General features: G+C 34.6%; 1 protein-coding gene across 1 annotated transcript; it reads left to right on the forward strand.

The window, feature by feature from the left end:
• The first annotated feature begins 15,681 nt into the window (after positions 1-15,681).
• Positions 15,682-117,618, forward strand: LOC131843171 (protein amalgam-like). Its single transcript, XM_059191784.1, has 10 exons — positions 15,682-15,873; positions 88,660-88,757; positions 99,580-99,784; positions 101,890-102,048; positions 106,437-106,565; positions 108,573-108,710; positions 111,714-111,863; positions 115,116-115,214; positions 116,267-116,371; positions 117,426-117,618. The coding sequence occupies exons 1-10, from the start codon at positions 15,786-15,788 to the stop codon at positions 117,443-117,445; spliced, it is 1,191 nt and encodes a 396-aa protein (XP_059047767.1). The 5' UTR covers positions 15,682-15,785; the 3' UTR covers positions 117,446-117,618.
• Positions 117,619-144,179: the final 26,561 nt, after the last annotated feature.

Consider the following 144,179-nt stretch of genomic DNA (forward strand, 5'->3'; position numbering starts at 1 on the left):
TAGATAAATAAATATGACATTCAAAGTTTGTAACAAAAATAACCTTAAAGGGGTAAAATAAAATAGAGGATGAAAGTTTGCCATCATTGCCTTGTCTTTATCCCATTATTTGTGGTCGGCGCAGTATGTCATTCTCTTCCACTGCTCTCTATCGGTCGTCATATCTGAACATACTCTTCTTTTATTCATATCATCTTTCACACAATCCATCCATCTTTTCTTAGGGCGTCCCCTCCCTTTACATCCTATATATATATTCCATACATAGGGGATGAAAGTTTGTATAGAAATTAATTATTCGTCGTTCATTTCACTCGGAGGAAGTCTCCGAGTGAAATAAACGATTTCCGCTGCTAGTAAAACAATATTTATAAAAAGTTATGACAGAGTGCGATAACAAAAGTATATTATACATACATATGTCTTCTTATATATAAAATTCTCGTGTCACAGTTTTCGTTCCCATACTCCTCCGAAACTTGACCGATTTTCATGAAATTTTGTGAGCGTATTGAGTAGGTCTGAAAATCGGCCAACATCTATTTTTCATCCTCCTAAATGTTAGGGGTAGTCTACCCTACATTTTTATTTTTATTTTTTAGACAAAATTTTTAGTTTCTATTTTTTTATGATACAACATACAAAAATACGTACAATCCTAAATTTTCACCCTTCTATCATCAACCTCTAATTTTTGACAGCGTTAGTAATTTATATGGCAAAACAACGTTTGCCGGGACAGCTAGTAAGTATATATATAAAGAGATGACAATTTTGATGATCATACTTGTCATCTCACAACCTAATATAAATTAAAAGTCGCTGTCGCTATGCGTCTCTATATATGCTTTAATGTCTATACATGAATAAAGATATTTTGAATTTTGAATTTTTTGCTTAAATCTTTAAGATTGCGAGTGATTTTAAGTAATACAGTAATAATTTTTATCCAATTAAGTACCCTAAATACATTTTCCATTTCATATAGAGCAATCCCTTTGTAGGATGTAATTTAAATGAATATTTCCGAATATATTACAGATTGCTGGGATATACGGTGTGGCGGTACCGGTCCGGCCAGCAGCGTTAAACAAAACATGTTTGTACTGTCTAATGACAAAAAAGCTATAAACGTTGTTTATAAGGATATTCTGTAGGTAGGTCTGTCTGTAGGTACATTTAGTATCAGACCCCTTATGACATGGAATAACGTCAGACAATGAAATAAATATATTAGATGTTGCTGCCATACAAACTGTTTTAGCCGATCCTTCGGGGTGTGCGTCTAAGGCAATTTGTTCACTGGTGAGGTAATGGAGTGATTGGTTTTAGGGTACAATGGGACTGACATGTACTTAGATGGTACAAAAGTTCCTAAACTTAAAAAGAAATTTAAAAAAAAGCATTGCGCCCGTGCGGAGCCGAAGTATTATATAGTATTGATTGAAATGTCATAACGAAAAGATATACAGAAAATTGATTCAATTGATTGGTGAATATCTATACTTATAAAAAATATTATCTGTCTGTAATATTAAAAAACCGTTTTTTACTACGTGCATATGAAAATAAATACGGTACATACACCGAAATAACATTTTTTACATTTTTTCCCGTCTGTTTGTTCCGTTATCTCTGAAATGGCTGGACCGATTTTGACGAGACTTTTTTGGTAGGTAGCTGATGTAATAAGGACTAACTTAGGCTACTTTATTTTAGAAAATTTCTTAAATTAACGTTTTTGTTAAATTCTATGCAGACGAAGTCGCGAGTACAGCTAGTCTGTAACCCGTGTAATATACGAGCCGCTCGGCCGGCCCGCTGTCACTTTAGATTGAAATGCTCCGCGTAATGTAGGAAAATTGAGTTACATGCATCTGAACATGAAATGCAAATTGACAAAGTCATACTGACTGTCGCATTTTTTATTATTTTAGTGAATGTACTAATTTTTTTAATAAACTAAAACGAAACTTCTCGTCACTGTTAACTTTTTTGTTCCATTACAAATTACTAGCTGTACCGCGGTTACATCCGCGTTAAAAATATAGCCTATTGTAAGAACACTAATTATGATGACGACTTAGTTATTGATGTCGGCTACCGTAAGAGAAACCCCAAGTAGCGCCCGTGACTTGTGACACAGGTTAAAAGGCCCTTTTAGAATGCATTAACACTCACCTTCACTACTTGCAGCTTCCCTCCAGCCCAAACTAAAGCCGGAATAAACCCATTTCTAGTACAATTCACTTTAGTATCCAAAACACAACCGGCACGCTCTGCGTTCGTCGACTGAATGCCGCGGCTCACCCAACGAAAGAGGATTATTCAACTACCGACCTCCGTATTTATAGACCGAAGTCCGTGTACCCTGTCAGGTCGACTTCCACGCGGTTCCTCCTGAAAACCATCCACACTGGTGGGGCACCAGTGGAGGATGATAAGATGAACATGAGGTCATATCAGTTAGCCCATCGTAACAAATTTTCTAAAAGGTCACGATGGGCTAACTGACCTGACCTCATGTTCATCTTATCATCCTCCACTGGTGCCCCACCAGTGTAAACCGTTAGCGCAAGTGGGTGCATCATTCCATTATCATAAATAGAAAAAAAGTCCGTGTAGTAGTGAGAGAAGCCGGGGTAACAGTTATCGTATGACAAACAACTTAGTTCGGTCTATAAATACTAGATGGTGCTTTTTACAATATTTGTACTAAACACAAACCAGGCATGTTATGGATATGAAATTTCGGATGCGGATAGGTTTCGGATATACCGGATATGGATACGGATGCGGATATGAAATTATTTCGGATTATCCGTTAGTAAAATACAAAAAGCTAATAAAATGGTTACATAACGCATCTCAATTAGGCTCCGCCCCTATCCGATATTATCCGAAACTTTTATTTCGGATTCGGTTACGGTTACGAATATTTTTTTATATCGGATATCCGATAGTTTCGGTTACGATTATAGAGCTCCCCAACATCCTTGACACAAACTACATACCTTATTTAAATTATTAACCGGGTTTTAACACGAATAATTTTATGGCAAATAACCGTATTTACCTCTCTCGACGTTTCGACTAGGTTTCACTAACCGTGGTCACGAGCTGACTGGAGTTCAAAAAAAAAATTCAAAAATCATTTATTCATGTAGGACATTTTAGCCGCTTATGAACGTCAAATTTTTACATTATAATTTTATTTTTTCCCTACCGTCCAGTTCGGTATATAGATCCAATTGAGAAGAACTGGCAAGAAACTCAACTGAATTACTTTTTTTTATAGGCCATTTTATTTACAATGTATTTTTATATAGGTGTCTATGTCTAACATTAAATGAAAATTCAGTGCATGAACAACTATTGCCATGCACACTCGTCATTCAAGTAATCGTTTAGTGAGTAATAGGCTTTGCTCAGTAAATATGATTTAACAGATGTTTTGAATTTATTTAAGGGTAATTCCAATATATCCTTTGGTATCTTATTGTAAATTTTTATACCTATTGCCATAAAAGACCTATTAACTTTTTCTAAACGATACTTGGGGACAGCAAGTTTGTCTTTAAATCTAGTATTAATATTATGAATATTGCTGTTTTTTGGAAATAAGTCAAGATTTTTATGAACAAAATTAAACTTAAGCTTCGTGTTAAGACCCGGTTAATAATTTAAATATTGTATATTAAACACGAAAGTTTAAAATTAACTATTATAAACTACCTTCTTCCAACATCTTTTAAAATATCGGATTTTCCTACAATATTGATGTGAACCCTAATGCTATGCGTTACTCTTACTGATTAGCTTTATTAGTGGTCTGTTCGAGTTACGAACACTGATTAGACGTTTTGCTTTTGCAATAGCATATGCTGGTGGTCACTCTATTCTCCCAAATTTGAATACAAAAATGAATCTGTATTATTGTAAACATATACCTACAACATTTATTTGAAAATAATACGAGCTTAGTTCCTTGTCAATTCTTCTCATCTCAAAATCATTCATTAAGGAATCAAATATCCTCACCGTTGCTTCTCAATATATTTATGAAAATATCATGTATGCCAGGAAGAATATAGACAGTTTCAAAAGAGTTAGTGATTGCACTAATAAAAGCTTACGTAACAATAACAAACTGATTTTACCTAAATGTCGTTTGGCTAAAGTTAGTAATTCGTTTTATGGCAATTGCGTAAGGTTTTACTATAAAATACCTGAGTCTGTTATAAATCTGCCAGAAAAAAGATTTAAATGTCAAATAAAACACTTCCTTTGCAAAAAAGCTTACTATAAAATTGAAGAATTCGTTAACGATAATAATATTTTTGTAGAAAAATTTTAAATACATAGCACTGACAATATTATCTGATTACACTAACAATGAGTGCGTAGCGATTTCTATGTTGATTATCGCATGCCTCTTACTTGTTACACTATAATTATTTATATAAAAAAAACATCAATTAAAAAGAGCAACACGCAAGTTTCTTGCTTATTCTTCTTGTGATGAATCTGCATTCCGAATGAGTGGTAGAATCAAAATATGACTATTCAAAAGTGCTTGTGATGAGTTTATTTGAATAAAGATTATTTCTATTTCTATTTCTATTCCGAACTGACGGTAAATTTGATATATCATAGGAGTATATAATATGAATAAAGAAATTTTGAATTTTGTAAAGTTATACCAAAATCCGTTTAGTAGTTTTTACGTGAAAGCGAAACAGATAGAGTTACTTTCGCATTTATAATATTATTAAAGCTGTACAACAATATAAATGACAGACAGACAAAGGAACTCATAAAACTTTTCTAAATCCACAACAGAAACATATCCATTGTTCTATCTTCAATAACCCGAGCAGCGCCGCGGGTTAAAAGACAGATATTATTAGGTCATGTCGTTAAATAAATGCATGTATTGTTTATTTATCAAGAAACTGGAAACATTCCAGTAGTATCAAATCATGAAATGTCAAAGTGAATCATATTGCATTGGTTGCTGGTACAATCTGACTTGAAATATTATTGGTTATATAGATATCTAAATATATATAACTCAAAGGTGACTCTGACCTGTGATCTATCAACTCACAGCCCAAACCACTGGACGGATCGGGCAGAAATTTGGCATGCAGGTAGATGTTATGACGTAGGCATCTGCTAAGAAAGGATTTTGATTAATTCTACCCCCAAGGGGATAAAATATGGGATGAAAGTTTGTATGAAACTTCGTCAATTTTAAACCGATCGGGCTGAAACTTTGCCAGCATAAAGATACTCTGACGTAGCCATCCCCTAAAAAAGGATTATCAAAATGATAAATTCCACCCTTAAAGGGAAACATTACCGCGAGCGAAGCCGCAAGTAAAAGCTAGTATATATATAAATTGATATATGAGAGACCGGACGGTATGAGTTTGATTCCACGGAAGATGGGCCGGGTGCTGGTATGGGATGCAACCTGTTCAGACGCGCTAGTCCATCCCATCTACATGGAACCAACAACTGAGCTGGTGCGGCGTGTGAAGCATGTAAATACATGTGTATTTACATGATTTGGCTTTTTCAGCCACTAGGCTAAGCTCCGAGTATGATTTTGTCCCATTCGGTGTCGAGACTCTTAGTCTGTGGGGTCCTAGAGCTATATGACTCTTCAAAGAAATAACGAAAAGGTTAGTCGACATCACAGAAGACCGAAGAGCTGGCAGCTACCTTGGACAAAGAATTAGTCTAGCCATTCAAAGAGGGAACGCTGCCAGTATCTACGGAACTTTGCCTAAAGGGACTTCTTTAAATAATATATTTTAGTTATATTATATTTTTTAAGCTTTTTAATTTTAGTTTCTTAGTTGTACAATTAAGTTATAACAATAATAATAATAATCTCAGGACAATTCACACAGCGCCATCTAGTCCCAAGTTAAGCTAGTTAAATTTTGTTTACGGGTACTAGATACCTGATACAAGTACATAAATTTTTTTTCGTATATATATACATATTATACATAGAAAACACACAGACCGATACAAACAATCATACTCATGAATACAAATGTGTGTGCTGTGCGAGGAATCGAACCCGCGACCATCGGACGGAAAGCGGTGTGCTGGACCGCTATACCACCGAGGTCGTCGGTATATATATAGGGTACTTGAATTGATAATGATCGTTTCAATCAAGAGACCGCTACTAGTGTATGTTTGAATATTCCAGTTTGCAATGTCTTCCCGCTAAAACCTACACTCTGAGGTCGTCTTAAATAGCTAGTATCATTCTTCATGCTAAAAAAGGAAGGGTTTTTTGAATCGCATTATCACCGGCGATGAAAAGTAGATTCGTTATGATCACCCAAGTGCAAAAAGTCATGGTACTGCCCAGCCAGCCATCAACATTCTTCGCAAAGCCGAATATTCATGGCATGAAGTTTATGCTCTGTATTTGGTGGGACCAGCAGTGTTATCTACTACTGAGCTGTTCAAACCGAATGAAATAATCACGGGGGAATGCTATCAGACTCAACTCATGCGAATAAGCGTCATACTGAAGCAAAATCGGCTAAAATTCGAAGAAAGATAGATAGATAGATAGAATATACTATATTTGCAACGTACAGTAAAGAAGAAGCACAAACAATATAACAAAAGACACATGTATCGTTACAATTTTGCAGCATGTCATACACTCGGCCACATATTACAAAACCGGTAACCAACCTAAAAACCAACCTAAAAACTCTAAAATGGGAAGTCCTACCCCACCCGCTGTAATCTCCAGACATTGCTCCTTCGGACTATTACTTATTACAGTCGATGACACATGGGTCTGACCCAGCTGAAGTTGACTTCATATGAACAATCCAAAAAATGGGTCGATGATTGGATTGCCTCAAAAGATGAGTAATTTTTTCGAGCTGGCATCCGAAAATTGGCAGATAGATGGACAATACTTCGATTAATATATTTGGAAGCATTATTTGAAAACGAATCCGTAAACTTCGAAAAATAACGCTCATTATTAATTCAAGTACCCTACAATTATAAATTTTATATAACTCATATTACAATTATCTAAAGCAAGAGCAACAAGGTACAAAGCACAAATACAGAAGCTCAGACTAGCTCGTTAATATATAGGTTTCATTCCAATTACCTCATTGACCTTTGGCATACAAACGAACTAAATATATAACTACAATATTATGTTATCTGTGACTAAACTAAATATATATCTGTCTGATCGTTAATTACTAAGTAAACAATTGGATACTATATTTGGATTGGAAGTCGGTCTTGTATTCCGTACAATACAAACATTTGTATTCAGAAATAAGTTTATTTTTTCAGACTACTTTAATGATGTTAACCGCAGCTGGCCTTTACAGCTTCACCGGACGTTAGGGGGCGAGTGCAGATGGCACTCCAAACCAAGGAAGGACTTATGGAGCGGCTGAAGGCCAACTCCCGCCTGACGGATACGACTTTAGTCTGAGGGCACCGCTAAGGGTTCCAACCTCGGCTCAGGCCGTCGTAATTTCGATCCCCATTTGAATTGGATGGGGGATCGATCGGTGGGGATTAAATATTGTATAAATATAAATAAAAATAATATTAATAAAAAAAAGGAAGGAAGGTAATTCAAAATTCAAAAATCATTTATTCATGTAGGACATTTTAGCTGCTTATGAACGTCAAGTTTTTACATTATAATTTTTTTTGCCTACCGTCCGGTTCGGTGTATAGATCCAATTGAGAAGAACTGGCAAGAAACTCGATTGAATAACTTTTTTTTAAAGCCAGTTTATTTACAATGCATAGGTGTTTATGTCTAACATTAAGGGGGTCTTCCTATGTGACGGCCTGTTTTTTAGGGATATTTTAGGATTTTTTTTCTACGACCAGTAAATATTTAGAGCTTCAAGTTTTTTATCATTTATTAACACATATTTGGACAGTATAAATATAAAATTTCAGCTAAAAATATTCAGTCAAACTAGAGTTACAGCGCTCTGAACACCCCCGCCTCGAAAAAAAGAGCTCCCACTTCCTCCACGATTCCGGCTGATCGGCTTATCTGAAAAAAAAAAAACCGCGTTTTAATTTGTAGGCTTAAAAGCACGGAATGACCTATAATCAAATGAATATAAAAAAAATTGGATTTTTGATAGACATTTGAAATAAAAGTTGCAAATTAGGCGTTTTTTTTTTTGTTTTTTGCTATAAAAAAATCGAAGTTTTGAAAATTTTCGATTGATAATAGTTCATTCCATGCGTTTACATATATTGAGTGAGCCCTGTAAATTTCAAGTAATTTGGTCCAGCCGTTTCTGAGATATAATGGAGGAAAGTTTGAAAAACACAGTTTTGAGATAAACGCGTTTAAAGTTTCAAGTCCGTTAAAAACTATTAAAATATCAACTTACTCTCAATCGGCGATGCCTGGTCCATAGAGTATTCCTTCCTCTTCCTCGTGAAACTCTTTTAAAGCAGATTGTTCAGCTCTTGAGTCAATCGTGGCTTGTTTAACGACATCACTTACGCGCCGCTCAGAGCGTAAGATTCGCTTTTCATCCCGTTTCTCAACATACGCTTGGGCTTCACGACCAACAGGGCATCCCATAATCGACATAACTTTTAAAATACCTTGAAAACCTTCATTAAAGATAATAACTGCTAAGTAGCTAGCAATTTCAACAACTTTGGGACCAGAATGAAGATGTTTAGGAGCGAAAGTCCAAATCAAAGAATTCAAAGATTCGTTATTGTTTTGTGTCTCTGCTCCTAAACAACGAATTAATAATTCGTCTTTCGATAAATCTTCGAAAACCGGTTTGATAGCTTCTTGGACTTGCGGAATTAGAGGTGGTTTATCGTGATGAAATTGGTCCAGTTCATTATTAGCTTCAGCCCTACGCCATTTACACCAACTGTCTTCGCCTTCTGGACAAAATTGATGCTGAGGGTTTTCATCAGAAGAACATTTGTGATAGTACGTTGCCCAAACTTCCTTTCTCATATCTTCAAGCGAATCTGGACGGCGTCGAATTGCTAATCCGTAGAATTTTGTAATTTCTTGGATAACTTTATCAGTAAGTTTACCTGCTCCTTTTCCTCCTATTCCTTTATTGGTTTTATCCTTTTTAACAGCCCGAAGTCGTGTTCCCATCCTCTTTTCTACGTGACCCACACATTCTTTTTTTAACGGTACACAATAGGCCCGGTCTCTAACTGCCAACTCACCGCTCCGAACCGCTCTTTCTTTTACCTGCTGTATCTTTAAAACGACTTCGAATTTTCTAAAATCGCTTTACTACCGTATTCTAGACATGTTAAGGGAGCAATTTATGAAAAAAAAAAAACGATTTTTTCAACCCATCACATAGGAAGACCCCCTTAAATGAAAATCCCGAACATGAAAACTATTGCCATGCACGCTCGTCATTCAAGTAATCGTTTAGTGAGTAATAGGCCTTGTAATACTTCCAGTAACGGTGGTCAGGTTTCCACACTCAGTATATGTGGTCTCAAACATGCTAATTGTAGCGGAATTAATCAAAATAATATAAATCTATTGTATTTTGTTTAGTATTGAAAATATAGTAATGAAATGTACTTTCCCAAAATAACACCAAATTCGATTAAATATTTTCTATTTATATTTGAAGTGGCCAACGTTACATGACCGTTGCGCTGTTATATTTGAATCTAATCGAATTGGGGCGAGCTGTTTATGGGACACAGTCACCTAGATACATAAAATAATAATTGCTTTTAATAATGTCTAGTAAGACAAATTCAATATTGTCTACTAGGTACTGCTGTATCTAAACTGTGTCACCCCACCTTACATTTTCCTATTGTTATTTAGTATATAAGATCATTATTTCTATGTACATATTGTCAGTTTATCATCATCTGTAATATACATCGTCTCGACCAGCAACATCGTATTATTAACCCGCAACACTGTTCTTCAGTATAATTGGGTTTCTTATGAATATTTTAATAATCGGAAAGTGATTTATAAATATACATTTATCGAGGAGTAATTTAGAAATATAAATGTTAAGAGGGGAAAGGGGATTTTTAACAACATGTGTTAAGTAGATCTCCGAACGCTGCTCCTTGTCACGATGGGCTAACTGACCTGACCTCATGCTCATCTTATCATCCTCCACTGGTGTCTCGCCAGCGTAAACCGTTAGCGCAGGAAGGTACACCATTCCATTATCATCCTCTAAAAGAAAAAATCCATTCGGAATCGAATCGTTGTCATTCAGAAAGACGTGGAGTAGAGGATACTCCTCAGGATAGAGTGTACTCTATCCTAAGGAGATGAAACCATCAATATTAAGAATATTCGGCAATTCTTGTTACTGATGGGTCCAAGCAGTGAACTTTGTCAGATTTCTAGATACGTTATGTATTTATTATATACATAACTGCTACTCGCCTCGGCTTCGCTCGGGTGTACATGTATTATACATATAAACCTTCCTCTTGAATCACTCTATCTATTAAAAAAACCGCGTCAATACGTCAAAACCACGCTGCTGCGTGAAAACGTGATAAATTCCTGCTGAATTTGTCACGATGGGCTAACTGACCTGACCTCATGCTCATCTTATCATCCTCCACTGGTGCCCCACCAGCGCATACCGTTAGCGCAGACGGATTCACCATTTCATTATCATTAATTAAAATATTTATATACATGAATAGAAACAATGATTTTTGGTAACTGCCGGATTAGAACTCATAATCTATGGAATCTAAGTCTGTACAGTAAACTGCTAGTCCATAACGCTTTCTATTTTCAAGATTAAAACAAAGATTTTCGTAACTGCCGGATTAGAACTCATAATCTATGGAATCTAAGTCTGTACAGTAAACTGCTAGTCCATAACGCTTTCTATTTTCAAGATTAAAACAAAGATTTTCGTAACTGCCGGATTAGAACTCATAATCTATGGAATCTAAGTCTGTACAGTAATCTGCTAGTCCATAACGGTCTCTATTTTCAATATTAGTAAGTCAAATTATAAGTTACCATCGACACCAATCTAATATTATGATTTAATTAATTAATTAATATTTGTCTATAGTCTGAAGATCGTGTATCTTAATTAAAATTTAATTAATTAGATTCTGATTGTGCTATACGCGAGACAAGATTTGTAGATAGTTTGTTAATTCTAATTGCATACTTAACAATAACAATGTGCTCTGACTTCTTACGGGTATCATATACTACTAGCAGACCCAGCCACGCGTTGCTGCAGCTAAGGTTCATGATAATATTGTGACTACAAATTGAGATGTAAGCTATCCTATCTTTCAAGTTGAATCAAATTGCACTCAATGTGCCAATCAAATTTGTAATCAGTTAAGTAGTTTAGAAGTCCATCGCGGACAAACAACGTGACACGTAATCATTATATCATTATCATTATAATTACATAGTATAAAATAAAGTTGCTTTAGTCTGTCTGTCTATGTATGCTTAAATCTTTAAAACTACGCAACGGATTTTGACGTGGTTTTTTTAATAGATAGAGTGATTCAAGAGGAAGGTTTATATGTATAATACATGTACACCCGGGCGAAGCCGAGGCGAGTAGCTAGTTATGTATATAATAAATACATACCGTTATGGACTAGCAGGTTACTGTACAGACTTAGATACCAAAGGTTATGAGTTCGAAGCTGGCAGTTACCAAAAATCATTGTTTCTATTCATGTATATAAATATTTTAATTAATGATAATGAAATGGTGAATCCGTCTGCGCTAACGGTTTACGCTGGCGGGGCACCAGTGGAGGATGATAAGATGAGCATGAGGTCAGGTCAGTAAGTCCATCGTGACAAATTCAGCAGGAATTTATCACGTTTTCACGGAAGAGCGTGGTTTTGACGTATTGACGCGGTTTTTTTAATAGATAGAGTGATTCAAGAGGAAGGTTTATATGTATAATACACGTACACCCGTGCGAAGCCGAGGCGAATAGCTAGTTATGTATATAATAAATACATAACGTATCTAGAAATCTGACAAAGTTCACTGCTTGGACCCATCAGTAACAAGAATTGCAGAATATTGTTAATATTGATGGTTTCATCTCCTCAGGATAGAGTACACTCTATCCTGAGGAGCATCCTCTACTCCACGTCTTTCTGAATGATAACGATTCGATTCCGAAAGGATTTTTTCTTTTAGAGGATGATAATGGAATGGTGCACCTTCCTGCGCTAATGGTTTACGCTGGCGAGACACCAGTGGAGGATGATAGGACGACCATGAGGTCAGATCAGTTAGCCCAACGTGACAAATTCACCGGGAATTTATCTCGGTGGTTTCCTGGGGGAACCGCGTGGAGGTCGACCTGACATGGTACATTGCTAGTAATGGGATCATTAGTCCATATTACTAACAATCTCCTTTCCCCATTCAGGATGGTTAACACTTACCGTCCGATGGTAATGTAAATATCCAGATATCTGATATCCAGTGACGTTCAGTTTTGCAGTCATTTGGAGAACAAGGCTAAAATAGCCTCAAAAAAGCTTGGTGTACTCAGTAAAGAAAGACGGCATTTACTTGCAATTATACAAGGCGCAGATCCGGCCGCATGTGGAATACTGTTCTCATCTCTGGGCGGGAAAACCACATTACCAGCTACTAACAGCTACCGAGAACCGAGCAGCTAGAATCATTGGTAATCAACGTCTATGTGACAGACTCGACCCATTAGCTTTGCGGCGAGATATTGCGTCTCTGTGCATTTTCTACCGCATATATCACTGTGAGTGTTCTGAAGAATTGTTCGGATTAATACCAGCTGCTGAGTTTCACCACCGTACCACCCGCCAGAAACTGAAATACCATCCTGATCATCTGGATCAATGGCGGTCCTCCACAGTGCGATTTTCTAGAAACTTTTTGCCTCGCACAACCACATAACCACATTGTGGAATCACCTTCCACCAAAGGTATTTCCGAACCGATACGATATTGAAATCTTCAAGACAGAGCTTATTCCTTTTTAAAAGGCCGACAACGTACTTGCAATGCCCCTGGTGTTGCGGGTGCTCATGGGCGGTAGTAATCACTTACCATCAGGTGAGCCGCATGCTCGTTTGAGAGCCGCATACCACTAATCTACAGAGATCGACAGATATATTTCTGACGCCTTAGAAAATACCGCATCGCTGAATAAAAAGCAATGTTCAAAATTTCCATATTTATTGAAAATACGGTGGTTTGAAAATTTCCGAAGTCTCATACATACCTAATGTTTGTCCTAGCGTATCCTACAACTACTATATCTATACATATGAATAAAATCGGAGTGTCTGTTTGTAATAGTGAAATAACCGTTTTTTACTACATGCATATGAATATAAATACGATATTGACACCAGAATAACATTTTTTACAATTTTTGTCTGTCTGTCTGTTTGTTAATCTTTATGCTAATCTTTGAAATGGCTGTACCGATTTTGACGGGACTTTTTTTGGCAGGTAGCTGATGTATTAAGGAGTAACTTAGGCTACTTTTGTTTTAGAAAAGTAATATAAAATTCCACGCGGACGAAGTCGCGGGAACAGCTAGTTTATAATAATACTAGATGATCTTTTAGCACACCGCTTAATTTCTGATGATCGCGGGTTCAATTCCTCGCACGGTGCAAACATTTGTACTCACGAGAATGACTGTTTGTATCGGTCTGTGGTGTGTTTATACATAATATACATAGAATTATGTATGTATTTACAAAAAAATGAGTATTTATATCAGTTGTTGACCCATAATACAAGCTCTGCTTACCGTGGGACTAGATGGCGCTGTGTTAATTATCCAGGGTTATTTTATTTATTTATTTATGTAATATTATTTTATTTGTATTAGGACAAATAAAATAATATTACATAAATAAATTTATATAGTTTAAATTACATAAAATTATATAGTACTAGCTGTCCCGGCAAACGTTGTTTTGCCATATAAATTAATAAACGCTGTAAAAAAATAGAGGTTGATGATAGAAGGGTGAAAATTTAGGATAGTATGTATTTTTGTATGTTGTATCATAAAAAAATAGAAACTAAAGTTTGTGACTAAAAAATAAAAAATTTAGGGGTGGACTACACCTAACATTTAGGGGGATGAAAAATAGATGTTGGCCGATTCTCAGACCTACTCAATACGCTCACAAAATTTCATGAGAATCGGTCAAGCCGTTTCGGAGGAGTAACGAAAACTGTGACACGAGAATTTTATATATAAGATAAACAAATCGCTTCCGCTATCTGTTCATTTATATCTTTTATATTACGCAACGGATTTTAATGCAGTTTTCAGCAATAGATAGACTGATTCAAGAGGAAGGTTTATATGTATAATATATGCGTGTTATATTACAGAACAAGTTGAGAAATTCAAATATTTGAAATACATCGGTGCGAAGCAGGGTCGGGTCACTACTATATATTACAAATGTGAAAGAGTGTCAGTTTGTATGTCTATTTGTTCACGACTAAACGACTGAATGAACTGTAATGAAATTTTACATGAAATTGGACTCTATTACATAGGATGGTAAGTACGGAGTGAATTGGATAAGTATGGATTCATGGTAAATGGTATGTGTACTGCAGTTTGTTTGCCTGCGAGTTATGTTACAGGAAGCTGTGCAAAGTATAGGGGGAGAAAGGGGTTTGGTAGTAATGTGGAATGATAACTTTATTGCGAGCAATATACCATCTCAGGTTAACCTCCTCTTATTCTTCAACTACCAAATCGATTTGAATTTTTATACATAGGTCTATTACAGACTCTTATGATATGTCAAATATAATTTCAAAACGAGAAACTCAGTATTTATTATTTTCAAATTAGCTTGTATATATAATATTATATTATCTGTGGCTTGTATGTGTTTACAAAATTACAGATTCATTTTTAAATTCAAATTAGGGAAAACAGAATACACATTTAAAGTCTAGAAATGCACTAAAGCATAATTTACACAAAGCAGTAAACGGAAACTGAAACAAGTCCCTGTACTGTAATGAAATAAGTATAAAGAAACTCACAATAAAAAAATATTATGCTTAAGAGCATAACAGACCAACTCGTATAACTTCTTGTTCAAAACTGTCGGCAAATTACTCAAGTCAAAAGCCAGTGGCACTAAAACTGTCAAAAGAAAACAGAATCATTCAAACGTGGGACGCTTGAGCTTATGAAAGGAAATATGCTTGCCATCGACGAGGAATTCTTGTGGTCACGGACAGTGTGACTTCAGAGGAGCTCACTCCCTCGTACACTTAGATTGTGGAATGAACTACCTTCCGAGGTTTTCTCGAGAGATAGAATGGGATTTTTCAGAGTCTATTAAGGTTTCTGAAGGGTCGACAACGCGCACGTGACACCTCGATGTTTCAGGCGTCTATAGGCTCCGGTAACCGTTTACAATCAGATGGGCCATATGCTTGTTTGCTACCTACGTAGTATAAAAAAATATATAACTTTGCTCAGGGTAGAACAGCGCATGCGTCAAGCGCCGGCTCCTTGACCAGCCTTCGAGCAATGCTAGGAGCAGTTCGCAGCATCGCGAGCGAGGCCGCAGCCGCTCCACGTTCAAATTTCGAACGGCGCGGGTTCGAATTTCGAAACTTTCTTCCATATTCGTTATGATTGATGTAATTTTGAAATGGCCGTTTATTACCGGCCAGTGTAATTAATTCAATTATTTGTGCTCGGATATGAGTTTGAGAGACTTTGTGATGTGGGCGCATATGTATTTGATAGTGTTGGGAATTTCAGTGTTGTTCCGATGTACGGATTCCGTTGGTAAGTTTTCTTTTTATTAAGTATATGTATTTGAAAATATAAATTATACGTTCAACTGTTTACCGACTTTGAATAATGTTACTGCACTGTACTGTAAATTAATAGTATCGATTTGTACACAATATTTTTTTATTTTATGTAAATTGAAATAAATACTAGAATTATGTGACACAGTATATATTTAAATTTGTCATAATTATTTAAACAAATAAAAGATAATAGAAGTAATTTTCTTTGTGATATAGGTCTTTGAAATATTTAAAATAAATGGAGTAATAAAAAAAATTGTATACTTACATAAAAAATATCTTTTTACCCAATAACCTACACCTTAGTAACCTACTATGTTATATGAGTATAACTATATCTTTCTTTAAAAAATATTATTTAAATCTATTGAAATATTAGAAATAAATCACAATTAAAAGAAACCACAAGTATAGTAAAATCATTTATGTATATATCGAAAATTAATTATTTAAAATACATATTTACCTATCTATGTATTAAACAAAGTAGAATCGATAACACCGAATCGGTAATTTCGATTGCATAATACAAATCCGATTGATGTTCAATATTAATTAACATTCATGTGAGTTTAATTGCTATCCCATGCAATTATACAGCTCCACCGTTATCACCACAAAACATATCGACGGGTAATCCAAAAATAATAACAGCTAATCGACCTTCCAATTATTCGGAACGTTATCGAGTTATTCCACCGCCGGGATTTCGATTCGCACCTCCCTGTTACCGATTCGCGAGATGAATATTCAATAGGGTACCGGCCGAGAGGCGAATTGAATCAAAAGAAAATAGCAATTTGAAAAAGGAATCCATTCGCGCTACAGCTCCTAGGAACATCATTGTGGAACGCTATGGGTTATAATTGGGTTGTTTCATTGAGATCCCGGGTTCTCAGGATTGGGATCCCGGTTTGAGTGCTCTCCGTGAAGCAATTAGGTATTAATTTGTTTAGCGGAGCGCTCGGGTGAACAATTGATGTGGTTATATGAACAGAAGCGGGATATTGGCCTGCCTTTGCTGTTTTATTCGATTAGCTCCAGGATTATTTATTGGTATGGCGTGATAAACGATGTTTAGTTATATTAGGGTTAACAAGCTGTACACGCGACTTCGCCCGCATTTTTTTATAAATAAAAGTTTTTTTAAAAATAAAAGTAGCCTAAGTTACTCCTTATTACATCAGCTACCTGCCAAAAAAGTCCAGACAAAATCGGTCCAGCCATTAGCCAAAGATTAGCCGGAACAAACAGACAGACAAAAATTGTAAAAAATGTTATTTTGGTGTATGTACCGTATTTATATTCATATGCATGTAGTGAAAAACGGTTATTTCAATATTACACAATTCCTTTCAGTCAAAGACTCCCACATTTGATGTAAGTCCGTCATTTTACAACTTATTTTTTTAATCCTTAGTTAATTTAAACGTATTTACTGTACAATATAATGTTACAAGCAAACAAACGGACACTCCAATTTTATTTATATGTATACATAAACATCGTTACTATATAAATAGGTTGATATAAATATATGTATATAAATTTTCATTAACATATAAGTATAGACTCAGATGCTATTTCATGAGTTTTGTATTTGTTGATTACACTACCACGAATTGTAATTAGTTAACATTTATTAATAGCAACGAGATTTATATGTGGTTTAATATATTACTATGTCAATATGAATCTATACATATAAATAAAATTGGTGTGTCTGTTTGTAATATTGAAATAACCGTTTTTTACTACATGCATATGAATATAAATACGGTACATATATCAAAATAACATTTTTTACAACTTTTGTCTGTCTGTCTGCTTGTGTCGGCTAATCTTTGAAATAGCTGGACAGATTTTGACGGGACTTATTTTGGCAGGTAGTTGATGTAATAAGGAGTTATTTAGGCTACTTTTATTTTAGTAAATAAAGTTATATTCCACGCGGACGAAGTCGCGGGTACAGCTAATATGATATATATTGAATTGGACTATAATTTACGTTAATTAATATTGTATTAGATTGCAACTATAAATAATATATTATTGAATGAATAATTTATAGCGACAATACGCAAATTTTTTTTTTGTTGTGTTTGTTATAGTCAAGAGAAGGTTTCATCGAAAGAAAAAAAGAAGAATATTGCATTCGGATATTCTTTTTTTATATGAGAGTATCCATGGTCTAGTGGTTTAGCATACCGGTTTACTTCCGATGGTCGTGGGTTCCTGTATATTATTTAAACTGTATAATAGTTGTCTAGTCTAAATATATATAACTCAAAGGTGACTGACATAGTGATCTATCACCGCACAACCCAAACCACTGGCCGGATCGGGCTGAAATTTGGCACGCAGGTAGATGTTATGACGTAGGCATCCGCTAAGAAAGGATTTTGATTAATTCTACCCCCAAGAATATCAAATAAGAGATGAAACTTTGTCAATTTAAAACCGATCGGGCTAAGACTTTGCATGCATAAATCTACTATGACGCATCCCCTAAGAAAGGATTTTGATAAATTTCACACTTAAGGGGATGAATTAATGCGAGCGAAGCCGCGGGCAAAAGCTAGTTACATAAGTAAAAATAAATATGATTCAGTTTCAAACATCTGTCACAAACCGTAGCATTGATAGTGGCGGTTACAAAAATCAACTGGGCCCATAACCTTTTGATAACAACTCGAACTGGAATCAACTGGGCCCATAACATTTTGATAACAACTCGAACTGGAATCAACTGGGCCCATAACCTTTTGATAACAACTCGAACTGGAATCAACTGGGCCCATAACCTTTTGATAACAACTCGAACTGGACCAATTCCATACAATAACCTCGATGTATTTTTTATGAAAATTTCAATCCTTTTTATCAGAGCACAAAGGGCACTAAAGTGGAGTGGCGCATTAATATTTATATGAGCATCACGGACTCGCGCGGTGTTCTTACCCGGTACGATTGCTCGCCTTTTTTTTATCAGCGACGATTTTTGCTTATAAATATGGTAATTTTTATTTAACAGGTAAAAGCTAGCTTTGTAGAATTACACTGGCGATGTAAGTAATCATTTTTTATGTAATGCTTTCTGAGTGTACTTACATTAACATTTTCTTGAGGACTATTTATTTTGACGTTCAGTGTCTTAATACGACGGCCTGGGTGGTGTTTTTTTTTTTTATATAATCAGATGGTGACAATCAAGCATACGGCCCATTTGATGGTAAATGGTTACCGTAGACTATGAACGCCTGAAACACTAGGGGTATCACGTGCGCGTTGCCGACCCTTAAGAAACCTTAATATGCACATAAAAACCCCATGCTGTAGTCTCGTGGGAAAACCTCGGCAGGAAGTTCATTCCATAATCTAAGTGTACGCGGGAGGAAACTCCTCTGAAACCGCACTGTTCGGGACCACTTAGGTTGCAGCGTGTGGGGATGAATTCCCTGTCGATGGCGAGCGGTGCGGTGGTAAAAGGTGGCTGTCAGCATCATGTCGAACAATTCCTCAGAACACAGTCCGTTGTATAATCGGTAGAACACACAAAGCGAGGCGAAGTCTCGCCTCAAGCTGAGTGGCTCGATACTGGCAGAGAGATTGGGATCATCGACAACTCTCATAGCACGTCTCTGAACCGAGTCAAAAGGACCGAGCTGGTATCCAGGTGCTCCCGCCCAAAGATGAGAGCAGTAGTGCGGCCGAACCTGTGACTTATATAAGTAGTGGTTTGGCACATCGGTTTTCTTCCGATAAGACACTCTGATTTGATTACTCGCACGTTTATATTTTTTATTGGCTTGCTTGGGCTATTGTCAGGTGCATGGACCTGTAGCACTGCGACCTACATAGATCTATTGTGCTCGGCCTTATAAAAGTTCGCTTCTAGATCCGTCAGGGATAAGAATTGAAGGATATTCTTAAGCGATAGTTCATAAAATATGGTCCTGTTTGAATTGGACGGGGAATCCCGTCCAATTCAAACAGGGATCGAAATTACGATGACCTGAGCCGAGGTTCGAACCCCTAGTGGTGCCCTCAGACTAAGTCGTATCCGTCAGCCAGGAGTTGGCCTTCAGCCGCTCCATAACTCCTTCCGCGGGTTTGGAGTGCCATCTGCACTCGCCCCCTAACGTCCGGTGAAGCTGTAGGGCCAGCTGCGGCCAACAGCATTAGAGTAGTCCGAATAAAAATGGTTGAGCGCAGTAATGGTTGGCTCACCCGTTGTACCCGTGAACTGGTGCTTCTTTAGAATAGAATAGAAAATCATTTATACAAATAAAATTAATTTAATCACTTTCAAATTGTCATAGTTATTATCTTTTTAATCTACCGCTCATTAGGAAAGCTGTGTCATCACAAGAAGAACGAGCAAGAAACTTGCGTGTTGCTCTTTTAAACAATCATTGTAACTTTACATTACCAATTCTAAACGTGTGAATACAAACCACCAACTAGCACCCTAATAAATTAGTTATTAGGGTCAGATATTAGTTAGACAATACGATTAAAAAGATCATAGTGATTAGAGCTTGTTGGTACTGGTCTGCACTATGACTGATAACTATGAGTTATTTTGTTACTTAAGTAACTATTTATTTATATACATCTACCATGCTATTAGCCAGTTTATATTTACACAAAATTCTTAAAAAAGTTACTCTCAACAACATTCATTTAAAAGAGCAACACGGAATCTTCTTGCTCATTCTTCTTGCGATGAGTTTGCGTTCCGAATGAGTGGTAGATTAAAAAATATGACTATTCAAAAGTATTTATGTCTTATTTATGTTTTATTTTAGCGGAATGACTGTTACTGTTAACTTAACGGCAATAATAAAGTTAGGGCATATTTTTATCTGTTATTTCTAGTCCTCGTGAGAATTTTCGAACTTTTAAGTAAATACGAGCTTCGTGTTTTTAATGAGACTTTATAGAATGTTTCAAAGTACATATACAAATCCCATGGTGCTGCTTGCGTGAATTTAAATACGTAATATTTTATATGTTAGTGAAGGTCATACATATATAATAGTAATATCTCCGGAAAATTCACATTACGCCATCTAGTTCCAAACTAAGCACAACTTATGTTATGGGTATTAGACAACTGATATGTATAAATATATCCTTTTTTTTGTAAATACATATATGTTATAAATAGAAAATACCCAGACCTATACAAACAATCACACACATTGAATAAAAATTTTGTACCATGCGAGGAATTGAACCCGCGACCACCAGTTAATGTGGTCTGCATTCTAATATATAAAAAAATCCATGCCTGCGAAGAAATTAAAATGGCTAAAACTCGTAAATAATATTTATGTATATGTGGAGAATAACTTCTCCATAGGTAAATATATGTAATATAATATATGTTACAAAAATATATTATAAACAGATATACGACTATAATAAGCATACGGCCCGTCTGATACAGAAGACGTGTGTTTAATGGTAACGTGTAGAAGACGCTTTTTTTTAAATACGATAATAAAATTTCAATTTCACCCCTTTTCGTGTACAAATTCAATAAAATAATATTAAGTTCATACTAAAATAAGAGGTTAAATGTTTAGCCGCAACCACAGAGTAATATATATATATAGAATGGAAACTTGAGCACTGGCTCAATCTTTAAATTCGTAAGACGAAAAACATTGTAAACACGATGGGTGTATTTTTAGAAGTATTTGATTCGCGATATACATCACTCAATCAATCAAAATAAAATATATATTCTTGTATACATGTTCTTATGAAAAATCAAATCTATCAGCTTTTTGGAATATATTTTCAGCCGAGGACAACTGACAAGCCACTACTAGCTTTTTTTTAACGATTTTTAATTTATATTAGGTGAGATGATGATGATGATGATGATGTGAGATGACAAGTATGGCCAGAATTGTCACCTCTTTATATATATACTTACTAGCTGTCCCGGCAAACGTTGTTTTGCCATATAAATTAATAACGCTATAAAAAAATAGGGGTTGATGATAGAAGGGTGAAAATTTAGGATTGTATGTATTTTTGTATGTTGTATCATAAAAAAATAGAAATTAAAAATATTGTCTAAAAAATAAAAATAAAAATTTTGGGGTGGACTACCCCTAACATTTTTATTTTATGAAAAATAGATGTTGGACGATTCTCAGACATACTCAATACGCTCACAAAATTTCATGAGAATCGGTCAAGGCATTTCGGAGGAGTATGGGAACGAAAACTGTGACACGAGAATTTTATATATATAAAACTATAATAACTACTATTAAAAACATATATAACGTAGGCTGTAGAAAATAGTATTTTTCGAAACAAGCATGAACAGGAAATAAAAAGTACTGAAAAGTATATACTTATATTAAATATATACTTTTCAGTTCAGTATTTATTATATGTAAATAAGTGCAATATTAAAATATTATATATTTGAGTTTCATAGGCGGCTAAAATGTCCTACATGAATAAATATAATATAATATAATAATATTATCAGGACAATTCACACAGCGCCATCTAGACCGAAGTTAAGCTAGGTTAAGCTTGTGTTATGAGTACTAGATAACTGTTACATATGCATAGATTTTTTTTTTGTAAATACATACATATTATACATAGAAAATATCCAGACCGATACAAACAATTATACTCATGAATACACATGTTTATGCCGTGCGAGAAATCGAACCCGCGATCATAGGTTATAAACCGGTGTGCTAGACTGAGGTCGTCAAAAATAAATGATTTTTGAATTTTAATATGAATTAAGTGGATATTAAAACTACTGTTATTAATTATTGTATTTGCACGTAACGTGAGCACTGGCTGAAAAGTTTTCACTCTGTATAAATAATCATCTGTGGTCGCAACAGTACCTCAGAGTTTTAGAGATAAGTATCAAATAAAAACGTTGAGTGGGCCATAATTTTATTCGTTTCAGCAAAAATCAGTGGAAACGAAGGAATAGATGGAGTGAGATGATATTTTTTATGATAGGCGTCCATCGGATTGCGGATTCCTTAAAAATGTCATTTTGACTTATGAAGCGGCCACTCAGTAATATGGTATTATAACCAAACCAATCACTCTTTAGTCTCTAAACAATATTATAATGTAAGTGATTATTTGAATGAAACGTTTTTAAATGATATAAACTACTAGCTGTCCCGGCAAACGTTGTTTTGCCATATAAATTTATTTATTTTTTTACTAATACACCGCCCACTAATCTCTGTTTGCCCTATGGTCGACTGGAGAAAACGCCTTATGGTGTTAAGTTCGCCATATGCACCTGTATTTGTGCATGAAGTTTTTATAAATAAATAAAAATAAATTAATAAAGCTATAAAAAATACAGGTTGATGATAGAAGGGTGAAAATGATGTATTTTAGTTTTTATGTAACATTTAATTAATGTATATTACAATATATATGATGAATAATATTAAATTATATGTTATAACTAGTTATGATAATAGTAATAATAATGTTTTACCAACCAGTCTGGTACAACATCTCAGACGGTTGGGATTCCGGGGCAGCTCACTCCCGGGAAAGATGCAGAAAGCGGTGCTCTTAGATTCTGCCCGCATTGTTCGCCGGTTTCTCTCCCTGGGGTCCTGAACCCCGGCCGACTGTGCTTCTGCCGGGGGTATGTTGCCATCTCCTCTCCTTAAGAGGGGAGATGAGAATATTTCGAAAAAAAAAAAAATATAATGTTATGTTTGCGTGCCCTAATAGGGTCCACAATGATTGAAAACGAATTATAAACATCTTTCTACAATGAAAGATGTGTATATATGTTGTATTATGGAATGCAATAAATATTGAGTATTGAGTATTGATAATTTATTAACAATACAAATAAAAAATAAACGTTTAGATGTATTGATGATGCATTTATATTATTTTAACTCCGCTGCAATTAGCATGTGTGAGACTTTAAATATTCGGTTCGAAAACTTTCCCACTGTTTGTAATATTAAAATAACCGTTTTTTACTACATGCATATGAATATAAATACGGTACATACGCCAAAATAACATTTTTTACAATTTTGGTCTATCTGTCTGTCTGTTTGTTGCGGCTAATCTCTGAAATGGCTGGACCGATTTTGACGGGACTTTTTTTCGCAGGTAGCCGCTACCATTAGCATGTGTGAGACTATAAATATTCGGTTCGAAAATATTCCCACTGTTTGTAATATTAAAATAACCGTTTTTTACTACTTCTATATGAATATAAATATGGTACATACGCCAAAATAACATTTTTTACAATTTTGATCTACCTGTCTGTTTGTTGCGGCTAATCTCTGAAATGGCTAGACCGATTTTGACGGAACTGTTTTTCGCAGGTATCTGATGTAATAAGGAGTAACTTAGGCCACTTTTTTTAGAAAAAATCTGTTTTGTTTTAGAAATATAAAGTTAAATTCCACGCAGACGAAGTGGCGGGAACAGCTATTACATAATATAAGAAACAATATAATATACGATATATGTTGATAGCTTTCTATTGATATACACTGAATAGGTACAGGTTCAATTCCGTTTGAATGCTTTAATTCCCATATTGCCGATATTGTGTAGATGTAAATTGGAATTTGCGTGAATCAAATAATCAATTAAGTTTATAAATGCGTTGTATAAACAAACCCAATATAAATTATTATGTGTAATGTAATTTTAACTGTATGTCAAGCTATAATTAAGTCAAGTACTCAATATAATTATGTATAAATGCTAGCTACTCGCCCCGTCTTCGCCCGGGTGTACATATATTATATATATATATATATATATATAAACCTTTCTCTTGAAGAGTGATCTATCTGTTAAAAAAACTGCTTCAAAATCCGTTGCGTAGTTTTAAAGATTTAAGCATACATAGGGACGGACAGACAGCGACAGCGACTTTGTTTTATACTATGTAGTGAATAGCTACTTACCCCGTCCTCGCCCGGGTGTATATGTACTTTTTTTTATGGATGATAATATAATGGTTCACCCGCCTGCGCTAACGGTTTACGCTGGCGGCGCACCAGTGGAGGATGATAAGATGAACATGAGGTCAGGTCAGTTAGCCCATCGTGACAAATTCACCAAGAATTTATCACGATCATTTCCAGGGGGAACCGCGTGGAGGTCGACCTGACCATGGACTAACAATCCCCTTTCCCCCCTAAACATGGTGTACATGTATTATACATATAAACGTTCCTCTTGAATCACTCTATCTATTAAAAAAAACCGCTTCAAAATCAGTTGCGTAGTTTTAAAGATTCATTCAATAGGGACGGACAGACAGCGACTGCGACTTTGTTTTATACTATGTAATGATCAGTCAAATGTATTTTCATATAAATAAATGTAATATTTAATTATTAAAAACCTATTCTATATAGTTTAAATAAGAGTCTATAGTTAAGTTCAAATTGAAACTTAACGACAAAGTTAATTTAAGCTACAATTCTTATTCTTTCTAATTTACGTAAAGAATACAAAAAAAAAATCATTAAAATAATGATATGACCATCATTTTAATGTACTTTACAGAACTGTAATAGCAATAAATAATAATAATCTTAGGACAATTCACACAGCTCCATCTAGACCCAAGTTAAGATAGCTAAAGCTTGTGTTATGGGTACTAGACAACTGATATACATATATACATAGATTTGTTTTTGTAAATACATACATATTATACATAGAAAACACCCAGACCTATACAAACAATCACACTCATGAATACAAATGTTTGTGCCGTGCGAGGAATCGAACCGCAACCATCGGTCGTAAAGCGGCGTGCTAGACCGCAAGACCACCGAGGTCGCCAATGCGACAACCCACCGGATGGGGGGGAAGGGTATTGTTAGTAATGTGGATTGATAACCCCATTGCTAATAATGTACCATGTCAAGTCGACCCCCACACGGTTCCACCTGGAAACCATAGTGATAAATTCCTAGTGAATTTGTCACGATGGGCTAACTGACCTGACCTCATGCTCATCTTATCATCCTCCACTGGTGCCCCGCCAGCATAAACCATTAGCGCAGGCGGGTGCAACATTCCATTATCATTAAAAAATATATATTTTGAGGGGATGAAATTATGCCCCCAGTGCTAGCAATACCACATCTGGTTAACTTCCACGCGGTTCCCCCTGGAAACCATCATGATAAATTCTTAGTGAATTTGTCACGATGGGCGACTGACCTGACCTCATGCTCATCTTATCATCCTCCACTAGTGCCTCGCCAGTGTAAACCGTTAGCGCATAAAAAAAACCCACCAGATGGAAAATAGCAACCAACGCCTACATAGAAAACAGATAAAAGAATAAGCTGCTTGGCAAAAAGCAGAATTATTCGGTATATATCCGTAGGTGTAAATGATTTTGTCATAAACAACTTTAGTCTACTTCAGTTGAATGACATAATAACATATATTATATATTTTAGTACAAACAAAATTTCCTTGTTAAATTTCTAGTTCCATTAAAATAACCTTTCTTGATGAAATTGAATGAATATTTTATAATGTATGACGACGGTGGTCTAGCGGTCGCGGGTTCGATTCCTCGCACGGCACAAATATTTGTATTCATGAGTATGATTGTTTGTATCGGTCTGGGTGTATAATATGTATGTATTTACGAAAAAAATATCTAAGTATTTGTATCAGTTGTCTAGTACCCATAAAACAAGCTTTAGCTAGCTTCACTTGATCTAGTGGAGTACTGGTCTAGATGGCGCTTTGTGTGAATTGTCCTGAGATTATTATTATTGGTATGTTTTGTTTCCTCAGCTTTTTTTTTGTTAGGTTTTTACGCTTTGCAGCGTATACCACTTATTATTATTTTTGATATCATCTCGTGTACAATTATAAATAGATTTTTAATTTAAATATCTTTTAAACTTCATTGAATTTTAACTTTAAAGTACTCAGATCTTACCATAATTAAAGTACAAATGTTTAACTTTCAGATTATCTTTCATTTAATGAGGTTTTGGAACTTTAATTTAATTTTAATATATTTATCTGTCCCTGTAGGTTCGTTCACGTTACATGGCTGAAATAATTTATAATTAATTCGAACTTAAAATTGATTAATTATTCATTAAGAACTAGTATTTTAATAATGTGATAATTATATTTAATTAACTTCTGTTCTCTGAAAGACAACATATTTGGGATTTTATTTACAACTATAATTTACTGACTGCTCAAAGTTACACCTACATGAAATTTAAAACCTGTATTATTCTGATGTATAAGCTACTATATTACTGTAAAGTATACAGTGTCTAACTGTAAAGTTTTACCATCATCATCATCATCATCGCAGCCCGGAAGATCCCGCATCCAATGCCCTCCAGCGATCTTGACCAGATCGTCGGTCGATTTTTAATTTCACGCTGCGTCGTCCGGTTCGTGGTCGCCACTTGAGGACTTTGCTGCCCCAACGGCCATCTGTCCTACGAGCTATGTGCCCTGCCCATTGCCACTTCAGAGTCGCAATTCATCGTTTTTCATTTAATGAAGTTTTGGAACTTATTTAATTTTAATATATTTATCTGTCCCTGTAAGTTCGTTCACGTTACATGGCTGAAATAATTTATAATTAATTCGAACTTAAAATTGATTAATTATTCATTAAGAACTAGTATTTTAATAATGTGATAATTATATTTAATTAACTTCTGTTCTCTGAAAGATCACATATTGTGCCCAAAGTGAAATATACGTGAAATTTAAAACCTGTATTATTATGATGTATAAGCTACTATATTACTGTAAAGTATACAGTGTCTAACTGTAAAGTTTTACCATCATCATCATCATCATCGCAGCCCGGAAGATGTCCACTGCTGGACATAGGCTTCCCCAAAGATCTCCACGACGATCGGTCCTGCGCTGCTCGCATCCAATGCCTTCCAGCGATTTTGACCAGATCGTCGGCCCACCTGGCTGGAGGCCTTCCCACGCTGCGTCTTTCGGTCCGTGGTCGCCACTCGAGGACTTTACTGCTCCAAGTTTTACCAGTAGGGAGAAATGGCGAGCTGTTGTACGGACGACATCTGCCTCTAATTCTACTACATAATGATCACGACCGTTCTGACAGGAGCGAATACGAAGAAGATATATTTTTAATGTTATAACTGATAAAAACAGTAAGTAAATAAATGAATTGTGGTTACAAACAAATTATTGTGTGTACAATGGAATCTGTCTTCAAATTCCTATAGTCAGAGTTTCAGCATAGTCAGAGTGTAAGCGGCATACCAGAGCTGACAATGAGCGATGGAGGCGCCGGCAATGTTGCGAGAATATTCTCACCTTCCGACACCCTTTGCTATTCAAAAATACCATTTGCTACCTACTTTCTGTAAAATCTTAAGTCTAGAAAGAAAGAACGAAAGAAAAAATATTTATTCAGTGCTTTTCAATAATGTTACAATATAAAATACAATCAAATGAAAAAAAAAGATTAATTAAAATGTATATTGTATACAATTAAACTTAATTTATCATGTAGATGATTAAAAACAAACATAAAATAATAATCTTTTACATACATATAGTCACTTAGCTTTATTGTATGTCCTATGTGAACATACAGATGGTTTTCAGTGGTACCAAAACGAGGAATATATATAATATATATATATATAAAAGGGGGAGAGAGAGAGGGCAGTATTTAAAATATTAATGATAATTTAAAACACTCTAAACACTCAATGTCTTTGTTTTTTAGTATATTTAGTAATAATGTATTAATATGTATTTATTTTTTTACTTAATCCGCGTGGAATGAAATAAAAGTAGTCTAAGTTACTCTTTATAATATTAGTTATCTGCGAGTGATAAGAGAGTGAGTCCCGTCTATATCAGTCCTGCCGTTTCAGAGATCAGCAATAATCTTCTAAATATATATAACTCAAACGTGACTGACATAGTGATCTATCAACGCACAGACCAAACCACTGGACGGATTTGGAGAAATTTGGCATGCAAGTAGATGTTATGACGTAGGCATTCGCTAAGAAAGGATTTTGTTTAATACTATCCCCAAGGGGATAAAATAGGGGATGAAACTTTGTATGAAACTTTGTAAACTTTTAAACTGATCGGGCTGAGACTTTGCATGCATAATGCTACTATGACGTAGGCATCCCCTAAAAAAGGATTTTGATAAATTCCACCCCTAACGCGAGCGAAGCTTGCGGCTTCGCTCGCGTTAGGGGTGGATTTTATAGCAAAAGCTAGTATGTACTATGACAATAACAAACAGACAGATAGAAAATGTATAGAATACTAGCTGGTTTCAATGTTAGATGATAAATAAAGTGTTTTATGGGCAGACATATTCGTCTTTACGTTTTCGTTTGTTTTTACTACTGAAACCCACTCGATGTAAATATAATAGTACAAATAGTGGCCTTTTTTTCGGACTAATCTAATGCTGTTGGCCGCAGCTGGCCTTTACAGCTTCACCGGACGTTAGGGGGCGAGTGCAGATGGCACTCCAAACCCGCGGAAGGACTTATGGAGCGGCTGAAGGCCAACTCCTGCCTGACGGATACGACTTTAGTCTGAGGGCACCACTAGAGGTTCGAACCTCGCCTCAGGCCGTCGTAATTTCGATCCCCGTTTGAATTGGACAGGGGATCGATCGGAGGGGAAATAATGGCCGCGTCAATTGTAGGACAACATACATATGTTATCATTTGGTTTCCACTACTATGAAAATATACATAAAGCCGTATAATTTTTCCCAAACGTAATTAGTACCACCCTGTATATTATATATATATATATATATATATATATATATTAAAACATGGTATATATATGCTTTGACATTTAATATATTATTTTAGGAGGCAATCGACAAATGGATATTTATGTAATTAGTGGATTACATTTCACCCATTCTTCATTAGCGTGGGTGGGTTTTGTATCTTTATGATCAGTGAAATCAATCATTCTCTCTGTCTTGAAATATTTTTATCGGTTTCCTATTATAATCTTAAACCGTCTATTGTAATTGCGTAAGATTTTTTTTATTTTTTTTTGTTTATTTTTATATTTTTTTTTATCGTATCTCCTCAGTTTCATGACACTCTCCTTGATGTGAAGCCAAATCTCGAGGTCCTTGGCGTTGATATATCCAGTGACGTTCAGTTTTACGGTCATTTGGAGGACAAGGCTAAAATATTTGTGCTAATTCACGGCGGCCCATCGCTTGTTATTATACAAGGCGCAGATCCGGCCGCACATAGAATACTGTTCTCATCTCTGGGCGGGAGCACCACAATACCAGCTTCTTCCATTTGACCGCATTCAGAACCGAGCAGCCAGAATCATTGGTAATCAACGTCTATGTGACAAACTCGACCCATTGGCTTTGCGGCGAGATATCATCTCTGTGCATTTTCTACCGCATATATCACGGGGATTCGGATTAATACCGGCTGCTGAGTTTCAACACCGTACCACCCGCCAGAAACTGAAATACCATCCTGATCATCTGGATGAATGGCGGTCTTCCACAGTGCGGTTTTCTAGAAACTATACAATAAAATAGATAACTATACAGTAAAAGAATTTTTAACAGACGTACTATAGGAGCTAACTGGACACTACAACAGATCTAAATTTTAAATTTTATTATTGGAATTAGTCATCTACGAAAAATCTTTAAACAGAGTCCATGTGTATTGTTAATTTATCATATGTAAATTTATGTATACGCATGTGCAAATATAAATAAATAAAAATAAATAAACTTTTTGCCTCGCACAACCACATTATGGAATCACCTTCCAGCAATGGTATTTCCGAACCGATACGATATTGAAACCTTCAAGAAAAGAGCTTATTCCTTTTTAAAAGGCCGACAACGTCCTTGCAATTCCCCTGGTGTTGCGGGTGCTCATGGGCGGCGGTAATCACTTACCATCAGGTGAGCCGCATGCTTGTTTGTCCCCTGTGTTATGAAAAAAAAAATATAATAAACTGCCAGAATGTGCTATAAACCTGACAGTGAAGCAATTCAAAATTTATATTAAACAAATGTTATGTAAAGAAGCCTATCATAGGATAGATGAATTTATAGATGATAGCAATATCTAGTAAGAATAAGTTTATTTGCGGAAAACGTTATAATTTATTTTTCATACTGCTTGTTGCTGTAATTACCATATGTTGTAGTGATATTAAGTAGCTGTGAAGTGTCGAGTGGAATGAGTAGTCATGCTCACTAAAATGTCCAGACATGTGGCGGCGTGGTGGGCCGGGTCGTTGGGCTCCCTAAAATATGGTCGAGCGCAGTGATGGCTGGCTCATCCGTCATACTCGTAAACGAGTGCTACTTGTAGCGACTGATCTGCTCTTATCACACGACTGATTCAATCTTATTGTGTTTTTATATTTGAGCCTAAATAAATTAGTGCTGGTTGGTAGTTTGTATTCACACGTTTCGACTTGTAAAATGTGAACTTACAAGGATTGTTTAAAAGAGCAACACATAAGTTTCTTGCTTATTCTTCTTGTATTGAGACAGCTTTCCGAATAAGCGGTAAATTTAAAAAAAATTGTTGACTATTCAAAAGTGCTTAAATTAAGATTATTTGAATAAATGATTTTCTATTCTATTCTATAATTATTACCATGCTACATTAGTTACTAACTCGCCCTGACTTCACACGGGTATACATGTATTATATATATAAACCTTCCTCATGAATCACTCTATCGAGTAAAAAATACCGCTTCAAAATCAGAAGCCTAGTTTTAAAGATTTAAGCATACATAGGGACGGACAGACAGCGACATTGTTTTATACTACCTAATGATAATGATAATGTAAAATTGCATAACCCAAAAAAATATTCGTTTCTTTTCTTTTGAAATCAGACATTTTCGTCTGATTCTTATCTCTTAAGTATTCCCAATAATACTAAAAGTTGCACATTAGTTTGACAGTGGATAATTATATTAGGAAAGTTTAGAAAATTTTCTTTACAAAAAACAAGCACAAAATTGAAGCTTTTATATATACAGTAACCTATAACATCAATCCTAATTTACTTTCACGTTCTATATAGAGATTTTAAAAGTCATTTTTCATTGGATGTAACATTCGCTTCAGTTAATATCATTTATTACATTTATTTTTGCGGCAGTTAATTTGTTTGGTACTTAGCCCTTGTCCGCGACTTTGTCTCTACAGAATTTGTATTCTGAATTTATTTATATTCATGGTCAGTTTACTGTAATTTGCAAAGAATGTCGGATCGCCATCTCACATACAAACACACAAACACACACACACACCCACACACATACACGCATGCACACACACACACACAGGCATGCACACACACACACACTTACACGCATGCACACACACACACATACACACATGCACACAGACATGTTCTAATGCCCATAAATTAAAAGTAAAAATATTTTAATTTTTTTTTTATACAAATTGTCTATATTTAAATTGTGTGATACTCCTTTGTTTTTTATTTTAATTGAATACATTGCTCTGGAGATGGGCGCAAATCACTGCAGTATTTGTTTCCGTTCACATGTTAAGAGAATCATTTTGTATTTTGTATGGTTTAAATAAAATCTTTAGTTTTTTAAATTCTAATACAATTTATTATTAGATACATTTAAATTGTTTTTTATTGTAGGTTGTCTTTCTTGACAGGTCTTCTCAACTGAAGACTTACCCGAACTGGACAGAAGTGATAGCGATTAAATATAGAACCTGAACAAGATAGAGAATTTTATAAATAACTAGCTGTCCCGGCAAACGTTGTTTTGCATTATGATAAAAAAAAATTTAGGGGTGGACTACCCCTAACATTTAGGGGGGTGAAAAATAGATGTTATCCGATTCTCAGACATACTCAATACGCTGACAAAATTTCATGAGAATCGGTCAAGCCGTTTCGGAGGGGTATGGGAACGAAAACTGTGACACGAGAATTTTATAAAAGACTAGCTACTTGCCCCGGCTTTACACGGGTGTATATATATTACATATAGAAACCTTCCACTTCAATTACTCTATCTATTTAAAAAATCCATTGGGTAGTTTTAAAGATTTAAACATACATAGGGACAGGCAGCGACAGTGACTTTATTTTGAACCTGTGTAATGATTTTGAGTTTCCTTTTGCATTAACAATATTAAAGTACACACAGTATATTTACTATATTTTCTAAATGAATAGGATATTACGCATATTTAATGTCATATTCATTTTTGTATAAAATATATATTTGAAAATATTTCTTAACATTATTTGTGTATGAATATTGTAATTTGTCTCTAGTTTGTCAAAAGCATTTACTTGTATATTGAATCTCTTTGTGATATTACGTTTTACTTTTGAATGGATCAGCTTTATGAGTTCTTTTTGCAATATTCTGAATTCTGAAGAATTTCTGTAATAAATATTATTACAGTGTCAATGCGAGTGTATCAGGGAGTTTATAAAAACGGCTTCACGAAAGAGGACTCGCTAAACTGATTATGGCAGATTGTATTTAAAAAATATTATATTATAGTAGACATTTCGTTTGAAATTTTATTTTTTATGCCCCAAATTAAAAAAAAAATATTAAAAAGGACTTTTTTTTTTAATCAGATTCCACAAATTTTATTATCCAAAGAAAATTTTTAGATCTATCTACTGTATGTATTATCTATAACTCTATAATTCGGTGGACGACCTCGGAGGTCTAGCGGTCTAGCACACCGCTGGACGCGGGTTCGATTCAAATGTTTGTGCCGTGCGAGGAATCGAACCCGCAACCATCCGACGTAAAGCGGTGTGCTAGACCGCTAGACCACCAAGGTCGTCAGTTAACTTGTAATATTCCTCAAGATTTGAGATATCAAATGCGAAAAGGATTCTTCTTTATCCAACTCGCTATCAATAATATTAGCGCATTCGAACAAACCATCGTATTTTCCAAAAGAAAACTTACATTCTACAGAGGAGTTTGCTTTTCCAAAGACTACTGAGGCCAGACTGACCCGAACCAGACCGTATAGTGATTATTATTAAGTCCATATTCCAACGAGAGGAAAATATAAGATGTCGCCACAAAATCATTTCATCTGTCGGCTTACGCAATAGCACTTGAATTATGCCCATTTTCAATTCCAAATATGAAATCATGCATACTCAAGTTGATCCTGCCGGAGCCGTACCGGACCCATATTGTTAACAAAAAGATCTGAACGTTTTTGCACGGTCCACAGAGAAGTCCATTACAGTTGACCCCGTTATGGGTTTGTGGACATGGACAATAGCTTGATTATTGTTAATAATAGGATTTTCTGCCGCTAGGACATTTTGAGCCTTTATAAATAGATTTCAGTTCAGTTTATTGTTTTCCTCGTCACTGGGTTTCAATGTGAAAGATATTATTGTTGTTGTATTTATGTTACAGTCGGATGTGTTGTTTGGAAGATGACATTGATAAGGAAATGCGTTTATAACAGTATACATTTTTACTCGGTGATCTAGCTATTTCACTGCCTTACTCCCGATGGTGGAGGGTTCGATTCCTCGCGCAATACATTTGTATTCTAATTGCTTGTATTCATTTTGGTGTTTTCTACATTATGGTCCGGAGTAATCGCGATTCGAGCATGACATATCTATATCAATTCAATTTCAATTCCAATTATCGTAACTTTATTACCAATCAGAAATACGATACGATAAATAAATGAAGCTCGTTTATTTGACATCCTACATATGAAAAACTTTTTTTTTTATTTTGATCATGAAGCAAATAAAACTGTTGGCAATTTCCAATAGTTTTAAGCCAACTATATCCAAAACTAAAATTCATATTATTACTACAATAGTATTATTTATTTTCTGAACATACGGATCTCTGAACTAGAATGGATGAACCGTACGAATATGTAACCCTGAAAAGTAATTGGAGTACCGCGAAGCCATAACAATATTATATGACATTAATAATATTCAGACAAAGGACTATTGAAGTAATTGTGAGATGGGATCGGGCGGGTCGTAATTTGGGGCAGGTATCCACAAACTAATTGATGCATTACGCCCCGATGAACCATAAAATCTGGGTTTCATTATAATAGACATATTTTTGTTGACATAGACAGTCAAGCGAAGTATGCAGAAGAAACTGGATCCATTGTCTAAAAAAACAATATTGACATTAACAGTCAAGTGAATATGCAGAAGAAAATGGATCCATAGTCTGGAAAAAAAATATTTGGCATAGACAGTCAAGTGAAGTATGTAGTAGAAACTGGATCCATTGTTTGAAAAAAAAATATATATTGACATTGATAATCAAGTGAATATGAAGAAGAAAATGGATCCATTGTCTGAAAAAAACATATTGGCATAGACAGTCAAGTGAAGTATGTAGTAGAAACTGGATCCATTGTTTGAAAAAAAATATATATTGACATTGACAATCAAGTGAATATGAAGAAGAAAATGGATCCATTGTCTGAAAAAAAAATATTGGCATAGACAGTCAAGTGAAGTATGTAGTAGAAACTGGATCCATTGTTTGAAAAAAAAATATATTGACATTGACAGTCAAGTGAATATGCAGAAGAAAATGGATCCATTGTCTGAAAAAAAAATATTGGCATAGACAGTCAAGTGAAGTATGTAGTAGAAACTGGATCCATTGTTTGAAAAAAAAATATATATTGACATTGACAATCAAGTGAATATGCAGAAGAAAATGGATCCATTGTCTGCAAAAAACATATTGGCATAGACAGTCAAGTGAAGCATGCAGTAGAAACTGGATCTATTATCTGATAAAAAAGATTTTTATAGACATTGACAGTCAAGTGAAGTATGTAGTAGAAACTGGATTCATTATCAGAAAAAAAAATTTTTTTTGACAAGACATTCAAGCGAAGTATGCAGTAGAGTCTGGAGATCCATAAACAAAAAAATATATATATTAAGAGAAGTGTGTCGACGTAACAAAATTACGATGTAGACATTCTTCAGTACTCGTTCTATATCTATTCAGATACCTTTTGTATCCCCTCACCAAGTGCGATAGCAATACTAAAGTATTGCTATCAAAATTTTGGCGTAAATATTTATATTCCGTTCTACTTGGCTTACTCCATTATTACAGTAAAGATAAAGGTATATTTATGTCGTCATTCTAAAAATCCACTACATATCCAGTGCTATGCACATTTTTTCAAATTTCGTACTATGGATACTATGGATTCTTCATAAAGCTATTGTTAGGTCCTATTTTGGTAAAAATCCAGATTATCAGTTCCCGTGGTGCTTTCTAAAACTCATTTGTTTCCATTTCGCTGTACTCGGTTTCTATCACCAATATTTAAGTTACCAATATTCCAATATTTTGCACATTTTTCAGATTATTATGCTGTCTTGGAATGTTCTTATGTATAAATTAATGATAGCTCTCATTTTGGTGAAAATCGAGTTTTTATGTTACGTATTACAAGAAACACATATAAAGAAAATCTGACTAGCGTGAAACGTTGGTGTTATCGTAGAAAATTTTCATAGAGTAAGTTTTGTAAGGAGAGGGTTTGGAGACATCTAGCCTAAATAGAGATACCATACTATAGTATATGGACAGATGGGAAGGGGATTGATAACAGACAGTCAACATTATCATCATTTCAGTTCAAAAGACTTCACTGCTGAACAAAAGCCTCCTTCAAAAATCTCCCCGATGATCGGTCCTACGCTGCTCGCAACCATCGATTTCCAGCGGTCCACCTTGTTAGAGTCCTTCCAATGCTGCGTCTTCTGGTCTACGTTTGAGTCTCGAGGACTTTCTTGCCCCAACAGCCATCTCTCCTATGAGTTATGTACCCTGCCCATTGCCACTTCAGTTTCGCATTGCTTCGGGATAACAGACATTTCTAATGGCCCAATTGGTAGTTCTATTTTTAAATGGTTGTAACAGTTAACACACTTATTTTTTTATAAAGGTCTACATGGAAGCAAAAGCCCTATCCTACAAATCGCACATATGCATTTTTTTTGTTATCTTTGACGCAAAAGTTGACTTGTTATACACACGATTTGAACTAGATAGCTATTCCCAACTGATCGGCTCCTAAATCGTATGTAAACACTCTAATGAATATTCTATGAGCTAGAGCGATTATCAAATAGGTTACAGTGCGTTATCAGTGACCTCTGAATAACGTACCTCATCTATATTTCACAACCGAGGCTAAGTTTAAATTGACACTTGCCTCTGTCACTTGTCAGTTACACGTTTATTAAATGATAGGTAGTTTCTGTATACTACTAGGCTCTTTATTAGTTTATATTATACATGAGGGGTTCTTGACCTAGCGGTTAACTAGTCTAATTCAGAACAGAATTGTTGCAAGATCTAATCTGGCCAGTATTAAAATTTTGTGTTAATTTATCCCATCTTGACGACTTTGGCTCGAGGGAACTACGGTAGGTTTTTGGTAGGATTTGTAATATATCGTCAGATGGACAGACCAGATCAAGGCCGCAACTAAGTGCTCAGTTTACGAATGTACCCGGAAAGCTACAGTCCGCGACGAATGGCGCCGTATTACCAAAAACCTCACTCATCGTGATTCAAAATGTTGACCACGACCACTCTGACAAGAGGGTACTGACTAAGAAGATATGTTTCAATTAAAAGTTGAGATAAAGTGAAGGCAAGAAAAAGAAGAAGGCAGTGAAATTATAGGAAAACAAGAACGACATCTTACTCCTCCGGGTGAGGCTGGCGTCACATGAAACGTTTAGTCATTTAATTTGATACGAGCGCCACGTAACGTAAGTTTTTTACTACACTCGTCTATCTATATCTATGTCTAGTTTTATTATAGATGATGATGGAATACTGCACCCGCTTGCGCTAACGGTTTATGCTGGCGGGGCACCAATTGAGGATGATAGTATGAACATGAGGTCAGGTCATTGTGACAAATTCACCAGGTATTTATCACGATGGTTTCCAGGAGAAACCGAGTCAAAGTCAACCTGACATGGTATATTGCTAGATGAACATGAGGTCAGGTCAGTTAGCCCATCGTGAGAAATTCAACAAAAATTTATTACGATGGTTTCACAATCGTGTCAGATGACCAAGTGAAGGAAAATAATGACATGGATGTTAGCAAAGATGTATGGAGGTTTGTCATGGAATGATTGACCTATAAGCACGCTGTACAGGGCATAAATTCGATAGTGTTTTGTTATTGGGAATGTTTGTGACCCTCAAGTGTATATATATTTTAGTTATATCTCCCTTATATCGACTAGCTTTTGTCCAGTACAGTGTGTTGATTTAACAAATACTGTCAGAATGGAAACAGACGTGTTTCCTTTCACAATCGTGTCAGCATGACAAAGGAAAGGAAAATAATCGCCAAGCAGCTATTGTTGCCCGCTTCAAAGATGTATGGATGGGTCGTTTATTGCAACTTATGAAATGATTGAACGGATCTATAAGCACGCTGTACAGGGCATAAATTCGATAGTGTTTTGTTATTGGGAATGTTTGTGACCCTCAAGTGTATATATATTTTAGTTATATATAGTATATCTTAATCCTTACTTATATTGTAAACTAGCAATGTTTGTTTGCTCATGCAAAAACTTCGAACCGATTATGTTAATTTTATCATATTTTAGGTATTAGAATGAGGATAATTTTTATTAAAAATATATATTATACAAACAAATTAATATATGATCATTTTGTACTTTATGCAAGCAAAGTCTCAGTCCGATCGGTTTAAAATTGACAAAGTTTCATATTAACTTTCATCCCCTAAGATTTTGATGAACTTCGTAGTAATATAGCTTATGCATCAGAATTACATATAGGCTATATTTTATATTGAAAATTATCGCGGGTGAAATCGCGGGAACAGACAAATATGTATAAAAAATAGATAATCTGGCTATAAAAAAAACAATTGAGTTTCTTGCCAGTTCTTCCAAATCGAATCTGTATACAGAACTGGACGGTATGGAAAAAAATAAAATACAAAAATTTCACATTGGTTCATTCATTCATTCATAATTTAAGAGATCTTGTCGGTGCAGCTCTTGACACTTTCCGGGATCTTCCATCATACTCTTTAATTCTTGATACGACACGACTCCAATCTTCTCTTTAATTTCCTTGATGTAGCTGTGCCTTGGTCTTCCCCTCCCCCTCTTTCCTTCTATTTTCCTCTCAATAATAATTTTCATGAAATCATCGTGTCCTATCATTTTTGAATTAGAATTAGAATTTTTGTTATTAGTCTAGTTCAGACACAAAACAAGTGTCCCACATAGCGACACTTGTTTCGCGTCTCACCGTTAGAGAAAGGTCGTAAAGCTTTTAGTATCGCTGATCAGATATCCGCACTGACCCGCACCGCAAATACATTTGATCTCACACGTGGAAATGGTTAAACAAAATAGTAAATATCCATTAAGTAATGAAATCGATTTCCGCGAAATAACATCTAATTCGATAAAATATATGCTTTTTGGTCAAACAAATTTTGTACGCCAATTTATATTTCTGTGAAACTGTGGAACAGTCAACCAACCAATTCGAATATAAAAATATTTTTAGAACATTCTTCTCTTTTTTTGTTAATAATATATTACATTCTTTCTTTTTAGTTGTTGTAGCTAAGACAGTCCCGCGGGAGAAGCTAGTATGAAATAAAAAAAGACTCCATGATGATACCATAGCCTATGTTTCCATATACGCTGTGTTCCTCCTCTGTGTATAATATCACAGAGCACCTAGTAGTTTTAAAGTAATTAAAACGACTACTTACACCTTAAACTGGGTATACTTCGACGATAAGTTGCGTCTAGTGAATTTGGTCACAAGACAAGGAAAATTAGAGACCCGGACCCCAACCCGGAAGAAACTTAGACTGAATCAATTTAGAGATGTTTGTTTTCTAAAATAGTTCGGTAGAAATGAATAGAATATTTACACAAGCTTCTATTTAACTTGTTTCCTTTGGAGTTTATAATACATTAGTTGATCCGGTAAACATTGTTTTGTTCAATCCTTACTATTGGAAATAAAATGTATTAAAGGTGCTGCTTGTAGGGACTGGTCTACTCTAATCACTATTAGTGATTTCCTCTTATTAATTGTTTAACCAGTTGGTTCTATATTCAATATTTATTCTATTTGAGTATTTAATTGAATTAGTGCTAATTGGTAGTTTGTATTCACACACTTCAACTTAAAAATGTAAAGTAACAATAAAATTATTTAAAAGAGCAACACGCAAGTTTCTTGCTCGTTCTTCTTGTGATGAGACAGATTTCCGAACGAGCGGTAGATTAAAAAAAAATGTGATGACTATTCAAAAGTGCTTGAATGTAATTTATTTGAATAAATGATTTTCTATTTCTATTGTAAGTTTATTTGATAAAAAATAATTGAATAACAAATTATATTTTATTATCAAATATGTTTGTTTCTATTAAAGGTATAAATACACATATTTTTTTTAAATAGAAAAATAACCTTTGAAGTCTTCATCCGGGTAATAAATCACTGGGCCACGGGTCCACCTGATAATGATTACGTGAAAACTAAATATTATACTTGGATAATAATTTCAAATGTAACCTCTATGGTTTACAAGGCAAATTAAAGCCATACTTCTGATGTTCGTGGGTTCGATTTCTCGCACGATACAAACATTTGTATTCATTAGTATTATTATTGGTCTAAGTATTTTGTACTTAAAAACAAGAAATATTTCTATCAGATAGAACACAAGCACGGATTATCTTGGGATTAGATGAAATTGTATTATTGTAAATATGTACAACATTTAAAAAAAAAATACGAACTGAGTTTCTTGTCAGTTCTTCTCATCTCGAAATCATTCCGAACTGACGGTAGATTTGACATATCATAAGAGTCTGTAATAGACCTACATGAATAAAGATATTTTGAATTTAGAATTTTTGAGATGGCGCTGTGTGAATTGTCTCGACTTGGCCACGAGTCCGCCTGGTAATGATTACGTGAAAACTAAATATTATACTTGGATAATAATTTCAAATGTATCATAAGAGTCCGTAATAGACCTACATGAATAAAGATATTTTGAATTGAATTTTGAATTTTGGCGCTGTGTGAATTGTCTCAACTTGGCCACGGGTCCACCTGGTAATGATTACGTGAAAACTAAATATTATACTTGGATAATAATTTCAAATGTATCATAAGAGTCCGTAATAGACCTACATGAATAAAGATATTTTGAATTGAATTTTGGCGCTGTGTGAATTGTCTCAACTTGGCCACGGGTCCACCTGGTAATGATTACGTGAAAACTAAATATTATACTTGGATAATAATTTCAAATGTATCATAAGAGTCCGTAATAGACCTACATGAATAAAGATATTTAGAATTTTTGAGATGGCGCTGTGTGAATTGTCTCGACTTGGCCACGGGTCCACCTGGTAATGATTACGTGAAAACTAAATATTATACTTCGATAATAATTTCACATGAATCATAAGTCTGTATTAGACATACATGAATAAAGATATTATGAATTTTTGAATTTAGAATTTTTGAGATGGTGCTGTGTGAATTGTCCTGACTTGCGCTGTGTGAATTGTCTCGACTTGGCCACGGGTCCGCCTGGTAATGATTACGTGAAAACTAAATATTATACTTGAATAATAATTTCACATGTAACCTCTATGGTTTACAACGCAAATTAAAGCCATTGTAGCGCAGCCCGCCACTAATTGGAGTTGAAATTACTGGCAAAATTAATGAGGGCATACACGTGATACAGAGCAAACCGTTTAAGTTATCATTGAGATACAAGTTCGGGGTAGATCGGTACGGTGTGTATTGTAACTAGAACAGAAATTAACACGTTCGGTTGGGTAAGCGCAATCAAATTTTAATATTATAATAGAAGCTATGTATTCCCTATTCATTCATCTATACATATAAATAAACATTCTCAATTATTCTTTCGTTAAAATCTCTTGACAGTAAGAAATACAACAAAAAAAATTAGCATATTGTAGCTATAAATGATTCATCTATATATATATAAATAAAATTGGAGTCTCGTGATATTGAAATAACCGTTTTTTACTACATGTATATGAATATAAATACGATACATACACCAAATTAAATTTTTTTTACAATTTTTGTTTGTCTGTTTATTCCGACTAATCTCTGAAATGGCTGGACAGATTTTGACGGGACTTTTATTGGCAGGTAGCTGATGTAATAAGGAGTAACTTAGGCTACTTTTATTTTAGAAACAATAGAGTTAAATTCCACGCGGACGAAGTCGCGAGTACTACTAGTAAAAAAAACCTTTAGTAGGTATGGTTGATAACATGATTTTAGTATGATTTGACGGCCTCGGTAATCTAGCGGTTTTATAAACCGTTTTACTTCCATTAGTCGCGGTTTTGATTCCCCGTACAAACATTTGTATCCATGAGTATGATTATTTGTATTAATCTGTGTATTTTATATATATACATGTATATATTATGTATATATTTACAGAAAATGTATCCCTGTATGTAATTCAAGTGTATAGTATCCAAAACACTTGATCTATTTGGCTTGGGAGTAGATGACGCGATGTGAGTTGTTCAGAGTAATTATTATTAATAACTAGATACTCGCCAAGGCTTCAAAATTCAAAATATCTTTATTCATGTAGATCTATTACAGTTGTGATGGCTGGCTCATCCGTCATACTCGTGAACGAGTGCTGCTTGTAGGGACTGGTCTGCTCTTATCACTACGACTGATTTAATCTTATTGCATGATTATATTTGACCCAAAAATTAGTGCTTGTTGGTAGTTTGTATTCACACGTTTCGACTTGTAAATGTAAACTTACAAGGATTATTTAAAAGAGCAATACACGAGTTTCTTGCTCGTTCTTCTTGTGATGAGACAGCTTTCCGAACGAGTGGTAGATAAAAAACAAATTGTTATGACTATTCAAAAGTGCTTAAATTAAGTTTATTTGTATAAATGATTTTCTATTCTATTCTATTCTATTCTACAGACTCTTATGATATGTCTAATCTACCGTCAGTTCGGAATATTTTCGAGATGAGAAGAACTGACAAGAAACTCAACTCGTATTTTTTTTTTAATGATGTACATATTTACATTAATACTATTTCATTTAAATTCAAATTTGGGAGAATAGAGTGACCACCAGCATATGCTATATAAAAAAAATCAAAAAATCTAATCAGTGTTCGCAACCTGAACAGACCAGTCCCCACAAGCAGCACCCGTTCACGAGTATGACGGCTTCGACGAACGACTTCTCCTGGGTATACATGTAAATGTAAATGTATCTTGGACTCCATTCTCCGCAATTAGCCTCTCATTCGGGCCGTTGTGCGTGTAGAGCCAGACTACTAACGTAGCCAGCCAAGCTCCTCCCAAAAGCGCAGAAGACTCCTGGTGTCTTCACAGGCTTCACGGAGCGACCTCACCGTTCCGAGGATTTGTTTTCGTTGTTGGGCCACTGCCGTGCACTCCAGGATTACGTGAGCCGCCGTTTCTTCAGCTTCAAAGCAGCCCCGACAGAGGGGGCTGTCTGTAGCATCAATTTTGTATAATTGTTTGTTTAAGGAACAATGGCCCGTTATTGTCCCTATCATTTTGAGGTTATGTCTATCTAGATTAAGTAGACGTGTTGTTAACCGATGGTTCGTTTTTGGAATTGCCACTTTAGATTGTTTGCAATCAGTGGTTAGGTTCCATCTTTGGTGGGTATACATGTATTATACATATAAACCTTCCTCTAGAATCACTCTATATATAATACACGTACACCCGTGCGAAGCCGGGGCGAGTAGCTGGTTATTTGATAAAATACAGCAGGTATTAAATACCAAAAAAGTCACTATTTCAATACTACTCAGCAACATAACCCGAGTTTAATTTATTAGGCTAATCTGGCTCTTTTAAGTGCCGTTTAGCCGGAAAACCTCGAAACCGAGTTTGAAACACTGGTGATTATTTTCGTTTACACAATGATTTAAGACCGGGCTCTTCTCTACGTGTAATAAAATACAATAAATCTGGCGCGGCAGTAACCGCGGGATGAGATATAGGTGTTCTTTATGGAGTTAGGCCGTGTAAAGGTGCTCATATTGGGGTATAACCGACATGGGGTTGGCATACATTGTGCTAACGTTGAATATTGATCCCGAACATGTTTTTTTCTTAGATGAAATTGCAAACACGCTGAATACGTCTAATGAAAAGTGACAAGCCTATATATAGATGTATAATAATACTACACGTGCCCGTGACTTCGTCCGCGTGAAGTAGTCATCTTGGATAGCATTTTTAGTCAACATTCAACTTATTTTATCATCTATTCAACGATCGTTGCAATTTATATATTATTTTTACAAAGTTTCATTTTTACAAACTTTCACTTATATTTAATCAACATAATAAAATTCAACAAAGAAACAATCAAAATCCTGTTCTTAATTCGGATGCCTACGTTATATATCATCTATTTAGTTTACTTTTTATTATATATTTCAGCATATATTGATCCTATATAAGTGGTTTGGGCTGTGCGTTGATAGATCACTATGTCAGTGACCTTTGAGTTATATATATTTAGATTTTTTAACAAAGTATATATCATTCTTTCTATCTCCTGTGGTTTGGAAACTAAATGAGACTGATTGGCTGTCAGTGGTCGGGCGGTTGACTGACGGCCAGGCTGCCAGGATTGATCGCTATCGGTCGTTTATTCTGTTATTTCTAGCTGTGCTTTGTTTTTAATTACTTTACGGTTTCTAACTGGCTTTGTTGTTATTTCTCTTTAGAATGTAGTGATATTTTATTGTATGTATGTTACACATATTCTTTTGATAGACTTACTGGTCTGGTACTTTTAAATAGTACATTAATTTTGATGGTGTTTTGAGAAATTTAACCATCATGATACCAGCATTTCTATTCGTATGTATGATTTTTTTTATTATCTTTTAAGTTTCCTATGTATTCACAATTTAATATTCAAATTCAAGTTTAAAATATCTTTATCCATGTAAGTCTATTGCAGACTCTTATGATATGTCAAATCTACCGTCAGTTCGGAATGATTTCGAGAGTTACTCCACTGGATCATTTATATTATTTACAATAAAGGCTATAATAATTGCAGTTTTCCTCCATTACAATATTTACTTTACAATTCTTTTTATTATTCTTTCTTTTCCACAATTTTTTTAAGCTTCTATTCTGTTGTTTTGGTCTGTATATATATAAAGAAATTCTTTATAATAATATAATTAAATATTGCAACCATTCGAATTTTGGCGCGTTCCGCGCTGTTGATTGCAAGGAGTGTCAAAGAGAGCTGTCAATAGAAATAAGATAGAAAGTTACAAACCCATTTTCGAGTACGTTACATCAACTTTTCACGATTTATAACATCTGAAGACAATATTAGAAAAATATATATATATATATGTAAGAAAATAATACTGAAGACAATGGCTGTATGGGCTGAGTCCTTTTGCCTTTCTCTAAAAAGGGAAAAACTGAAACAAAAAAAAAACAGGGATCGTGAAAAAACAAGTGTACGTGAATAAGGTTATATAAAATATATTATAAAAAGACAGTAACAGTTGAATAATAATTGTAATAGAATAGAATAGAAAATCATTTATTCAAATAAACTTACATTGAAGCACTTTTGAATAGTCATAACATTATTTTTTTTTTAATCTACCGCTCATTCGGAATGCTGTCTCATCACAAGAAGAACAAGCAAGAAACTTGTGTGTTGCTCTTTTAAATAATTTATTCTTACTTACAATTTAAGTTTAAGTGTGTGAATACAAACCACCGATTAGCACTAATTCAATGAAATAATAAAATAGAAAAAAAAAACATTCAATATACAACAACTGGTTAAACAATTAATAAGAGAAAATAAGTCATAGTGATTAGACCAGACCAGTCCACACAAGCAGCACCCGTTCACGAGTATGACGGATGAGCCAGCCACCACTGCGCTCGACCATATTTTAGTAAAGTGTAATAAACTTTAAATGTCGTTTCTTTGTTTACAGGTGAGTTATATGTGTGATTCATTATTTCAGTGTTAAATAATTGTAGCGTTTTAAAATTAAATAAAGCATTTCTTTGTTTACAGAGAAACAAATTTTAGTTTAATTTATAATGAAACCCTGAAAATATCATTATATATATATATCTAATCGGAATGTATTTTTTATGTCAGAAGACAATATACAAATTTGTAACAAATAAATCACGGTGATGTTAAGTTGATTCAGAAAGAACTTTATTGAAAAAACCGATTACTCAACTTCGTATTTTATTACCATTATTTTTAAATAAATCACAGACCTTGAATTCTCTGAAAATATTACTTTTTATAGGTTAGAACATTCTTCAAATCGGCTAAGTTTTTTTTGGTGTATTCATTGTAAACAAAATGTTTATTCCAGGTATTTCCGGTAAGGAGATGTCTATTTAAAACAGTATTTATCTATATACAAATAAGGTCTATTTCTGCTCCGTAACGCTGTGGACGAAAATGGCGAAAAAATAACGGAACTCTTTGATATTGTGTTTCTAAGAAAAAGTTCCCAAAATTCTTTTGAATATTAAATTTATGGGAAATATCACGAATATTTAAAATAAAGGTTTATACTAGATGGGGAAAAGTGATACGTGTGAATTTGGTTACATAACATATACAATTCTAGTTTATATCATAGTATGTCATAATGATAGTGAAGTATATGTAGTTATAGTATACTTTAGTGCTAATCGGTAGTTTATATTCACACACTTAAACTTAAATTATAAAGTAAGAATAAAATTATATAAAAGAGCAACACACAAGCTCGTTTATCTTGTGATGAGACAGCTTTCCGAATGAGCGGTAGATTAAAAAAAATGTGATGACTATTCAAAAGTGCTTCAATGTAAGTTTATTTGAATAAATGATTTTCTTTTCTATTCTATACCATATTTTAGGCGGACCTAACAATAAAAATAGATACAATTTGTATCTATTATAAAAAAAATATCTTTAATGTATTAATTTAAATAAAAACAGTTAATTAATTATTTACTAATTTATTTAAGTATTAAAAAATAAAAGAATTAAACTTTTAAATACCTATAATATTTCTTTATTAAGTAGAACATCGAAGTATGTACACCAACGAAATCTCTCTACAATTTTCATTTAATTTCTAGTACCCATAACATAATCTCTGCTCAGCTTACGACTAGATGGCGCTGCGAAAATTGTCCAAGCTTATTATTGTAATACTCCACACTGTACCAGTAAAATGTCAAAATAACTGACATCGAGCTGTACGTGTTGTCACTAATGGCAGGCACAGAATACCAGCGCCGTGACAGTTAGCTATCACGGCATATGCTGAGTGTCAGCCATGTTGCCAACCATATTTAGAAATAATATAAGATGTGTATGTATATGAGTGTGTGTGTGCATATGTGTATGTATATATATATATGTGTGTAAAGTGTACAATTGTCAAATGTGTATATGTAATAATGGTTGACAATAAATGTTTTCTTTCTTTCTTTCTAAAATGGGACACATATAATAAAAATACAGTAAACACTTACTCAGAGTTGAATTATATATGGGACACAGTTACCTAGATACATCAAAATAATAATTGCATTTAATAATGTTTAGTAAGACAAATTCAATATTGTCTACTAGGGACTGCTGTGTCTATACTGTGTCACCCCACCTTACATTTTCCTATTGTTATTTAGTATATAAGATCATTATTTCTATGTACATATTGTCAGTTTATCATCATCTGTAATATACATCGTCTCGACCAACAACATCGTACTATTCTCCCGCAACATTATACAACAGGAGCAGACGTGAATCACAAATGCGGCCACTCACCGCATGCCCTTATAAACTCTATATGACAGTCTCGATTTTTCGTCCGTAAGCGGCGATAGCTCACCCGTCACACACATGAAGTCAGTGGCCAAATAAACACCATTCATATTTATCATGTGCCCAGTTTCCCGTGTGCTCCACAAAAAGGCCGGCAGTTTATCAAACGGCCGCGGCACAGCCCTTTCCGTGTCCGCCAAATTATCAGCTATAGGGTGACAGGTTATAGGAAAATTTTCCCAGTTTTTTCTCAGTTTAAGTCTTGTCGGCAGCGATTTGCAACTGAATTGGAATAGTGATAAGTTATTGGAGGGTACTGGTTATGTGGTTTGGATATATTATACGCTCATGAGCGGTGGAGAAAGTTGTTAGTAATAATAATAATAATCTCACGACAATTCACACAGCGCCATCTAGACCCAAATCAAGCTAGTTAAAGATTGTGTTATGGGTACTAGATAATTGATACAAATACATAGATATTTCTTTGTAAATACATACATATCATACATAGAAAACACCCAGACCGATACAAACAATCATACTCATGAATACAAATGTTTGTGCCGTGCGAGGAATCGAACCCGCGACCATAGGTCGTAAAGCGGTGTGCTAGACCGCTAGATCACCGAGGTCGTCGAAAAATGAAAATATTTAAAATATATAAGTTTAGTTAAGCTAAGGCCTGTTATACATAACAATGAGCTAGTACACAATAACATATTTATTATGTAACATAAAAAAACATAGATATAGAGATATAATACAAGGAAAACATCATGAATTAAGTTGAATAATGGATACGGATGTATTAAGTCCTAATATATGAAATTAGGGGGGAAGGAATTCTTAGTAAAGGACTAATGATCCCATTGCTACCAATGTATCATGTCAGGTCGACCTCCACGCGGTTGCCCCTGGAAACCATCGTGATAAATTATTGGTGAATTTGTCACGATCCATGTCAGGTCGACCTCCACGCGGTTCCCCCTGGAAACCACTGTGATAAATTATTGGTGAATTTGTCACGATCCATGTCAGGTCGACCTCCACGCGGTTGCCCCTGGAAACCACTGTGATAAATTATTGGTGAATTTGTCACGATGTGCTAACTGACCTGACCTCATCATCTTATCATCCTCCACTGGTGCCCCGCCAGCGTATACCGTCAGCGCAGATTGCCCCATTCCATTAACATATACAAAAAGAAAAACATATGAAATTGGCGTTTTTTAAGGAAGTAACCTAAATAGCGGTCATCTTGTATAATTAGTTTATGTTTTTAACACTAAACTTAAATACAGTTAATTTAATTAAATTAATAAATTGATTAATAATTTACAAAAAATAAGAGATGGGGGGTCTAACCAAAACCGAAAAATATGGCAAGTGGACAAAAAAAGTTTGGGAACCACTGAGCTAGTCTATAAAATATGTTGTTTGAGAAAAATCGAATGTTGACATAGACAAAATATTTAATCAAACTAGATATAAAACTATGTGAAACCTTGCTCAAAGTGATTCCAACTATGTTTTATGACATATCGCAGTTACTATCAATTTATTTGGCTAACGGCTCGCGAACTCTAACATTCATAGTTACAGATAGCGAATGAACTAGATAAAAGAACTCACTGTCTTTTATCTAGTTACTTTCCGGGCAAAACATTTTTTTATTTATTTATTAAACTTTAATGCACAGATACATTAATTATGGCGGACTTAACATAGCATTTTCTCCCAGTCAACCATAGGGCAAACAGAGATTCATGTGGGCGGTACATTATGATTAACATAATACTTACAAACGTAATAATATATAATAATATATATATATATATATATAAATACATACCAATACATATACATACAATATATATACAAATCAACAATGAAAGTCAGATTCCTGAAGGAGGAGAGGTAGAGGAAGATTAACTAGTATTGAAATTTGAAAATTTTATGTGTTTGATAATATCAGATATAACAATAATAATCTCAGGACAATTCACACAGCACCATCTAGATCTAAGTTAAGCTAGCTAAAGCTTGTGTTATGGGTCCTAGACAACTGATACAAATACATAGATATTTTTTTTCGTAAATACATATATATTATACATAGAAAATAGCCAGACCGATACAAACAATCACACTCATGAATACAAATGTTTGTGCCGTGCGAGGAATCGAACCCGCGACCATAGGTGTGCTAGACCGCTAGACCACCGAGGTCGTCGTATCTCACTAAAGTCGCCTATACATATAAATAAAATTGGAGCGTCTGTTTGTAATATTGAAATAACCGTTTTTTACTACATGCATATGAATATAAATACGGTACATACACCAAGATTACATTTTTACAATTTTTGTCTGTCCGTCTGTTCTGGCTTATGTCTGAAATGGCTGGACCGATTTTGACGGGACTTTTTTAGCAGGTAGCTGATGTAATAAGGAGTAACTTAGGCTACTTTTATTTTGTTACTTATGCATCAGAAAACACATAGGCTATATTTTTATTGACTATTGACGCAAGTGAAACCGCGGTCAATAATGAGTCTAGAACATTCACATAGCGTCATCTAAGCTGAAGGATACTTCACCATCTGATAGACGGCCTCGATGGTCTAGCGGTTTGGTATAGCAACCTTACTTCCGACAGTCCAAGTTTGAATTTCTCACTTACTACGATCATTTCTATTCTTCTTGTGATGAGACAGCATTCGGAATGAGCGGCCTATTCAAAAGTGCTTCAATGTAAGTTTATTTGAATAAATGATTTCCTATTCTATTCTATTCTATTCTATTCTATTCTATTCTATTCTATTAATGGGTGTTACGGCTGGCAACGGCAGTGAAATAGGGTAAAATAAATAAAATTACTTACCAAGCTTGAATAATGTATTTAGTCGTAGAATATATGATACAATGTACCAAAACAATATAATAAAAAATATATCGTTTAAAAATAGAAATATCTATAAAAAGAGGTCTGTCGCCAACCAATGGGTATGATCGTTTGTTTTGGTCTGGGTATTTTCTATATATATATATTATTTGTAAAGACAATTAATTTAAGTATTTCTATCAGTTATCTAGTAGCTATAACATAAGCTTAGCTTAGCTTGGGACCAGCTGGGGCTGTGTGAATTTTTCATATATAATGGAATATAATAATCCTTGCCTATACACTAGAACAGTCCCACGGGACTAAATCGTTGATATCCCCTTAATACATGAACATACACATCAATATAATTTGCAAAACATACTGCTTGGCGACAGAAATAAGTGAGTGAGTTGCACAAGTCTTTGCAAAAAGTATACAATCAAATATTTTAGTCACTGTAATATTTATATAATAAATTAATGAATTTACTCTATTCGAACTAATTCTATCCATCCCTCTCTAACACTAAATTTCAAAAGCCTGAACTGTAGGTTTTTGATATTACAGTGACTAAAATATTTGATTATATACTTTTTGTACTACTCCCCTCTGTACTACTTCTTCATTTCTTACTTTGTATTTCCAACAAATTCCTTCCATCCCTCTCCAACACTTCAAAGTTCTTCCCTTCAAAGTTCATCCCTTTACTTTTTACAAATAACCAAATCTAGCTACAGATCATGTAACAAATGGACGTGAAAAAATACAGATAGCATAACATAAAAATGGCGTACGTATAGGTCACTCCAGTATATCAGTTACGAAAGTACGGCTCCGTCGTCACTCAGCCACGTCAGTCATATACAGACGAGCTCTCAATCACAATAATGATGTTACTTTGACAGTATCAAGTGACATCGTATCGCTATTGTATTAACTCAGCTGCGTATCAAATAACGAGTGACTGCCAACTGTTATAGTAAATTGATATGGGACGTTTAATGGACAGAGTATCGTTATATTTATAAACGGACAGATAGACAAACCATTTGTTCAGTATATCGTAATACGTGAAGCAAAAACTTGGTACGAAAATTGCGGGACGGATTAGTATGAAATTCAGAACAGATATGGTTCGTTGAAGATGTAAAGGCTACCTGCAGCCAACAGCATAAGAGTAGTCTAAAAATGAAATTTACACACTTATACTTACCCTCACTAATAATAATATTATAAATGCGAAAGTAACTTTGTCTGTCTGTCTGTCTCGCTTTCACGCCAAACCTACTGAATCGATTTATCCATATCCTTATTAATATTATAAATGCGAAAGTAACTCTCCCTGTCTATCTGTCTCGCTTTCACACCAAAACTACTTAATCGATTTAGACTAGAAAGGATATAGGCTACTTTTTAATCCGAAAAAAGGGTTGAAATGGCAGATGAAAGGTTATATGGAAGTATCGACAATTTACGCGGACGAAGTCGGGGTACATCTAATAGTTTATACAGAGAAGGCATGTAGAAATATTTTTAATAGTATACATAAAAATATGTTAAATCAATAAAAAGAACTTTAGATACAATGTATTTGACATACACACATCTTTTATTTAATTGTAATTGCGGGTTCAAATATCTTTTATATCTTTCACATCAATATATAAAAGATTAAAGAGAGATAAAAGAAAAATCAATAATTTCGACCACTGAACGAACACTAGTGTCCTCTTAGTCTGCAAGCTACCAAACTATTTATACCTACTACTGGCATATGGCATAATTAATTAGATATTAGAAATAGTATTTAGATATTAGCAAGTATTGTGTGTATGCTGATGTGGTGCTAACTGATGAATTCTCGACAGTCTTGTGTTCAAACGTCGACGAATTCTTGTATATAGATACATAATACGTAAATTAATTCAATATAACAGTTTAAAAACCACTTATGATAACTCAATATTAACATTCATGTAATGTTAATTCGTGTTAATATTGTAGATAGATAGATAAAAATCTTTATTCGTATCCCGATAACAAAGAGAGTACAAATAAAATTCAAGTAACACATAAGAATAGCAAATAATTATAAGAAATGCAACACATAACACTTTAACTTCCACATAAAATATTAATTCAATATATATCTTACTTATTCATACATGTATATAATAATTTTGTTTACTGTATATTTATATAATATATATATGTATATATATATCTTGCATAGTTATTTATATGTATTAGCAAACAACTCTCGCTAACACCCCATTACGCTTTCTGTTTATACCCTAAGGTTAGCTGGGAGAGAATGCCATACGGCATTAAGCTCGCCTGTTGTACAAAATTTTTTTTTTTTGCTCAATAAAGAATAAATAAAATAAATAAATAATCTAAAAACAAAATAAACATTAAAATACATATTAGGTGCCACAGGGTAACGAAAGTGTTGAGCTACTCAGTGAACAATTTGCTCAGCGAGCAAAACACTGATTTTCAGTAGCAGCCCAGTGGTGGTGCGATCGCGTGCAGCGACATATTCACTCAACAATCTTAATGTTACTAAAATTTAATTAAACTCATCCTTAATAAAAATAATAGAAGAAAAAAATAATAAAACAAATAAGTAGGTACTTACTAAACTATTGCGTTCTGAAGCTTGAGAAGTATTAAGATGCACTTGTTCATTACCAGCTACATATATGTATATAGTTTTAAATGTAAGTGTATTTTTATATTTAATAAATAAATATTGTGACATAAAAAAAATGGAAAACAAATTATTGAAAAGTAAATTAAAAAAAAATACGATCTTACTCTACAAATTTTTTATCTTGTAATTTGTGTTATGTAATTTTAATTCATTTATTTTGAAATACAAATTAACCATCCAATTGACGGATTGAAATGACATGACACACTTCCCTCACTTCGCTTTGTGCAGTAAGTTTAGTTCCGATGGTAGCGGGTTTGAATCCCCACCCATTATTAGCATTTGTTTAATTGTCTGTATCCAATTATTTATGTATTAAAAAAAACGTATTTATATCAGTTGTATAATACCCATAACACAAGCTTTGCTTAACTTGAGACTATATGGTGCTATGTAAGTTGTCCTGAGATATTATTGTTATTAAACAAAATATAATAAAGAAATTAATTAATAAAATAAAAAGTGCTTTTATTTCCTAAAATGACAAGAATAATTATTTATATACATATCATATTATTAATCATTATTTTTAATTTTATTATATTAAGTTTATCTACATTCAATATATTATTAATAGCATGCAATAACAATAAACATTTCATTTCTTTTATATTATATTTATATATATATATATATATATATATATATATATAGGCCTCTTCCAACCGTTTCCACTTGTCTCTGTCTTTAGCCAGTCTCGTCCAAGTGGGCCCCGCCACGTCAATGATGTCATTGCTCGAGCGAAAAAAATATAGGTGAGAATTATTAAAAGAAGAACAACTTCAAAAATAGCAAGCCACTAAAAATGTATATAAAACAATTTTCCTGCCAAGACTTCCACTGCGGGAAACTCCCAAAGAATCAATACAATTCAATAAGTCTTCCTTTATCACCGGAACACGTTAAATTCAAGCCTTCAAACTTCCACGGCTCCTAAATCCTCGCCGCGATACTGGGGGCCATAAATTTCATAAAAAACTTCACACCTCCGATTCTCTTGTTGCTTCACGGCTAAATGATCCGGAACAATGAGATGCGAAGAGTTGAGGTACGACCATCTTTTTCAACTTAATCGCCTGTCGCTGGCGCCAGGACACAGTGCACTTCGTTTTCCAATATTCCGTTCGGGCTTACTTCGGGCATGTTCGGGCCTACTTCGGGAATGTTCGGCTCTACTTCGGGTATGCTCGGGTAACTTCCAAACATTGTACGTCGTGAAAGTTGTGAATCTTCTGAATATTCAAAACTAATTGGATCTCCGATATTGCGTGTTCTTAGAGACCAAACTTGTGCAGTAGTTCAGTACGTGTGGCGTAAGTTGACTATCCAAATACAGTAGTCTGCACTGAAGATTCGAATTTCCGAATTGGATCATTTAATGGTTGGTGTAAAACGTAAATTAAGCTGTTGTGTTATTATAAAATAGGTTTTGTTTGTAATTAATTTATTTGTACATATATGTATTCCTGTTGTAACGTCTTGACATTCTAATATAGATGAATTTATTGTTACAATAAGTTACTATACATTTATTATATACATAACATAATTATACAGCAAAGAACTTAAAATTAGAAACCTTAAAAAATATAATATAATGACTAAACTATATTATTAAAGAGAATCCCTTTAGACAAGGTTCTGAAGATACTGGCAGCGTCCCCCTTTGAATGGCTAGACTAATTCATTGTCCGAGGTAGCTGCCAGCTTCTTCTCTTCTGTGATGTCGACTAACCTTTTTACTATTTACTTACCTACATTACCCGAAGAATTTTTTTTTTTTAATATTATTATTAATTAATATTATAAACGCGAAAGTTTGTGAGTATGGATGAATGTATGTTGCTCACTTGTATAAAATACCAGAGTCTGTTATAAATCTGCCAGAAAAAAGATTTAAATGTCAAATAAAACAGTTCCTTTGCAAAAAAGCTTACTATAAAATTGAAGAATTCGTTAACGATAATAATGTTTTTATAGAAAAACTTTAAATCCATAGCACTGACAATATTATCTGATTACATTAACAATGAGTGCATAGCGACTTCTATGTTGATTATCGCATGCCTCTTACTTGTTATACTGTAATTATTTATATAAAAAAAAAGTATCTATTAAAAAGAGCAACACACAAGTTTCTTGCTCATTCTTCTTGTGACGAATCTGCATTCCGAATGAGTGGTAGAATCAAAATATGACTATTCAAAAGTGCTTGTAATGAGTTTATTTGAATAAAGATTATTTCTATTTATATTTCTATTTCACGCAAAAACTACTGAACGGATTTAGATGAAACTTTACAGTAATATACCTTATACATCAGAATATCATATAGGCTATAAATTTCATGCGATTAAACCGCGGGCACAGCTATTATTAAATAAAAAGCAAATAAGTGCAACGGTTACAGACGACTGGGTCATTTGATTAAATTAATTGTTAAACTGGTCACTGAATTCACTCCTCAAGAGATTTTCAGATCTCAAAGTCGACGCTCAATCTTTTAAGCATCTCACACAATTAAGCTGACAAAAGACGTCTTTTGATTAAGAGTAGATGAATTAAACGAGATCTCGTTGTTTGATTGTTGCTGGATTATGAGAGAATCGTTTGTTGGTAGCTGGCTATAAATGTTTATTATGCAGATAAGATGTTTCGCGAGATATTATCTTCCTCCCATTTTAATACAATACATCTATAACTTTGTAATGTGCTCGACTGAGTAAAGAAACGGTATATGTTACCTTCATATTAATATTGCTTCGGATGGTGTATGCTATGTTTGTACTATAAAAATGAGTGAAGGAAAATAAATTACATTTTCCTTGAAAAAGATTTCATCCCTGACGAAGAGATTTTAATAATTTTATTAGTGACATCATTCAATTTCTCTTTTCAAATATTGCTCACGTCCGCTTAAGGATTTTTGTAAGTAGGTACTACAATATTGAATCATAAAATAAACATTGAATTGATGTTTTGATGTAAAACTTTTCGTGCGTAGCATCCATCTCAAATTGAGACTCGGCAAAATTACTTTGACCTTTTCTTAGCAATCCATTAACTAGGTACCTAAAAGTTGTCAGGAAATCCAGAAAGACCTTTTAACCGACTTAAAAGTAAAGGAGACTCTCAGTTTTAACTTTTAAATTCTCAACAATTTTGTATTTAGGTAGGCACGTTACCTATTTCGACTTGATATAAATTTCATTTCGTTATTAACAAGGTTTTCTTGTTCCTCTACTGTTCTGTACTTGGGCTTCTATTAAAAGACAATTATAATTGATCTTCATTATAGCAACGTAGCAATTTTGGACGTAAATAAATCAACATTGAAATAGAGAACATACTTTTTATTTGTAAGCTACTTTTGAGCAGTTTGTTATTTTTTGCGATTTTATGTTTTGTACAACTAAGGGTCGTAAATAAATCAACATTGAAATAGAGAACATACTTTTTATTTGTAAGCTACTTTTGAGCAGTTTGTTCTTTTTTGCGATTTTATGTTTTGTACAACTAAGGGTCGTAAATCAATTAACATTGAAATAGAGAACATACTTTTTATTTGTAAGCTACTTTTGAGCAGTTTGTTCTTTTTTTGCGATTTGATTTTTTGTACAACTAAGGGTCGTAAATCAATTAACATTGAAATAGAGAATATACTTGCTACTTGTAAGCTACTTTTGAACAGTTTGTTCTTTTTTGCGATTTAATTTTTTGTACAACTGAGGGACGTAAATCAATTAAGATTGAAATAGAGAACATACTTTTTATTTGTAAGCTACTTTTGAGCAGGTTGTTCTTTTTTGTGATTTAATTTTATTGTACAACTAAGGGACGTAAATCAATTAATATTGAAATAGAGAACATACTTGTTTACGTGTAAGCCCTATTTGAACAGTTCTTTTTTGCGATTTAATTTTACCTTTTATACAACTAAGTCACTGAAACGTTGAAATTTAATATTCTTTTAGCTTGTTGGAAATTTCTAACTGCAGCTTGCAAAAGGATTTTTATCATCGTAATAAAGCGCTAGATTCACTTACTCTACAATGAAGGCTAGACGCTTCAACATTTAAAATTTAAGGCTATAGACTTGTGTTTGCAAAATGGCGGGAACAATACAGACAAATTTGTCTGTCTACTCAAAAAATACTTTGAAACTCATTATATATTAATAACAACAGACAGATAGATGAGGCAACATTTTGCTTAATAATAAAAGCATAAGCTAATATTATATGAGGCCAATATTCTTGATATTTTAGGTGTTTATAAGTATAAGCGAAAAATGGAAATCGTATTTTTAATATCTTTCTCATCTATATATGTACTTAGTCACTTTTATAGACTAAATTTAAATGAGACATTCATAATATTAAATTCTTTATTGCATGCTATAGTAAAAGCACAAAAGTAGTATATATTCACACATTTCGACTTGTAAATGTGAGATTCACGTAGGTCTATTACAGACACTTATGTTATGTCAAATTTACCGTCAGTTCGGAATGTTTTCGAGATGAGAAGAATTGACAAGAAGTTATTTTTAAACATTCGTGTTTAATATACAATATTTATATTACTAACCAGGTCTTAACACGAACTAATTTTATAGCAAATAAAGGTATTTACCTCTCTCGACGTTTCGACTATGTTGCACTAGCCGTGGTCACGAGCTGACTGGAGTAAGCGACGTCAATATAGATAGGTGACAGCAGTTTTTTCATCTACCGTCACTAGATTGTTCAACGAAAGTTTGCGACACAGCACTCACGGTATCCGTACACTTATCGACTGTTGATGCTACTGAACTTTGCTTGAATGTATTTATGATTGGATTCCACGCAAATGAAAATTTTAAGCCATCCTCTCTGTTGAAATTGGCAAGTTTTTTAATTTCAATCATCTCCCGGAGTATTCGTGAATAATAGTTTTGACGACCTCGGTGGTATAGCGGTCTAGCACACCACTTTACGTCCGATGGTCGCGGGTTCGATTCCTCGGCACAAACATTTGTATTCATGAGTATGATTGTTTGTATCGGTCTGGGTGTTTTCCATGTATAATATGTATGTATTTACGAAAAAAAAAATATCTATGTACTTGTATCAGTTATCGTACCCATAACACAAGCTTTAGGTAGCTTAACGTGGGTCTAGATGGCGCTGTGTGAATTGTCCTGAGATAAAAAAAAAAATAGTGGCGATCAGTAGAGAGGACATTAGGTGCTTGTAGTTATATCCGGTGCTATATTTCAGTCAATTTTGGCAGTTGTGGTAGCTCCTATACAAACAATCATAGCCAAACAAAACAATATCATAGCTGGAACGAACTGTTTTCTTTCAAACATTGTTTTGAAAGAAAATGGTATTAAAACATATTAACCTATTTTATTTACCCTATGGGCTCCGCTGAAAATCAGCGCTGTAGCTTCGGCTGCAGCAATATGCTGAGCGGAGAAATTATTGTTTTACTATATTGGAGTGCCGGTGTATATTGTATGCATTTATGTATATATACTGCAAAATTCATTTAACATAGGTATGATAATGTGGACTTTTTGCTAAATAAATGTATATTATTATTATTATTAGTATTACATAGAGGTTAATCGTAGAAGATTGAAAATGTGTGGTTCTAGTTATTTTTATTGCCAAATCAAAAAATATTGAAGTAAAAATTTTTTCCCTTTAAAACTAATAAAAATAAAAGTTAACACTTAATGGTTTAAAAAATAGACAACAACCTATTCTAATACTCACTAAGTAAAATTAAAATTTCGTCAAAATCGATTAAGCCGTTTCGGAGAAGTATGGCAAATAACACTGTGACACGAGAATTTTATTACAAACTGTGTCTCGCGGTTTCACCTTAGGGGATTATTATACTTTATTTTCTTAGCTTTTGCTAGTTTATATTATTATTCTGTGGTACAGGACCGTCCTACAAAGCCAGGCAACGTGTGACACATGGCCACTCTATTTTTATGAAATCTGCCATCGACCGTCGCCTGCTCTGTGGCGAAATGCCGGAACTACTTGAGTCATTGTTACCCAATGACTATGTGATGGGATTCATTTAAATTTATTACATATACATTTCTATGCATTACATATATAATTGTAGTCGGGCACTAGTAGAAATTCCAACATAATTCATTGAAGTTTTATTGTTTACTAGCTTTTGCGCGCGGCTTCGCTCGCGTTAACTTATCCTCTTAAGGGTGGAATTCATCAAAATCCTTTCTTAGGGAATGCATACGTCATAGTAGCTTTATGCATGCAAAGTCAGCCTTATCGGTTTAAAATTGACAAAGTTGCATACAAACTTTCATCCCCTACTTTATTCCTTTGGGGGTAGAATTAATCAAAATCCTTTCTTAGCGGATGTCTACGTCTTAACATCTACCTGCATGCCAAATTTCAGCCCGATCCGTCCAGTGGTTTGGGCTGTGCGTTGATAGATCACTACGTCAGTCACCTTTGAGTTATATATATTTAGATATGTTATTGTAATGTATATACATAATATGTTACTGTAATAGTTTAATTAAATTCCATTCAGCAGTTTTTGCGTGAAAGAATAACAATCATCCATCCATACTCACAAACTTCCGGGATTATATTAGTAATTGTGGCGAATTAACTATTATTGCGCGGTAACACCGTTGCCTAGTTACGACAGAAGAATAGAGTAATAAGTTTGTCATTCGAGACCAAATCGCCTTCATGTACATATATATTCATCATAAATACTTCTATATTATAAATATGTAAATAGTCAGAGTCACTCAGAGGGCAATGGAGAGGGCTATGCTCGGAGTTTCTCTGCGTGATCGAATCAGAAATGAGGAGATCCGCAGAAGAACCAGAGTGACCGACATAGCCCGAAGAATTGCGACTTTGAAGTGGCAATGGGCAGGGCACATAGCTCGTAGGACAGATGGCCGTTGGGGCAGTAAAGTCCTCGAGTGGCGACCACGGACCGGAAGACGCAGCGTGGGAAGGCCTCCAGCAAGGTGGACCGACGATCTGGTCAAGATCGCGGGAAGGCATTGGATGCGAGCAGCGCAGGACCGATCGTCGTGGAGATCGTTGGGGGAGGCCTATGTCCAGCAGTGGACGTCTTCCGGGCTGCGATGATGAAATAGTCACGACTGGTTTCTCTTCACCTCTCTTTCCTGATGCTGCTTCTGCATGAACACATAATCATAAATAATAGCGGCCCCATCTTAGCCGCTAAAGATATATTAAATATTTCAAAAGCTTTTATATAATGTTCTCCATACATTACGAGTAATATTCATCTTTCGGTCCATATATCTCTGTAAGTCATTTATAATCCATATTTCAAGCATTTGCTGGCATCATAGCGAGCTACAATTTTGCATATATAATGTGAATTCGATGGTTTTTGTATTACAACATGTTGATAACGAACTAGTGTCTGTAGTGTAAATTATAAGAATAAATAAATAAATAATCTCAGGACAATTCACACAGCGCCATCTAGGCCCAAGTTAAGCTAGCTAAAGCTTGTGTTATGGGTACTAGACAACTGATACAAATACATAGATATATTATTCGTAAATATTTTTATTCATTAAATCTTTTATGCACAAATACACAAATATAGATGCATATGGCAGACTTAACACCATTAGGTATTTTCTCCTAGTCAACTATTGGGCAAATAGAGATCTATGTGGGCAGTGCATTAAAAAAAATATTTAAAAAAAAATGTAGGTATACCGATTATACATATATACATATTATACATAGAAAACACCCAGACCGACACAGACAATCATACTCATGAATACAAATGTTCGTACCGAGCGAGGAATCGAACCCGCGACCATCGGAAGTAAGGCAGTGTGCTAAACCGCTAGACTACCGAGGCCGATAGCTATGTGGAAGTTTTCAATTTAACGTTGTAAGTTGCATTATATCAAAAATGCTTTAATAATATTTATAATATAGCACAATTCATACAACACCGTCCCAAGCTAAGCAGAGTTGAATAAATACAAATTTATAGTTCTGGACACAGCGCCATCTAGGCTTAAGCTAAGTAGAGCTTGTGTTAAGGGTATTAGACAGCGAATAAAATCTAACTAAATATTTTTTTTGTTAATACATACATAATGTACATAGTAGCAGAGCTTGTAATACTTAGATACATTTTTTCGTGAATACCGTTTGAATTGGACGGGGTCCAATTCAAACGGGGACCGATGTTACGACGGCCTGAACGAGGTTCGAACCCCTAGCGGTGCCCTCAGATTAAAGTCGTATCCATCAGGCGGGAGTAAGCCTTCAGCCGCTCCATAAGTCCTTCCGCGGGATTGGAGTGCCATCTGCGCTCGCCCCCTATCGTCCGGTGAAGCTGTAGAGGTCAGCTGCGGCCAACAGCATTAGAGTAGTACGAAAAAAAAATCGTGAATACATACATAATATACAAATACATGGAAAACTGCCAAACTGATACAGACAGTCATAGAAATATTTGTGCCGTGTGAGAAGTAGAACCCGGGACCATAGAAAGTTAAACGATGTACTAAACCGCTAGACTAGGCCGTGGATCATATGATATGGTATCAAAGTTTGATTAATACTTGAAACCATGTCTATGGCTTAAAGATCTATGTCATCTATAAATAACTTTAAGAAAATATATACCTTATAATTTGATATTACTAATATAATTAAGTCTATTAAAATCTAAATGTAATTTGTAAATGATAAATCAACTTTATAACTAAGTTCTACCCGAATTTAACGTTACAAAATCTTATACACTAATTAAATAAAATCTAAAATTAAATAAATAGCGAAAATTGGTATCGCCACGAAATCTCAGAAAGCAATTATAGAGTTCACTAAACAGCGGAATCTATTAGGATTTATAATAATTAAAAAGTTGCCGCTGATGGATTATGAATGGAGTTTGTGAACTCAGGAGCACTTCGCCGATGTTCATTATTAAGTTAACGTGGAATGACGCTTTCCGCGTTACGTGATAGCTAGTCTTAATTTTCTTGAATCGCACAAAGCCAATTGTTGGATGAAGTTTGAGTAACTTCTACATTTGTATTAGGAGTGCCTTTTAAGTATATTGATGTTCGTTATATTAAAGGTTCAGAGTTGAAACACCTTTTTTTATAACTTGGGGAAATCCTGACGCACCTTTTTTTATTTAGGAAAATCCATCATGGAAGGACCACCCACTCTCTCTAGGGCTAAGAAATGGATACTGCCGGACTCCTACCAGCTAAAACCCCGCGGGTCAAAAAAAGTAACTGTAGCCGGCCTCGCCACCGATAAGATGACAAAGAACGACGCTGTGGTGGTTCACACCACCAGTATGCCCGGGTAATATGTACATGCTCGCGTGCCGGGTACGGAAGGCACGGGCACGGACCAGTGGTAGGCCAAAAGCAATTTGGGAAAGCAAAAGGCGGTAGAAGTAAACCTACCTCTACTGCACATTGCCAGAGCCACAGGCGTGCGTAAGCATTCTTCCGTAGCTCCGATGGTGTGGCCTATTTGAACAGATGGGCCATAACTCTTCTTCAGAAGTAGCGAGGTTACATTCGTGAATCTTACTTATCTGTGCCTTGATCTTCAGTCAGGAACATTGTTCTGTATATCTGCATTGGACGGGATATGACGTCAAAATATCTGGGTGACCTGAAAAGTTTCTGACCTCAACCCAAATATGACACTCATCAATAAAGGCTTGTAAACGTAGTTCTGTATCTTTTAACAGTTACTCGCCAAGGCTTCGGCCATTTTAGATCGATCGATTACTATTTGGACGGGTTAGAGAGATGGGAGCATCTTTTGAGATTTAGAGGAGAATATAAATAAGAAACTTAAGAAAAAAATATTTTATCATTGTTAGGTTGGAAACTTTTCAGGGCTGCGATGTCGACGGGGAATCAGCCCCCATGGCGACCTCCCCTGTGCCTTGTGGATGGATAGGAACAACATCCCTGCTTCTCTGTCTTATCCGGCTCAGACGGATTGGATCGTTGAAGAAAACAATTTCGAGGTCTAAGACATACCTGCAAAGGCATTCTGAAGGAGCTGAAGTGTTCTGTACTTTTATTTATCTCACTTTTTTGAAGCTGATTAGCGACGGAAAAAGCTACGATCGAGGATACTTTCAAGATTATATTTTATTTTAGGAGATTATATAAATTTAGGAGCACATTTTATATTATGCCCATATTCTTTCTTTACTAAAGTCAAATAATATTAATATTAAATACCTTCAAACATCAAAAATTATTCGTGTTAAACAAGTTTAACTATATTAATAATAGTAAAGGTTTATGGCTGAATTTCTAACGAAAGTCTATTGTTATTTAGTAATTATTTCACGGAATTCAATTTATAATGATATATCGTACCACATTGTTATAAATAGCTATTCTATTCACTTTAGTCTATGTTTTGTTTTGTCTATTAAAACAAAATGAGACTAAAACTAATTTATTTTTTATGGATGATAATAGAATGATGATCTCCCTTGAACTGTTTATGATGCTGGCGAGGCACCAGTGGAGCATGATAAAATGAGTATGAAGTCAAGACAGTTCGCCCATGCTGACGAAGAGCAATTTACCATGATAGTTTCTAGGGAGAAACTCGTGAAGGTCTGCCTATGATTGCTATATGAAGTTAAGACAGTTCACCCATCTTGGCTAATAGCAATTTATCAATATGATTTCCAGGGAGAATCTCTTGAAGGTCATCCTAATATTGCTAGCAAAGGGTTATCAGTCCACTTTATTAACATTCTCATTCCCTTCAGATAAACGGTTTTTATATTAATTAGAAAGGAACGCATAAGTGCATTTTTTATTGAGAGTTTTGGGTTACTGTCAGGTACTAAGACCTAGAACACTGCGACCTGTATATATCTATTCTGCTCACCTTTATTCAAAGTTCGCTACCTAGACCCGTCTGGGACAAGAATTAAAGGATATTCTTAGGAGCGATGGTTTTTATCTCCTCAGGATAGAGTGTACATTTTCCAAAGGAGATATTTCGTTTCTGCATGAGTGGGCTACAACCACATAAGATGTATAATGCATGTGCATTTTCTCTTCTGCTTTATAAAATCTGCAGATTGATGTTAAGCTAAGGCCTAATTTTGCCATGATTTTATTCAATTTGCAGTGTCCAGTGAGGGTCCTAGTCCCAGTAGGAGTCTATTGGAGTATTGGTTTGAGTAGCCCGTTATTAGGGCTCTTGAAAGTACTAATCCTGGCGTATTATGCCAGTAACTCAAATTTCAAAATATCTTTATTCATGTAGGTCTATTACAGACTTATGATATGTCAAATTTACCGTCAGTTCGGAATGATTTCGAGATGAGTATTCTCAAATAAATATTGTACATGTTGCAAACTCTTTGCACATTTTCATATGTTTACTAGCAATCCCGGCAAACGTTTTTTGCCTTAAAATAAAAAAAAATTAGGGGTGGACTATCCCTAACATTTAGGGGGATGAAAAATAGATGTTGGCCGATTTTCTGACCTACTCAATACGGTTACAAAATTTCATGAGAATCGGTCAAGCCGTTTCGGAGGAGTATGGGAACGAAAACTGTGACACGAGAATTTTATATATAAGATTTTTCTACCTATTTTGAATGTATTTTCTTTATAGAGTTGTCATATATAATATTTTTATTGGCACTTTTTGTGTTACAACTGTTTATACACGTATCTTCATTATAAGTATTTCCCATTTTCTATCCATTGTTTGATTTACATCACACATACAGTCCACTCATTCGATCACCTACATTTTGGTCCTACTTCGGCAGAATTTCAACATTTACATCCTACAGTACATACATGTTTACAATAATACAGATTCATTTCTAAATTCAAATTCGGGAGAATAGAGTGACCACCAGCTTATGTTATTGCAAAAGTAAATAGTCTAATCAGTGTTCGTTACCCGAACATATCAGTCCTCACAAGCAATGATATAAGTGTATATCTGCAATTACAGGAGGGTATTACGTCATAACGTATCGTTTCGCGAGGCCATACATCACTCTGGAAGGTTACGGGGCAATGAATCTATTTTCTTATTCATATATTTCTGAGCGGCAGTATGAAATACTGTACCTCAAACATTTCTTACAACTTACACGATAAATTCTTCATATAAAATACTAGCTGTTCCCGCAACTTCGTCCGCGTGGAATTTTTCTAAAATAAAAGTAGCTTAAGTTACTCCTTATTACATCAGCTATCTGCCAAAAAAAATCCCGTCAAATCAGTCCAGCCATTTCAGAGATTAGCCGGAACAAACAGACCGACAGACAGACAGATATAAATTATAAAAAATGTTATTTTGGTATATGTACCGTATAATATATTCATATGCATGTAGTATAAAACGGTTATTTCAATATCACAAACAGACACTCCAATTTTATTTATATGTATAGATAAGAAGGGTTATTTGGAAATTCATTCATTCATTCATTCAGGTTTGAAAATTCAATTCAGTTAAAACGATCGCGAGTTTATACGATCTGACGTTGGTTTACGTGATTCTTCAAATTCATTTTTCTTTTATTAAATCCCCATTTTTTTTCTATTATGCGGAGGAACGAGGATCACGTCTTATAGAAAGTGTATAATATGAATGTGGATGGATGTAAAGGTAGGGGACGCCCTAAGAAAAGATGGATGGATTGTGTGAAAGATGATATGAATAAAAGAAGAGTATGCTCAGATATGACGACCGATAGAGAGTAGTGGAAGAGAATGACATACTGCGCCGACCACAAATAATGAGATAAAGCAAGGCAATGATGATAAACTCACAATTTTTTTCTAGTACATAATACATGTAAATTCTGACTATGCCGAACATTTTATCTTTCCGAATGTATTTCTTTCTTTATTGTGTATTTAATAATTTAATATTTTGAATGTAATAAATTAGTGCTACTTCGTAGTTTGTATTCACACATTTCAACTTAAAAATGTAAAGTTTTCAATAATTATTTAAAAGAGCAACACGCAAGTTTCTTGCTCCTTCTTATCGTGATAAGACAGCTTTCCAAATGAGCGATATATTAAAAAAAATTAGTATGACTATTCAAAAGTGCTTAAAAAGTTATTTGAACAAATAATTTTGCTTTTCACAGACCTTATCTATGTTATAAAAGAAAATTATTCTATAATTTCAACTCACCTCAGCTTAGTAATGTCGAGGTCAAGTTAAGGACCCTGAAAAACCATGCTCCTTTTAACTCCAGTTCTCCAGTCATCATCATAAGAAGTATGATAAACGTGCGTTTTGCTCTTTTAAATAAAGTGTCCTAAACAAATACACATTAACAAGGATTAGGCATGCGATCTTCAACATAGCAATCGCTACGCACTTCAATACATAGTATAAAATGAAATCGTTGTCGCTGTCAGACAGATAAATGGCCTGAGCCGAATCGAACCCATAGCGGTGTCCTCAGACTAAAGTCTTATCTTTCATGCAGGAGTTGGACTTCAGGCACTCCATACGTTCTTCCGCGGGTTTCATTTACTACAAGGTCATTGTTGTTGTCTGTCCGTCCCTAAGTATGCTTATATCTTTAAAACTACGCAACGGATTTTGATGCGGTTTTTTGTAATAGGTAGACTGATTCTAGAGGAAGGTTTATGTGTATTATGCATGTACACTCGTGCGAAGATAGGGTGGGTACCTAGTTATATTATAAAATAAGTTACACATAAAATCAAAGTAGAGCCATTGAAATCTGCCTTTCAATTGCTTTAACACAATATTGGATGCAGTCTAAAACAATGATATTGATTAGATATTATCGGGGTACAATATCTATTCAAGTAAACAAGGGACAAGCGAGGGACAGCCGTGTTTATACAGGATGTCTCCGTCACTGCCTCGAAGCATTTACAATAGCACCCTGTATTAACGGATCCTACAATCAGCGTACTCCGATCAGGATAAGATTTATGATTAACTACATACAGACCTATCAGAAGATTATATTTGTACTACTCGCTATTCCCGCGACTTCGTCCGCGTGGAATTCAACTTAATTTTTATAAAATAAAAGTAGTCTAAGTTACTCATTATTACATCAGATACCTGCCAAAAAACGTCCCGTCAAAATCGGTCCAGCCATTTCAGAGATTTGCCGGAACAAACAGACAGACAGACAGACAAAAATTGTAAGAAATGTTATTTTGGTGTACATACCGTATTTACATTGCAATATAAGTAGTAAAAAAACGGTTATTTCAATATTACAAACAGACACTCCAATTTTATTTCTATGTATAGATTGTGAAAGAACTTATTACAGAAAGTTATTAGATCTAGGAGTGAACTTGTAAGCCAGAATAGAAAGTCAATTATTAAAAAAAATTACATTTATTTTATTACTTATGCATCAGAATAACATATTGGCTATATTTTTTGTTGAATAATGACGCAAGTGAAACCTGCGTCAATATTTATATGTAAACTTGCTAGTAACTTAGGCTACTTTTAATTTATATCTTTCGTTATTTCAGAAAAATAAAGTAATATTGCAAATTCCTTTAATATTCAAATTATTAAGAGTATTATATTCATATATGTATATATATATATATATATGTACATTATATATCACATTTATATCTATCGTGTATATATTATTTTATTTTATGTCTATTTTAGTTGTATATTATATTTATATATCTACTATATAGTTTTTATTGTCACAGTTTTTCACCACTACTGCCCTACAACGCTTTCTATTTGTACCTAAAGGTTAGCTGGTAGAGAATGCCATATGGCATTAAGCTCGCCTTTTGTACACGTGTTTTTGTACAATAAAGAATAAAAAAAAAAAAAAAAAATTCCACGCGGACGAAGTCGCGCGTACAGCTAGTCTGTTAATAAGTTTCATCTCATAATCTTACAGGCTTCTCTCCCCGATACCCGGTAGATTTATTTCAGTCAACCGTTTCAGCTGCTGTCCAGTATTTAGTAAGTCCCTTATATCTCCGTTCGGAAATAGGAAAACGGCTCATTCACACCTGGATCCAGTGTCGTTACTAGCTTATCACTATTTGGGTCAAGGGAACGTTAAGCTTACGAAATAGACGTATTCTATATAGAGTGGAACGTGAACCCAATGATAGGCTGTAGACGGACCGTACTGATGTCTTGAACAAATTAGTTCAAGAAAGGCTGTAGAAATTATAGATTTTGGTTGTTTTTTTATATCAAAATGACGAGAACTTTGTTAAAGCTGAAACCGAGAAAAAGAGAAAATATCTCGACCTGGCTCACGAGGTGACCGTGTGGGGGGTGATGTTATGTCGGTGAACGGTCTTATCCCAACCAGTCTGGAACAACATCTCAGACGGTTGGGATTCCAAGGCGGCTCACTCGGGAAAGATGCAGAAAGCGGTGCTCTTAGATTCTGTCCGCATTTTACGCCAGTTTCTCTCCCAGGGGCCCTGAACCCCGGCCGACTGTTCTTCTGCCAGGGGTAAGTTGCCATCTCATCTCCTTAAGAGGGGAGATGAGAGTTTTTCTAAAATAATAATAGTCTTGAACAAATTAGTTATGGGTGTAGAAATTATAGTTTTTGCTTGTTTTTTCTTGAATTTATTTGTTTTTTTTTATATATCAATCTACATGGCCTATATAATAATAATAGTAACCCACCACCCTTCAAAAGGCCGCCATTTTGAATACCTGTAGAATTGTACGAAAATTTCTGGAAATAGACGTAAATGACAAAACACCTATCACCTAAACTAAAAGGTTCACAATATATACACACACACGCGCTCACACGCACACACACACACACACACACACACACACATACACACACGCATGTACACACACACTCACACACTGCACTTACTTGTAGAGCAAGAGCCCAAGACGGCCAGACATACGTGTTAGTAAACGTGAAAGTTCTTGTATGTGTGTCCCCAATACAGGCAAGAACGATCCCCAAACATGAAACCTGGATCGTGGTTCCTTTAGCAGGTAACAGGTAACAAAGGTGTAAAAAATTTCATATCAAATTCGTTATTTTAAGAAACTCCATATTTTCATATATAGTTCGTAGCATTATTATAACTTTCGCAGCTCATTTAAATAGTATAGTTTAGGGGGTTCCGGCGGGGGGTTGGAACCACAACTAAGTGTCTGGCAAAAATATGAAAATATGGAGTTTCTTAAAATAATTTTTTAAACCTTTGTTATCTGTTAACTGCCAAAGGAACCACGATCCAGGTTTCATGTTTGGGGATCGTTCTTACCTGTGTCGGGGACACACATACAAGAACTTTCACGTTTATTAATATGACGTATTTCTGGCCGTCGTGGGATCTTGGGCTATTGGTTTTGTCCCGTAAGTGTGGTATACGCCACAAAGCGTAAAACCCCAGCAAAAATGCTGAGAAAGCGAAACACACAAATAATAATAATACACACACAGACGGGGCGTACTGATATCTTGAACAAATTAGTTAAAGGTGTGGAAATTATAGATTTTGGTTGTTATTTCTTGAAATTAATTATAGTCTGAAAAAAAAATCTTATTAACATCAACTAGCCGTTTTATCGAAAAGTGTTAACAAGATTTATCTATCTATATATATAGACAAACATAATTATATGATGTTTGTCTATCTATCACTCACTTTTGAATATATACATACAAACATATTGAAAAGTGCTTCAATGTAAGTTTATTTGAATAAATGATTTTCTATTCTATTACGTTAGTATGGATTTGCCATTTCTTAGTCAAATTGATTATTTTCATGAATAGTATCATTAGCTTTCAGCCTAACACACCCCTTACAACCCCTGTGTAATTGTTGACGACCTCTGTACCGCTACGATAAACTCGTAGCTTCATGTAAATAAGGTTTAGATATTCCGGTATTATTAGTACAGACATTTCTATTTAACTTGCAAATATAATCTAAAATTTTAGTACCAAAAACAGGGGATAGATGGCGTTGTTTCATAAAAATAAATAACAAAGCTATACGATGCAATAATCTTATCTTATCTTACTTAATATTAATAATATCATAAACGCAAGTTCCTGAGTATGAACGGATGTTTATTGATCTTTCACGCGAAAACTACTCAACGGATTTTGATGAAACTTTACAATAATATAGCTTATGCATCAGAATAACACATAGACTATATTTTATATTGAAATTCGAAGCGGGTGAAATCGTACAGCTAGTAATATTATAAACGCTAAAGTTTGTGAGTATGGTTGTCTTTCACCCAAAAACTACTGAATGGACTTTGATGAATATATACAATAATATACCTTGTACATCAGAATAACATATATAGGCTATAAATTTCTCGCGAGTGAAACCGCGGGCTCAACTAGTACAAAGCCACAACCTGGTCTTACTCTCTTCACCTCCGTCTTCCTGTTCTTTCTTGGTGCCGCTGCTACAAAGAACTCAATATATGTAAATAATAGCGACCCCATCGTAGCTGTTAAATACTGTCAGCAAGAAAGTCCTTTCAATCCCGTGGGATTGCTTCCTTGACCCGTCATAACTAGTTACGCGAGTTCTCAAGGGTCACATTAAATATTGTGAGGCATTATGTCGCCTTGAGGATTAAATTTGATGTATGGTGGATGGGGGATCGAAATACACTTTTGGTGCGGATACAGTTTAGTTCTTATATACTAGGCAATAAGTCATTTATTAAATATTATTTATTGCACATATCTATATACACTTTTGTATTTATAATATATTGTAACTGGCTAATCAGATATGTATTTTATATTCTAAATTTGTATTTGAATTTATAGTTCTTTTATATTACATTCTTGTTTTTTGATACTTCAATTCATTCTTTCTGTTCCTAATATGTTAGTTGTCTATTATTAATATATTTTCTCCGTTTTACCAACTCTTTTTTCTTATTACTACAACATAATATATTAATTAGAAATAATGCTAACAAAGGAGGAGTTATCTCTAAAAGAGTGTTGAGTGGGTCAAATTGTGCAAGTAATAATTTAATAAAAATGTCATAAATAATTGAAACTAAACATAAAAATATAATGTCCAAAATTCAAATACCAATAGAATATAAATAAAGATACAATATATTAATATTTCGACGACCTCGGTGGTCTAGCGGTCTAGCATACTGCTTTACGTCCGATGGTCGCGGGTTCGATTCCTCGCTCGGCAAAAACATTTGTATTCATAAGTATGATTGTTTGTATCGGTCTGGGTGTATTCTATATATGTATAATATGTATGTATTTGCGAAAAAAAAATATCTGTGTATTTGTATCAGTTGTCTAGTACCCATAACACAAGCTTTAGCTAGCTTAACTTGGGTCTAGATGGCGCTGTGTGAATTGTCCTAAGATTATTATTATTATATACCTATGTATCTTATATATAAAATTCTCATGTCATGATGATGGAACAAAATGATGTACTACGACTTTGTAGAACACATCATTATCTGCAAAAAATGTCGCAACAGCATGTATCCAATTAGGTAATATAGTTACGTCACAATTTATGTTTTTTGGTAATTTATAAATTTAATTAAAATGTCGCCGCTCGAATAAGCCCTTTATTTGTATCTTGCAATGAATCCTTATCTAAATAAATTACTTCATACTTACGACTGGTTCAATATCTTTACATAACTTTTGGAATTATTCAATTTGGACATGCCATTCAAAAGATATCACATATTTAAAATTGTAAGTATTAGAAATTAACCCCAGTTAAATGAATTAAATAAAATGCGATGTAGGATCGTCACTGGGGTACGGAGAGGGTGGGGGGTGGAGGGGGATGCTTACTAAAATAAGATAATCAGGGAAGACAGCGATAGCAGGTACTTTGTTAGAAATTGCTGCACCTCTCTTAAAGGATGGAAAATCTGCTCATTCTACTTTTAAACTTCCGCTATCCGTAAATCTTGAACAACAATCTACATGTTATATCCACAAAACTGGGCATCTTGGTAAATTACTACAAGATGCCTTTGTGGGATGAATGCACCATGAGCCGTAGAGCACATATAGAAGCCATGGATAGAACTTGAAAAGATCTTAGAAATACCGCTGCTCTCATGAGCGAGATTACTTTTGTATTTGCTGGAGATTTCAGACAGACTCTCCCTGTGAGTAACGTAGGTACGCGAGCAGATATCATAACAGCATGCTTGAAATCGTCTCCCTTATGGTCTTTAATTGAAAGTTTAAAATTACAGACGAATATGAGAGCTCATCTTCATGGAATTACAGATAGCGATTTCCCACAAAAACTGCTCAAACTTGGGGAAAAAAATTCCCACTCCAAATTGAAAGAAAAATTGTGGTATCTTTCTGAATGAGTCCTTAGGTCGAATCGTCCATAATTGATAGATGCCGTATACCTTGACATCAGAATGTGCTCGTAAGAGGCTTCCATTGGTTATTTTCTAGGGTAATAGTGTCATATAGGAATGATACTGTCAACGAAATAAACAAAATATACAAATCAACCGACGCCGTGGCTAACATCGAAGACGTATTTCACATATTCACCGGTGTTAGGGAATATACTCTCTGCTCCCAAAATATTAGGGAAAGTACTATGTATATATATATGGAAAAATAGGTGTGGAAGCGTCAGTCACGTACCTGTATGACTCTGCGGATTTCTTGGGCTTCAGGGTCTCGATGATATCTTCGCTAGCTTTCCAGTTTCACAATAGGTTTCACAGTTCTAATTTATTTTAATTTACAACACAATGCGCACGCGTCATGGCCGCCGTACAGTCCGTTCGGTACTAGGTAAGGGAGGGGAACAGAAACCGCGGGAACACAAACTAACGGACTCTAATATAATAATCTGTGCTTACGATGGTACAGGGTAGATTTTGAACAACCGGAATTTTTAAAATCACTTCTTGACTGCCACCACAAAATTTAAAAAAATTAAAAATCGGAATCCAAATCGTGCTTTTGAAAAATTTAAATCTACCGAATGCAATGGGACTACGATGCTACTTACTAAGGAATTGAAGGACAATTTAATTGTAGCAACCGTTATCACCGGCCCGGCAGCTAGGCAACTAGCTCATATATAAAGAATACCGATGATCCCAACTGATCTGCCAATATATTTAAACGGCTTCAATTTCTGTTTAATTTCAGTATATAGATCCAATTGAGAAGAACTGACATGAAAACTCAGCTCGTATTCTTTTAAAATATCGTTGGCAGATTCATTTTTAAATTCAAAATTGCAAGAATTGTGTAACCGTTACCATTTTGTTTGCAAATAGTCTAATCAGAGTTCCTAACCCGAACAGGCCCGTTCACTAGTATGACGGAGCCAGCCATCATTGCACTTAACGATAGTACGACCCACGTTTCGAAGTTCAAGTGTATTATTACTATTTGTCAAACATATAATAACGTTAGCTAACAGAGGGCAATGTAATTACCAACCCACAATATATAATTCTCAAAAGGCAGGACGAAAATGTCAACAGAATTAAAGGGACGTAAATATTAATTAAATGGTAGATATGTAAGTCTTAATCCCTTGTAACCCACCGAAATACGGTTCCAATAGGGATTTAGATTGTGCTGAAACTAAACCACGGGCAATATTTCTTATATATTGGATACAAAAGTGGTTCGCGGAATTTGGGTAGTTTACAAATGTTAATCTCTGTTGCACATCCATTTTAATTAGAGAACAAAAATAGATACGGGGTACTGAGATTTTTTGTTTGTTTATTAATGTGAAACTTTGTCAGGCTGGATATCTGTTGCTTTGTCACGCGATAACTATTGAACATGTATTTTTTAACTTTACAGTAATATACATTAGAATGATACGCTACGATTTAAGAAGTAATTAGAATAGAATAGAATAGAAAATCATTTATTCAAATAAACTTAATTTAAGCACTTTTGAATAGTCAACATTTTTTTTTAAATCTACCGCTTATTCGGAATGCTGTCTCATCACAATAAGAATAAGCAAGAAACTTGTGTGTTGCTCTTTTAAACAATCCTTGTAAGTTCACATTTTACAAGTCGAAACGTGTGAATACATACTACCAACCAGCACTAATTTATTTAGGCTCAAATATAAAAACACAATAATATTAAATCAGTCGTAGTGATAAGAGATAATGATATCCCTACAAGCAGCACTCGTTCACGAGTATGACGGATGAGCCAGCCATCACTGCGCTCGACTATATTTTAGGGAGCCCAATGACCCGGCCCACCACGCCGCCACATGTCTGGACATTTTAGTGAGCATGACTACTCATTCCACTAGATCACGTCACAGCTACAAAAATTACTATATGGTAGTTACAGTATTCGCACTGTACATGAGAATTAGAAGATAATACGTTCATTTGATAAATATAAAATATACAACAAAAATATAAAGAATAATATATATTTATATATATAATACAATTTGCATTATTATATTTAAAAACATTACGCAAAATATCTTTATTTAAATAATTTCAATTTAAAATCTATTTATTCAATTTCAAATAAACAAACTTAATTTAAGCTGTTTTCAATAGCTCATATGTTTTATTTTACACTTTTTTGGAATACATACTCATGCCAAGAAGAATAAAAAAGAAACTTGTGTGTTGCTCTTTTTAATTCTTTCGTGTTTAGTATTCATGATTTATATTTTTAACTAGTCATAGTTAAACATATAAATAATGTCATTGTTAAAATTAAAAATAACTAACATTTATTAAAAAGAGCAATACACGAGTTTTTTTCTAAAAAGTAACTATGTAATCTTAAAGTAACTATGACTAGTTAAAAATATAAATAACGAATACTAAAATTTACCATAAAATTATTGGTATTAAGTCATTAATACCAATAATTTTATGATAAATAAAGGTATTAACCTTTCTCGACCAGTTTATTTACCATAAAATTATTCGTGTTAAGACCCGGTTAAATATATAAATAAATGAATGTTATTCAGAATTGCTTTTTTAACAATTTTGTATATATTCATTCTATTAAATATTTCTAAAATGGTTCACATACTCAGATGATATTGCATGCAGATATTAGATTATTCTTGTTTGTGTTTTGTAAGAGATTGCTTTAAGCGATAAGGCAGCCTTTTGTTTAGTTCATATATATAGAGTATTTTATTTTTTATTTTTCTGTGTTAATTGTATTGGGAATGTTGGGTAAAAAAGGGAAGTTAAGGACCAACCTGGTTCGTGTCGTCCCCGCGTGATGGTCTTATTATACGTGTAGCGACAATACTACGATGAATTTGACTGGATGATGTACTAATCAGATGATTCCGCGGAGATCGCGGCTGATGGTTTCGTTAACGTGTTAGCTTCAATACCTAAAGAACACTCGGTTGACTAATTTGTTACTTACATTTCATTCATTAAAAGCCATAGTAAGTCACGTGATGTTGGTGGCGTCACGATTATGCCGCCACCAATAGGAATAGAGATAAAGAGGCCGGGAACAAGGAAGGAGCGGGCTCTTTGTTCGAGGCGACCGAGACGACCAGTCGTGAATGTACAGCGACGCAATTTATGTGGAGTGTAATTTGAAGAAAGGAATAAACTAAATGTACTACTGTATCGACGTATCATTTCTGAAACTTCCCAATAAACGTTGATTCACGGAGAATGTGCTGATTTGCGTGTGCTCGACGCGACGTACAACGAACGACTGATTTTGTTGATGCTACCCCCAGATTTGGTGGATAAAAATAGGAGTAGGATTTAGGGTAGTAACATATTGCAAGTTGGCTGGAAAGAAAGATTTATATCAACCATATATATTTATATGTATTCCACAGACCTAAAATATTTTAGGTCTGTGGAATACCTTCAAGATATTGCATTTTAAGAAATTACTTTAGTGGTATTGTAGCGAACTCCTTGATAGGTTATGATTTTTCTACCTACTGTCTTTGTCTTAGAAATAAATGAAAAGATTCGTTTTATTTAACCAAAAAAAAAATGCAAAATTATGTTGCTAAATCTTTCAACTATAGAACGCGAGATATATATTACATTTTAATTATTAGTAATTAAGTACTTGCCCCGGCTTCGTACGGATGTACATGTATTATATATATATAACTTCCTCTTGAATCAATCTCTATCTATTAAAAAAAACCGCTACAAAATTCGTTGCGTAGTTTTAAAGAATTAAACAGATATCAGGACGGACAGACAGCGACAGTGACTTTGTTTTATACTATGTAATGAAGCAGACTATATTCTGTTTATTAAATAGAAATACCAACATATTATGTAATCTAAATATATTTAACTCAAAGGTGACTGACATAGTGATCTATCAAAGCACAGCCCAAACCACTGGACGGATCGGGATGAAATTTGGCATGCAAATAGATGTTATGACGTAGGCATCCGCTAAGAAAGGATCTTGATTACTTCTACCCCCAAGGGTATAAAATAGGGGATGAAAATTTGTCAATTTTAAACCGATCGGGCTGAGACTTTGCATGCATAAATCCACTATGACGTAGGCATCCCCTAAGAAAGGATTTTAATAAATTCCACCCCTAAGGGGATAAATTAACGCGAGCAAAGCCGCGGGTAAAGCTAGTATTATATAAGCTGGAATAAATTCTATTCAATTCTGTATAAATGTAGATATTAGTAAGAATTTCAAGTGTGTACAACATTTATACCCAAGATTTTCACTTAGCTTTAATGCGTTCCGTACCCTGGAGGGAGATAAAATGTTTGGATATCTTAAATTTTATCTCTAGTTTATTCTCTCATAAACTGTATTACAAGACAAAGAACTGTCTAAACGGCAGGCAGTAAACTCGGAAATATGAAACTGCCAATATTAAACTTGCGGAAGTCATGTTTATTGCTACCTCACGCTTTATTGAGATAATGTTAACATCTTATTATTTATTTCAACGCCTATTTTTATATAATACAAAATTATTTCATCATCACTATCTATATATATATGTATATAACTCAAAGGTGACTGACATAGTGATCTATCAACGCAGAGTCCAAACTACAGGACGGATCGGGCTGAAATTTGGCATGCAGACAGATGTTATGACGTAGGCATCCGCTAATTCGCTAAGAAAGGATTATGGTTAATTCTACCTCCAAGGGGATAAAATAGGGGTATGAAAGTTTGTATGAAACTTTGTCAATTTTAAACCGATCGGGCTGAGACTTTGCATGCAGAAATCTACTACGACGTAGACATCCTCTAAGAAAGGATTTTGATAAATTCCACCCCTAAGGGGATAATTAACGCGACCGAAACCACGGGCAAAAGGTAGTATAGTATAAAACAAAGTCGCTGTCGGTATCTGTCACAATGTATGCTTAAATCTTTAAAACTACGCAACGGATTTTGAAGCGGTTTTCTTTAATAGATAGAGTGATTCAAGAGGAAGGTTTGTATGTATAATACATGTACACCCGTGCGAAGCCGGGGCGAGTAGCTAGTAAGAGAATATACCTTACTTTTTTTAATTTACGTAAATGCGAATCAACGAAAATAGGTACATGATAATTACGTTACAAAATTATAGTCTCTATAGAGATCTGCTCTCATTTCGCTCTCGTGTCTCAATCTATACATATAAATAAAATTGGAGTGTCTGTTTATTTCATATGCATATAGTAAACATGCATATGAATATAAATACGGTATATACACTAAAATAACATTTTTTTACAATTTTTATCTGTCTGTTTGAACCGGCTAATCACTGAAATGGCTGGACCAATTTTGACGGGACTTTTTTTGGCGGGTAGCTGATGTAATAAGGAGTAATTTAGACTACCTTAGAAAAATCTATTATTTTAGAAACGTAAAGTAAATTCCACGCGGACTAAGTCACGTGTAGTTACATAGAAAACACTTAGACCGATACAAACAACCAACAACCGATTTCGATGGGACTTTTTTTGGCAGGTAGCTAATATAATAACGAGTAACTCAGACAACATTTATTTTAGAAAAATATAGTTAAATTCCACGCGAACGAAGTCGCGTATACAGCTAGTGAAGTAACTCTCTAACGAATCGGCATCTGTATTAAAGTAATCTAACTAACACTCAAATTGTATTACGGTACGCTTACCTGTTCCAGAAAGGTTAAACTAGTTACAGGAAAATTAGAAATCTTTATAGATCATAGTCAAAGGCATTTATTTATCTGTACTAACTACTAATGAGAATGTTGAGGTGGATGTGTGGTGTGACAAGAATGGATAAGATAAAGAATGAATACATTAGAGGAAGTATGAAAGTGGAGCCGGTGTCAGAGAGGTTGGAGAGTAATCGTCTATCATGGTATGGACATGTAATGTGTAGGAACGAGGATAATATTTTAAGAAAGGTGGTTATAAGGGTAGAGGAAGGCCGAAAAAGAGATGGATGGACTGTGTGAAAGATGATATGGTAAGAAAGGAAGTAAATAACGCGATGACTGCGAACAGGGATGAATGGAAGCGAAAAACATATTACTACTTACGGGTACTAGATAACTGATACAAATACATATATATTTTTGTTTCGTAAATACATACATATTATACATAGAAAACATCCAGACCGATACAAACTATCATACTTATGAATACAAATGTTTGTGCCGTGCGAGGAATCGAACCCGCGACCATCGGACGTAAAGCGGTGTGCTAGACCGCTATACCACCGAGGTCGTCAATTATATTATATATACCTGCGGGATGTACGTGACACAGGCATTTCCATGCTTACTAGGTCATCCCAACACTATGTTATTGAAACTGAATTGTTTTTAAAGAAATAAACATTTTTCTTTATTTCTTTCTTTCTTTCTTTCTTTCTTTCTTTCTTTCTTTCTTTCTTTCTTTCTTTCTTTCTTTCTTTCTTTCTTTCTTTCTTTCTTTCTTTCTTTCTTTCTTTCTTTCTTTCTTTCTTTCTTTCTTTCTTTCTTTCTTTCTTTCTTTCTTTCTTTCTTTCTTTCTTTCTTTCTTTCTTTCTTTCTTTCTTTCTTTCTTTCTTTCTTTCTTTCTTTCTTTCTTTCTTTCTTTCTTTCTTTCTTTCTTTCTTTCTTTCTTTCTTTCTTTCTTTCTTTCTTTCTTTCTTTCTTTCTTTCTTTCTTTCTTTCTTTTTTCTTTCTTTCTTTCTTTCTTTCTTTCTTTCTTTCTTTCTTTCTTTCTTTCTTTCTTTCTTTCTTTCTTTCTTTCTTTCTTTCTTCCTTTCTTTCTTTCTTTAAATCCAGACTGAGACTAAGTACGCTGTACCAATCATTGCTTGTATTTATTGACCACTAAAATAATATTACAAATAATTGTTTTAAAGTTCTGCATAAAATACATATAACATCGGGGAAAAAGATTGAGTTACAAGTAACTTTGCTCTTATTGCACATCAAAATCTATGCCAATATTCGCTTAAGTTGTACTTGAAAATTTTCAATAAAAACTTTTATGTTGAGCTCATTGGGGATTTCTTAGATTACCCCGACCCTATTTAAGTGGAAGTTTCTTAACTCTTATAAATCAATAAGTTAACCAATCTATTATAGAGTGAAGTAGCATTACAGTAATAATATTCGACGAGAATAATAGACGACCTCGGTGGTCTAGCGGTCTAGCATACCGCGTTACGTGCGATGGTCGCGGGTTCGATTCCTCGCACGGCACAAACATTTGTATACATGAGTATGATTGTTTGTATCGGTCTGGGTATTTTCTATGTATAATATGTATGTATTTACGAAAACAAATCCATGTATTTGTATATTTGTATCAGTTGTCTAGTACCCATGACCCAAGCTTTAGCTAGGTTAACTTGGGTCTAGATGGCGCTGTGTGAATTGTCCTGAGATTATTATTATTATTATTATTATATACCTATGTATCTGATATATAAAATTCTCGTGTCACAGTTTTCGTTCCCATACTCCTCCGAAACAGCTTGACCGATTCTTATGAAATTTTGTGAGCGTATTGAGTAGGTCTGAGAATCGGCCAACATCTATGTTTCATCACCCTAAATGTTAGGGGTAGTCCACCCCTAATTTTTTTTTATTTTAAGGCAAAAGGCAAAACAACGTTTGACGGGACATCTGGTATGTATATATATCTATACTAATAAAAGTTTGGTTGTTTGTATTGAATAGGCTATATAACTTTCCCATTGACATGGATAATGTAATAAACACTAAAGAAACTTATTCTAAATTTAGTAATGACATATTGTAGTTTAAATATTAGATTTTTTACAATATTCCATTCCATTTTAGAAGCAAACACGTTATTCCTAATACCACACGTACGAAGTCATGAGTTGTACTAGTATTAAAATTTGAGGTCGTGTCTTATAGAAGCGATGTTTTATGACAGACTTCAAACATAAAGTTCCAAAATGGAGACCGTTGTAAATGAAACATGTATATTATTACGTTATATGAGTCTGAATATATTGTATACTAGCTGTACCCGCGACTTCGTCCGCGTGGAATTATACTTCATTTTTCTACAATAAATTAATGTTTCTAAAATAAAAGTAGCCTAAGTTACTCCCTATTATATCAGCTTCCTGCCAAAAAAAGTCCCGTTAAAATCGGTTCAGCCGTTTCAGAGATTAGCCGGAACAAACAGACCGACAGACAGAAAGGCAAAAATTTTTAAAAGTGATTTTTTGGTGTATGTTCCCTATTTATATTCATATTCATGCAGTAAAAAACGTTTATTTCAATATTACAAACAGACACTCCAATTTTATTTATATGTATAGATAATATACTGAAACGCTTTGAAGTAGCAACTTACAGAATTTACTCACAGTAAGTAGGCCACCGTATAGTATATAAAATTCTTATATATTACAATATATAAGAATTTTATATACTCCTAATATGTATATAAAATTCTCGTGTCACAGTGTTGGTAACAAAATTTCTACGAAACTGCTTGACCGACTAGTAAGAAATTTTCTGTGTATACTCAGCAGGTCTGAGAATAGGACATAAACTATTTTTCATACTCATGAGTGATAAAAAAAATTGGGTGGTCCAGCTCAATTTTTTTTATCACTTATGAGTATGAAAAATAGTTTATGTCCTATTCCAACCCAATTTTTTTTATCACCCATGAGTATTAAAATTATTTTATGTCCTATTCTCAGACCTGCTGAGTATAGACAGAAAATTCAATTATTTTTATTTTTTAAAAAGTATATGCAATTAAATATTGTATATTAAGTTTGACTTGTAGTCGTCTTTATAAGTGGTATTTGTTATTTAATTTATTTAGATAATAAAATCAATCCAAGTGGCAATATATACATTTTTACTAAACTAACATTATAAACGTAAAAGTTTGTGAGTATGGATGTTCGAAAATATTTCACACAAAAACTACTGAATGGATTTTAACAAAACTTCACAGTAATATTGCTTAGACATCAAATTAACATATATAACATATAAATTTCCATCGGCACAGCTAGTAAAAGAATAAAGCAAATATTATTCTATAATATTAGTCTAAAATTAAAATAACATTTCGTTAAGATACTTAAAAATTACAAGGTATTTAACGAAGTATGTGGACGTTGGGACGGAGGGCGACAAAGTAATTTAATTAACTTAGCGAATAAAGGACTACCAAAAAGGAAGAATTAGCAAGCCATAAAAGCAAAACGACTTGATGAGGACCTCGCTATATATATTATAATTTAAGAACAACCAAATGTATTGAAAGCAACGTATTCATTTATTTCTAAACGTGTCCTCGCAAATATTCGGAAATAATCAATGCAGGTACGTCGACCATATTAAAAAATTTATTAGACGCTAAAAAGTTATCTTAATTCTCTATGATTATCTTCCATTTCACTAAGAAGATATATTTATACGTTTAGTTTCTAGTCGAGTTTTATTTTATATAGTTAATTTGTCTTTTGTTTGTGGTTAACCCTTTTTGGGCTCTATCTATTGATAGTGCCATAAAATGCGGTTAAATAACCGTTAATAACGAAAAATGCATTTTTAACCCTTGGTTAAAATCATTAATAACCGGCTTCGCAAGCAACGTATTCATTTATTTCTAAACGTGTCCTCACAAAGGTTCGGAAATAGTCAATAGAGGTACATCGACTATATTAAAAAATAATTTATTGAACGCTGAATAGTTTCTAAGATTATCTTTCATTTCACTGAGGAGATAGATATATTTAGACGTCTAAACAAAGGAAAGTGGAAATAGTTAATAGAATTACTTGCCCGCGGCTTCGCTCGCATTAATTTATCCCTTTAGGGGTGAAATTTATCAAAATCCTTTCTTAGGGGATGGCTACGTAATAGTAGCTTTATGCATGCAAAGTCTCAGCTCGGTCGGTTTAAAATTGACAAAATTCCATACAAACTTTCATCCCCTATTTTATCACCTAGGGGGTAGAATTAAACAAAATCCTTTCTTAGATTATCTTCCATTTCACTAAGATGATATATTTAGACGCCTAAATAAAGAAAAGGTAAAATATTTTATATAATGTTTACTAAAAATCCTTATTCTTATTTGGGTCTGATCAGGTTAGGAATAGTTTTTTTATGGATAATAATATGCATAATGGTGCATTCGCCTGCTCTAATGGATTGCGCTGGTTTCTAACTCTAAGTTTAATATCACCAAAAGTTAAAAAGAGCTCATTTTTGGAGTTTCTAGTCGATCATTTGTCAAGTTTTATTTTATATAGTTAATTTGCCTTTTTGGACTCTATCTATTGATAGTGCCATAAAATGCGGTTAAGTAACCGTTAATAATGAAAATGCATTTTTAACGGCTTGGTTAAAATCATTAATAACCGGCTTCGCAAGCAACGTATTTACTAATAATTTATTGAACGCTGAAAAGTTCCTTCATCTTCACTTCGTTCTTCTATTTCACTGACCAGATATATTTAGACGTCTAAACAAAAAAGTTGAAATTGTTCATAGAATGTTTTGATAAAAATACTTATTCTTATTTAGGACCGGTCTAATTATGGCTGATGAAGTTAGTTTATACATTTATTCATCCAAAATATATTGTTAGAAATAACATACGAACTATAAAACAAAACAGTAAGGTCAAAGAAAATATTTTTAATACACAACGTTGATGTTCATAATCATTAAAGGACAATTTAATTGCAGCGACCATTACCACTAGCACGGGCCACGGTAGCTGGGCAACTAGCTCATATACCAAGAATACTGATGATCCCAATTAATCTGCCAATACCATTTAAACGGCTTCAATTTCCTGTTAAAATATCTCCTTATGCAATAGACCTATGTATGTTTTGATCTTAAAAAACTACGCGGTTTTGATGCGTTTATTTAAAAGACAGAATATATAGAGTGACTCAAGAGGAAGATTTAGGATATATAACGTCCCACTACTGAGCACGGATCTTTAAACGCACGATCACCTATATAGAATATTCTATGTCCACGCGGGCGAAGTTGCGGGCAGAAAGCTAGTGTACAATAAAAATGTATTCAATCTCAATTTACATAAGGCAAAATTGTAAATTTCTTAATTAACTGGTAGATCATAAAACAATTTTACTGATTGATATCTCGCACTGTGTATAACTCTGAATATCTAATTATTATTTGGTATCACAGACTTTTTCTATACTCCTTATTGTGTAGCAATTATTCAATGTATAGTCTATCTAAATGATGAAACACCTACATCCTCTAAGATTTTATAGTTCTTATGTATTACGTAATACGTATGAAACGTGTTCATTAAAGTAGTCCAATCAGGGGTAATACCACAAATTGAGAAACGTTTATTTTTGGGGTTTCAAGTTGAGACTTCTTAAATACAGTAAAGTGATGAATTCTTTTTGGTCTCTATCTACTGAAAGTACAATGCTGTTAAGTAACCGTTAATAACGAAAAATGCATTTTTAACCGCTTGATCAAAATCGTTAATAACCGACTTCGCATCTATACTCCAGACAGTCGTCAGAGCAGCACGTGTTTGGAACTAACGCAATTCCGAGAGGTTAATCCCCTGTGTATTTTTTCTAACACATCGACAGGAGCCATTGTGATTCTTGAGCACGATGGCCGCGGCTCTGGGGACCGATCGTAGACATTCACCGATCCATACGAGATGGTGTGAACTATTTATTTCTGGAAATATTGTCAGAGCTCCCTCCGGATAACCGGCTGAGTGGAATATTATATGGTTGAGAAACTTTTGCATATGGCAACATAATGTATTTTGTTATACTATGATGGTAAACGGTAACCGTAGCTATGGACGCTTATTAAAGTGGACCAGCACTTTGATAATTATGACAGGTTTATTTTATTTTTTAAATAACTATTTAGTTATTTAGTCAACTCCCCCTCCGATCGACCCCCGTCCAATTCAAACGGGCATCGAAATTACGACGGCCTGATCCAAACCCCTAGTGGTGCCCTCAGACTAAAGTCGTATCCGTCAGGCGGGAGTTGGTCTTCAGCCGCTCCATAAGTCCTTCCGCGGGTTTGAAGTGCCATCTGCACTCGCCCCCTATCTTCCGGTAAAGCTGTAAAGGCCAGCTGCCGGCAACAGCATTAGAGTAGTCCGAAAAAAAAATTGACAATTTTTCTATTCACACAAAATTCTTATAAATGAAATGGTATACAAGATTTATCTAAAAGAGCAACACGCAGTACGTTTGTTTTAAATTTCTACTTGTGATGACTCTGCGTTCTCAATGGGTGGCAGAATAAATAAAATACTATTCATAAATGCTTATATTATATTATAGTTTAAAGAATAATTCCATTCCTACCTTATTTTCAAATAAGAAAAGCCGAATGAAATTTACAAAAAACTATTTCAGCCACAAAATTGAATAAGTTCGAGATTATGAAAACTTTATTGTTTAATAACTTCATTTGAACTTCGCGAACACTAGTTGAAACTGTGGAAATGTAAGTTTTATAAAATAGTGGGCTGCATTTCGTTTCTTCGGTATTCATTACTTGCAGCGCTATTTAATTTTGAACCACCGCTTGCAACTGCATTTCAACTTGATACAATTTTTATGTTAATATCCTGAAGATTATTGTAAGTCGACCATGGGACTTTGGAACGTGCTTTCTACGTATATTCAAGATAAGTTTTAATAAGATGTTCTGAAATAATGTTTAGTATTTATACCTATGTGTATACTCTGCGTGATCGAATCAAAAATGAGGAGATCCGCAGAAGAACCAGAGTGACCGACATAGCCCGAAGAATTGCGACTTTGAAGTGGCAATGGGCAGGGCACATAGCTCGTAGGACAGATGGCCGTTGGGGCAGTAAAGTCCTCGAGTGGCGACCACGGACCGGAAGACGCAGCGTGGGAAGGCCTCCAGCAAGGTGGACCGACGATCTGGTCAAGATCGCTGGAAGGCATTGGATGCGAGCAGCGCAGGACCGATCGTCGTGGAGATCTTTGGGGGAGGCCTATGTCCAGCAGTGGACGTCTTCCGGGCTGCAATGATGATGATGATGATGATTTATACCTATACTGGTGGTTTAGCGGTTTTACACTTTACTTCCGATGTTCATAAGTCGATTCCTCGCACGGTACATACATTTCGTGTAGTACGTACTTTTATCTAGATATGGTATTTTTCACTTGTAAAACTCTCAAGTCATAGCTCTATAGAATAGTGGTAGAAATAATCTCAGAGGTCCTGAGTTCAATTTATAATTAATAGTACTAACAAACACTAGAAATATTGGATGTAACTCAAAGTAAAAAGGAAAGAAACGATATAGTGTCTAAATTATATCTATGAATAATTATTATTTATTTTATTACCTACTAATGGTCCACATTATAAATACCTTATAGACTAACATACATATGAAAAAATAATATAAATATAAATTAGCACTATAAGACTTTTCAAAGAAATAATAAAAAGGTTAGTCGACATCACAGAAGACCGAAGAGCTGGCAGCTACCTTGGACAAAGAATTAGTCTAGCTATTCAAAGAGGGAACGCTGGCAGCGTTCCCTCTTTATCTTCGGTACGTTGCCTAAACCCCTTTTAATAATAAATTTTAGTCATCATATTATATATATTTTTTAAGCTTCTTAATTTTAGGTTCTTAGTTGTACAATTAGGTTATGTAAATACTAGTAATAAATACGAATTCAATGTCATTTGAGCGGATATTGCATCCAGCGTAACCCGTCTGATCTTTACTTCAAATTTATTAATTGTGAATATAAATTGTCCGTGTGGTCACGGTATGACGACGGCAATATGCCACGGTAGCGCCTGTACACCACACCCTTCAGCCAGTAGTCCTCCTTCATGAAGGTGGACAGAATGTCGGTGGGGACCCGGATCACAAATGCCTTGAAACTCGCGTGACTCAACTCCAGCTGCGTCACCCTCAATGTCAGGTTACTCTTGGTCCTTATGTATTTGACAATGTCCTCTTTATCACAGATAATATAATAATTCAAGACTTGATATATCTTTCATGTAAAAGATCACTGCGCTACGCAGGAAAAATGGCGAAAGAATGAAAAGCAAATATTTCCTTTCTACGAAAAAAGCAAAATCTCTTTTGTTAGTCACTAAAACGCGTCGTAATAACGAAGTGACTTCCGTGACAGAGGCTTAAGGATTGGAATTAGAAGGCTTATTGGTTGATAATTTTATTTTGGGAGCCATCAAGGAAATTTAAGCTTAGTATTATTAATTTAAAATTGAAATTCTACTGACTTCGATGTAGCTTCATACTGAATAACTAATTAAAACGGATCAGATATAGAAAGAGCTTAAGCGGGATTGAATTTAGAAAGTAGTCCAAGCGATTCTGTTTATAAATTACAAATTGAAATTACGTTGCTGATTGTACTTAGACTTGTATCCGAAATGCTATATTTATGAACCAGTGCTGCTTGAACTGGTCTACTCTAATCACTACTACTGATTTAGTTCTCAACCAGTCGGTAGTGTATTTATACACTTCTACTTAAATGTAGCAACAAAATTATTTAAAAAAAGAACACGCAAGTTTCTTGCTCGTTCTTCTTGTGATGAGACAGGTTTCCGAATGAGCGGTAGAATGAAAAACAATGTGGTTGACTATTCAAAAGTGCTTCAATGTAAGTTTATTTGAATAAATGATTTTCTATTCTATTCTAAGTTATAAATATGAAATGAAATGATAAAAAAATTTTTTCCTAAAATAAAAATAGCCTAAGTTACTTCTTACATCAGCTATCTGCAAATAAAAGTTCCGTCAAATCGGTCCCGCCATTTCAGAGCTTAGCCGGAACAAACAAACAAATTAAAAAAAATGATATTTTGGTGTATGTACCGTATTTATATTCATATGCATGTAGTAAAAAACGGGTATTTCAATATTACAAACAGACACACCAATTTTATTTATATGTATATATAAAACTATAGAGTTGCAAATGCAACTCTAATTGTATTATCATTGACACTAATATTGAATGAACCTTTTCAATATTGGTACAGTTATAACTATGTCATTAAATAATATTAAAACTATGTTATTCTCCTCATATATAAACACGTTTACATACCACTATATCATGTATAAATATACATATATATGTATAAACATATAACAATGAGCAAGACAAAGAAGCAACAACGGTCGGTACCATTTGTGCTATTGTAATTTAGCTACAAAGTCAATTTGTACTGCCTTGTTTTAGCACTATGTAAATATATGTAATATTTGAATATTTTCTGTATATATTTAAGTCAGGTTGTACCAAATAATATTTTAATCAGACGATTCCAAGAAAATCAAACCGTAACGTTTTGTTACTCGTAATCCCAACATTCGTTTGATGCTAACCCTCGAGTTTATTCGAGGAAAAATCAGTTTGTATGTCTGTTTCGACTGTATATGTGTATTGTGACCTTTTTATAACAGTATTACGTGTGTTGTTACAGATTTGCCCCGGTTTGTTGGTCCGGGGTCGAACGTAACCGTCGCCCTGGGCAGGGATGCGGCGATCACCTGCAGGGTCGACAATTTACAGACTTTTAAGGTATACGTTAATATTCTTTTTCTTTAATAATGAAATATTTATTTCATACTAACATCGTCTTCACCACACTTATTTGACATTTACAATTATATTTCGCCTAATTTACATAATATATCTTTATAAAAAATATACTATATGTTGTTCTTGTATAAAGTTTCATCAAAATCCATTCAGAAATTTTTGAGTGAAAGAGTAACAAACATTCATCCATACTCAAAAACTTTCGCGTTTGTAATATACTAGAGGTGTCCGCGTTTTCACCCTCGTTAAATTTTAATAAAAAATATACCCTATGTGTTATTCTGATACATAAGTCATATTACTGTAAAGTTTCAAAATCCGTTCAGTAGTTTTTGCGTGAAAGAGTAACAAACATCCATACACACAAACTTTCCCATTTATTATTGTTAAGATTAAGATTATTTTATATCTTCATCAGGGTACACTTTGATATCGTCCTGATTCCGAAAGTATAATAAACTGTACGTCATGAGTTTCTGAGGAATTATTCGGATTCATACAAGCAGCTGAATTTCATTATCGCACTCTCCGCCAGAAACTAAAATACCAGCAGCTAAATTTCATTATCGCACTCCCCGCCAGAAACTAAAATACCAGCAGCTGAATTTCATTATCGCACTCTCCGCCAGAAACTAAAATACCAGCAGCTGAATTTCATTATCGCACTCCCCGCCAGAAACTAAAATACCAGCAGCTGAATTTCATTATCGCACTCCCCGCCAGAAACTAAAATACCAGCAGCTGAATTTCATTCGCACTTCCCGTCAGAAACTAAAATACCAGCAGCTGAATTTCATTATCGCACTCTCCGCCAGAAACTAAAATACCAGCAGCTGAATTTCATTATCGCACTCCCCGCCAGAAACTAAAATACCAGCAGCTGAATTTCATTATCGCACTCTCCGCCAGAAACTAAAATACCAGCAGCTGAATTTCATTATCGCACTCCCCGCCAGAAACTAAAATACCAGCAGCTGAATTTCATTATCGCACTCCCCGCCAGAAACTAAAATACCAGCAGCTGAATTTCATTCGCACTTCCCGTCAGAAACTAAAATACCAGCAGCTGAATTTCATTATCGCACTCTCCGCCAGAAACTAAAATACCAGCAGCTGAATTTCATTATCGCACTCCCCGCCAGAAACTAAAATACCAGCAGCTGAATTTCATTATCGCACTCTCCGCCAGAAACTAAAATACCAGCAGCTGAATTTCATTATCGCACTCCTCGCCAGAAACTAAAATACCAGCAGCTGAATTTCATTATCGCACTCTCCGCCAGAAACTAAAATACCAGCAGCTGAATTTCATTATCGCACTCCCCGCCAGAAACTAAAATAATACCCTGATCATAATGATGAATTGCTGTCGTCTACTGAGAATTTTCTAGAAATTTTTTGCTGCACACAATCATATCACCTTCCATCAAAGGTATTTCCAAACCGTAATATTTAAAACTCCTGGAAAAGAACCCTATTCCTTCTTAAAAGGCCGGCAACGTACTTGAAATTGTGTGGTGTTGCCATTACCACCCCTCATGGGCGGCGGTAATCATTTACCTCAGGTCAGCCGCAAGAACGTTTGTCCCCTATACTATAAAAAAAGCTGCTATATGTAAGTTATTATTGTAGTGCTGACTAGGTCTGTAAACGTTGATTTTTTTTTATAATAATCTCAGGACAATTCACATAGCGCCATCTAGTCCCAAGTTAAGCTATCTAAAGCTTGTGTTATGGGTACTAGATAACTGATACGAATTCATAGATATTTTTTTTCGTAAATACATACATATTATACATAGAAAACACCCAGACGGATACAAACAATCATACTCATGAATACGAATGTTTGTGCAGTGCGAGGAATCGAACCCGAGACCGTCGGACGTAAAGCGGTGTACTAGACCGCTAGACAACCGAGGTCGTCATTTATGTAATGGTTTCGTAAAAACGTTGAAATTAGTATAGCACGAAATCACGTTACCTGTTGTATAGATTTCTTTTTATCCAATCAAAAGACAGATACCAAACTTCCCAGATATAAAAGTGAGATTTTCCAGAAAAAGTTTCATTGTTGAACTTTTCTATATTAATTAAAGTTTGAAGCCTATTATGAATCTGAAATACACGGAGACTAATTTAGTTAGATGGAGATGAATTCCAGACAGACTCTTTAAGATAATTATATAAGTTCTAGTTATCTACCTTCATTGATCTGTAAATTAGTTTCTGAAGTTTCGTACAAGATATTTGCACTTTCATCTAACACTTATTATAAAACATGAAACGTCTGATAAATATTTTTGCTGTTGGGTGTCCGTCCACCGCTAGTGTGGGTTGTTGCAGCCTTAAACTAAAAAAACATTACTATCGGTTGTTTGCGCCTTTCCCTCTGTATATTTTAGTTTCTTGTTTGTTATTACGAATAAAATCCTTTGATAGTAATACGTATTTAGTTTTAATAGTTTAATCTTTACATAGTAGCATAACACGTAAAAGTTTATAATGACAAGACAAAATTCGAAGCGCCGAGTTAAGTTGTTGCCAGTCCTGTCGAGGGAGGCAATCCGTGTTCCACTTCACATTGATGACGCCTTTGATTCCTTATGAGTCTGATAGATGGCGTTAACATGGCCCTTGAAAGCTAATGGAATGTATAGACTTTCAACATATGCTATAATTGAGGTTTTCCTTCCTTTAATTCGTTTCTGTGCCTTGAGGTAGAAGCGGACATATCTTAGAAGTGGCACGATGAATGATACCAGTTGCTGTGAGTATTTCTGCCACTCTGCATATTCCGTCTTTGCCCGGGAAGGTACGTGTAATTCTACCCAGTCGCCATTTTAGTGGTGGTAGATTCTCTTCTTTAATAAGTACTAATGTATTTAGACGAATGTCTGGTTGTTGCAATTTCCACTTCGTTCTTGTTTGAAGTTCCGCCACGTACTCCTTAGACCAGCGTTGCCAAAAGTGTTGCCTCATTTGTTCTATGCGATCATATCGTATCAAACGATGTGTTGGAGTAGACGTCAGATCCTTGCATGGAGGCGCGGTCAGAAGCCGACCAATGAGGAAATGCGAAGGAGTCAAGGGGAGGAAATCGTTTGGATCGGAGGATAATGGATATAAAGGACGAGAATTGAGTATAGCTTCAATTTGTGTTAAGACAGTAGTGAACTCTTCAAAGGTCAAATTACAATTCCCTACAACTCGTCTGAGATGATATTTGCATGATCGGACCCCTGATTCCCATAAACCGCCGAAATGAGGAGCGTACGGTGGAATAAAACGTAATTTAATGCATTATTGGTGGCAAAATCTTCGATTTCTTTAACATTTTCATTTAAAAACAATGATAAGTCCTTTTGAGAACCTACAAAGGCCCCACCATTGTCACTAAATATCTCTACGGGCTTGCCGCGGCGAGAGATGAAACGTTTTAAAGCCAGTAAATAATCGTTTGTAGAAAGACTAGATACTAATTCCAAATGCAGAGCTCGAGTAGTAAAACATACGAAAACGCAGATATAACCCTTCACCAGAGAAGCACCCCTACCCTTACGGCTCAGTATCATCACCGGTCCGGCATAATCCACACCGCAACGTATAAAAGGGTACCCTGGTTCTAAACGCTCGGCGGGTAAGTTACCCATTATCGGTGTGATTGTTTTCCCCTTCATGCGCGTACATGTAACACATTGCCGAACTATCTTTCTAGCTAAGTTTCTACCAGCGAGAGGCCACCAATTTTCACGGATTGTAGATAAAAGTAATTGGGGTCCTGCATGGAACAACCGTTTATGTTCATCTCTAAATAAAAGCGTGCTAAAGTAATGTTTACTAGATAGTAATATTGGATGTTTTTTATTATAATCGAAATAGTGTGAGTTGGTCAATCTACCACCAATTCTGATTATGTCATTTTTATCTAAAAATATATTAAGACCGGAAACTTTATTTGAAACACCTTTCCCCTTGATCGGTAATTGTTTCAATAGATTATCATATTCATTTGCAAACGATTCCGATTGTGCAAACCGAACTAACATATTTGTCGCTGCGTCCAACTCGTTAACGGATAATGAGCCTGTTTTACGTAGGGACTTAGACGAGCGGGCGTTGGTTATGAAACGTATTACGTAGGCACTACTTCGTTTTAATCGTTTAAGTGAGGAGAATCGCAAGAAGTCGATTAAACTATTGGATATGCTGGAAGAAGCACATATGATTTGATTTTTTACTTCCGGCAACAAAACTGAATCATACGTACTATGATCGATTTTAAAGTCAAACTGCCGGTCTTGTAAAAACAAAGGACCCCTCCACCATAGCGTACAGTCGATAAGCATATCGAGGTAAACACCCCTAGACACAAGATCGGCCGGGTTGTCCTTACTATTAACATGTAACCAAATTGAATCACCAGTTAACTCATTTATTTCGGTCACGCGGTGTTGCACAAATGTTTTTAATAAATGAGGTGACATACGGATCCACCCCATAACTATAGTCGAGTCCGTCCAAAAATACACTTTATTGAATTGAAACCTCATTGAAGATGTAATTTTCGTATATAATCTGGCTCCTAACAAGGCGCCGCATAATTCCAATCTCGGAATTGTGACAGGCTTAATCGGCGATACCTTACTTTTAGCACACAGTAGTTTAACTGTTACTGACGAATTGTAATCATTATTGTAACTACGAATATAGGCGCAAGCGCCGTATGCACTCTGAGATGCGTCGGTGAAAATATGTAATTCCTTTACGTCGCTGTTTTCATTCAGCACATAACGCGGAATTCGTAAATCATGTAATTTTTTTAATGTATTAAGGAAATGTAACCAATTTAATTTAATGGGTTCTGGAACAGCATCATCCCAGTTAATTTTACATAACCATAATTTTTGCATCAAAATTTTTGCAATTATCGTGACAGGTGTCACAAGACCGAGTGGATCGTAAATTTGCGATAAAACAGATAAAATAGTTCGTTTCGTTATTGTGTGTACATTGGTCACCGCGGTGGTGAAATGTAGTTCGTCGCTAGTGTTGTACCAACCTATACCGAGAGTTTTTGTTTGTTGATGATCTCCAATACCCAATTCTTTAGAAGTAACAATCTCTAGATCGTGATTAAATGTCCATTTACGCAATGGAAAACATCCCGATAACAGTACTTGTGATATTTTACTGCACACCTCCAACAAAATTTGTTTATCGTCATGACCTGTAATGAGATCATCAACATAGAAATCCTCATTTATGATTTTAGCAATGTTATCATCACTACAATCCTTTGCTAATTGCCTTAGACAACGCATGCTTAAGTATGGTGCTGACGCCGTTCCATATGTAACCGTATTCAGCCGATAAACACAGAGTGGATCCGATGGTTTCTCTCTCCAAACAATAAGCTGTAGATTTCTTTGATCAGTCTGTATAAATATTTGTCGGAACATTTTCTCGACATCAGCGCAAGCTACGAACTTGTACTGCCTGAAACGTAATAATATTGAAAAGATGTCATTTTGTAGAGGCGGTCCGACGTACTGAATATCGTTCAATGACAAGTTTGACGTGGTCACAGCACTAGCGTCAAAAACAACACGTAACTTAGTTGTCGTACTGTGTTCACGTAGAACTCCGTGATGAGGTAGAAAATAATATGGTTTATTATATTCATTTACCCTCGTCATATGCCCCAGTTCAATATACTCGCGTATAAAATCACAATACAATTTTTTATAGAACGGTAATCGATGTAACTTGCGTTCCAACGATAAGAAACGGGATTTAGCGAAAGAATACGATTCACCAAGATGATCAGCTGATTTCCGTAAGGGAATTCGCACTAAAAATCTACCATCTATGTCCCGTTTTGTTGTGGTTTCATATAAGTATTCGCATGCGTGTTCGTCTTCAGTATGTATTTCATTTCTACTAGTTATTTCTTCTAGTTCCCAAAATCGTTTTAAATTTGAATCTATTGTTTGTGTTAAATTACACTGAATCTGATTATTCTTACGCGGATAGTCGCTACCGACTGGACCTGAAATCAACCACCCTAATTTAGAGTTCTGTAGGAACGGTCCACTCGATAAGCGAATTCTACTTTCGTATAACATATCCCAGAATACATCTGCACCGATTAATAAATCAATCACGGACGGTTCATTAAAGGATGGATCCGCAAGATGAATATTATCCGGGATACGTAATAACTTATAATCTACTGGCTTTGAAGGTATAATCGACGTAATGCATGGCAGAACCATGCACTGAACCCGCGTACTATAATCACAGGTTTTTGATCGTATATTAATCTCACATCTTTCATTCGACTGAGTGAGTGATTGTCCCACACCCGAAATTCGTATAGTGGACTGTATAGATTTTATATTTAATCGTTTAAATAATTCGCTAGAAATGAAAGAGTGTTGACTTCCATTATCTAAAAGAGCACGTATTGTAAAACATCTGTTTTTATTATCGACTATATCAACTAGTGCAGTGCATAATAGAACTTGTTGCATTGTAAACAAAGTCGCATTTAAATCGTCTGTATTATTAATTTGAGAATGAAGTGCAGTCGATGTACCGTGCAGGTTATCAGCCGATTGTGAATAATGCGCACGATCAGCTGATGTGCCCGTGTCCATCTCATTATCCGTATGAATTAAACTGTTGTGTTTTCGTTGACATTGTTTACACGGACCAAACATACATTCGTTTATGGTATGCCCGCCGCGCAAACAATTTCGACATAACTTTTTATCATTAATTAAATTTATCCTCTCGTTTACAGATAAATTTAAAAAGGAAATACAAGTATAAAGGGCGTGGTTTCCGTTACACATAATACAATTACGTATTCGTCTATCAATAGGTTTATTAAACTTACTGTTGTTATTCGATCGCGTTGTAATGTAGCTATGTGTTAACTGTGATTGATTCGAAGACCTTTTAAAATCCTGTACAGATTTACGTTCGTGAACTATTTTATTCGATTGTACTTTATGATTCAAAAGTGTAACTTCCAACATGTCGGCTTTATTTCTTAAAAAGTTTAATAAATCATCTAATTTTAATTTATTGTTAGGATCACTAGAAATCGACCCCTTATGATTCTCCCATTCTCTTTCCGTACCTGAGTCTACTTTAGTCAGGACTAAATAAATAATTAGGGTGTCCCACGAATCTGTTGGTTCGCCCAAGGATTGGAGAGCGCGCAAATTACGCAAAATCGTATCAATTAATTTTCTAATCTGTTGTGATGATTCTTTTATAACTGCCGGAGCTGTGAACAATGATCTCACGTGGTTATAAACAAGGAGGCGGTTATTATGAAACCTGTTTTCTAATAGTTCCCAAGCATGATTATAATTGGATGCAGTGAATTCTAACGCACTAATTACTTGTAACGCACAACCACTAAGAGAAGATTTTAAATAGTGTAATTTTTGAATAGCGTCAAGATCAGTGCGTTTATGGATCATGGTTATATATGAATTTCTAAATTCTAGCCACTGATCGTAGGACCCGTCGAAGCAGGCCAGCCGTATGTCTGGAAGCTTCACAGCTACGGATTTCGAAGAGTGCGAACATTTGGAATCAGTAGCTTCATCTGTTTCTATCAAACATTTCGCCGCGGCAATATTACTATAGTACTGTTCCTCGATCAACTCTCTATATTCTAATTGATTGTCCAATTCTTTTTTTTCTACTAGAACATCTATTTGATTTTGAATATCACAATAATTGTTAAAACACTGCGCAATAGTTTGCATTCGTAAGTTTATTTCTGTTATTTGCATTTTTGTTAAAATAACAGATTTGAATTTATTGATATATTTTTCGAATAATGTTAATCTACCTTTTACAGTAGCTCTTAGTTTTTTCAGTTCAATAAGTTTGTTTATATCAATTGAAGTAACGTCTCTAAATTCGTCATCACTCATTTTAATGGCGTAAAGAAATCAAGTGCAGGTAGGTACTTACGATTTAAATTTCCAATAAAATTAAACTTAAATCCAATAATGCACAATAGAATACAACTATATTATAAAGTTCAACACTGTTAACACAAATTTCGTTTAGGACGAGTGACACAAAGGGATGATGGCTCTGACCGTTTTTCTTGTTGATTCTTTATTTCTTCGATAATCCGGCTGCGAAGACCATTATGTTTGCGCCTTTCCCTCTGTATATTTTAGTTTCTTGTTTGTTATTACGAATAAAATCCTTTGATAGTAATACGTATTTAGTTTTAATAGTTTAATCTTTACATAGTAGCATAACACGTAAAAGTTTATAATGACAAGACAAAATTCGAAGCGCCGAGTTAAGTTGTTGCCAGTCCTGTCGAGGGAGGCAATCCGTGTTCCACTTCACATTGATGACGCCTTTGATTCCTTATGAGTCTGATAGATGGCGTTAACATCGGTCCAAAAAAAACATTAATATTGGTCGCTTTGCCCTCATTCAATAGAATAGTATAGAATTTTCTATTCCATTCTATTCTATTAGTGTCAGTCCAAAAATAACATGAATATCGGTCCCTTTGCCCTTATTTAACCTAATAATTAGAATCAAAATTACAATAGCCTGAGCCGAGATTCAAACCCCCAGCGAAGACTAAGCCTAAAGTCATATCCGTCAGGCTGGAATTGGCCTTCAGCCACTCCAGAAGTCCTTCGGCGACTTTAGAGTCCCGTTCGCTCCTTATCATTCGGTGAAGCTGTAAAGGCCAGCTGCAGCCAGAAGTATTAGAAATCATTCATAATTTAAGAGCCACGCTCTTGTCTGTGGGCTCTAGCCACTTTCCACGATCTTCCATATTGCTCTTTAATGCTGATACGACACGACTGCAATTTTGTCTTTAATTTGCTTGATGTAGCTGTGTTTTGGTCTTCCCCTCCTCCTCTTTCCTTATATTTTACCCTCAATAATAATAATAATAACGCACACACATATACACACTCTGCACTTACTTGGTTTCGGCCCGTAAGTGAGGAGAAAACCAGCAAGAGCTGAGAAAAAAAAAATAATAATAATCATCTCCTCTCCTTTAGAGGGGAGATGAGAATTTTTGAAATAAAAAAGAAATAATTAGTTGTACAGTCCGAAAATTTCTCGAAATCGATGAAAAGGATATAACACCAGTCACACCAGGCACACAGTAAGTACACACACACTCACACATACAAACACGCGCACACACACATACACACACTATGTACTTACTTGGTCTCGGACCGTAAGTGTGGAGAAAACCAGCAAAAGCTGAGAAAAATAAATAATAATAATCTCAGGACAATTCACACAGCGCCATCTAGACCCAAGTTAAGCTAGCTAAAGCTTGTGTTATGGGTACTAGACAACTGATACAAATACACAGATATTTTTTTTTTTCGTAAATACATACATATTATACATAGAAAATACCCAGACCGATACAAACAATCATACTCATGAATACAAATGTTTGTGCCGTGCGAGGAATCGAACCCGCGACCATCGGACGTAAAGCGGTGTGCTAGACCGCTAGACCACCGAGGTCGTCGAATATTAATTTTAATAAATCTTGCCATCATCTTGCCATGTCAAGTATCCCACAATTTTCTCTCGTCTATTCTATAGTCTATGTCAATGCAATATCTACTTTCTTTTTCACTCCTTATGACACTTCTTCATTTCTAACTTTATCTTTCCAGCTAATTAGCATTATAATAATTCGAAAAAAGGGTCCATTAATTCACCAAACTTGGAGTACCTTTTTGCGTCGAGGGTCAGAAATATTTTCATATAAATGCTAGTCATTTGTTTTAAAAAGGATTATACTGGGTAACAATATCCAAACTGATAGTCATAATTAAATTGTCGATAAAATTAATTACCTACACTCTGGCAGAGAAGTTGTCGCGAAAGTTAACAGGCGGGCGTTTATAAATTGTGTTAAATCACCAAGCTATGCCTGATTTATCGAACTTGAATTTTATCGATAATTATCGATTTTGTAATCAAATTATAACTTGTTCAATACCATTATACTTATAAGAAAGCGTCATAATTACAAATTTTGACAGCGATTTAGACGGGAAAACTGTGAGTTCAGATCTAGTTGAAAACTAAAAGGATTGTATATATTTAATCGAATTAGGTTTGTGATGGATCTGCGGACTGTATGGGTATTTAAAATAGAACAGAAAATCATTTATTCAAATAAACTTACATTGAAGCACTTTTGAATAGTCCTCACATTTTTTTAATCTACCACTCATTCGGAAAGTTGTCTCATAACAAGAAGAACGAGCAAGAAACTTGTGTGTTGCTCTTTTAAATAATTGTATTCTTACTTTACAATTTGAGTTTAAGTGTGTGAATACAAACTACCGATTAGCAATAAATTCAATTAAATAATCAGATAGATGATGAAAACACGTAGTTTATAATATATAATGTGTAGTTGTGCAACTATAAAAAGGACAATGAGAGAATAATACAATAAAGTGAAGTATATCAAATAACATGACATATAAAAAATAACACTTCAAAAATATAAATTTAAACGACGAAGCAAACCGTCTGCTGTAGCTACGTCCACCATTGAAGAGATATATTTCAGAGAATTTTTAACTAACTTCAAAAGGGTGGTGAATTTAAAAACACTCGTTTAGAATTAGTCCTTATTTTTATTCGATATCGTAGCACATCGGCTTATTCCTCGCAATAAACAATTTCATTTCATTTCAAGGAGGTGTACAACATTCATCGATTAACAAAACTACTTTATACCCAGGTGGCATGGCTTCGAGTAGACACGCAGACAATCCTCACAATTGCTGGTCACGTCATAACCAAGAACCACCGGATCAGCGTCAGCCACGGCGATGGTGCGTGGACGCTGGGCCTGAGGGACGTCGGCCCATCGGACGGTGGACGGTACATGTGCCAGGTCAACACCGAGCCCATGATGAGTCAGACACACCAGCTCCAGGTTGTCGGTCAGCAGACGCAATTTCTTATTCTAACATTTTTTCATATTATAGGAGTTTGTCAGAGACACTCTTAAAATTGTATTAAAAAAAATTATTGAATCGGCTTGATGTTGGTATGTACCCGATACACTATTTGATTCTGTATCATCGCCAGCAAAATTTTAGTATTCATTGTATAGTAAAAGATAAGATTAGTAAGATACAATGGGACTAGCATTATCATATTATGATAAAAGTACATAAAATAAAAAAAAAATATGTACAACGTAGGTGGCAACCAAACAAACCGCCTATCTGATGGTAAACGGTTACCGTAGTCTACGGACGCCTGTAACGTCAGTATCACGTGCGCGGTACCAACTCTTAAGAAATCTTAATACCCTTCTTGGTAAACCCTATGCTAGTCTCTCGAGGAAACTCGGCAGGTAGTTCATTCCATAATCCATTCCATAAGGCCATCTATGCGCGGTAAGCAACCAATAAATGTCATCATTTATGCGGGTAGTTACTGCTTAGACTTTGTTACTGCACCGTCTGCATTATATACACCTTCTTTTGTATTTCCACTAATATTTAATTTTGTATAAGTTTATGGTTTTAGTTCTCATGTTAAGTGAATTATTTGTAATTCTTAATGAGAATAAATATCTAAAACCTAAAATAATCTAAGGGTACGTTGGAGGAAGCTCCTCTGAAACCGCATTGTCAGAACCAGTTTGGTTTCGGCGTGTGGAAATAATTTCCCAAGACATTAGCAATTCTAGCATTTTTTATGTAACTGCAATGGTAAAGAATTCCTATATATATAAACAGCAACATGGGCTGTTATCATATGCTAAATATCATACATACATAATATACATAGAAAACAACCAGACCAATACAAACAATCATACTTATGAATAAAAATGTTTGTACTGTGCGAGAAATCGAACCCGCGACAAAAGGAACTATAGCGATGTGTTAAACAACTATACCACCGAGACCGTCAAAAATTTTAATTTGTATAATTAACCTAAGTCACATAGCAAGTTCTGAAAAACTTAATTTACCGTCTAGTGGCAGACTCAGTTACAGAGATTAATATACTTATACGTATAGTACAAATATGACAAGCAATATAGACAGTGGCAGTACTTATGAGAGATGAACACACGGAAATAACAACCCGAGCTGCAGACAATGAGACGCTTGGCGTAGTTTTTCTGATATTCTTATATGCGAAGGTATAATACGTAGACATTTTTGGATATAGAAATATTTGGCATACATTTAAGAGTACAATTACATCGGTCAGATGAACATGTATATTTTTCAACGAATTTTGATGATCTTTACATTATTAACCTGGTCTTAACACGAATACTTTTATGGTAAATAAAGGTATGGTAAATTTACCTCTCCTGACGTTTCGACTAGCGCGAACTCGCGACCAGGATTAGTGCAAAGTAACCCTGGTCGCGAGGTGAATGGAGTAATGCGCCTAAAGTTCTCTCTACTGATCGGTACTATTATCCACTAATGGTACAGGAGGCAATTGAAATTAAATCCCAATTCAAACAGAGAGGATGTCTTAAAATTAACATTTGCATGGAAACCAGTCATAAATAAATTCAAACTAACTTCAATAGCATCAACAGTCAATAAATGTACGGATCCCGTGTGTGCTGTGTGTGATGATGATCTTTCGTTGAATAATCTAGTGCTAGTAGAAGAAAAACTGCTGGCACCTATCTACATTGACATCGCTGTTACTCCAGTCAGCTCATGACCACGGTTAGTGCAACCTAGTCGAAACGTCGTGAGAGGTAAATACTTTTATTTACCATAAAATTATTCGTGTTAAGACCCGGTTAATAATATAAATAATGTATATTAGACACGAACGTTTAACAATAACGAATGATGATGATGATGATCCCTCTGTATACACTGCCGATGCATCACTCGAATTACAATTCATCACTAATTGACCAAATCGACTACATCTGCAGACAAGATCTATGAGAGTAAAACTTGCAGATCGAAAATCGACCTTATTTATATATAATAAGAAGTCTAGTCAGGTTAATACTCTTTTCTCCCAAATGACCTTTATAATTGTCACACAGTTCCACCAGACATTGACGACGAGGTGAGCAGCAGTGAAATATTGGTGAAGGAAGGTGAGAATGCTGCACTTCGATGCGTAGCATCAGGAACTCCACTTCCAAACATAGCTTGGAGGAGAGAAGACTCGAGGCATTTCAAGATTGACAACCAGACATTAGGTATGATTATTACTTATTTAATTAGATTTATATTTAACATTTATTACACGTCTTATAATGATGTGGCCTGCCAATTTTATTATAATTTGTTTCTTGTCTTTGTCAGGTATGATTAGACTTTAGATTTTAGATTTTGTGTACCTATTATGTTAGGGGATAATAAGAGTACACTGTTTCATATATAGACAGTAGATTGGTCTTATTTTATACTACAAATAATAATAATAATAATAATAAACCCCGGCTGACTCTGCTTCTGTCGAGGGTAAGCTGCCATCTCCTCTCCTTAAGAGGGGAGATGAGAATTTGTTTTAAGTAATAATAATAATAATAATGCCTTGTAGATATAGCCTACAGCCATCCCAAATACACACAATATACAAAGCACCGTCAATGAAAAACTAACAAAGTATACAGATCTAGCAATAGAATTAAAAAAACAATAGAAAGCACACACCATCCACATAGTACCCATAGTTTTGTCATCCACAGGAATTATACCAAGAAGTCTTATCAAACATCTAGACACGTTGCAGATCCCCTCCTCTACAATAGACCTATTACAAAAAGCCGTCATTCTCAACACAGGCCGTATTGTACGGAAATTTCTGTCGTCTTCACTTTTATCATCGTCATATAACTCATCCACGCTTGTTTGAATGTATTACCCCTGTAAAAAGGGAGATATATAAAATATATGAATATATTTATTTGTCAGAATATGGTATGTACAATGGTGGTAAGTATATATAATATATGTTTCATCAAATTGGTTAACATTCAAAGATTTGACATATTATAAGAGTCTGTAATAGGCCTACATGAATAAAGATATTTTGAATTTGAATTCAGAGACCTTGCATCTCCCTTAACACAACCGCTATAGCAATTGTTTTTAAATACCACGTTGGTGGCAGACTAGCATACGGCTCATCTGATGGTAAACAGTTACCATAGCTTATGAACGCTTGAAACACCAGGGATGTCACTAGTGCTTTGTCGACGTCTGTCGAAAATTTCAAAATCTGTAAATTTTAACACACACACTCTCATACAAATATATTTTTTTTCGGGTTACAAAAAAGAGAAAACGTTTATAAAGAAAGTCTTTTTTTAAATTATATTATATCAATGAATTAGAACATTTGTAATAATAATAATAATAATAACCTCAGAACAATTCACACAGCGCCATCTAGACCCAAGTTAAGCTAGCTAAAGCTTGTGTTATGGGTACTAGACAACTGATACAAATACATAGATTTTTTTTCGTAAATACATACATATTATACATAGAAAACACCCTGACCGATACAAACAATCATACTCATGAATACAAATGTTTGTGCCGTGCGAGAAATCGAACCCGCGTCCATCGGTAGTAAGGCGGTGTGCTAAACCGCTAGACCACCGAGGCCGTCTAATGTGTAATGTTTGTAAAAAGATCAAATATACAAAACAAAGGCTCTTAAATTTATTGAGTCAGAGGTTCCCTATACCATATTTGATGTTTTTTGTTTTGTGGCAGCATAACAAATTAATACTCATGACCCGCGATAGTCATGAGTAAAACCTTCTTTTCGTAAATCGATCCCTACTAATTCGAAGGCCCGGCTTTGGGGTTTCTTAATAGTTAAATGCGAAAGATATTTTAACATAGTATTGCTGTGTTTATCGCGATGCAGATGTGGATAATTAAAACACCTCCGATTACCTCCTATCTGGAATAACATAGCAAATTAATATTCTATTAAATTAAAAATAAGAAACAATAATATTTAATTATGAAATACCGACTACAAAATTACACACAAATAAAGTTATTAAATTGAAACAAAGCTTGGGAATGTTCCCGTGTCTGCAAACATTCGCCGGTCGACAGTTAAAATTGGTCGAAACTGAACAGTAGCGGTCACAAACGAACCGTACCATATATTATGTACACAACTAAACTTTGTTGAATAATTTGTTGCCATAAATCTATACATATAAATTTTTAATACGTCTACTCATAAGCAGAATACAGAAAAAGTGTTAAATTTACCATTTGCTGCATCTGTATATCTGTATTTATCAAAATAAAGTAATTGACTGATCGATCCATCAATCAACCAATCCATCGATAGAATAGAGTAGAATAGAAAATCACTTATTCAAATAAACTTAATTTAAGCACTTTTGAATAGTCATAATATTTTTTTTATCTACCGTTCGTTCGAAAAGCTGTCTGTTACAAGAAGAACAAGCACGAAACTTGTGTGTTTCTCTTTTAAATAATCCTTGTTACCTTAAGTTTACATTTACAAGTCGAAACGTGTGAATACAAACTACCAACTAGCACTAATTTTTTTGGGACAAATATAAATATACAACAACGACTGATTTAATATCAGTCGTAGTGATAAGAGCAGACCAGTCACTACAAGCAGCACTCGTTCACGAGTATGACGAATGAGCCAGCCATTTGTTTGCTGCCATAAATCCATACATATAATTTTTTAATACGCCTACTCATAAGCAGAAAATATAGAAACTGTTAAATTTACCATTTGCCGCACCTGTATATCAGTATTCAGCAAAATAAAGTGATTGACTGATCGATCCATCAATCAACCAATCCATCGATCGATCGATCGATCATTCTACCGATCGATCGATGGATTGGTTGACTGATTGATCATATAATAAATGTTAAAGTATGTTTATCTGTTATTTCTTTGCCCCTAAATCATTACCATTTGAGATAGATTTGATGTAGGCAAATGCTATGAGATATTTTTTATTGCCAGTGAATTTTAAAATTTCAAATTTATAATTATTATTAAAAAGTATAGTTTATATATTTACTAGCTACTCACCAGACTGCGACAGCGACTTTGTCTTATACTATGTCCGTCCTTATGTATACTTAAATATTTAAAACTAGGCAAACGGATTTTAAAGCGAATTTTTTAATAGATAGAGTGATTGAAGAGAAAGGTTTATATGTATAATACATGTACACCCATGCGAAGCCGTGGCGAGTAGCTAGTAAGTACTATATTATAGTGAAATTGTAAATTCATTCATTCATTTATTATTTCGAGTAACAACCTTTTTAATTAAAATTTAAATGGAACAATCGTTATACAATTTATTAAATAGTCGTGGCGTCGTGTGCCTTCTTGTTCTCTGACCATAATAGTTGCATACCACCGTAATATTAAGACTTATAATTGCACGCCTAAATGTCGCCAGTTAAAGCTGTTCACTGAACTATGAGAAGTGGTCACAAACCAACCATACAATACCGTGCACAGAACTAAACTGTCCTGAGACCGCAAATTGAATATAAACCCTCTTATTTGTGTGAAGCTTAAATGTACTCAGTTCGGAAATTGCATCGTGTGTCACTTGCGGTTTCCGGAACAACTACAGTACTTTGTATTTGAAATTAAATGCTCAATAGAAATAATATTAAATACTATTGTATACATTGAAAATAATTTAATTTTAAACGTTGTTAAATAGTTCCAATTGACTCTGCCATGTGACTTTAAACGGTACTTATTGAAATAAACGCTTTTAAATAATATTTTTTTACTCTGCCGTAACACTTTAAATGACTTCAAAAAAAGTGATTCTCAATTCGATATTCCTTAGTCATAACAAAATATACTATTAAATTATATACGCTTTTAAATGAAAATACTTTCAGAATTTCCGTGATATTTTAAGCGACTTCAAAAAAAAGAGATTCTCAATACGACATTCTTCAGACATACCAAAAAATACTATTTTATATATTGAAAATAATTTAATTTTAAACGTTTTTAATTAGTATTTAAAAATAAATCCGTGATAATTTAAGCGACTTCAAAAAAAAGAGATTCTCAATTCGATAGTCTTTAGAGAAACAACGGCTCTAAAGTCTTTAACGGAGATCTGGCTGCCGGACAGAGCCAGCTGACGCTGCGATGATGATGATGATGATAGTGTCTAGATCTAGTATAGTTCTTTAGTTCCTTAGTATAATATTAAATAGGATGAATGATCACGTTTACTATTCAAAAGTGCTTATTACTGATTACAGGTTGAATAATAAATATTGAACACTATCAATATGGTTTATATACAAAAGCTAAATCAAATGTAACAAATTCGTAGTTCCATCTTCGAAAGTCTCCCTTTTTCAAATTTTATTTTTTTTATGACATATTACGTATTTAATTTAATTGTCTATTAAACACAATTTATTTCATTAAGTTAGCATTCTTAGTTTATGAGATATATATGTAGGTTTTTTTAAGTGACCCGATTTCGTTGCTCTCGAGTGTATTAAGTTTATTTTTTATTTGAATTAAGATTTCTATTTCTGTTGATGATTCTAATTGACCTCTATTTTTCAGTATCTAAATGGACTGGGCCGTGGTTGAATTTCACTGCTGTGGAGAGGACATCGTCAGGGGCGTATTTATGTATAGCAACGAACGGTATACCTCCATCGGTCAGCAAGAGAATCCAAATTAATGTTATGTGTAAGTATTTTTTCACCTCGCTGGTGTAGTGGTTTAGTACACCGCTTTACTTCCAATAGTCACGGGTTCGATTCGGGTTCGAGTCGCACGGTACAAACGTTTGTATTCATGAGTGTGATTGTTTGTATCGGTATGGGTGTTTTCTATGTATTTACGAAAAAGAAATATATCTATGTATTTGTATCAGTTGTCTAGTACCTATAATAAGCTCTAGATAGCTTCACTTGAGTTTAGATGGCGCTGTGTGAATTGTCCTGAGAAAATAAGGAAGAAAGGAATAAAAGAAACATTTTAGTAACAATTAATAAGACTAATAAAAACAATGAATAAGACAGCTACTATGATTGAGTGATTGAAAAATTAATCTGTTTTATTGTATTGTATTTTCATAATCATGTACAAGATTATAGAAGAGTATAGGAACTGAGTTTCTTGTCAGTTCTTCATTGAGACATATTATGGAATACTTAAAAATACAACTGAAGATGTAAACAATTTAAATATATTTAAATAACAATAAATTTAGTCAATGATGATGAACTATTGATTATCTAAGTAATCAATAGTTCATCATCTATTGATTATCTAAGTAATCCATAGTTCATCATCATTGACTATAGTCAAGCATAGCCTATAGTCCATAGGCATAGGCATAAGTATAGCCTATAGGCTATTATTTGTAGTCGGTGATGAACGTCGCCATTATCACTGGTTCCTGTAAGTCTATAGATAATCAATAGTTCATTATCATTGACTATAGACCATTATTTATAGTCGGTGTATTATGTCCTCTCTTTCCATTAGTTTGTATAAACCGTCAATTCAACTTACTCTTCTATTACACGTATCATCTTACATACATTCCGTTTATATTTATTTTGGTCATGCTTTTTATATTATGTTAGTTATTAATTTAATATTGGAAAATCAGACATTTTTGGTTTTATTATAAAGGAAGACGACCAATGTGTTAATTGAGCAACTTGGCACTTAAGCACAAAATGCATCGCCAATACTCCAGCTGCCAAATAGGTCAATGATGACCTCACTAAGATGTGTTTAAATATAGAACAGCTTTGGCTACTTTATAATAAATTTAAGGCAGATAATAAGCACTTTAGTGCGTCATGGTTATGATTTACTACCCCAATTTCGACTCGAAGTTTGAATCTGGTCGACAAAAAAACTTCTATCAATTCTAATTCTCTTATGACAGAAATACCGATAAGAAACATACTGTTAGCATCTATTTCTGCTACCATCTTCTTTTGTAATTACAGAATAAGACCTATGTAGAATAGGCAGCATATTAGGCAGTAGAATTACAGGATGAGACTCCTGACATGTCAGTCTTCAGAACGGCAACGTTTGAATGGTATCGCTGGCGATGTCCACGCTCGTATATAGGCGACGGTTACCACTTACCATCTGGTGGACCGTCAGCTTATTTGTCGTTCCAATTCCTTAAAAAAAGTTAACAAGATCTGATTATATGATATGCAAACCTTAACAAGAAGCGCTGAAATACTCGTCAAAAACAATTTAGCTTCCCAACGTATCACGGCAAATGGCAAAATTCAATACGATTTTTCCAAATTCGAGTATATGCTCCTCTAGAAAATTGGTGACTGCCAAGCTAGGATGAAAGGAAAATTCAGATTCATAACTTGTTGCCAATGTATCCACATTCATAGCATCACATACCAAAATTTTATAGCATTCTATCGCACCCGGCAAACGTTGTTTTGCCATATAAATTAATATCGCTATTAATAAATAGGAGTTGGTGATAGAAGGTTGAAAATTTTGAGTTGAATGTATTTTTAATGCCACATAATAAAAAAATAAGAAAATTTGTAGAAAAAATTAAAAAAAAATTTTGAGTGAGCCACCCTTAATACTTAGGGGTATAAAAATTTGTTATAAACCTATTGATATTATATACCTGTGACACGAGAATTTCATATATTAGATTATATTTTTCACATGTTCTGATTTATGCCATAGTTGCTCCATCAGTCTGGACTGGCCGAGTCGCTCTCCGGGCTCCAGTGGGCGGCGCTGTATCCCTCCAATGCACTGCTGAGGCATATCCAGTACCACAGGTCTACTGGACCCTGAATGGTGAACACAGACTTGTTAACGGTGAGTGTTCAGACTAGATTTTCCGAAGATCTACTTTATATAATCTCATCTGTATGCGTCTCATCATCCTGATCATCTGGATGAATGGCGGTCCTCCACCGTACGTTTCTCTAGAAAGTTTTTTCTGTATAACCCCATTGTGGAATGATTTTCCAGTGATTGATTGCTGAAACGATACGATATTGAAACCTTCAAGAAAAGAGCCATCTTAAAAGGGCGATAACGAACTTGTAATGTCCCTGATGATACGGGTGCTCATAGGTCACGGTAATCACTTACCATCAGATGAGCCGCAAGCTATTTCCCGTATACTATAAAAACAACCTAAATCTGGCGAAAAGTAGTTATGTTGTGGATGTCAATGTGAAGATATGGCAGTAAAATTATATAGTTTAGGGACATGATGACGATGATTTTGAGAGCATCGTCTTATAAAGGGTACTTTCTTATCGAAAAGATAAGAAAGTATCCTAGATACTGGCAGCGTTGGTTCTTTGAATATTATATATTATAACAAAATCATTCATAGAGCCAATGCCAATTATAATTTAAGTAATTTTGTTAGTATTACTGGAGTGTTGTATCACGTAAACACAGATCAATTAAAAACAATCATTGTTAAACCAGTCGAGGCACATCGACGACACATAAATAAGACAAACATCGACGTAAGAAAGTACCCTAGATACTGGCAGCGTTGGCTCTTTGAATATTATATATTATAACAAAATCATTCAAAGAGCCAACGCCAATTATAATTTAAGTAATTTTGTTAGTATTACTGGAGTGTTGTATCACGTAAACACAGATCAATTAAAAACAATCATTGTAACCAGTCGAGGCACATCGACGACACATAAATAAGAAAAAACCAACATCGACATAAGAAAGTACCCTAGATACTGGCAGCGTTGCATCAGCAGCATAATATATAATTATAACAAAATCATTCAAAGAGCCAACGCCAATTATAATTTAAGTAATTTTGTTAGTATTACTGGAGTGTTGTATCACGTAAACACAGATCAATTAAAAACAATCATTGTAATCCAGTCGAGGTACATCGATGACACATAAATAAGAAAAAACAAACATCGACGTAAGAAAGTACCCTAGATACTGGCAGCGTTGCATAAGCAGCATAATATATAATTATAACAAAATCATTCAAAGAGCCAACGCCAATTATAATTTAAGTAATTTTGTTAGTATTACTGGAGTGTTGTATCACGTAAACACAGATCAATTAAAAACAATCATTGTAATCCAGTCGAGGCACATCGACGACACATAAATAAGACAAACATCGACGTAAGAAAGTACCCTAGATACTGGCAGCGTTGGCTCTTTGAATATTATATATTATAACAAAATCATTCAAAGAGCCAACGCCAATTATAATTTAAGTAATTTTGTTAGTATTACTGGAGTGTTGTATCACGTAAACACAGATCAATTAAAAACAATCATTGTAACCAGTCGAGGCACATCGACGACACATAAATAAGAAAAAACCAACATCGACATAAGAAAGTACCCTAGATACTGGCAGCGTTGCATCAGCAGCATAATATATAATTATAACAAAATCATTCAAAGAGCCAACGCCAATTATAATTTAAGTAATTTTGTTAGTATTACTGGAGTGTTGTATCACGTAAACACAGATCAATTAAAAACAATCATTGTAATCCAGTCGAGGTACATCGATGACACATAAATAAGAAAAAACAAACATCGACGTAAGAAAGTACCCTAGATACTGGCAGCGTTGCATAAGCAGCATAATATATAATTATAACAAAATCATTCAAAGAGCCAACGCCAATTATAATTTAAGTAATTTTGTTAGTATTACTGGAGTGTTGTATCACGTAAACACAGATCAATTAAAAACAATCATTGTAATCCAGTCGAGGCAAATCGACGACACATAAATAAGAAAAAACAAACATCGACGTAAGAAAGTACCCTAGATACTGGCAGCGTTGCATAAGCAGCATAATATATAATTATAACAAAATCATTCAAAGAGCCAACGCCAATTATAATTTAAGTAATTTTGTTAGTATTACTGGAGTGTTGTATCACGTAAACACAGATCAATTAAAAACAATCATTGTAATCCAGTCGAGGCAAATCGACGACACATAAATAAGAAAAAACAAACATCGACGTAAGAAAGTACCCTAGATACTGGCAGCGTTGCATAAGCAGCATAATATATAATTATAACAAAATCATTCAAAGAGCCAACGCCAATTATAATTTAAGTAATTTTGTTAGTATTACTGGAGTGTTGTATCACGTAAACACAGATCAATTAAAAACAATCATTGTAATCCAGTCGAGGCAAATCGACGACACATAAATAAGAAAAAACAAACATCGACGTAAGAAAGTACCCTAGATACTGGCAGCGTTGCATCAGCAGCATAATATATAATTATAACAAAATCATTCAAAGAGCCAACGCTAATGACAACCTCGGTGGTCTAGCGGTCTAGCACACCGCTTTACGTCCGATGGTCGCGGATTCAATTCCTCGCACGGCACAAACATTTGTATTCATGAGTATAATTGTTTGTTTCGGTCAGGGTGTTTTCTCTTGTATAATATGTATGTATTTACGAAAAAAAAAAATGATTTATGTATCTGTATCAGTTATCTAGTACCCATAACACAAGCTTTAGCTAGCTTAAGTTGGGACTAGATGGCGCTGTGTGAATTGTCCTGAGATTATTATTATTATATTATATTATTATTATTATTATATAATTATAATTGAAGTAATTTTGTTGGTATTGTATCACGTGAATCCATCAATTGAAGCACGTCGATGCAACGTACCCAAGATACTGGCAGCACCGCTTCTTTGAATTATTTTGAGTTTATAATTGTAATTTAAGTAATTTTGTTGTTGGCTCATTTAATAAATTTATTACAATTCTTAATACTTAAAATAAGTTTGTTTGGTATTACTTTAGTGTTATTTATTTGTAGAGTCGAAACATAGAATCAGTATGTCAACCCGAGGCTACCGTCACACCCTGACTCTGTTAGTGTCAGACATGTCTCTGGAGGACGCGGGAGCTTACAGGTGTCAAGTGGAGAATTCCCTCGGCAGGGCGCAGGCGGAGTTATTTTTGCACAGTAAGTACATTTACATTTACAAAAAATACTTTATTATTATCTAAACAGTTTAAAATACTCCATTACATAAATATGTGTAATGGAGTATTTTAAACTGTTTGGACATTTTTATATACTTAACTTTTTACAGTTTTTATATTGTCATATATATTACTTGCTACCCACCCCGGCTTCGCACGGGTGTACATGTATTATACATATAAACCTTCCTCTTGAATCACTCTATCTATTATAACTGCTTCAAAATTAGTTGCGTAGTTTTAAAGATTTAAGCATACTCGTACATAGGGACGGACAGACAGCGACAGCAACTTTGTTTTATACTATATAATGATTGTCACTCTTTCACTGTTACTATATCTAGTAATATGTGTTCTTTCTTCTTCTTTATTTTCTTATCTCATACATACAGTCTAGTATCGCCCACAATTACTTTAAATAAACAATTGAGTGTTGACTTTTGACGATCTATATCTGTGGATGAATTATATAACGATGATAAAAGTGATGAAGAAAGAAATTTTCTTACAATACGACATGTGTTGAGAATGATGGCTTTTTGTAATAGGTCTATTGTAGAGGAGGGGATTTGCAACGTGTCTAGATGTTTGATAAGACTTCTTGGTATAATTCCTGTGGATTATTATTATTATTATCGTCTCACTCTCTCAGCTTTTGCTGGTTTTTTTCACACTTACGGGCCGAAACTAAGTAAGTGTAGTAAGTAGTGTGTGTGAGTGTGTGTGTGTGTGCGTGTGAGCGTGTGTGTATGTGTGAGTGTGTGTGTACTTATTGTGTGTGACTGGTGTGCCTGGTGTGACTGGTGTTATATCCTTTTCATCTATTTCGAGAAATTTCCGGACAGTACGATAGGTATTTCAGATGGCAGCCTTTTGAAAGGTGATGTACAATGTTTTATATTATTATTATTTATACAAAAATATAGCTTATATAAATTTCATGCCATATGCCATATGCCATGCCATGATATCATATTAAATAGTAACATTTCATTATATTGTGGTTTCATACAAACTATTGGTTAGCGTTACATTATTATGAATAAAATATTACACTCTGTTCGTAATATATGACATTTAATCAAATCAAATCAAATTTGTTGGCACTGTCGTGTACAAGCAGCAACAAAACGCAACACAAAAGGACCGTTCTGATTGGAGCGCACACCCATCCAATTTAAAACCGCGATATAACGACACCGACTTCAAAAATCAATACGATCGACGCAACGTACATTTCACTCAACCAATTTTGTGATTAATAGTAAATTTACCATTTAAATTTAAAAAAATCAAGCTAAATCTATCATTTATACACCTGTAATCTGCTGAAGCCAACATCATACTATGTGAGCATTCGAGCTACAACACGTACCAACCTCTATTTTCCAAGTTTGAATTGGTTTGTGTCACATTATATAGCTCGTAGGATAGATGGCTGTTGGGGTAAACCGGAAGACGCAGCGTGGGAAGGCCTCCAGCAAGGTGGACCGACGATCTGGTCAAGATCGCTGGAAGGCATCGGATGCAAGCAGCGCAGGACCGATCGTCGTGGAGATCTTTGGGGGAGGCCTATCACCAGCAGTGGGCATCTTCCGAGCTGCAATCATGATAATATTATTATGAATGAAACATTACACTCTGTTCTTAATATATGATATTTAATCGAAGTAATTTAATTTGTTGCCTCTATTTTCCAAGTTTAATGTTCCGCTCGGGTCATTTATTCTAATTAATGCGACAACTTCGTATTCGTTAAAGGGCACTAAACATTTACAGCCAGAAGTTCTGGAGTTATGGTTTGTGTTACCAACATTTGGAATATTTTCAATTCGTTTACGCTATTTATTGGAATAAACTTTAATATTGCAATTTTCAATGGCCATTATTTTATTCTATCGACAATAATATATTACACATTTATACCACACTAGAGTTGAAAGTTGTTTAGCTATATCCTTTTGTTATATTTTACGCTAACTGTACACGCGACTTCGTCCGCTTGGAATTTAAGATAGATAGATAGAATATACTTTATTTGCAACGTACAGTAAAGAAGAAGCACAAACAATATAACAAAAGACACATGTATCGTTACAATAATAATTTAACCTTATTTTTCTAAAATAAAAGTAGCCTAAGTTACTCATTATTATATCAGCTACTTGCCAAAAAGAGTCCCGTAAAAATCGGTCCAGCCAGTTCAGAGATTAGCCGGAATAAACAGACCGATAGACAGACAGACAAAAATTGTAAAAATGTTATATGTGTATACATAACTCAAAGGTGACTGACATGACACTGGACGGATCGGGCTGAAATTTGGCATGCAGGTAGATGTTATGACGTAGGCATCCGCTAAGAAAGGATTTTGATTTATTCTACCTCCAAGGGGATAAAATAGGGGATGAAAGTTTATATGAAACTTTGTCAATTTTAAACCGATCGGGCTGAGACTTTGCATGCATAAAGCTACTATGACGTAGGCATCCCCTAAGAAAGGATTTTGATAAATTCCACCCCTAACGGGAAAAATTAACGCGGGCGAAGCCTCGTGCAAAAGCTAGTTAGAATTATGCGAATAAAGATTATTTCTATTTCTATGATTTGATAAGGTTTTGTGAAAATTATTAAAATATCTTAGGCGGGTTGTTAGTTTGCAGACAAAATACATTACATACATTGTTAATAAGATAATGAATGGTAAATTGTTACTGTACCGGTTGTATATTATACTGTACGGAACTAAACTTTCCTGAGAGCACAAATTGAATATAAGCTCTCTTATTTGCATGAAGCTTAAGTGTACTTAGTTTGGAAATTGCATCGTATGTCACTTGCCGTCTTCGAAATAACAGCAGTATCCAAAATGAAATACTAAATAGAAATATAAGTAATATTATAAGATTGTTTTTTCTTTCACTGTTTTAAAATTATTTATTAGTTTTACAATTCCAAATTCAAATTTATTTTATTTGCAGTATTGACCAGGACCACAAAATCAACAACTTTTAATTAATTTATTCTATTTACAATTCCAAATTCAAATTAATTTTATTAGTATTACTGACCATGACCACGACAACAACAAATTTTCAATAATTTATTTCTATTTACAATTCCAAATGCAAATTAAATTTATTTGCAGTATTGACCACGATGACAAAATGAATAAATTTTCATTAATTTATTTGTATTTATAATTCCAAATTAAATTTATTTTTGTTTGCAGTGCTGACCACGACCACAACAACGACAACAACTACGACTACTACCACCACGACCACGACAACAACAACTACAGAGCCGCCATCGACCACCACACCTGCGTGTAAGTAGCTTATCTCTTTAACCATAGCCCTGTCAAATTTATCGGTAGAAAATTGATCAAAGTCGCACACGTAGCGTAGAATGAGATAGCAATACTAACTGTATCTTTATCGCTCTAATGCATGTTTAGTTAAAAAATTAAAGATATTTAAAATTTTGCTGTAAATGTACTTCAGTGCAAAGTTACATCGCTCATTCGATCCCGACCTGTCAAACGGAGCATGAATACAAAATCTGAGCGCCAGGACTGTAGGCTGACCACTAACATTTCGTAAAATACTCCTTTGTAGCAGTCGGTAGGTAGAAAAATTATATTTATTGAAATATTTACAAGGAATGGATTCAGTCCTAAATGATAAAGCTATTATTTTTCTTGTTGGTATCGTAACTAGGTGACGGTGTTGCTGCGCGATGAAAGTAAATTTGTCACACGTGTATTGGGGTTCTATTGGGTAGTAATAAAATTTAAAGTTCAACATACTTTAGTGACGAATATTTGTTTTCTTTATCCATTATAGTGGCATTTTAAATTTAATTCAAATTCAAAAATCATTTATTCATGTAAGACATTTTAGCCGCTTCTGAAAGTAAATTTTTTTATATTATAATATTTTCCCTTCCGTCCAGTTCAGTATAGAGATCCAATTGAGAAGAACTAGCAAGAAAATCAATTGATTTACTTATTTTTTTTAAAGCCAGTTTATTTTCAACGTACATTTATATACTTGTCTATGTCTAACATTAAATGAAAATCCCGTGCATGAACAACTATTGCCATGCACGCTCGTCATTTAAGTAATCGTTTAGTGAGTAGGCTTTGCTCAGTAAATATGATTTAACAGTTGTTTTGAATTTGACTACAATATTACAATAATCAATTAAAAACTAAATTAGAATGTTGTATCTCTACAGGTACAACTACGAGGCAAGTTTGAACAAGTTAATACAATTAATTTTATTTGAAACAAAACTGTCGTTACTCTTGTACTGCTACGAAGCTATCGCGAGGCGAACAACAGATAAGCTTTGTTTAATCTCAATGTTTGTTCGCAGACGATGCTGAAAGGCACTTGGAACAATTACACCGGGGAGTTCTCCAAGATCCGGGTATGGATAATCCGTACATTGTGCTCAGTCAACACCAAATGCAGAATCTCGGTGAGTGCTCCCCGTTATTATACCTGATTCAATTAAATTATATAAACAGTATTTGTTTTTGTACATTATTAATCGTAAACATATTAAACTTACTTTTTGATTTTGTACGAATTAATTAAAAAGTGATTAAACTTCTGATTTGTAATTATGTAATAATAATAATAATCTCAGGAAAATTCACACAGCGCCATCTAGACCCAAGTTAAGCTATCCAAAGCTTGTGTTATGGGTACTAGATAATTTATATACAGTATTTTTTTTTCATATATACATGCATATTATACATAGAAAACACCCAGACCGATTTGAATATTCATACTCATGTTTGTGCCGTGCGAGGCATCGAACCCGCGACCATCGGAAGTAAGGCGGTGCTTCACCGCTAGGCCACCGAGGCCGTCAATATAGTTTTGTATCTCTGTACAAGTAATTTATGAGATATGGACATCAACTCAAAAAGAAAGAAACAACCGAATACTACTAAATATAGGGGAGGGAAAATGTTGGGATACTCGATGTGGCACGATGAATGTTGAAAAATCGAGCGAAAGAGCGAGAGGGGAAGACCATTACCAACTCTATGGTTCTCCCACCTTTTTTTTATACCACTATGGTGACAAACAGGCATACGGCACATCTGATGGTAAATGGTTACCGTAGCCTATTGACGCCTGAAACACCAGGGGTGTCACGTGCGCGTCGCCGACCCTTAATTCCTACCCTAGTCTAGTCTTTCCTATAATAAAGTAAACTTATAACAAAATAATACATATATACTACTTTTTTTATATATTAGTAAAATATAATTATATCTCAGAACAACTCATACTGCGCCATTTAGTCCCAAGCTAAGCAGATCTTCTGTTATGGGTACTAGACAACTTATATAAATACTTAGATTAGTTTATAAATCGATTCATAATATACATAGAAAATACCTGACTGATACAAACAACACATGTTTGCACCGTGCGAGGAATCGAACCCGCGACCATCGGTAGTAAGGCATTAAGCTAAACCGCTATACTATTGAGGCTGTAATGATATTCAACAGAAATGGTAACAACAATGTGACCGGAGGCAGGGCGCGGCCTGGCCCCCTGGAACGAAGGTTGGCCGCCCCACGACTCTGCACCGAAATACACCAACACTATGTGGACACTTGCACTAGCCACACTAGTGCTCATAGCGTGACCAGTTGCCTGGTGAGTGAAGTAGGGACGTTTACGAAGTATTACAAAATGCAAAACAAGGTTGTTGAAATTGAACGTGTTTGTTATATTAATTTGTTATAAGTTGCTGTCGATACCTAAGTTAGAATAAACCATCTTAATATATCCACATTTTTATAAATAATGTTATATTAACTTTAAACAAATGACAGAAAAAATATTAACAATATTTATTTGTGTTTTAATGTTAAATTAATTTATTATAAGTTACTGTGTCCATCTAAATTGTAATATATATACACCACTCATTTGTATCTACAATTTTATAATTAACAAAATCAGATGCGCTAAAATAATGTTATATTAACTTTAAACAAATGATAGAAAAATATTAATTTCCTCGATCAATTTTAGGAATGTACACATGGTACAAAAGGGATATCTTATCATGATAATATTATTTGACACCTTAATGTTATATTAATTTATTATAAGTTTCTGTGGACATCTAAGTTATAATATATATATATGTATATACCACTCAATTGTATCTACCATTTTATAATTAACAAAATTGGACGCGCCGAAATAATGTTATATTAACTTTAAACAAATGTTAGAAAAAATATTAATTTATTCGATCAATTTTAGGAATGTATACATTGTACAAACGACTATTTATTATGTTAATATTATTTAAGATCTCCAGATGTTTTGACAAGGTTGATGAAGTTAGAATATAAACCATCTTAATATATCTACAGTTTTATAATTAACAAAATTGGACGCGCCGAAATGTTATATTAACTTTAAATAAAAGACAGAATATAAAATAATTTTCACCGATCAATTTTAGGAATGTATACATTGTACAAACGACCATTTATTATGATAATATTATTTAAGATCTCCAGATGTTTTGAGAAGGTTGTTGAATTTATAATATAAACCATCTTAATGTATCTACAGTTTTATAATTAACAAAATCGCACGGGCTATAATGTTATATTAATTTTAAACAAATGACAGAAAATATATTAATTTACTCGATAAAATTTAGGAATGTATACATTATACAAACAGGATATATATATATATTATTTTTATTATTTGATAGCTTCCAATGTATTGACAAACGTTCTGAGGGCGTATTGTGAACTCTTATTCCCTTACACGTCTTATACTGAATTGCCACACAATAACTGCTACAGATAGTCCTCTTTATCAGGGTTGCTTTGAAGCCAAAAAAAACGACCGCTCACGTAATTATAGAGCGTAGTAGTGGCCACACAACGTACACAAATCCTCGAAACGGTGAGGTCATACCGTGAAACTTGTGAATACACCAGGGTTTTGTGCTTCTAGGATGAGCTTGGCTGGCTTCTATATGCTCAACGGCCCAAACTAGAAGCTAAATGCAGATAATAGAGTGCAGACTACTGACCAAGATGTTAGCAACAGCGTCGAAATATCGAGATATTTATACTGTGATAAATAATATTATCACATTTGTATAATGTGTACAATTGTAAACAACAATGGATAAAGTTTTAATAAATATAATTTTAAGAATCATTGTTAATTTGGATTTAATTTTAATATAACATTCAACAGATTGATTCTAATAGACTAAAAGTCTACTTTAATATTATTTAACGTTAATTATAATTTATTTTATTATTTTTAATTATTAAGTTTAATATAAGTATGAGTAAGTTGTCATTATTGAGTTGTTTGGGCTATTGTCAGATGTTTGTAGCATCTGTAGCACTGCGACCTACATAGATCTATTGTGCATTATATTATCTATAAGTTGTCATTAAGTTAGTATATAATTTTATTTTGTAACACTGTAAATAATTCCTTTAAGACAACGACTGCATTGGCACTCCTAAATTTGTTAAATGTATATAATATAATCAACTATTCTAGATTATACGGTAATGATAATAAGTGATACCGCTGTAAATAATTTTGCACGAAGCTAGTCATATCAAATTTACAAAACACCTGAAAACAAGATTATGTAAAGTATATGAAATTTGTTGTTAAATAAATAATAAAAAAAGGAAAATGTGCTGGGACATATAGTACAAGTCAACGCCTCTTCGATCGATCCCCCGTCCAATTCAAACGGTGGTTGAAATTACGACAGCCTGAGCCGAGGTTCGAACCGCTAGCTGTGCCCTCAGACTAAAGTCGTATCCGTCAGGCGAGAGTTGGCCTTCAGCCGCTCCATAAGTTTGGAGTGCCATCTGCACTCGCCACCTATCGTCCGGTGAAGCTGTAAAGGCCAGCTGCGGAGCATTAGAGTAGTCAGAAAAGAAAAACTTGAATGTAAGGGACTTTCATTGCCCTCTTTTCACTACCAGCCTTTCTCTATCTTTTTACTCCCTCCACCCGACTGTAAAACTTTTTCGTGACGAAATAATCCTAATACGAGAAGTATTAAGGCTATATAGAAATTTAATTTCAAAAATAAACGTATACCAAACTCGATGAGTTTTATATAAAGTGTTATTTACATAGCAAAAATTTCAATAGGCACTGGCAGTACGTGAGAGAAGTAATACGATACAGCGATAAATTATTCAAAAGCCTTTTAAGAGATTTCATCGAACATTTTTCATCAATTACAACCCGTATTACTTTTCTTTTTTTATAACAACAGTTTATTTACAAACAAAATCTGTTGTTATTATTTATGTATAGAATTTTGCACGATGGCCTGTTTACAAAGAATTGTAAATGTAATGTAAAACTTACAATGTATCAAACTGTTCCGTTGTAAAATAAATATTGAACGAAATAACGCGTTTTATTCAAATTCTATTTTTTCTTCTTGTAGGACATTTTAGTTGGTTATGAATGTACATTATTCAAATTCAAACATTATTTTTTTATGTACATTTTAGCTGCTTAAGACCGTAAATTTTTTATATTATATTTTTATCCGTACCGTCCAGTTCAGTGTACAGATTCAATTGAGAAGAACTGGCAAGAAACTCAACTGATCTTTTTTTTATATATTTTAATAATAATAATAATATCTCAGGACACATATAGCACCATCTAGTCCCAAGTTAGTTAAGCAGAGCTAGAATTATAGATACTAGACAACTGATATAAATACATAGATATTTTTTTTTTTAAATACTATACATACTTAACCGATAACGATCATTTGATTCAATCGTCTTTTTTTTTTTAAATCATGAGTATAATCTAAATATATATAACTCAGAGGTGAGTGACGTGCTCTATCAACGCACAGCCCAAACCACTGGACGGATCGGGCTGAAATTTGGGATGCAGATAGATGTTACGACGTAGGCATCTGCTAAGAAAGGATTTTGATTAATTCTACCCTCGAGGGGATAAAATAGGGGATGAAAGTTTGTATGATACTTTGTCAATTTTAAACCGAACGGGCTGATACTTTGCATGCATAAAGCTACTATAACGTAGGCATCCCCTAAGAAATTCCACCCCTAAGGGGATAAATTAACGCGAGCGGAGCCGCGGGCAAAAGCTAGTTGTTTATATAGCTCTGGGTGTTTTCTATGTATAGTATGTATATACAAACAAATGTATTTATATCAGTTGTCTGGTAAATGTAGGGGTAGACTACCCCTAACATTTAGGGGGATGAAAATTAGATGTTGGCCGATTCTCAGACCTACTGAATACGCTCACAAAATTTCATGAGAATCGGTCAAGCCGTTTCTGAAGAGTATGGGAACGAAAACTGTGACACGAGAATTTTATATATAAGATAATCACTACATGGTATCAAACAAAGTCACTGTCGTTGTCTGTCCGTCCCTATGGATGCTTAAATCTTTAAAACTACGCAACGGAATTTGAAGCAGTTCTTTTTAATACATAGAGTGATTCAAGAGGAAGGTTTATATATATAATACATGTATACCCGTGCGACGCCGGGGCGAGTAACTAGTAATATTATAAAGCTGAAAAGTCTGTTTGTTTGAACGCGCTAATCTTAGGAACTACTGGTTCGAATTGAAAATTATTTTTGTGTTGGGTAGTCTATTTGTCGAGGAAGGCTTTAAGGTATATAACATTACGCTACGACCAATAGGAGCGGAGCTGCAATGAAAAATATTGAAAAAGGTGGGGAATAAAACGCAGACGAAGTTGTGCGGCTCAGCTAGTCTTTTATAAATGATGTGTCATAAATCTTTGGGGTAAATGCTTGTGGTAAGAAAGTGGTATAGCGGTCTGACAAAATTAAAATTCAAAAATTATTTATTCATGTAGGACATTTTAGCCGCTTATGAACGTCAAATTTTACATTATAATTTGTTTCCCTACCGTCCAGTTCGGTATATAGATCCAATTGAGAAGAACTGGCAAGAAACTCAATTGAATTACTTTTTTTTTTTAATCCAGTTTATTTACAATGCATAGGTATTTATATAGGTGTCTAGGTCTAACATTAAATGAAAATCCCGAACATGAAAACTATTGCCTGAAAACTATATCAAGTAATCGTTTAGTGAATAATAGGCCTTGCTCAGTAAATATGATTTAACAGATGTTTTGAATTTATTTAAGGGTAATTCCAATATATCCTTCGGTATCTTATTGTAAATTTTTATACCTATTCCCATAAAAGACCTATTGACTTTTTCTAAACGATACTTGGGGACAGCAAGTTTGTCTTTAAATCTAGTATTAATATTATGAATATTCCTGTTTTTTGGAAATAAGTCAAGATTTTTATGAACATATAGGATATTTGAATATATAAATTGAGAAGCAACGGTGAGAATATTTGCCTCTTTGAATTTTTCTCTTAATTAAATCTTGAACACTTGTCTTACCTATTTATTGTTATTTTCAGTCACATAAATAATCATCATTCCATAATTATCCCTTAAAAAATTATATTCCTTTGCAATTCCTCAGGTCATCATACTCTCATATACTTGTATATAATAATAATAATAATAACAGTATTAAAAAAAAACCAGTAAAAGCTGATATTAATAATAATCATCTCAGGATAATTCACACAGCGCCATCTAGACCCAAGTTAATCTACTTAAAGCTTGTGTTATGGGTATTAGATACCTGATACATGTACATAGATTTTTTTTTGTAAATACATACATGTTATACATAGAAAACACCCAGACCGACACAAACAATCATACTCATGAATACAAATGTTTGTGACGTGCGAGGAATCGAACCCGCGACCATCGGTCGTAAAGCGTTGTGCTAGACCGCTAGACCACCGAGGTCGTCCTATATAACTGCCACATCATTAGCAACTCTATCGCTTATCGCTTATGAAGCAAGCTGTTTGACAACAGACTACAAAGTCTGTTCTGCCAAAATGATGATTATCACCTAATTCTTAATGTCCAAAAATATTGGGTACTATTTCGTTTGGACCTTATATAAATGTAATTAATTTGGCCAGCTCTATGCATTCAGAACAGGGTGCTAATGTAACGCATAAAATTACAATAAAGCAGAGTTATCTTCGGGTAATGGCGTGAAGTATTTATGGGAGTCAGACTATAAATTCAAAAGGAACAGGTATTCATGATCACATTTTATGGGCATGCGACGACGTGTGAATTATTTTTAATCTGTTTAATATACTCCCTTAATAAAAAGAGGTATGCTTGGCAGATGTGTAAGATCGATTATTTTGCACAGATTAGAAGGGAGAATATAACAGTAAATTTGCGACACGTCGGAATATTTTTAATTATTAATAATGTGATGTTACGCGGGGATATGTCAACAGTGAGATCGACAGATGCATTGGGCTGGGCACATCTTCACGGCACAAATCCCTCAATGTTTGAAGACAAAAGTCTTTAACAAATGCATTCTCCCTGTAATTACTTACGGTGCAGAAACATGGACACCAACCGTAGGCCTAATTCATAAATTAAAAGTCGCACAGCGGGCGATGGAGAGAGCTATGCTTCGAGTTTTTCTAAGGGACATGATCCGCTGCGAGGAAATTCGACGGAGAATCAAAGTGGACGACATAGCTCTCAAAGTATGTCAGCTGAAGTGGCAGTGGGCCGGGCATATCAGCAGAGTCAGTGATGGTAGTTGGAGAAGAAAGGTTATGGAGTGGAGGCCGCGTATGGGTCGACGGAGTGTCGGGCGCCCGACAAGATGAACCGACGATTATAAAGGTGGCCGGGAGTGGATGGATGCGGAAGGCGGAAGAGCGCACATGGTGGAAGTCTTTGAGAAAGGCCCATGGCCAACCTTGGACAGACAGGCTGATGGTGATGGTGATGAATGTGACGTTGCCTGCGTTAGTGGTTTACAAAATCGTCACACAACAAAAATAGTAAACGCTGGCGGGACACCAGGAAATCATCATCTATTTTTCAAAAACATGTTTTTCTAGTTAATGCAGTTTAATATTAAGCTTACTCTACAGTACATTATAAAATATAAATTAATTAATTCATTAAAGACTTCATTGAAGTGAAAGTGATGGCAGCGCGATGTTTACTTCTAAAATGAAATAACGTAATACCTAAAGTAATAGATACGCCTACGTCCCGTCTGTATCACGCCGTGGAGCAAGTCTAAATATATTTTTTCTAATATAATTTTATTTTTAACTAGCTGTACACGTGATATTGTCCGCGTGGAATTTAACTTTATTTTTCTAAAATAAAAGTTGCCTAAGTTACTACTTATTACATCACCCGTCAAAATCGGTCCAGCCATTTCAGAGATTAGCCGGAACAAATAGACAGACAGACAAACGGACAAAAATTGTAAAAAATGTTATTTTGGTGTATATACCGTATTTATATTCATATGCATGTAGCAAATAAAGGTTATTTCAATATTACAAACAGACACTCCAATTTTATTTATATGTATAAATTAAATAAAATTTTTATAATAAGTCTAAGTGCGTAGCGGTTTCTATGTTGATTGTCGCATGCCTAATCCTTGTTAATGTAAATCTAATTAAAACAATATTTGTTTAAAAGAGCAACACACAAGTTTCTTGCTCATTCTTCTTGTGACGAGTCTGCATTCCGAATGAGCGGTAGAATCAAAAAACTTGACTATTCAAAAGTGCTTATATTAAGTTTATTTGAATAAAGATTATTTTTATTTACTAGTTGACCCGCGCTGCTTCGTCTGCATTAAATCAAATTTTATTGATCTATAATCCATCTGTAATCAGAGTGCTTAATTTCTGAGGAATTCGAATGATCTTACTTAATTTCATTCTTATTATATATAGCTATAAAGTTCAAACTTGTGGCGGCGTAGTGGGCCAGGTCGGTGTGCTCCACCTAATAAGGTTGAGTACAATGATGGTTGGCTCATCCGTCATACTCGTGAACGGGTGCTGCTTGTGGGGACTGGTCTGTTTAGGTTGCGAACACTGATTAGATTGTTTGTTTTTTGCAATAGCATATGCTGGTGGTCAGTCTATTCTCCCAAATTTGAATTTAAAATGAATCTGTATTATTGTAAACATGTACAACATTTATTTGAAAAGAATACGAGCTGAGTTTCTTGTCAGTTGTTCTCATCTCGCAATTATTCCAAACTGACGGTACATTTTAACCGCTTATGACTGTCAAATTTTTTACATTATAATTTTAATTTTTTTCCCTACCATCCAGTTCAGTATATAGATCCAATTGAGAAGAACTGGCAAGAAACTCAATTGAATTACTTTTTTTATATCTATATTATCTGATATACAGGTATACAGAAGAATTTGGTAGTATAATGTTACCATAGATACAATAGCAAGGATGGTAATAGGTAATGTCTATGAAAATAATAATAAGAAAAAGTGGTACACCTCTGGACCATTGAGGCTGTCTATATTATATCTGTTTGTTTGTTTGATGTGGCAGTCACCAAATCTTATATAATTTCCGCTAAGACTACAGTTACGACTGTCAAGGGATGGCAAAAACTGTACCTCTGTACCACGGTGTTTATCTCTACGTACCTGTCCTTATGTTTGAATACAGTATCGCCTTATTCTGTTTTGCAGCTTAAGTTAAACCTCCGTTAAGTTAACAGAAGCATTTATAATGAGGACTAGCAAAAAGGTTAAATATAAGAGAATTTATACTACCAGTATTTATGTACTAGCAGTATAAATTTATTGTATTCTCTCTTATACTACTACTATGCCCCTCTTTTTTATGTAATAGCGATTTTAATTTATATGGCAAAACAAAGTTTGCAGGAAATGTTGTTTTGCCATATAAATTAAAATCGCTATTAAAAAATAGGGGTTGAGGGTAGAAGCGTGAAAATTTAGGATTGTATGTATTTTTTATTGCCACATTAAAAAAAATCTGCAAAAAATAAAAAATAAGTGTTAGGGATGGACAACCCTTATAACTTAGGGGCCTGAAGTAATAGTATAAGATAGTAGCCCATTCTCAGACTTACTAAATATGCATATAAAATTTCATACAAATCGGTCAAACCGTTTCGGAGGAGTATGGTAAGTAACAAAGCGATACGAGAATTTTATATATAAGACTAGCTTTCCCGGCAAACGTTGTTTTGCCTTAAAATAAAAAAAACAAATTTAGGGGTGGACTACCCCTAACATTTAGGGGGATGAAAAATAGATGTTGGCCGATTCTCAGACCTACTGAATACGCTCACAAAATTTCATGAGAATCGGTCAAGCCGTTTCGGAGGAGTATGAGAACGAAAACTGCGACACGAGAATTTTATATATAAGAATAAACGGTATATTAATCTTATTAATTTATTTCATCATCTGCTTCTTCATTTTCTTCATGCGTTCCCGTTTATTTAGGGTTGACGTAATATGTTTTTCTCTTCCATTTAGTTCTTTCTTTCATACAGCCCATCTAATCTTATATGTTTTTATATTTGACCCTAATAAACTAGTGCTGGTTGGTAGTTTGTATTCACACGTTTCGACTTGCAAAATATGAACTTACAAGGATTGTTTAAAAGAGCAACACACATGTTTCTTGCTTGTTCTTCTTGTGATAACAAGACAACACACATCTTTCTTGTGATGACGAGACAGCTTACCGAATGAGCGGTAGATTAAAAAAATTGTTATGACTATTCAAAAGTTCTTAAATTAAGTTTATTTGAATAAATTATTTTCTATTTCTTTTTCGGCCGTCCTCTCTGTCTATATAAATGTTACCGTTATTTTGACATTGTTACAAATTAATGTATTAACTTTGTCTCACTATAATAATAATGATGATGATGATGATGACGAGGATGGTGATGACGATGATGGTGATGATGATGATGGTGATGATGATGATGATGACGATGATGCTTATGATGATGCTTATGATGATGATGATGATGATGTTGATGGTGATAATGATGATGATGATAATAATAGCCTTTATTTGACAATCTTTCTTACGTAATATTTATCTTAATCCTATTTAATTACATGACACCAGTACTTGAAAGTTATCTTGCTGTTCAGCATAAAAAGTATTGCAGTTAAAGGCCGAGATAGTGCAGTACAATGACCAAAAAAGCGTGACGTCTTAGGTCTCTGGAAAGGCATGATAACGTGATATCCGTAGTGTTATTCATGTGTATAGACGACGGTTACTACTTAGATCAGGTGGTGGTGAAAGAATATAGTTATGTAATATTATGTTATCTGTGATATAGTAAAAAAAAAATTCCTAAGAAAACCTGTAGCCAGAAAGAATCTAGTTATAAGTGCATGTATTAAAGTCTATTTGAAAACAAATTATCTGTACATATAAGTAAAATTAGAGTGTTTGTTTGTAATATTGAAATAACCGTTTTTTACTACTTGCATACATATAATAGCTGATGTAATAAGGAGTAACTTAGTCTACTTTTATTTTAGAAAAGTAATATTAAATTCAACGCGGACGAAGTCGCAGGAACATCTAGTATTTATTCTAATACACGTTCTATTTCTAATACACGACAATAAAATACAACCTATTTGATTTATTTTTAGGTAAAGACCTGTCAATCAGAAGAGTTGGTCCGCAACCAAATGTTAAACAGGCGTTCGATTCGTGACCGATAGGGATGTAATAAACAGTACATATCGAGTACAAAGTAACTGGTACCACACTTGTAACGAAGTAACTTAATACTACTTTGAAATTCCTATAATTATTACAATATTTAACGATAATTACTCAGTCATTTAGACTGAGTTACCTAGTGACTGTAAACTTACTGTACGTATTTTGTAGTTACTTAGTTTCGTTACTTCTCTGTTCTGTGATAGTTGCTATTAAAATTGACTACAAATTCTTGCGACCTAAAAGACGAGACCAAATAAGATCGACTTGCATCTTAAAGTAACTATGGCAAGAGAGAGAGAAAATTATAAAACTAAAGAAGAATACAATAGTGTTAACATTTTTTTTAAGCCTGGACAATTTACACAGCACTATCAAGTCCCAAACTAAAAAGAGCTAGTGTTATGGGTAGTAGACAACTGATATAATAACTAAATATATTTATTATGTAAATACATACGTAACTCGCTTTTGTCCGCGGCTTCGCTAGCGTTAAGAAGTATTATTATTAGGTTTAGTTTTTGCGGCTTTACAATACTTTCATACAAACTTTCATCCCCTATTTTATCCCCTTAGGACTAGAATTAATCAAAATCCTTTCTTAGCGGATGCCTACATCATAACATCTACCTGCATGCCAAATTTCAGCCGGATCCGTCCAGTGGTTTGGGCTGTGCGTTGATAGATCACTATGTCAGTCACCTTTGAGTTATATATATTTAGATAAAAGATAGATATGTATAAAACATCTATGTAGACCAATACATATTTATAATCATACTCATACAAATGTATGTAGCGTGCGAGGAATTGAACACGCGACTATTAGAAGTAAAGCGGCGTGCTAAACCGCTAGACCAACGAATCCGTAAATTGTATCCAAAATATAATGAATAATAATGTAAGGATACCGTACTAACGAGTACAACATGTTTTGTAACTAAGTACGGATACTCCTCTATTGTCGTTACTTTTACAGCTCTAGTAACTGCTGTCTTGTGTAAGGGTCGAAAATGGGTATTGTTTAGAAAAAGTCAAGGGGTGTTTATGGGAATGGGTATAAAAAATTACAATAAGATGCCAAAGGATATACTGAAATTACCCTTAAATAAATTCAAAACATCTGTTAAATCATATTTACTTAATGATTACTTGAATGACGAGCGTGCATGGTAATAGTTGTTCATGCACGGGATTTTCATTTAATGTTAGACATAGACACCTATCTAAATATACGTTGTAAATAAAAAAAGTACATAAAACATGCTTCATATATTTTTATATGAATATAATTATTTTATTACCACAAAGACGTGGTCGCTAACTCTGGGCCTCATGAATAAGTTCAAAGTCACTCAGAGGGCGATGGAGAGGGCTATGCTCGTTTCTCTGCGTGATCGAATCAGAAATGAGGAGATCCGCATAAGAACCAGAGTGACCGACATAGCCTAAATTGCGACTCTGAAGTGGCAATGGGCAGGGCACATAGCTCGTAGGATAGATGGCCGTTGGGGCAGTACAGTCCTCGAGTGGCGACCGCGGACCGGAAGACGCAGCGTGGGAAGGCCTCCAGCAAGGTGGACCGACGATCTGGTCAAGATTGCTGGAAAGGATGCAAGCAGCGCAGCACCGATCGTCGTGGAGACCTTTGGGGGAGGCCTATGTCCAGCAGTGGACGTCTTCCAGACTGAAACGATGATGATGATTATTATTAATTTTGTATTACACTAAATAAAAAGAAATTCAATTGAGTTTCTTGCCAGTTCTTCTCAATTGGATCTATATACTGAACTGGGCGGCAGGAAAAAACTATAATATGAAATATTTGACGTTCATAAGCGGCTAAAATGTCCGATATGAATAAATGATGAAATTGAATTTTAATTTATTTTTGACGGCCTCAACGGTCTAGCGGAATACAACATCGGTAGTAATCCGAGGGTAACGGGATTCTATAAAATGCAAACATAGCGGTTCCGATGGTCGCGGGTTCGATACCTCGCACGGCACAAACATTTGTATTCATGAGTATGATTGTTTGTATCGGTCTGGGTGTTTTCTATGTATAATATATTTACATTTACGAATAAAAAAAATCAACTATGTATTTGTATCAGTTGTCTAGTACCTATAACACAAGCTTTAAGTAGCTCAACTTGGGTCTAGATGGCGTTGTGTGAATTGTCCTGAGATTATTATTATTATCTGTCGCGGCTCTCCATATTATCTGTTTCATTCTTTATCTCGTTTCCTCCTAATCACATTTTCTATTTATGATTTCCTCGTACAGACCTATAGAAGCTGATTACGTTTTTGTTATATTACGTGGAACTTGAGGTTGTATAAGTTTCTTGCAATATATTTTTGCCGTATTCGTAAGTTCTTTATACGTATGTAATCAGGGAATATGGCAATTTGATATATAGATAAAAGAAGCGTCTTTTTTATACTGCCATGGTGGCAAACAAGCATACGGCCCATCTGATGGTAAATGGTTACCGTAGCCTATGGATGCCTGAAACACCAGGGGTGCCATGTGCGCATTGCCGACCCTTCAGAAACCTTAATATAATAATAATAATTTATTCAGCATCATAGTACAGAGTAAAAATATAGAAAACTTAAAAACTAATATTTCCCTATGAGCTGAAAGAGCCTCCACTCAGCTGGTGATTTCAGTATAGTCTTCTTGACAAACCCCATGCTGTAGTCTCGTGCGAAAACCTCCGCAGGTAGTTCATTCCACGATCTAAGTGTACTTGGGAGGATGCACCTCTGAAACCGCACTGTCCGAGACCACTTAGGTTAGCATATGGAGAGAAATTCCCTGTCGATGGCGAGCGGTGCGATGGTAAAAGGTAGCCGTGGACATCATGTCGAACAATTCCTCAGAACACAGTCCGTTGTGTATTATTTAATTCATTAAAACAATTATTTAAACAAACATGCTCATGAATACAGCAGTTAGGACCGTGCGAGGAATCGAACCCGCGACCATCGGAAGTAAGGCAGTGTGCTAAACCGCTAGACCTCTGCGGCCATCAATTTATTTATCAAAATAATTGTCCTCGTGACAGCTTCTTTATATCATCTGGTATTTTATTATAAAACTGTATCGCATTCATTCGTTAGCAATAAAAAAGAATCAACAAAAATAGAGTTATCCGTTCATACCAAATCGGATAGTGGGAATAGGATTTCGTTGTTTCAATAGATGCAAACTAGACCAGAAATAATAAAAAATGTACAGCCTACGCTGTAAATCAGTGATTCCCAGTTCAAATTCAATATATCTTTATTCATGTAGGTCTATTACAGACTCTTATGATATGTCAAATCTACCGTCAGTTCGAAATGATATCGAGAAGAGAAGAACTGACAAGAAACTCAGCTCGTATTTTTTTCAAATAATAGTGTAACATGTTTATGATAAATACAGTTATTAAAATTCAAATTTGGGAGAATAGAGTGACCACCAGCATATGCTATCGCAAAGAACAAAAAATTTAATCAGTGTTCACAACCTGAACAGACCAGTCCCCACAAGCAGCACCCGTTCACGAGTATGACGTATGAGCCAGCCATCATTGTACTCAACCATATTTGAGGGAGCACATCGACCCGGCCCACCACGCCGCCACAAGTTTGAACTTTATAGCGAGCATGACTGTTTCAGGTTACTCCACTACGTCAATTATATTATTTACAGCATAGGCTGTACCGATCACAGTTTTCACCCATTACAATATTAAATTTACATTATTTAATTTACAATATGTCATTACAAAATTTATAATAAGTTTCTTTAATGTCCATGTCCACATTATCCATGTCAATGGGAAAAAAGTCTATATCAACCCCCAGGGCTCTGCGACAGCGATCATCTTGTTGTTTTTACTTTATGTTTTCAACACTAAACTTTACTACAGTTAGAAATTTACAAAACATCAATACCAGGTAAGAATGGGGGGTCTACCCAAAACTGAAAAATATGGCAACGGGTCTACGACACAAAAAAGTTTGGGAACCTCTGCTGTAAATAATATAAATGACGTAGTGGAGTAACTTGAAACAGTCATGCTCGCTATAAAGTTCAAACTTGTGGCGGCGTGGTGGGCCGGGTCGATGTGCTCCCTCTAATATGGTTGAGTGCGATGATGGCTGGCTCATCCGTCTTACTCGTGAACGGGTACTGCTTCTAGGGACTGGTCTGTTTGGATTGTGAACACTGATTAGACTATTTCGTTTGCAATAGCATATGCTGGTGGTCACTCTATTCTCCCAATATTATTATTATTTACTAGCTGTTCCCGTGACTTCGTCCGCGTGGAATTTAACTCTATTGTTTTTAAAATAAAAGTAGCCTAAGTTACTTCTTATTACATCAGCTACCTGCCAAAAAAAGTCCCGTCAAAATCAGTCCAGCCATTTCATAGATTAGCCGGAACAAACAGACAGACAGACAAAAATGGTTAAAAATGTTATTTTGGTTTATATGTACCGTATTTATATTCATATGCATGTAGTAACAAACGGTAATTTCAATATTACAAACAGACACTCCAATTTTATTTATATGTATAGATAAAAAATTAGAAAAAAAAGTAATTTAACCCCAAAAAAATATATTTCATGATATTTTGTAGGAATTCAGTTGTTATTAGCAGAGTGCGACATTTGTATGTCTGTATAAACGAGGATAATCTCCAGAACCACTACACTTAATTAAAAAAAAATCACCGTCCAACAAACGCTATAAAAAGTGAATGTTTGTATCTGTCTGTTTTTACCTTTTAACTACTAAATTGATAAAGACTGAATTTTAATGAAATTTCATGTGAGGATATATTTTTTCATTAGAATTCACACGAGCTATTGTTTGTCTAAAAAATCTAAGTCGAGTATAAGAGCTAGTTTGATGTAATAAAATACAAATTCTAGTACATACAGATTTGTTATTATATATTATATATACTACGCAATGTATGATGCTGGCGAGGATTGAGGTGCGATCACACTTCAATGCCATCACGAGCTTCAAGGACGCGCGTCGTCACTCTCCTTTTACTCCATCTAAATACATATTTGTATATAATATAAAGAATCATCATTGGATCTATAATTTGTCGGATTACAAGGTCTTTTGTACAAACTGTATATATAACTCAAAGGTGACTGACATAGTGATCTATCAACGCACAGCCCAAACCACTGGACGGATCGGGCTGAATTTTGGCATGCAGGTAGATGTTATGACGTAGGCATCCGCTAAGAAAGGATTTTGATTAGTTCTACCCCCACCAAGCTAATAAGATAGGGGATGAAAATTTGTACGAAACTTTGTCATTTTTAAACCGATCGGGCTGAGACTTTGCATGCATAAAGCTATTCTGACGTAGGCATCTCCTAAGAAAGGATTTTGATAAATTCCACCCCTAAGGGGATAAATTAAAGCGAGCGAAGCCGCGGGCAAAAGCTAGTTGTATGAGTATGATTGTATGTATCGATCTGAGTATTTTCTATGCATAATATGTATGTACTTACGAAAAAAAACATACGTATGTATTTGTATCAGTTGTCTAGTACCCATAACACAAGCTTTAGCTAGCTTAACTTGGGTCTAGATGGCGCTGTGTGAATTATCCTGTGATTACTTATTTATTTATTATTCCACAACATATGTAGCGGAATTAAACAAAATAATAATATTTTATTTAATTCCGCTACAATTAGCGTGTGTGAGACTACAAATATTTAATGTGGAAACTTATACAAATACACAATACATTATAATAATAATAATAATAATAATGTTGTATGTTGCCATCTCCTCTCCTTAAGAGGGGAGATGAGAATTTTTGGAAAAAAAAAAAATAATAAAATAATAATAATATGAAAATATATACTTAAAAATTATCCATCCTCATCATTCATAATTTATACTGTCATTGTTTGGTGATTTTTACCCGCAATGATCAGTCTATTACCCCATCAATGGGAGATATATAATACATGTATAAAAAAAAAATTAATAATAATAATAACAGGCACACAATAAGTACACACACACTCACACATACATACACGCGCACACACACATACACACACTCTGCACTTACTTGATTTCGGCCCGTAAGTGTGGAGAAAACCAGCAATAACTGAGAAAAAATAAATAATGATAATAATAATAATACCAGTCAGTCGCCAGACATGTGCTTTCGGGTTGTTCAGCTCTTGCCAACACTGAGTACTTGCACAGACACAACCAGGTAGCCAAAATACTCCATCAAGAACTTGCTCTGAAGTACGGCCTCGCGAATGAGAGGTTGCCGTACTATAAGTACGAGCCCCAGCCGGTCCTCGAAAGCGACAGCGTCAGGCTCTACTGGAACCGATCCATCATCACGGACAGGACCGTTCTTGCGAACAAACCTGATATCGTGGTGATGGATCGGGCACTCTCGAGGGTGTTTTTGGTGGACGTCACCGTACCGCATGACGAGAACCTCGTGAAAGCCGAAACTGAGAAAAAGAGAAAATATCTCGACCTGGCTCACAAGGTGACCGAAATGTGGGGGGTGATGTCCACCGAAATCATTCCAATCGTTATGTCGGTGAACGGTCTTATCCCAACCAGTCTGGAGCAACATCTCAGACGGTTGGGATTCCGGGGCGGCTCACTCCCGGGAAAGATGCAGAAAGCGGTGCTCTTAGATTCTGCCCGCATTGTACGCCGGTTTCTCTCCCTGGGGCCCTGAACCCCGACTGTGCTTTTGCCGGGGGTATGTTGCCATCTCCTCTCCTTAAGAGGGGAGATGAGAATTTTTGGATAATAATACATTATACACAGCTACTTAAGCGATTTATATTATTTTATTTAATTCCGCTACAATCAGCATGTGTGAGACTACAAATATTTAATATGGAAACTTGACTAACTTTACGACCTTCTACAATGGCGATCAGTAACGGTAGTCAAGTTTCCACACTGAAGCGGAAGTAAACAAAATAAAATAAATACCTTAAGTAGTTGTGTATATTATATATAGAAGGTGTTAAATACAATGTGGATGGTTATAAGGACGGAGGAAGGCCGAAAAAGAGATGGATGGACTGTGTGAAAGATGATATGGTATTTACTTCCTGTAAATAACGAGATGACTGCGAACAGGGATGAATGGAAGAGAAAAATATATTACGCCGACCACAAATAAATGGGATAAGGAAGAAGCAGATGATGATTCAGTAGGTCTGATAAATAAGGGTTGTCCACCCCTTATAATTTATTTTTTGTACATTTTGCCATTAAAAAAATGCATAATAGAATAGAAATAGAATAGAAAATCATTTATTCAAATAAACTTACATTGAAGCACTTTTGAATAGTCATAACATTTTTTTTTAATCTACCGCTCATTCGGAATGCTGTCTCATCACAAGAAGAACAAGCAAGAAACTTGTGTGTTGCTCTTTTAAATAATTTATTCTTACTTACAATTTAAGTTTAAGTGTGTGAATACAAACCACCGATTAGCACTAATTCCATGAAATAATAAAATAGAAAAAACATTCAATATACAACAACTGGTTAAACAATTAATAAGAGAAAATAAGTCATAGTGATTAGAGCAGACCAGTCCACACAAGCAGCACCCGTTCACGAGTATGACGGATGAGCCAGCCACCATTGCGCTCGACCATATTTTAGGGAGCCCAATGACCCGGCCCACCACGCCGCCACATGTCTGGACATTTTAGTGAGCATGACTACTCAAAACACTAGACCACGTCATAGCTACTCACAATTGCCATCTGATGGTTATAGTATTCACATTTCACATAAGAATGCAATCCCAAATTCTCGCCCTTCTGACATCGACCCCTATTTATCAATATTGATTTTAATGTATATGGTAAAACAGCGTTTGCGGTGTCAACTAGTATATATATATATATATAAATAATCACGTGATCATCATGTTATCATGGTGATTAATTTATAATGATACTTTTCAGGGGGTACATTGATAGTAATGGATTTTGTATATTGATACAAAGAAGTAATGTGTACTGTAGTGATGGTGTCAACCATTTTTTCCCACCCATTACATATTATTTGATTCATTGTTACTAACCCCAATTGCGGACAGCGTGTTGAATATGTATGTTTATATATAACATAAGCCTTGTCGGCATAGAATATAAAATGAGAAATATATTACAAGAGGAATTGTTTACTTCGACGCAATAATATGTACGGGGAAACGTAATGTGAGAAACCGACGGCGTGTTGGGATTGAGTCACATTGTGATGGATTGGTCTTATTCAATATTAAATTGGTAAATATTCATATTCAACGGGATTATATTATTTCTAAGGATTTTGTATCTAAAAGGAAAAACAGAAGGCTCATGTAATATTATAAATGCGAATGTAACTCTACACACACACACATACACACATACACATACACATACACACATACGCGCATACACACGTACACACACACACATAAATACCAAGATGTTGCCACAATCTTACTGTGTAAATCTATGTAGAACCGCACAACCGAGGGGTGAGTACTGATCTACTGAGATACAGACCTCGTGCCTAGTTCAGTTCCCAGGTTCGTACAATCACAACCTATTGTTTATAAATAAAAGAAATTAATATCTGTACATGATTGTGGTTTAATAAAATTTATTATATCTGTCTGTCTGTGTCGCTTTCATGTCAAAACTATGTTAATTTAAATGAATTTTGGTATACAGATATCGTAATAGAGAAAGGACATAGAAACATAGACCTATTTTTTATTTGATTTAAATTGAATTACATCAAAGAAATATGTTACATTTCAAGTATAATGTAGGACTGACGGCCTCGGTGGTCTAGCGGTTTAGCGCACCGCCTTACTTCCGATAGTCGCAAGTTCTATTCCTTGCACGGCACAAATATTTGTATTTTTAAGTAGCATTATTTGCATGAGTTTGGGTGTTTTCAATGTATATTATGTATGTATTTATAATGAAATATCTAAGTATTCATATTAGTCGTGTAGTGCCCATTACACAAGCTCTGCTTATCGTGGGACTAGATGACAATTCTATAAAGAAAATACATTCAAAATTGACAGAAAAATAATTGTATAAAATGTACAAAGAGTTTGCAACACTGAATAATTAATTAGAACTATCTTATATATAAAATTCACGTGTCACAGTTTTCGTTCCCATACTCCTCCGAAACGGCTCGACCGATTCTCATGAAATTTTGTGAGCGTATTGACTAGGTCTGAGAATCGGCCAACATCTATTTTTCATCCCCCTAAATGTTAGGGGTAGTCCAACCCTATTTTTTTTTAAGGCAAAGCCACGTTTGCCGGTACGGCTAGTAATTATATAAAGTTTAATGCGTCATACCCTAGTGGGTTACCAGTTGACCTTAGACCGGCAAGTACCGAGTTCAAATCTGACCAACATCAACACCATACTACGTTTAATAATTTACATATTCAACTAACACTCTGGTAATGGAAACGATGGAAAGAAAAACCAACGTAACTGGTCATGTGAGAATTCCCACACACAGTGAAATATTGGCACGTCAATGACTAACACTCCGATGATGGAAACATCTAAAACAAACTAAACCAACATAGCGTATGATATGCGAATTCAAAACCCACAGCAAAATATGAGCACATCAAGTGTTGTTTTTCCAATACGCAACAATTGAAAATACCTCAAACTATCCCATTTACAATAAGAATCGTGAACATATTTTTCTAGTAACTGAAATTACCATATTGATGTAATCTCAAACCACCTCATCTGCGATGTGAGTCGTGAGGATATATTTATAATACAATAACTGAAATTCCCTTGAAATTTTAGCGGCTACATTGGGTCCGCTATTATTTGCGTTTATCGTGTATTCTTTTGACACAAGCAGCAGCAGAAAAGGAGGAGGTGAAATGATGAGTCCAGTGATATCTATTTAGATATTGTTTGCGCCTGTATACCTATTTTCCTTTCCTTGCGTCCTCTCCACATCTATCTCTTTCCTTGGCAAGGAATCTGAAAAGGACAGAGATGTTTCGCTGGCGGTGGCTATCATAGTTTCTTCATCCGCATTAAAATTAGTATTTTGGACAATATATAAACTGATTTAGTATATTTTTGCATATAGACAATATTTGTGTGTTGTGAAGTGTCATAGTGTGCTGGTGCAGCATCGTACAAGAACGAGAGGACGGCCGGCCTCCGGGAAGACATCGAGTAATCCAGGTACCTTGCCTCCTTTCATCCTAAAAATCAAATATACAGTCCACTTTCCACTTTCCATTTTCATTTGCGCATTTTATACACCAGATATTAAATGGATATATTCAGTGGACACATACAGCAGTAATTATAATTTATTCTTGATCCGATCAGTTTTTTTTTTATTTATTTATTTAATTTAAAAATAACAATGACTTACAAAATTATGACTGTGTACTAAAAAGCATGAATGCTTTGTGTGCACACAGGGCCGTATATAATACAATAATTACTTATCTGCTAGATTTAAGACAGGTATACAAATCTTATTACAACTTACTTTACTACTTTTTAAATCAACAAATGTTTATGATCAGTAAATAAACAAGCAATACAATCTAGAACAATATTTGAACAATTATTAGTAATTGAGTGGGTGGTATGTGGTGAGTTCAGTTGAGGTAAAATAATGGAGGGTAGGTATCAGTACTGGTCGTGTACGTCAGGATTTACTCACTTCGTATATAGGATGTTTCAAATACTTATATCACAATTCATAAAAAGATGTAAAGTGTATATTATTAGTTATTCATATTATAATTTAATAAGTAGGTGTATAGCGTAGCGTGTAGCTGAAGTCGAGTCACAACGCGAGTTTCAAAGCGTTTGTGGCCCTGGTCCCCACCGACTTGCTGCCCACCTTCATGAAAGAGGACTACTGGCCGAAAGGTGTGGTGTATCGGCGCTACCGTGGCAGATTGCCGTCTTCAGTGCCGTGATCACACAGACAATATTATTGTATTGGTTTTTAAATATTATATTATATGTATGTTAGTCTATAAGGTATTTATAATATGGGCCTAGTTGCCTGAAATAAATGAATAAATAAATAACATTGTTTTAATTTACATTTTATGTTTTTATATTTAATTCTGTTTTAAGATTAGTTGGCATACTATTTATTAGTTTAGCTGTTACGTAATTCGAAGTTCTTTTTCCGTAGAAATTATTGTACCTTGGGAGTACTAGTTTTTTATTAGTAACACCGCGGGTTATGTTCGTTCGTCTGGATATCTGTTGATTCTCTGTTTTAAAGTATTGTTCGCACAGTATAGTATATTTTATTTTGTTAGTTATGGATATCAGTTTACAGTATGTAAACAGATCGTGATAGTAATATTTATATTGTTTTTTAATGGTAATAGGAACTATTATTTTGAGTGATCTTATCTGCAGTTCATATATTTTGTCCGAGTGCGATTTAAAAGTGCGTCTATAGCTACTAAGACCATATGATATGACCGATTCTCCTAGGGCTTTATATAGTAGTAGACGTATAAAGTAGTTTTATTGTTTATTAGTGTAAATTTTGCGAGCAGGGATCGTAGTTTGCCGCATACGTAATTAATATGTTTACTCCAATTCAGTCTACTATCAATAATTAGTTCTAGATAAGTTTGTTTTTCTACCACATCAATTTTGGGACACGTTACATATGTTAGAATTCACATCGTTGTTGTAGAAAATATCCGATATTTTAAAAATATATTAAAAGAAGGTAGTTTGTTTTTAGTACTAAGAAGTACCCGATGTAAAGATTATCACGAATATTGTAAATAGCGCCATCTAGTATTTATAGACCAACCTACTACACTGACTTTGGTCTTTAAATACGGAGGTCGGTAGTTGAATAATCATCTTTCGTTACGTGAGCCGCGGCAATCAGTCGACGAGCGCAGAGCATGCCAGTTGTGTTTTGGATATTAAAGTGAATTGTATTAGCAATGGGTTTATCCCGATCTTAGTTGGGCCTGGGGGGAAGCTGCAAGTAGTGAAGATGAGTGTTAATGCATTCTAAAAGGGCTTTTAAACCTACACCCGTGTCACGAGTCACGGGCGCTACTTGGGGTTTCCCTTGCGGTAGCATCAAAGCCTCAGTCGTCCATCGTAATTGGTGCTTCTTACATATATAAACTGTTACTTTGTAACATTACTTATTTTAAATGTGTTGGATTAGAGTTTTTCTTCTAAAATCAATGTGTAATAAGGTCCCTAAATCCATTACATTTAAGACACTCTACATATCTACATTTAAATAACATACATAATATAAAACAATATACAGAAGAGTAAACAATAGAACAATAGCAGCAAAAAAACATATCCAAAATTAAATCTGTTAAAATACTAATCACTAATTATAGTTGGACCTATACTGGGCCCATAACCTGATGGAGATATTCAGTGGATTACACATATACATAGCGGCAAATATAATTTATTCTCGTTCCGATCAGTTGCACGTTACATATCAACTGTTACTTAACAATATTATTACTTATTTTAAATGTGATGGATTAGACTTAACTTCTAAAAGTGCCTAATATATTTATATTGTAGAAATATTTGCAATAGATATATAAGGACTCGTGTTTGTGCGTCTTCTAAAGCCATAAAAAAAAATTGTAAGCCGCCACACTGCTTTTTCCCGCCCCCCTTTCCCTGCACAATATGGACGATTATTCGCCGCCATCTTACAAGTGAAACAACCACCGCATGTGTGGTCTATTGTTATTGAAAACCTCAAGTGCTCCAAGTCTCCGACGCAGATCATCTATATACTATAATTTTGTGCCATTTGGGTGAGTTCCTTCTTACCCTTTTCCTTCGATCACTGCAGTGTGGCTAAAAAATACATCAAATTCAAATTTAAAAATCATTTATTCATGTAGGACATTTTAGCCGCTTATGAACGTCAAGTTTTTACATTATATTTTTTTTCCTACCGTCCAGTTCGGTATATAGATCCAATTGAGAAGAACTGGCAAGAAAGTCAATTGAATTACTTTTTTTTTTAAATCTAGTTTATTTACAATGCATAGGTATTTATATAGGTGTCTATGTCTAACATTAAATGAAAATCCCGAACATGAAAACTATTGCCATGCACGCTCGTCATTCAAGTAATCGTTTAGTGTGTAATAGGCCTTGCTCAGTAAATATGATTTAACAGATGTTTTGAATTTATTTAAGGGTAATTCCAACATATCCTTTGGTATCTTATTGTAAATTTTTATACCTATTCCCATAAAACCTATTGACCTATTGACTTTCTAAACGATACTTGGGGACAGCAAGTTTGTCTTTAAATCATCAGAGGCGATTCGGTCTCGAATGATAGGCTTGTTATTATATTGTTCTGTTTTAACTATTTTTTTTTATTAAGTATATTACGGCTCTGGAAATCTCCTTTCAGCCAAATAATTACATTCTACAAATCAACTATTAATTACATCTATAGCGTTCTTATAGTATTGTGTATGAAGTCGTATAAAAATGGATAACTTTCTGTATTTTGTAGGATAGATATCAAGAGGCGGGGTACTTCTTTTTTAATATATAAACTTATTAAGCCATCTATCAAAATAAGTCTCTGCAAACCAAAAACTGGATATTCCATTATAATATGTTGTAGATCCGCATTTTCTGCTGTAGAGTAGTCACCGCGCGATAATAGTTAATTAGCCACAAAGTATTTACCTATTAAGGTTGAAAAAAAATTACATCTTACACCGATTAGCTTGTTTCTCTAATAGATTACCTGTATATATATACAGTTTAGTATATCTTGACGACCTCGGTGGTTTAGCGGTCAAGCACACCGCTTTACGACCGATGGTCGCGGGTTCGATTCCTCGCACGGCACAAACATTTGTATACATGAGTATGATTGTTTGTATCGGTCTGGGTGTTTTCTATGTATAATATGTATGTATTTACAAAAAAAAATATCTATGTATATGTATCAGTTATCTAGTACCCATAACACAAGCTCTAGCTAGCTTAACTTGGGTCTAGATGGCTCTGTATGAATTGTCCTGAGATTATTATATTATTATTATTATTATATCTAACCTAGAAATAAATAGTGAAAAAAATGGCAATGTAGCGAACATTGCCATTTTTTTCACTATTTATTTCTATTCCACTAATCAACAACAGTAAATACCTCAAGCCACCTCATCTGCAATAAGAATCCGAAATCTATACTGAAGTATTACTATATATATTTACAGTTTAGTATATCTAACCAGACAAACCACGCCACATTGCCAATAATCTGCGAGTCTTAAAAAACATCAAAACGTATCGCGAGTTCCAACCCGGGACCCAAAGGTCCCAATCAAATGCGGACTAATTAAGGACGATGTCGCGATGAGCCCCCAGGCACGGCGTGTTTTGTTTGGAGCAATGGCCACCGTAACAATTTACCTGTATTTGTTCGGTTTTTCGTGCGCTTAATAAAAGGGTATGTTTGAATATGTATCGTTGCAAAATTTCCTCGTTTGCGCAAAAATTCACGCTCGAAATAATTATCATCCATTATAATGTTATAAAGGCGATGTTGTCTGTCTGTCTGTTTATTTTGTTTGCGACGTATCTTATTGGCATTTTAATCATATCAGTTTTGATGGTCTCGGTAGTCTAGCGGTTTAACACACTTTATTTGTTTATTTTTCGCTTTATTTCCAATGGTCACGAGTTCGATCCATCGTACGGTACAAACATTTGTATTCAGGTGTATGATTGTTTGTATATGTCTGGGTGTTTTCTATGTATATTATGTAGGTATTTAAAAAAATATGTCAGTGTAGTAGAATAAACAAGCTCTGCTTAGTTTGGGACTAGGAGGCGCTGTGTGAGTAGTCCTAAGATTATTATTATTATATTATACACAAGGACGGGTCTTGTAATCATTGCATAGTATAAAACAACGTCGCTGTCGCTGTCTGTTCGTCCCTATGTATGCTTAAAACTACGTAACGGATTTTGAAGCGGTTTTTTTAATAGATAGAGTGATTCTAGAGAAAGGTTTATATGTATAATATATGTACACCCGTATGAAGCCCGGGTGGATAGCTAGTTGTTTTATAAATTACTAACTGTTGACCGCGGCTTCGCTCGCGTTAATTTATTCCCTTAGGGGTGGAATTTATCAAAATCCTTTCTTAAGGGATGCCTACGTCATAGTAGCTTTATGCAAAGTTTTAGCCCGATCGGTTTAAAATTGACAAAGTTTCATACAAACTTTCATCCCCTATTTTATCTCCTTGGGGGTAGAATTAATCAAAATCCTTTCTTAGCGGATGCCTACGTCATAACATCTACCTGCATGCAAAATTTCAGCCCGATCCGTCCAGTGGTTTGGGCTGTTCGTTGATAGATCACTATGTCAGTCAGTCACCTTTGACTTATATATATTTAGATTTTGCAAGTTTTGCCTTTGATACCGCAGTAGTATTAAAATATATACATATATAATACGATTGTCGACATTAGCAATATGTAGAAATACATCGATTAAAGCTCAAATTATACACAAAGCTTCAAAGGCGATGTTGTGAAATCAATTTTCAACTATCCCAAATTAATTAAAGCTCAAAAGCCTTTAGCCGTCTCGATAGATAACAAAAAGCGACGCGATATCGGACGAAAGGAGAATTAATCGATTCAGTATCAATTCGAGTGTAAATTGAATCCCACTGTTGAGAAGTGTTCGCGGGAATGATCACCAGTACACTAGGGGAGTTTCCGACGTGTATAAATGAAGATCGGCCCTTGTTAAATACGTTTGATTTTTTCCTAACTGCTAGGTTGCATTCATATGTTTATATTTAAAGATAGAGTTGTCTTTGTCCCATATATTTCATCCGCTAAGTAACTTAGTTTGTAAACTGTTACGATATGTAATATTATAACCATGTATATATATTTTTTTTTTATTGAATTGTTTGGGCTGTTGTCAGATGTGTAGCACCTGTAGCACTGCGACCTACATAGATCTATTGTGCTCGCTACCTAGACCCGTCAGGGACAAGAATTGAAGGATATTCTTAGGAGTGATCGTTTTTATCTCCTCGGGAAAGAGTGTAAACTTTCCAAAGGAGATATTTCGTTTATGCATGAATGGGCTACAACCACATAGGATGTGAAGCGGCGTTTCCTCTTCAGTTTGGCAGAATCTGCAGATACTTGTCGTGCATAGGCCTAGTTTAGCCATATGCCTGTTTAATTTGCAGTGTCCTGTGAGGGCCCTAGTCATCATGCATATGTTGTTTTTACTCAATAGCAGTAGTCTATTGGAGTATTTGGTCGAGAAGCCCGATATTAGGTCTTTTGAATGTGTTAATCCTGGCATTTCTTGCCAGTGATTCAGTGGTTCTCGTTTGGTTATTAATTTGAGATGTCCCAGTTTTAGGCAACGAGGCACACCACAGAAGGGTTCGG

Source organism: Achroia grisella, unplaced genomic scaffold, assembly GCF_030625045.1.
Source record: "Achroia grisella isolate CSIRO2021 unplaced genomic scaffold, CSIRO_AGI_Agris_v1 utg283, whole genome shotgun sequence".
NCBI lineage: Eukaryota > Metazoa > Arthropoda > Insecta > Lepidoptera > Pyralidae > Achroia > Achroia grisella.

Coding starts and splice junctions, on each gene's coding strand:
- LOC131843171 (XM_059191784.1), top strand. CDS start 15,786: ATGAGTTTGAGAGACTTTGTGATGTGGGCGCATATGTATTTGATAGTG. Junction 99,785..101,889: donor ACACCAGCTCCAGGTTGTCG/GTCAGCAGACGC, acceptor ATTGTCACACAG/TTCCACCAGACATTGACGAC. Junction 116,372..117,425: donor ACACCAAATGCAGAATCTCG/GTGAGTGCTCCC, acceptor GATATTCAACAG/AAATGGTAACAACAATGTGA.